This window comes from Mytilus edulis, chromosome 7, assembly GCF_963676685.1.
Source record: "Mytilus edulis chromosome 7, xbMytEdul2.2, whole genome shotgun sequence".
Lineage (NCBI taxonomy): Eukaryota > Metazoa > Mollusca > Bivalvia > Mytilida > Mytilidae > Mytilus > Mytilus edulis.
The window spans coordinates 64701153-64827029 of NC_092350.1; the positions used below are offsets into that span (position 1 = coordinate 64701153).

The window sequence follows — 125877 nt, forward strand, 5'->3', positions numbered from 1 at the left end:
ATCATCTGCACTCTGAAACAAACAAAAATAAAGAAGCAATTGATTTTGAAAAATGATTTATTAATGAACAATTGAACAAAAAGTATGTGCCAATTGTATTTAGTACATTGTTACAACGTTACAACTTGTACACTTTGGTGAAGTACATATTGAATTGCCTATGAATAAACAGAAATGAAGGACCCCTCCCATTCAGACCATCTATTATGTATTCGTGCTTTTAAAATAATGTATGTATCATCATGATTCTATAATTTATATATTTGTCACATACTTAGTAATTTGGTTAAAATGCAATAAAAATATGAATTTTATTTCGAGTTAATTGCTTTGGTCATTTTTGCATTACTCTTATTTATACAATTAAAGAGGTGAATCTTGTGATGGATTAGCAAAAGCAAGAAGTGAGTGTCTCATAAAAAGATGTCGTTTCACTGCCGTTGCATGACGTACAATCTTGGATATTGATGAACTCATTTGAATCCCTAATGGGACGCGTTATTGCTGAGATACCACCTGTAAGTAAATCTGTCCGTTCATCCTGTCTTGTAAACGCTCTCAATTCTTACTTGATATTTAGAAAACTTATAACAGAGGTTTGTCTATCCTTATCTCGAACGACCTCAACCATCAATGGTGATCAAAATCGAAAAGTTATGCACCTTGGAAATAGTAACTATAAAGAACATTGCATTGTTTGTGCTTTCAAACCTATATTTTTTACACGCCCGTCTAAAACAAGACGTTTTATGATATACCTTTGTCTGTCCGTCCATCCGTCAACACTTCATGTAAACTTTGGTGAAATGTTTACATCTATTGTCATAAGCACCCATTCAATGGTATGCCTCGCCTGTGATTAGAAAAACACAGGGATAACCAACCGGCAGCAGCATTAACTATTTTATTTGTATAATCTTTATATTTCAGATTCTTTATGTTACGAATTTTCCGTCTGTCACCTTGGCCTCATTTTCGTTGCTCAATGACTGCATTAAAAAATTATATTTTTTTGTCGTGGGAATTTGTAACTAATTATGAGTAGAATGATACCTATATTTGGTGTATCACAGTGTAGATACTATTCTGTACGCTTTCCGGAAGTCGCGATTTTCGAAGCGAGAACTTTTTGGATCACATTTTAAATTTGTCGGATATACTATATTAAACGGTAAGATGTTCATCTGTACATTGCTTAATGATTAATTCAGCTGACATCGATACTCACAAATGGTTTATAATTAAATTTAGCACATTCATTATTCGTATCTTTGCCTTAATTAAGAGATTTTCAAGTGCATCACTAAGGAAAATCAGTTGGTGAACCTAAAAACAATCTTTTTGCACTCTTACTGTACAAATTAACGTAAAATCCAGACTTAATTTACTAGATAAAGTGTATTTTAAGTGGTGGTAAAAGTTTCAGCCAGATCTTTGGAGCCAGAAATAAGAAAATTACACTTGTTTGAATTTCTCACTGTACGATCAGTCTCGCTTGTATATTTTGAAACTGTATGATCAGTCGTTATTTCACTGTATTCTAGTAGTGATTTCAAAGTTATTTACGATACATTAGAAGATGGCATTTTTCTAAATAACACAAATATATTTTAATAAATTCACATCCTGTAAACCTTTCAAACATGTTTTAGCTTGATAGGGTGTACTCGACTTACTACATTAAGTATAAGGATGTTTGAATGTGGCTGAAATAAGAAAAAGGTTTGTTTGTTTATAGAAGTTTCAGAAATGTCCTCCGTTTTACTTAAAATTGTACAAACACACAGATTTAATAGTTACTATATAAAAATGCATGAATTTACAAACATTCGAGGCCGTACTGTAGCCTATAATTGATCACAGTTCCTTCACTTTGTTTTGGATGTAGATCTGTCTCTTTCACACTCAATTGTACACCACTTTGTGAGGCGATGGTTTATAGTGATAATGAAGTCCGTCTTTCCGTTCGTCCGTTGGACCGGTACAACATGTTTCGCCAGTTTTGCAAGCGCATCTCCACATACACCACTTAATATACATTGGTGTTTCCAGACATTTTTAAATGGAGAGGGGGTCCAATCCAGGAGAAAAGAGGATTCCAAATATATGTTCCCATACAAATGCATTGAAAGTTAAAAAAAAGAGTTTCAAACCGCCGGATCCCAATTTTCTTGAATCCGTCACTGGTATAACTATTAATTATTTTTTTCTCGGATTCCGTATCATAAATATAAAAAATATAAAAAAAGAAGATGCGGTATGATTGCCAATGAGACAACCGTTCACAAGAGATCAAAATGACACAGATATTAACAAATGTAGGTCACCGTATGGCCTTCAACAATAAGCAAAGCCAATACCACAGAGTCGGCTATAAAAAGCCCCGAAATGACAATGTAAAACAATTCAAACGAGAAAATTAACGGCCTTATTTATATAAAAAAAGGAATGTATTTCTGATTTTATTAAGAATATTTTATGGGGTCTCTTTATATAAGATACGGACTTGAACATTGCATTATATGGGGGCACCCATCAGATATTTCCAACCGTGACCTCCAAAACCAATTGTTAAACTTTTCTAAAATTGCTCCATTTGTAATCTATTAATGTATGTATGGACCTTCTATTTCGAATATTTTGTAAAAATATTTTTGATGTTTCTCTATCGTAAATACGGACTTTGTCATAACCTTATATTGGGCGTACCTATTTTATATCCACAACTTCCTTCAGACACTTGTCATAACTTAATGAATCTTTTTTTTTCAGATTCCTTATCATTTAATTCAATTGTGTACCTCTTATTTTGGTTTTTCGAAAAATCATCAGTTTTTTATTTCCATGATATGGACTTTTCCATTACCTTATTGGGTGGTACCCGCTTACTATACGTAACTTTCAAAAACTTACCATTTACTAGTATTAATAAAACTTTCTCATATTCGTTATTAAATGATGCCCCTGTGCACCTATAATTTAGTTTTTCTGGTGGTTTATTTTTTTCCAGAACATGGACTATAGAAGTGGCGGGGTATAATTTCGTTAATTCTTTCCTCAATACCTAAAGTTTTTTAACAAAGCTTTCTCTATCTATTTTTTGTCATTTTAAAAGAGACAGGCTTGATGTATGTAATCACCAATTGATCAACGGTAGACGGTGTAAATAGTCTTTAAAAATGTAAAAGTTAAACAGATAACTGCAACGACACACTAATACAGTCCACAAGCGAATCATGTATTGCTTTTTAGGCATTTGATTTTAAGTAAGACTGACGGAACAAAAATTAATTTGCCGTCTACAAAAATCATCAGAAATATATTTGTATTGTCTGATGAAAGAAATTACACGTTATAGTTCCATGGACACAATCATAATATCACATAGACACGTATATACCTTCAAATTGCCGTTGTTTTTCAGTCAAGGTCGTTAAAAACTTCCATTTGTTGTTGTTTTTTTCTTCAAAATCACGACTGGTCATACAGACAAAAAATCTGAAATCGCTACTAGAATACAGTCAGTTTTAGACTGATCGTACAGTAATTTATTTTGGATTCCTCAAGGAAAGCATATTTTTTTATTTGAAATACGAACATTCTACTTAAATACGGTAGGAATATTGAAACAGTATATATTTTACTGTAAACTGATGCAAATATTCGCAATAAAAGATTATCTGCTTTGTACTACGAGAGCAAAATTGTCAATCGATTTCACTTTTTTCTATGAAGTTGGTGTGATGCACGCGAATATTTTATATTCTACTGCATGTTTTTGTTACAGTTACTCATATTTATGATGTTATACATACATTTAAGATGTGCAAAGCACTTTATAGATATAGGAGTAAACAAATGATGAGAAAAAGCACCAAAACAAAACCGTTCTGTTAGCCAGTTTGAAATCCTCGCTTCGAAAATCGCGACTTCCGGATAGCGTACAGAATAGTATCTACACTGTGTGTATGGGTTCCTTGTAACGTCTACATGTCTGTCCGACAGGGTTCACCTGATCCATGTCCACCTTATTTCATGGAACAGTGATCAATGTTACTAGAGTTAAGCGACTAGGTCTTTTTCGCGGGCATTATAATTCAATGCCAAGCTTTTGTGTTTTAGTCAGTTTTTGTCCAGCCTGCGACTTCTAATGCAGAAAACGAGACTTGATGACCATAAGGATCCGCGGAGGCGATTGCAGCTTTCACTAACTTCTTTAAATAAAAGCTTAACATTTTAGACGGTTTAAGATATCGATGCAGTTGCTTCTTATGTTGTATATAGAAGCCTTATTTTATAACGTTTATGTATGTCATTTCTATGTACACTGTCCTTGATTTCATTTTCATGGTTCAGTGACTTGAAAAAAGAGTACATGTATAGTTATTTTTTTGTAAAGTTAATTTCTCTCTTATTTTGAGTTATAGGATATCAATATTTAAAATATGTGAATACCTTACAAGGTCCTCATGCCTGTCAAAGAGGTTTCACTTGACCTTGGAATCATTTCATGGATCACTAATTAATGTTAAGTATTTTGTTATCAAATCCATATCTCAGATACCATAAGCAAAAGGTCTACTATAGTATGGTGTACATGTCCAACTGACAGGTGTCGTCTGACTTTGACCTCAGTTTAATGATTCAGTGGTTAAAGTTAAATTTGTGTTTTTGTTTGTTTGTCTGTTTTCCTTATACTATAACCAAAAGGTCAACTTAATTTGGTGTTTGGATTGATTGTAAGGTATATATGTGTATCTAAGGCAGGTATCATCTGACCTTGGCCTCCTTTTCGTGGTTCAGTTGTCAATGTTTAGCTCAACCGTGAAAGCATTATAAGGCAAAGTATATACTACATTCCGATCTAAGTAGTCTAGTCTTAGACAGATAGATTGGTCTACTCTTAAAGGAGGGTAGTTTACCTAACATAATAATGACTTCACGTTTCAGCTAAGGAGCAAGCTAACCAAGGATTCCACTCTTCCTACACACTCAATGAAATCGACTGTAAAATACAGAGGATGTAAACAGCTATAGGCAATCATACAGCCTTCAACGATGAATAGACATACTGTACAGTTTACTCTTAAAGTCCCCAACATGAAAAATATGAAACAATTCATACAAAACAAAACAAAAATAACAGCCTAATTTATAACAAAACCATTTTAATAAGTACAAAAAATATGACATACATGAACCGAAGACAACCTATCATCTATAGGGTCCTGACAGTGACCTGGGACAGGCACATACATAATGTGCAGGGGTTGAACATGTTTGCTGGTGGCTTACCCTTCTTTAATTTGGACAGTTGTACAACAGCACAGCATATCAATAAACTTTAAGAATTGGTTGAAATTTTTTTTATTCACCAGATCGATACAAAGAAGAAAGACAAGTAACATAAACACAGACCGGACGTGTCAGTGTATTTATTCATCCGCTTAAAAAGACACCGTAGATCTGAGAGTACTCGCAGTTTCTGAGATCTACATTGTAGTTTTAAGCCAATAAATGTTAATAAAAAAAAATCATGTATCAACCAGTACACATCCAACATAAAATAGATTTAGGGTAACGATGTCATAACAGTCAGAGAAAATATGACTAACTGCAATTCCAAATTATATGTAGGTATCCGAAGATTGACCTCATTGTAGAAATTTAAATGTGTATACTAGGTATATAACAATGATATTTCATTAGGTTGGTTTTAATTTACTGATCACAAAATCAAAATGTATCCCAAAAAGTTTATTTGTCACTTTGTAATCCCAATTTCAAACACAACACACACGAAATCGAACCAATATGGGAAAAGATGCATTTTAATCTACGCAATGTATGAAAGGCATACATTAAAAAAAAAAAACACTCAATTATATGATAAGGGTGGGGTAACAGAACTCCAGCAGCACAGTATCAATTAAGAATTGAAGTCCCCCGCCCGTTTCCGAGTATATCCGTCGTGAGTCTGTGAAAAAAATTAGTTAAAGTATGGATCCCCTTGTGCACTAGCTGTTAATAAATAAACTCATCATAAATACCAGGCTCAAAATTCTATATTTACGCCAGACGCGCGTTTCGTCTACATAAGACTCATCAGTGACGCACGAATCAACAAATGTTTAAAAGGCCATATAAAGTACGAAATTGAAGAGCATTGAGGACCAAACAAAAATTCCTAAAAGTTTTACCAAATACAGCTAAGGTAATCTTTTCCTGAGATAGAAAAACCTTAGTTTTTCAAAAATTCAAAGTTTTGTTAACAGTTAATTTATAATTATGAACATGTCGATGATAACTCAAGTCAACAGAGAAGTGCTGACTACTGGGCTAGTGATAAATTTGTACCCTCGGGGAAATAAATCTCCACCAACAGTGGCATCGACCCGGCAATGGTTGCAAATAAACTCAGGGTATTTATATGTGTTGAAGACCGTATTTTGACCTATAATGGCTTAGTTTGAAAGTTGAGACTTAAATGGAGAGATATCTCATTGGCACTCATACCACATCCCGTTTATATCTACAAGACATGACAAATGGCAGAATAATCAGTCAGTTGATGTTGGCCTCTAAACAGGACAACGAATGAAGGGACAACATTATGCAAAATTAACTTTGACTAATGACCCATGAAAAATGGGGTTACGGTCAGATAGACCCTGTCAAACAGATATATACAATGTACACCTTACAGTCATTACATACACCAAATATAGTTGTCATATTGTTTATACTATCTGATAAACTGAAGAAAAACTTAGTATTGGTAAATATACGATGAAAATCAGGAAATGAGGTCAAGGTAATAAATAACCTGCCAGGCAGACATGTCCACCTTACATAAAGATGATTAATGACTTGTGCATATTTGGCATATTTATTGAAAACAAGTTAATATTTAATTTATATACAAACCAGATGCTCCGCAGGGCGCAGCTTTATACAACCGCAGTGTTCGAACCCTGAACATTGGGGCAAGTAAGGACACAACTTTCAAGCTTGATACAGCTATGGATTTGGATTGTGATTAAATAGTTGACACAACACAGGTTTCTGACACATAATGAATGTGGTTCAAGAACTTAAAATTAAAAACTTTAAATTTTAAATTGGACATTACCTATTATGGTCCATATCCAAAATCAAAATACATGGTTAGATTCAGCATACATAACAAAGAACCCCAAGAATTCAATTTTTTATGAAATCAAATAAAGTTCAATTTTGGACCCTTTAGACCTCAATGTGGACCAATTTAATAACCGGGCCCAAACATCAAAAATCTAAATACATGGTTAGATTAATCATATATAAAAGAACCCCAAATATACAATTTTTGTTGATATCAAACAAAGTTTAATTTTGGACCCCAATTTGGACCAGCTTGAAAACTGGGCCCATAATAAAAAATCTAAATACATGTTTAGATTCAGCATATCAAAGAACCTGAAGGATTCAATTTTTGTTGAAATCATTTGCACCAACTTGAAAACTGGGCCCATAATAAAAAATCTAAGTACATGTTTAGATTCAGCATATCAAAGAATTAACCCCAAGAATTCAATTTTTGTTGAAATGAAACAAAGTTTAATTTTGGACCCCGATTTGGACCAACTTGAAAACTGGGCCTTTAATAAACAAGATGCTCTGCAGGGCGCAGCTTTATACGACGCAGAGGTTGAACCCTGAATGGTTGGGGCAAGTATGGACACAACATTCAAGTTGGAGTCAGCTCTAAATTTGGATTGTGATTAAATAGTTGACACAGCATATGTTTCTGACACAGAATGAATGTGGTCTAATTAACTTAAAATTTGTTTTTTTTGCCTTTGAGCAATTCACTATGCTGTTGAATATTAATCCTGTCAAAAAAATGTTTGAAGAAATTTTCTTTTTATTTATGAAATCTGAAATAAGAAAAATTGACCCCCCCCCCCCCCAATTTTTTTTCACATCCCCCTTTCCCTTATTCCAAAACTGATCTCAATTCAAATTTCTAATGGAGTTTGCAACAATAACTTCTCATTTAAATACATCATAAAATATTAAAATGTAAAAAAAGTGCTTGTTATCACTGAATGGTAAAGATTGTTTAAATTTATCAGTTGGTAGTAAAAGTGAATATACATTGTTTATTGTACAAAACAATGATTTAAGTTGATTCAACTACTATTCTGGACAAAGAAAGATAACTCCAATTGAAAATTTCTTGCTATTGTGCAATATTGTGCAATTAGATATTTCTTGCTATTGTGCAATACTGTGCAATTGAAGATTTCTTGCTATTGTGCAATACTGTGCAATTGAAGATTTCTTGCTATTGCTGAATGCTGTGCAATTGAAAATTTCTTGCTATTGCACAATACTTAATAAAATAATTTTGGATCCTGATTTGGACCAACTTGAAAACTGGGCCCATAATAAAAAATCTAAGTACATGTTTAGATTCAGCATACCAAAGGAGCCCAAGGATTCAATTTTTGTTAAAATCCAACTAAGTTTAATTTTGGACCCTTTGGACCTTAATGTAAACCAATTTGAAAACGGGACCAAAAATTAAGAATCTACATACACAGTTAGATTCAGCATATCAAAGAATCCCAATTATTCAATTTTTGATGAAATCCAACAAAGTTTAATTTTGAACCCTTTGGACCCTTTATTTCTACCTCAGGCATAGATTACATTAGCTGTATTTGGCATAACTTTTAGGAATTTTGGTCCTCAATGCTCTTCAACTTCGTACCTTATTTGGCCTTTTTAACTTTTTTGGGTTCGAGCGTCACTGATGAGTCTTTTGAAGACGAAACGCGCGTCTGGCGTATATACTAAATTTAGTCCTGGTATCTATGATGAGTTTATTTCCTATACTGTTGGGACCAAAACTCCTAAAATCAATCTCAACCTTCCTTTTGTGGTCATAAACCTTGTGTGTAAATTTCATAGATTTCTATTTACTTCTACTAAAGTTATAGTGCGAAAACCAAATGTTTTTGGATGACGACGACGACGCCAACGTGATACCAGTATACGACCAATATATTTTTAATTTTTGCGGTTGTATAAAAACGGTGCAGAGAACAGAAGAAGAGATTAATAAAACTATGAAGGAGATGAAGCTATTTCATTAAGAGTGGAGAGACCTACATATGTGAGCTGCTCTCTGAAAGAGTCGACTGTCTGTAAATTAACAACTACTGTTGGTAATAGATTTCATTATGTTATTGTGTATGTGAAAATGAAATAAATGGGAATGTGTCCCCAGGAACTCTGATGATGCCCCCGTTTGCATGCAACATTATAAAGGAACAAAAAACGATAAATGTGACGCTACCCAAATTTGTACTTGATCAAAGTTTTGTGGTAATAAGTATTGTATGTAGGTTTCATGTATGTTTGGGGCAAACTTAAGTTATTGCACCGAAACTAAATATTTTGCATCTTTTCCATATATAAAAGGGCATAACGCAAGAATGGTTAGAGTGACCCCACCATATCCCAACATGATCTGTATATTGTGGAAATAAGCATTGTGTATAACTTTGATAACATTACTTTGAGGGCAACTTAAGTAAGAGAAAGGAAACTAAAAAAATGAATTTTTCCACTTATATTGGAGCATAACTCTATAACAGTTAAAGTAACGCATCAAAATCAAACTTGATCAGTGTTTTTTTTTTTTGGTAATGAGCATTGTTACAAAGTTTGATAACATTTGGTTGAGGAAAACTAAATTTCTAATTTTTCCATATATAAAGGAGAATAACTCTAGAATGGATAGAATTATGCTACCAAAATTCAAACTTGATCTGTGTTAAGTGGTAATAAGCATTGTGTACAAGTTTCACGACATTTGTATGGGGCAAACTCATGTTAAAGAACGGAAACCAATTATAGGACGTACAGACATACATACATACAGACAAGGAAAAAACTGAATGCCACCTCAGGTACGTACGGCATGGACATATATATGTACCAGTCTTCAGATGTATACATGTAAATATGTCTAAAGTGTGAATGATGTTTTCTGGTTCTTTAGTCTGATGGAGTAAAGTGCTAGATGGTACAGCAACAAGATGATGTGTGATCTGGTACATCACAACCAGGCATGCTTAAAAGGGCCTGGTGATGTTTTATAGTCGGACCGATTTTGGTCAAAAAAGGACCTTCATCAGAGGCAGAATGGTGGATTAATGTTTGCACCCTATTTATATAGATTAATTAATCAACCATTCTGCCTTTGATGAAGGTCTCTTTTGGACTGAAACCGGTCAGGTTATAAAACATCACCAGGCAATAATGTGTATTGGCATATATTCTATAATTCTATGATTTTATATTTTATCCCGCTGATACACATAATTAATATGGCTTCTACTAACGAAAACTCCATTTGGAGTTCATGTGTTTAGAGACCACTTATGTCAGTACACCTTTCCTATATTGCCTATGAAGCATCAAGACTTATACCTTCTGAAATGATATATACTCGAACCAGAAAGCAACCCTTATGTTTCCCATTGTGAAATACACAAAATAAGAACTACATTTCAAGTCTATTAGAATGTTTTTTTTTCATCTAGCAAATCAAAATGTATTTCATTTTGAGTGAGGTTAATAATAAGTGTGGTCTCACAGATACAATATCTTCAAATTGCCTTCATTACTTCCAATTCCACTTTCCCCAAACATGGTCTTATAGTGAACCAAGACTTCACATGGTTTGTACTTGCATGTGCATCACATGTGGAGCATGAGCATCTGAGATCACATGTGGAACATGAGCATATGAGATCACTCCCGCTTTTTAGTATGTTTCATGCTGCTCAGTCTAAAGTATTCCATGTGTTTTGTAATCTGTTTGTTGTCTTTTAGTGTTTTTCATCTTGGCCATGCTCTTGTCATTTTATTTTAGACTTGTGAGTTTGAAAGTCTCTTTGGTTTGTTTCGTCTCTGTCTTAACAAATATGCTAGATTTCACTAGTATAATAATCATAAATTAGTGGGGAATGTGTCCATGGGAAACATGCTACCCCAAAACCATACAACGTTGCAAAGGGACATAACTCAAGAACAGCATTAAGTATAAGTTTCATAACATTTGGTTTAGGCAAGAAAAGTTGGTGAGCTGAAACCAATTTTGGCATAATAAAATAAAGGCATATGATTTTTAATAAATTTATTGCCAAGACAACTGTTTACATGCATAAAGCACCGTGTTGTATTTTGAGACATGATGCAACAACAATAAATCTTTCAATATTTTCAACTCTTTCACAAATTTAGAAAATTTTGGTAAACAAGCTTTAGTTTAGAAATTCCTAATTCTTTTAACATATATATTTTTCTAGCAAGTCTATGGTAACTATAGTAAAAGTTGTTGTCATTTTGGGGATAAATTTTAAGCACTAAAGGGAATGGATTATTTAATAAGTACAATTATGCTTTTATGTTTTATCCAGTTTTATATATAAATAAAAATACCAATATATTTTTTAGAAGGTAAGTATTAAATATCTTACTCCAAAACATACATAATTCCCAACTTAATGAAAATTCATTCATACATTATGTATTTATGAGAAAAAAAACTTTTCAAAATCTGGTATGCAAGGTCCTTTTCTAGTGCAGGGATAACTTACCAAAAAGTAATTGCTTAATTGACATGTTTGTAGAAAGAGCTTAAGAATTGCAGGTTAAAATAAGAGACAACTCATTTTCTTTTAATGTATCCACTCAATCATGCCTGACTTGTTGATCAAAAAGTAAGAACTTTTATATTTTTTGTGCAAAATTATCAAAAAATACAAAAACCTGAGGAATTTCTTTGATTTCTTAAAGCAAACTTCTATAGATCTGTTAAACAAATTACTTAAATCATTGAATGATGCCTCCTGCGACTTTTTTCTTAAATTTGGAACATGAAGAAAATCTGAAGATATCAACCAAAGATGGAACTGAATACTTGACAAACAATGTACACACTATTTATTTCCATAACACGAGATCTTTATATTTTTATTTTTGATAAAGAAATATGAAAAATCAAGATTTTTTTCTTCAAAACGTAGATTTTTAATTCTATATTTTTTTAATACTGGAAAGTTTGATACATTTACAAAACAAAGATTACAAAATAAAAGCTACATGTATGTATAAATAATTAAGCTTTTGCATAGTCAACTGTATCTACAAATGTCATTTTAATATACAAATACACAAACTCATATCATATCATAAATCTGTACATTTTTTTTAATTGCACTAAAAATCATTAGGATTTATCTCCCCTTAATCAGCAAATATTTCATTTCATATTTTCAGTCTCTCAACTTGGTTATGAGAAGTTTTATTTCACATTTAATATTTTAGATAATTATTGGTTCAATATTTTAAATACATATATATGTATAATAATCTATATCAGCAGTATACATTTCATTTTTAATTAGAAGAATTATTTGCAATTCATATTCTTTTTTTTTTTTAAATATGGTTTGTGATAAGAATTTAATAACTTTGAAATAATCTATTTATCATTTAACCTAAATTAACAAACAAAATTGCTTCAACATAGGATAGACTATTAATGCTTTTTTTAAGACACTTATGCAATGTGACATTGAATAATGCCATGCATTCTTCAATTTAATTTTAACTTTTGTTTGCTGTAGTTGTTTTGTATAATAAACTTGGCTTTATACTTTTCATATTTCATAATATATAATAATCTTAAATTGATTTAATCAGTCTTATAAATACACATATATTCTTCACTTACCATTAATATTTCAATTACAAAAAAGCAGTACAATAAAAACATACAAAAACAAAACAGAAAATCATATTTAACAAAAATTTTGTTCCTGTGCTTTTTATCATATGAAACTTCGCAAAATCTCTCTTGACTAGAGCAAGTGTTTCCAACTCACTCACAAATGATCACATATTCTCAACTAAACATGAGTATCTAATTTCATGATTTGACAAAAATGCATTTTTTAAATTTATACATTAACTATTTGAGCACTAAGGAAAAAGGAGAATCATCTGAATGTTCATTATGAAAATGAAAATCTTTACAAAGGTGGGTTTTATTTATAAAGTTTTATCACATAAAACTAAGGAAGTATTTTCTATGTAATTTTGTCCTTCATTTCATGAAAAAATAAAAATAAGAATATTTTTTCAAAAACATAATTATGATTTTAATATTTCAAACCTTAACTTTGACTATATATAATATATATATATATAACTTATTTTTATACAGATGATATAAACACAAATTGTATTCATTTATCTTTTTTTAATGATGAAGGTGAAAATTTGAGAGGAAGATAAATATCAATTACCTTCCTTAGATCAAATTACATAGAGTTATCTCCCTTTTTACAAATGACATATGATAACAAAATGAAGGCAAATTAAGCAATATAACTATCACTAAGCACTATTGTTCCTCATTGGATTCACCAGCGACCCATTTTTTCTTGTACTGTTGACGACCAAATCCCTCATCATAGTTTCCTTTCCTGGCAAATAATTGTTTGAAATGATTTGTGCAAAATATGATCCCCTCATTCATTGAGAACGTTTTTGCCCTGTTGGAAAAAAAAGAATAAATACAAACATCTTAAAATGTTTATAGTTTATAATTAGTTTTTAAGTTCTTAAAACGCATGCATAATATTTCCTCTTTCTATCCATCAAGATTTGATGACAATTACCCACAAAACACTATTTATAAAACTTTCTTTTCCTCCACAGTACATGATTCCAAAAAATTAGTTTTTTCAGGAATAAATTTTGGAATTTTTCAATTAATGCCCTACATTTCTTAAAATTTAAATCCAAGATGTATTTCCCCTTACAATAGTTAGAGAAGTTTTCTTGTTTTAGTCTTTTTTTCTGTGTAAGATGAAGTTGGAACGCAACTAAAATAAAACTTGCATACGGTAAATATCCATACTTTAGCATTTTACTTTTTTTAGTGAACAGAGGCAGGGAAACCCAAAATTAAATGTGTATTTAATTAAAATGAGAAGTACCATAGCAATAGTATAAACAACCCTTAATAATGTGTCACAGTACTTAGGCAGTATCTGGGATAAAAGTAGTCTTCATATTGATGTTACAGTACTATTAATTGTCACAAGAGTTGTCTTTCTTGGAAGAAAGAGTCTGCTGGAAATTTGTGTATTTCTCACTTTCCCTAAATACAGGATTGAGGAAGGACCTACTCTTACCTAAATAAATGTGAAGCTTTTTAATCTAAACTGAATAATTGACAGATGAATTTAATTTTTGTACCGCAATATCTCAATTCAAATTGAGAAACATTACATGCAACAAACACATAAAAATCGTAAAACAATTCTCATTCTACAAGTATTAGTATTAACGTTTGTTTTGAAATTGTTCATGCAACCATGCTTTTCTGGATATTTTTATTGTGTTCTGTCTGTTGTCGTCCATCTTCCTTCTGACATTTAGCCTACAAATGGTAAACAATAAACTGGTTTCCCATAAAAAAATACGGGAACAGTCAAGTCAATACTTATTATGTCCCCTTGTATAAAAGATGATAAATATATACAAATAAGGGAGGTAATAAAAGATTATCTTACGTTAGTACACATTTACAATGGGAACATTTAAAACAGGCTCTGTGGTAGATGTGTTTATTCATTTCCAATTTTTCCACTGCATACACGGTTTTCTGGCATGCGGCACACTTCTCAAGCTGAACAGGTACAAAGGACCCTTTTTTTGGCTGTGCAAAAACAAAAGTCAGTAAATAAAACAAGCAAAATCATGTTAAGCCATGCATGATTAATTTACATTTTTTCTCTCTCAAAAATCTACTTTTCATATATGATGATACTGCACTGCAAATTTAATATAAATATCTCATCGGTATTGCAATTTTTTTTCGTTGAAAATTTCTTCAATCTCACAATTTTTATCACTGAATAGGACTGCTGCTTCAAATATTTGCCAAAAAATAAAAGATTCTAAAATCAGATTGCACGCTTTTCCTGCATATAGTTTCATCTTTTTATATTTTATCCACTTTCTAAAATAAGAGTAATTTGCAGTTGCAGTATCAAAACAAGCCTACCATGCAGAAAATGAATTAATTTTCAAAATAATCTTTTTTCAGCATTCTTTCAAACCAATATGCAGATGATGAATTTGTTTCAAATAATTTAGCTACTATTTAATCCTATATATACATTTCTATGTTCAAAATAAATTACAAAAGTGATAAAACTAATTTATAAGATTATATATTTATTGATAAAATCAAAATATGATGTAATTTGAAAATACTTCCCCTGAATTATTTTCTTTAACAGGGGAGATAATTTCAATTTTTGTTTTCTTCAAAATTTATTGAGCAGAACCCCTTCAATGTTTAATCAAAACAGTTTTCTTTTGTTTTTCCAAATTTTGGTGAAAATCAAACTAAACCAATTATAATTAACAACCAAATAACAGATGATTCATTGTTTCCCTTTTTGGTTAAGAAACAAAAATTGTTTGGAATTTACTGTTATGTATCAATTTGAATCTTCGAATCATCAATGTTAAAGCAACAGTTAATTCAGAATGAAGGGGTTCAGCAAACGTGCAAAGACAAGACAACAAAAAATATGCATTTCTAAATACAAAACAGAAATAAAGCTTGAAACTAAATATATGATTATATTTAACTAAAGAAATAACTAAGAAAGCAACTGCTCCAATTCATGCTGGTTTATTGATCCGCTGCATACAGGACTGTTGCCATTGCTCCAGCCATCACCCTTGTCAATATCATGCACATGCATTTCATACATAAATAGAATAGATTCCATCACTACCACATTAATAGACAATTTAAATTCTGACTGAACTTTCACTGGTTCAATACACTACAAGTCTGCATCATTAAAATTTTGGAAATTTTCAAATGCAGTTTGTATACACCTGTCAGTCAAAATTCAACTTATCATTTAACAGACAATGGACATGGAAGTGTGGGTGTTTCATTATTAAAAAAAAAATTTAAAAATCGATTGTTATTGTTCTGAATCAAGCACATGGACTTGTGGGTGTATTACGTATCTATCTCCATTTATTTAAAAAAAAATATAACAAAATATCCTTGTTCGGAATCAAATGCATTTTTCATTTTTGAATGACTTATTTCAAGTGTGAAAATGATCATCCCCTTCTATTCAGCCAATGAGAAGAGCTGATTGGATGATCATGTTAACAAAGGAGATCAATGAATTTAAATTGTAAAAAGTTGCATTCACTGATCTCAAATTTATGATTACACAGCAATTTATGATCAATTTTCCCCCATCGTTGGATCAATATTGTATAAGTATTTGAAGCAGTAGAGATAATATATCTGAAATACAATGGCATCATGTGACAATATCATGCAAATTTCACTTAAATAATGAATATAAACTACAGCTCAAGTGATGTTTGCCTATTCCACTTACCCACCATGGGACTGGGCACAACATGGGCAAAACTTTTAGAAAGTACAAAATGTGAAAATTTAAAAAACCAAAATAGATGGTAAAAGACATAGAATGTTCCTTGTGTCATTTCTATTAGATTGTATTTGCTGTTTTTTCCCCATTCACCTAAAAATTACCCTCCCTTTCATTGGATAAAATCAGGGTTTTTTTTTAAACAAGATTTTAAAGAAATCTAAAGTTAAATTTCAGGTTAAATTTTATGGGCAGTACGTTATACACAGTGAGCAGATGTAAATGACAAAATCAAGATGAGCCATAGGTTAATAAATGAAAGTTCAAATTGTAAAAATTCATCAGGTTAAATTGTAAAATATCACTAGGTTAAATTGTAAAATTTCACAATTCAATGGTTAATTTTTCAAACTAATGTATAATTAGAGAAGATGGAATAATGTGATAACTGGTTTATCTCAAAACAGATGTTTGAAACGATCAACTAGTTCGAGACGAAAATCTTGTTAATATATCAAACGTTTATCAGTCAAACTTTCAAAAAATGCCAAAAATGTTAATTGTTAAATTAGAAAATGTATTTGAACTTTCATTAAAAAAAAAAACATGGTTACGTGTGAAGAGTTATACAACAAAAGCTATAAAAACTAAAAGAAAGTTATTAATAGTAACACGGGTGACACACTTACACTCTCTGTACTGCTTTCAAACATCTACAATGCAAAACTCTGTAGTTAGTGGTCAAGGGGAGGCAACCCACTCAAAAAGAGAGGAGATAATTCACACTTTTTGCAAAAAATTAAAAACCATACTTTATGGTGACATTTATGGAAATGCTGAGGTTATATTAGAAGTTTTAAGTCAGAATTCAAAATAAAAATAGATTCTTTATATGTGTTATGAAGATGTTGAATCACAGATTCTTTTATTATGAAAGTTTTGAAGATGCAACTGTTTCAATTTTACCCCCTCCATAAAAATGTAATTTAAAAACAATACATCAATGTGAGCTTTATTTAATTGATTCATGTCAGTAAAGAGTAATCACAGTCAAACTGCAACAATGGTTGAGGAGGAGGCGGAAGCTCTTTATATTCATTATGAACTAAAATTTCCTTCCTGTTTAATAACTGAAATTTTTATTGGATTGTGGATAGGAAGTGATATTTCCTACTTCACATAACCAGTAAACCTTGGTGAACCATCCAGCACATATGCAAACTGTTTATACAGGATTTGATTCAAACACCTACAGAAAAACAGATTTACACACAAACTGTAAAGGAATTGTACCAGGAAAAGAGACAGCGACCAAACAACACTCACACTCCTTTTTGAAAACAAAAAACAACACGATTACATCTGATGACCATTAATCATAATGCTTGTATGTAGCATAAGTGGACTACAAGAAATGAAGAAAACATTTCAAATTTCCTTATTCATCAACAGAAAATGAAAACCTGAACATAGAAAAAGCATTGAGTAAAACATATGACTGGAATTTCCTTATGTAATAAACACTTCAACAAATACACAACAGTAAAATCCATGTGTAACCCTAACTAATCATAAAATGGGTGTGCTTATCTTATGATTAAGATCTGATGTTAAAAATGTTTTCAGTACAAAGTAAGAAATGAAAACATTCTTAAGTAATTTACCAAGTCATGTTTAACCACATAAACCAAAGTTATGTACATTTTTTGTACATGGTGAGCAATCAAGATTTATAATGAACTTTTTAGCTTGTTGACATAGAAGTCAGGGAATGGTCTCAAGTTAATGAAATGAAACATTTCTTTCAATTCATATTTCAGTATGATCAATTTTCATGCCACTGTGAATAGACACAATCGTAATTGTGACAAATTTTAATCATTACCATCAATATTTTCAAAAGGCATACATATTTACACCCTCTTGAAAATAGATCCTATCTTTAACACTTAAATATAGCACTTTAAAATTATAGTTAACCTTTTAAATCAAGAAGGAATTTTGGATTAAATCTGATACTATTTCATTTATTGCTGACTCATCAATTTTTTAAGAGGATTCTGCAACCCACCATGGGTTTAATAATAAAGTTTTTATTTACTGATTAAAAATCAACACATTTGTACTCTTAGAGTACTGGCCCTCTCCACAAGTTTTAATGCTGAAGTAGTTGGGCTATAGTTGTCTGGCAGTATCTAGATAGATACCTCCCTTTTTTTTTTTTTACAAAAAACCTACACCTACTGCTGATGAAATGAGAGAAATATGATTGATTCGGACTACATAAATTTTCAAAATTTCATATAGTCATAAATCATGTATATCATGTATATAGGAACAAGTTTTGATATTTAGTGTCAAGACTTTTAAGTAGATGAAAAAGTTTTTTGGTGCAGACTACAAGAGTTTCAAATGTGACCCATATGATTCTTCACTTAATGGCATTACCAAAGCCCTCTTTTTACATAACGGTTATTAACATGTGTTTTCTTCATATTACACTGGGTTAAATTAAATTTCAGGATCCTCAAAGAAATAATTTTTGTTTTTGTTTTAAAATAACTGTCAGTCAACTTAGACACAGGAATGTCTCTTATGCAAAATTACCAAAGTCATTCACCATTAAGTACATTCCTCTGTCCTAACCAAAGTATCAGGTGTGTTAATTAAGACAGGTGTGTATTTGATTTGTACCTGTACAGGTAGGACACCTGCATGTATGATGTCAAAACTTTCATCACTCAGTACAGGAATTCAATATGAACAGGGTCAAACAAAGCTCTGTCTGCATTTTTACTGGATTTATATATGTAGTTTGAAAGAGGGTCTAAACAGGTTTCATCACAGACAGAAACTGTTTAACAAAACCAGATTTTTAAGGGGTGTGTTGGACTGAAAACACTATGGTTTTCTTAAATAGAGTTAGAGAACCGTAACCAATTTCTGCACATACAGATAAGCAGATAGACAAGAGTAAAACTTGTTCCCCCAGATTCATAGGGCGGTTAGGGCTGAATGCTATGCAACTCCTACATAAAGTTGAGAGAACGGAAACCAATTTATGCATGTGCAGACAGACAAGGGTAAAACTTATTCCCCTAGATTTATAGGGGGTTGTTGGGGATGAAACACAATGCATTTCTTAAAACAGTTGGAGAACGGAAACCAATTTCTGGATTTACAGATGTGCAGACACTGACAAGGGTAAAACTAAATCCCCCTTCCGCTACAGTGGGGCATAAAAATTTTATATTTAATTTCAATTGTAATTTATTAAGAATTTCCTGTGCAATCCAATAAGAAAAGAAAACAATGGAAACATAACAAGAGGTTAATCTATTGACATGACATCAATCCAACAATAACAACTACTCAAAAGTTTATCAGAAACATTCAAGCCTTCACATCATTCTAGATCCCCTTAAGAAGGTTATTCAAAAATTTTGCAAATTGATTGCGGTTTTCCATTAATATCATGTCATTTGCATGTATAAATTATTTATTGATGAAGAAAACTTTTAAATATATTCCTGAATGGATTTAAATTTGTTGAATAATATGCAAAAAATTGCTTCGAACCATTAATAAAATGAAAAATTAAATTCTACATTCAACTTAAAAGTACTAGTGCATTGGGCTTTATGTGAGAACTTCAAATAATCCTGTATGTAGTAACAGTTGTGTTGAAGGCCCATTGGTGGCCTTGGTTTGTTTTCTGCTCTTTCTCTCTGGTTGGGTGGTTGTTTCTGACACATCCCCCCTTTTCAATTCTCAATTTTAAGGTTTAGACACAAAAGTGTGAGAAAATTTAATATTTATAAAAAAATAAGTAGCCATGATGAGGAATGTTCTCAGAGGTATTTTAGATAAGGAATTATCTATAAACAGATTTTATCAGTTTTAAGTTTGCAACAGATGTTGATGCACTCATAAAGATATATGAGCTCATAAATTTTAATAACTTTATAGATTATTTCATGAAATTAATCCTTAAAGGCAAGGAGAGTCCAAAAAGTAAAAAAATCAATAGTAGTTTAAATTCTGATATTTTACCCCAATATAAGGTAAGGATATGATATGCATCTAAAATTGCATTTACTATTATATTTTATAGCAAAAGATAAAAGAATATTAGTTTACCAAGCTCAACTTACAAATGTATGTCCGGGATTGAGTTACAAAGTATGATTGATTTTTGTTGTTTTCACCCAAGCAGTCAAAGATGGACATATGGAGGCCAAGAACAAATATAAACGACCAAAAATGAAAAAGATACATAAAAAGGGTAGTTTTCACCCTGTTACTAAGTTGTGGATGGCTATTCAGAGGTCAGGAAACAACCAAAAATTAGAACGAAAGCCAAGGGAAGCGATCAGACATGAATAGGAATAAATTTGGACTATCTGTATCATAAGAATGTAAAAGGAGTTATGTTTAATCAGAAATTAACCTGGACACTTAACCCATCATCATGATCATCAATGAACCTTATCTTAGAGAAAAATATTATTGGAGTGGTGTTTTTCTAGCCTCCTCTGTTTAGATAATAAATTTCAACACAGCCCACAAATGATCCTAATCTTAAATAATAATATTTGAATGTTTTTATTCTGGTCAAATTGGTTCAATAAATTAACATTCTCTGTGGACAAAACTTCAGAAACAATGATCTTTTAATGTTCAAACTGAAAAACAAAGATTGCGAAAAATTTAGGTAATTGCATTAGAAAGTTACAAGAACAAGTTTGAAGCAGTAGACACCAGGTTTAATGTTTAACAAACAAAAGTCATGATAAAAATTCTCACATTTTTCAAAGGGTTAAACATTATTACATCTTTCAGTTTCAGACATGATAAATTTTGTCCCAATAGTGACATTTTTGATAGATTTATAGATAAATTTATACTACATGTACCTGTACTTTAAATTAAAAGCTTTTTTCAATTTGTCCCTAAAGCCATCCATATATTTTTTAGTTTTGTTTATACTGTCAAACCGATTTACCTCACATTTGAGATTAATCAGCTGATACTCTGACATTTCATGCATGAACAGTCTGTCTGTCTCACCCCAACATAGTTCATTTGGCTTTAAATTAGAAAAAAATATGTGTAACACGATTTTAACTAGAGAGAACACATGTCTGGCCTATTTTACAGTAATTTTACTGATTTATAATGATTGAATCTTATGTCAAAAGTCTTTGATATATAGGTTTAACCAATGTGTATCAGAAAAATATCATATTATCAAAGATCCTAAAAAGTGAGGTCAAGGTCAGAAAAATTCAGACCCACCTTATTTCAGACAGTAATTCATGGACATCCCCCCTCCCCCTTTTTCAGTTTATCAAAATGTAGACCCTCTTCATCTTTTTGTTTACAATGACCTTCAAAGTTTTTCTATTTTTTTCATCTTTTAAATCAATTCTTTGTCCCCAAAACTTTGATTCAAATCAATACTACAAAAATTGTAAAATTTCAAATCTTTCAAGTAACAAGTCCTATATTTATACATGATGGATATGTTCCAGTTTTAAGTCATATTTATACATAGATATGATCTTTGTTTCCTACAACAGGAAAACTCAAATAAAACAGGTCATAATTTCCTCCCTCCTTCCTCTCTAAATGACTGATCCGGATTCAGATCAATTTATCCCTTACAGATAAGCCTATTGATCCTAATCAAAATCAATCTATCTTAGGATGGCTGGATACCTATGTCTAGCTAGCTATTGATTCAGAGCTTGATACATCTAAATGAATCTTTGTTATTATGAATCAGCTGATGTCCCAGATATAAAGGATTTCCCCCTAGGACAATGAACTTTGAGCGATTGTCAATATTCCATTATTCAAATGTGAAATCAATATCTTTATGGAATCCACACTGTCTCCTATTTTGAATATAAACAATTAAAGCTGTAAACAGGTCAAGGTTTTGATGACAAATAATGGAAACAGCTGAGAAACTTCATCACAAATGACCTAATCTTAAATGAATTTTATCTTCTTGCTTAATTCTTACAGTGGGGTCTGTAATAGATGATTATTAATTAAAAATTTTGAACGTGTTTTCGCCAAACATTTTGCATACTCAAGGTTTCAAAAAAGTAACACAATAAAATTAATCCACCAATTTACCGTTTACGAAAGCAAGGTTATTAGGATGCATATATCAGTAAGGATGTACATGAACAATGTATGCAGAAGTTTCCATCAGGACCTGGATTCGGATTTGCATAATAGCTCATCTTTGCATTTACTGTTGTCGACTGAATTTGTTTAATACAAAAGACTCCTAATCTTATTAAGGGGGCGGATCCATCTATTTTTAAAAGGGAGGTTCAGAACCCAGGATAAAGAGGGGTTCCAACTTATGTCTCCATTCAAATGCGGTGATCTTCCAAAAAAGGGGGTTTCCTCCCCTCTGGATCTGCCACTAGTAACTAACGATTTTAACAAAGACACCCGGCATCCTTAATAAGACCAATTTTTCACCTTTTTGTATTCAATAATTCTCTCATAAATACTTGCATAATTGATACATGTATTTCCTGACAATTGACCTTTACAACCTCCTAATGGGACTTAGCAAAACCACTTTTATTTACATGTGAATAAATAATTGATTACTTCTTGACCAGTGTCCATCTTGACAAGGCCACATTAAATAATAAAATAATTAGCTCTCAAAGATATAGTTGTCCATAAAATCTTTGGGTTGTTAACAATTATCTTGCAGTTTATGTCCAAATGTCAAAGGCAATATACATTTATTACTAGTTAATTATGGTATAAAAATGACATAATTCATGTATTATGAAAATAAGATGATAAATTTCTTTATAATGATCTATATTTACTTCGGTTTCTACATATTTTGACATAAATGTAAATTTTCCATCTGTTTTCGTTAACCTCTTTACCATTCAAAACTTTAAATTCAAATTTAAATTTTAACAATGAAAATATTCAAAATTATGAAATCAATTATGTTATGAAAATGTCATAAGCAGACAAAAATCAGACAAATGTCCACCAAGGGTCAGACAAACGTCACAAACCTGTACACGTTTTTGAATGGCACTCATCCTGCACAAAAACAAAACACACTATGAACTCCTTGAATGAACTCCTTTGACTCTGACATAAAACTACACAGCTGAAGAAATGTGATCACTTTACAAGAGGCACCTCTAAGGGGAATCAATTAAACCAACTAATCCATCATGAGATTTTCCCTCACAATGTCAATCACTTTGAAGTGAATCATATTGAGGCTAAACCCATTTTTAAAATGAAATCTATAACATAATTGTCTGGTCTGTTTCAAAATTGTATAATTCATTTCCTGTCATTGTTAAACATGGGTAATCAATTGTTTTGAAATGTACATTGATTATCATGATGGGGTTTCCTAAGGGTATACATTTAAAATGAGTCAGACCATTTTGAATACATTTACAATCAATTTTAAGGTATTTAATGGGTGACTGATCCTTATGTTCATTCATGCAAATGTTAGCAAAACTAAAATTCATTTAAATATAATATAGGTCTTAAGTTTACACCCACACACTAAATTGCGGGATAAAGTTGTTACAGCTACATTAAAAATACTTATGCAAATTTTTGACTTTGATGATATCATTATAATTCATTATATACAGAACTTGGTGTCACGTAATTACATATTTAATAACAACCAATAAATAAATTAAGCACAGTATCACTTATGTTTAATGGGCCTATGTTTTCTTAAAAATGTAAAACCTGGTCAGAAGAAGAGTCTTGGAACTTGAATTATGTCAGAAAAAAAGACTTCCATATATTTCTTTCATGATGGGTAGTGGGGGAAAAAAGCTCAGCCCACTTCTGCCTTTACCGGCCCTCCAAAAACAAGAAAACAACTGGTCCCTCAAAAGAGTTCCAAAGTAGATAGGGCTTCACATTTCACATTTCTCTCCTGGAATCAACTAGCACTAACATTTAAATACAAGTACCCTGATGAGAAATTAAGGAAGTAAATCATTATCTAATTTCATAATTAGGGATTAGTTGTCTCATACCTCAGAGTATAAAATGCATTTGTAAACGTTAAGCACGAAACACAAATTAAAATAAAAATTATCTCTTCCTTATCAAACGCCTACCATTTTCTGATTTTAATAATTCTCTATTCAAACTATCTAATATACTTTTCAAAACATTTTCAATATTATTTCAATTCTCTATTAGTTAATTGATTTCAATTGAACATTGATGACATCATTGAGGATTGGTGTTAAAAGCCACTTCAACTTATGTGCCTATATTTTGATGGCCAGTTTTTATTGGTGGAGGCAAAAACTAAACCTGATTTTTGGTACAGGAAATGTTCATAAAATAATTCAAAACCAGCTAAATTAAAAGTTTAAACCCATAATTTTTTCAAAGTCAAATTTGAACCCTTTCAATTCAATGAACCTATTTATATAGATCTAAACCATCTTTTTCTATGACATTCCTTACATACACCAACTATTTTCCAAATAAACAAAAATATGCATTAAACTTGAATTGAAAATAAGTGTTTATATGTATATATCTTTCAAACAGCAAAAGATGTGAGAAAGCATTATATGGTTTTTGAAATAAAATATGAACAGAGAAGGCAAATTACTTATGTTGACATATATTGACGAAACTTTGCAGAAAGAACAACAAAGCTATGATTAATGAAAACAGACAACACATACAAAATCAGCATGATACGGTACAAGTTGAGATTTCCTTCTAACAAAAGATCAAAATCAGCATGATACGGTACAAGTTGAGATTTCCTTCTAACAAAAGATCAAAATCAGCATGATACGGTACAAGTTGAGATTTCCTTCTAACAAAAGATCAAAATCAGCATGATACGGTACAAGTTGAAAGTAAAGATTTCCTTCTAACAAAAGATCACTGAATTAAAGTCTGAAAACAAAGAGCTTTTTATATCAGGAAGTTAGAAGTAGAAGACTGATATGATAAGACAAAGAGAATATTATATATATAGCACTTCTTTCTTTCCTCAATATAAAACTGTTTTGAATTATCTCCCTTGAAGTATGTTAGGAACACAGGGGTTATCTCCCTATTGTAAAAAAAATATTTTCCGAAAAGAAAAGTTGCCTTTTTGAAGCAGTTAGTGTGAACTTGGCTAAAGTTAGTAGTGTGGATATTAGCTTAAAGTCTACGGATAATACAACTAAGAACTAACAGTATCAACGTGCAAGCATAAACAATGTGACAGATTAGTAAAGTGTTGACTAGAGCAACTGAGAATTTTAACATGAATTTCATCTTGCTGGAAGTACAGCTATTGATGAATAGGAGTTGAAGCCTCACTAATTTAGTGAAATAGGAGGCAACTGAAATAACTATGATGAGCCTGTCAGAATATGTATATTTGTACTTACTGGCAAGCAAACTTTGATTAATATTCCCTATTTTCAGAAGCATATTCAAACAAAACTGTTGCATGAGCCAAACCATTTTTTTTTTGTTGGTCTTTAAAGTTAATGCTTAAAAAATGAGGTAGTTTATCTATACATTATCTTAAATTCCCAAAGAGTCTTTTTCATTCATGGTAAAGATCAAAGTTGAAAACCATGAATATAAATTCATTTTCAGAGGGATAGTCCAATCCCAAATTTACTTTATAGATTTTCCTGTATATAATTTTCTGTATGAATCTCAAATCTTGCATACAGTTTTGTCCAATTAAAAAGTCACAAATCTCTTATAACCAATGCTTATCAAACAGAGGTTATGTTATATACAATATGTATTCTGACAAGCTCATGCTAGAAGATAAACAAGTTTTTTCATAGTGAGTATTTTTTCAGTAACAAACCTTAGTGCTGGTCTCAACAGGGGAACTACCGCTGTCAGTAGAATCCTAAAAATGACAAATGTGCATGCCGTAATGTAAAGGGGAAACAATTCAAAAGTACACACGACAAATGATAAACACGGACACCACTGTGAACCTCAATGAACGATCAAATGCATGATTATGCACCAACGATTCAAAAAAGGCATGTTAAAACAAGCAAATAATTTGCATGCAGAAAATGCTAAAAGTCGTACTTTTATTATTTCTAATTTTAGCAGCTAATGAGAATTAAGCAATAATGGTTTCCATTTAATTATTTCTGCTTCAATGGTAAGTACATTAATACTTTATTTAACTGTATTGCTATTAAGGTAATTTCTTTCTTTATCAATTTTTACAAAACTCAGTGTTTAAATTATAAGTAGCATTAAAAAAAAAAAAGAAAATATTTTAAGAATCTAGAAACCACATTTAAAAACTTAAAAATAAATTTACAAACCATTGTACTTAGAATGTCCTACTATAATGAAAGAACAAGGAAATCTTAGTCCTCAAGATTATAAATGACTAATTTGTTTCTTATTTCCTGTTGAAATCTACATACAACTTAAGCCAGGGTTAAAATGTCAAACATTTTACTCCAATTAACCATCATAGGTGTTGGGTGTAACTTTTACAAAACTTTGTAGTTAAAAAGAAATTAGGACATCTGATACTACCTGTTGTTGAAAATAGGGAAATGTACTTTCTGATTTACATAAAACGAAAAGTTTTAACCTTTATCTGTTTATCTGAAAAGCTGTCAACCAAAATCTATATGTTTTGTAAACTCTACCAATTTATTTATCACCAACATATATCTTCATCTTTATTTTGTAAGGTTTGTCAACATGTGGGGTTCAAACCAAACTTTCAACAATGAATTTTCAAACAATAAAAATTATTAACTATATATATGTAATGTAATATGGCCTTTCCTCAAATTTTATTAATATCATTCTTGTCTGACAATCTTAGTTTTTTTTATTGACCAATAGATCAATTTTCTTTTTTGATCCCCAAAAAATTTGTCATTTTAGTCTCATAAATTTAGTTCACCTATAAAATGTTTAGGGAAGTTTTTAAGTCTATGGTCGACTGTTTAAATAAAATATAATATTCATGATTCAGGTGGGGGATATTTAGGATATTACAATCAGGTCATACAAAGACGAGAAATATAAACAAACAAAATTCTTGGGAAAACTGCTGAAATACAAAATGTTCAGTTATCTGGAATACATTTGTCGCCCTCTCTTCTATAAAGAACTCCAACCTTTTTCTGAAAATTTGAAGAAAAATAAAAACTGAAAAAAAATCAGTTAAAATTCAGCAACTAAAATTAACTAGTCTTTACCATGCTACAACATAAAACATGCGTTAAAAATCATATCTATAAAAAAAATTGAATTGCAAACATTTTTAATTAAATTTTTGCAATAATTTTCTAGAATTGTAATTTTGGAGTTACCTCCCTTTGATTGTAGAAATATTCAAAAATGTTTGCAAAATCAATTTCTACAACAAATCTAGATTGACCATAGAAAGTTTAGTACATTTTTGAATTTAAAGAAAACATTCAAAGAACAAATAGTTAGTTTTTTCTCTCTATTAAACTTCAGACATATGACTGAGTGAAATCTAAACGTTTTGTGAGAAAAAAATACCTTTCAAGAAACTGCACCTTTGATTAATAAATGTGATAAACTTTCTAAAATTCCATACTAGTGTTTCAGTGCAAATAATGTGGACTAACCTTTCTTGATACTGGTTTGGGAGTTTCTCCTGCTTTCTTGGCTTGTTCTTGAATAGCCTTGAACTTCTCTACCATAGATTTGGCTGCGTCTTTCTCTGGCATACTTTCAGGGGTATCACTTTCTCCTTCTCTGGCCACTCCATACAAATGTTGTGGATGGCTTTCAAACACACTTGGCCTTCCTTGTTCCTGATATTGCCCAGGTAGGTCACCAGGTTGCACACTACTATTTACACCAGCGGGGGATTTGGGTGACATTGGGAAATCTCTAGGTGGAGTGAATTCTTTGTGTTTTGGTGAGGGTGTATTTTTTCCACTACTTGTTTCGAGCTGTTTCCATTTAGAAACCATATTCTTTGCATAGCCTTCTTCTGGGAATTCAACATCTCCTGCTGATGCTTCTCCTTCTCGAGAGACATCGTCTCTAAGTTTTGGAGTGCTTTCTAAAATACCGCTCTCAGCCTGTCTGACCTCAACTTGTAAAGATGGCGTTGGAGTATTTTCAAATACACCTCCTTTATCTGGAGGTGGTGTAAATTCTTTCTTCCCTCTTGAGGCAGGAGAAGTTTGTGTTTGTCCATACTGTTTAAATTTACTAGCCAGGTTTTTAGCCATACCACGTTCTGGTAACTCCTCTTCCTTGAATTCCATCCCATCTGAGCCTTTGACTATGTCACCACGCTGTGTAGGTGTACTTTCTAGAACTCCTGCTACTGTTCTACCATCAACATCATCCCTTGGTGGGGTCACCTCTTTATATTTGGGTTTGGGAGTTGAAGATGGTGAAGGGGACTTAGAGGACTCTATTTCTCGAAATTTGGCAGCAATATTTCTGGCTGCACCCTTTTCTGGCAATACTTCTTCCACCTGCATGTCAGATTTAACAATTTCTTCTTTTCCTTCAGGACTGCTTTCAAATATTCCACTTTCAGATTTTCCTTCATATTTGGGAAGAACTGATCTAGGTTCACTGACATATTCCACTTTTCCAGTTTTATCTGGAGTTAACTCCCTTTTTCTCTCTGACACATGAGCTGTCCCTGCTTTATCACTAATCTCTTTGAAGCGGGATGCTAAATTTTTGGCTGTACCTTTTTCTGGTAAAGATTCTTCACTATGCATGCCTGAACGAATAATATCTGGGAGATCCTCTGTTGGTTGGCTCTCAAAAATACCGGACTCCATTTTTCCTTCATATTTTTCCATGACAGAACGAGGCTCACTGACATATTCATATTTTGTGTTACGATCTGGTGTCAGTTCCCTTCGACCTTGATTTGATTCTCCTGATTGTGTTCCAATCTGCTTAAACCTTTCCATTATATTTTTTGCATATCCCTTTTCAGGTAGGGCCTCTTCTTGGGCATCATATGAGTGAACCACACCTTCCTCACTCGTAGGTACATTCTCGAAAACACCCCCTTCTACTTTCTGGGGTTCATTTTCAATTCCTTTTTTTGGTTCACTGACATATTCAACTTTTCCTGCAACTCTGGCTTCAGGTGGTGTAGACTCCCTCTTGTATGATTTAGTTGTAGTTTCAATCTGTTTAAATTTTTGCAAAATGTTTTGAGCCGATCCGACTTCTGGCAATTCGGCTCCGATATCTTTATCACTTTCCCTTACCACATCTGGATTTCTGACTGGTTCGTTTTCATACTCCCCACCTTCAGCACTGGCTATTTCCTCATGGACTGATTTCTTCCTTTCTCTAACAACTTCATCAGACTGGTTTGATTCTAATTTATTCCTAATTGATGACATCTGATCGAAACTAACCTGTAAAGATAAACAAAAATTCTCAAAACTTTATTTTAAAATTACCTTCATACATGTATAATAAATTGTAAATTCAGAAATTATTGCATGCATTTAATATTTAGATTTTCAAAGAACAAACAATAACCAGGTGCTCCGCAGGGCGCAGCTTTATAAGACCGCAGAGGTCGAACCCTGAACAGTTGGGGCAAGTATGGACAAAACATTCAAGCGTGATACAGCTCTGAATTTGGATTGTGATCAAATTTTTGACATTACATGGTTTTTTTTTACACAAAACAAATGTCAAGATTTTACAAATCAATTAAAGATTTCTTCTTCAAACTTTTTAAATCTAAAATTAAATAGTTGATCATGACACAGCATAGGTTTCTGACACAGAACGAATGTGGTCTAATGAACTTAAAAGTTTTTTTTTGCCTTTGAGCAATTCACTATGCTGTTGAATATTAATCCTCTCAAAAAAATGTTTGAAGAAATTTTCTTTTTATTTATGAAATCTGAAATGAGAAAAATTTAACCCCCCCCTTTTTTTTCACATCCCCGTTTCCCTTTTTCCAAAACTGATATCAATTCAAATTTCTAATGGAGTTTGCAACAATAACTACTCTTTTAAATACATCATAAAATATTAAAATGTAAAATAAAGTGCTTGTTATCACTGAATGGTAAAGATTGGTTGGTAGTAAAAGTGAATATACATTGTTTATTGTATAAAACAATAAAAAAAACTTCATCAGCAACATTTTATATTGGCAAATTTCCAATGAAGTTATTTACATAAAGTTATTGGCAAATAAAAATAGAAAATGACATCATAGTCATGTCTGGCAAATTTCCAACATATATTATCAACTACTATTCTATACAAAGAAAGATAACTCCAATTGAAAATTAATTGCTATTGCACAATATTGTGCAATTAGATATTTCTTGCTATTGTGCAATACTGTGCAATTGAAAATTTCTTGCTATTGCACAATATTTCATATGGAATCCTGATTTGGACCAACTTGAAAACTGGGCCCATAATCAAAAATCAAAGTACATATTTAGATAAAGCATATCAAATAAGCCCAAGAATTTAATTTTTGTTAAAATCAAACTTAGTTTAATTTTGGACCCTTTGGACCTTAATGTAGACCAATTTGAAAACTGGACCAAAAATTAAGAATCTACATACACAGTTAGATTTTGCATATCAAAGAACCCATTTATTCAATTTTTGATGAAATCAAACAAAGTTTAATTTTAGACCCCCATTTGGACCAACTTGAAAACTAGGCCAATAATTAAAAATCTAAGTACATTTTTAAATTCAGCATATCAAAGAACCCCAAGGATTCAATTTTTGTTAAAATCAAACTAAGTTTAATTTTGGACCCTTTGGACCTTAATGTAGACCAATTTGAAAACGGGACCAAAAGTTAAGAATCTACATACATAGTTAGATTCGGCATATCAAAGAACCCCAATTATTCAATTTTTGATGAAATCACACAAAGTTCAATTTTGGACCCTTTGGGCCCCTTATTCCTAAACTGTTAGGACCAAAACTCCCAAAATCAATACCAACCTTCCTTTTGTGGTCATAAACATTGTGTTTAAATTTCATTGATTTCTATTTACTTAAACTAAAGTTATTGTGCGAAAACCTAGAATAATGCTTATTTGGGCCCTTTTTTGGCCCCTAATTCCTAAACTGTTGGAACCAAAACTCCCAAAATCAATCCCAACCTTTCTTTTGTGGTCATAAACCTTGTGTCAAAATTTCATAGATTTCTATTAACTTAAACTAAAGTTATAGTGCGAAAACCAAGAAAATGCTTATTTGGGCCCTTTTTGGCCCCTAATTCCTAAAATGTTGGGACCAAAACTCCCAAAATCAATACCAACCTTCCTTTTGTGGTCATAAACCTTGTGTTAAAATTTCATAGATTTCCATTCACTTTTACTAAAGTTAGAGTGTGAAAACTAAAAGTATTCGGACGCCGGACGACGACGACGACGACGACGACGACGACGACGACGACGCAGACGCCAACGTGATAGCAATATACGACGAAAAATTTTTCAAATTTTGCGGTCGTATAACAAGAATTTAACCATTGAGATTTCAGGAAAATTTGAATACAGAAAACTGTATCAGTTATTAGAATGCAAGTTCTTATTATTGCAAAACCCATCTATGAAAACGCATTAAATGTATTAATAAAACCCTCACAATAGATTCTGAATTCTTGATTCTTGAACAATTGGTTTATTTATACAATTATAGATTCTGAATTGACAAAAAAGATGTCAATGAATAGATTATTGGATGACAATAATTCAAAAGCAGAACAAATCTGTCAATTGAATAAAAGCATCTTTCTTCTCATGTTATAGTAAAACTTAGCCATTCAAGTATATAAAGTATATATTCATCATTTATGTTAAATTTAAAAATCAGAAAAAGGAAACAGCGGAAACAAATGGATATTATTTTTGACCTTGTGATAGGAAAATGACCATTACATGATCTAACTATGATACCCCACGCACTGGTATCCAAAGGGACTAATAAACTGTATTCAGAAAAATAACATTGGAAATCAAAGCTCAAGTGATCTAAATTATTCAAGTCTACTAAAAGTAAAGGTCTCACCTATGTAAAACATGGTTTCCAATAACCTTATTGTACCTTTTTAAAATGTGTTCAGGAGCAACAAGATATGCTAAATACATTTCTGGGACCATGTTGACCCTGGATAAGTTCTGAGATATTTTGATGCAAGTCCTAACATTTAAGATGTACTTAACATTTTCTTATGTGCATTTTTAATGAGCAATCACATATATTAATTTCTACATAAACTTGACAAAAACCAAAAACAAAGGAACTGTACGTGCTACTATTAATGTTCTTCACTGCAGGGTTACAGTAAGGACTTCTACACAGAGCAAACCTTATTGCAAGTTTGTTTGTTTGAAGTGTGTATCAATACGGATAGTGTGCTATAAACTTAGACACTATACCAATTCATTTCCATTGATATATTTTGCTGACATAAGAACTTTTCTTTCAGTCCTTATCTGAACTAGTGTATTATCAATTAATGATATGTAGCTTTAATTAAATCAGTATAGTAATCAGTATATTTTCATCAATGCATCTCACATAATCTGACAATGTTCGTTACAGTATTTTCATTATTTATCAATGGGGAAATAAGTAGCACTGAGGTCGACAAAGGAGAAAACTCCAAATATTCTTTATTGTTTAAAGTACCCAGAGGAATTGTGTATGAATGTTTGCACAAGAAGTGTGTAAACGAGAAAGAAGCACAATTTGACATCTGGGAAAGGGATGGATGGAATCTCAAGAAACGACAACAGTATGCACCTCTCAGAAACAAGATTCTTGCAATCTGATTGGTAAATCACACAACAGCCTAGCTAAACTATTTGCACACAGGTATAAAAAGTGGCATTTAATGGCCCAGCAATATGAAATGATTTATTTCTTTAAATTTCTAAGATTATTAACAAAAATATGTGTACTTGAACTTTTTTCAATGCACTATTTTTGCTTAAGGTAAGAAAAAGTGACATAATAACTTTATTTAATTTTTTTGGTGTAAAAAAGTAAAGGAAAACTTCTTAGGAAATAAATTTGTCCAGAGTGAATGCATTTTCTGTACACCCCCGATTACATAATAGAACTAAAAGTGCCCCAGTCAGCACAAGGCAAAAAGGTATAGTGAACCTATGTGCATGATTCTGACAAGTGTAAGTCATATTTTCTGTGTGAAAGCTAAAAGAAGCCTCAAATAAACTTTGATTTTGTGAAGTCTCTGAATTTTGCTTACCTCCTCTTCATTTTTATCTGATTCTCTGAACACACCTTCATCAAATCCATTCTCTACTACACCACTGAAAAATAAATGCAATGTTTGAAACACACATGAAATATATACGTATGTGACAAGAGCTATATATGCTAGATAGTGAATAAAATTTATGCACAAAATTGAATCTTTGTTTGACTGTCTTATCAATCATATTTCCAGATTTGAGTCAATTGGATGGACATGAATTTCACAGCTATTTCCTTTTTAATTTTAGCTTTAATGCTGAGAGCAAAAGTCATCTTTTTAACCAAAATGATGACTTAAATAGAAGATTTTTGTTACAAACTTAGAATTTCAGACAAATAGCCAATGATACTTAAATACTTTTTTGTTTGATACTTTATATTACATGTACTATGGAAGAATTTATTTTGGTCAGTTCCAAATCTCATTGATAGAAGAAAGACCGAGTAAATCACATATATATTTATTTTTTTTAAATTCTGCACAGAAATCTATCAGAAATTTGAAAACAAGTTTTTTTTTTACATTTAAATTTATGAATCACAAAATATTCCAGAAATAAGAATCTCATTACCCGGTAGTAATAATGTCAATCAACAGTATTCAAAATTATGATTAAGTTCTTCAAAAACCTAGTTGACTTCATAAAGAAGGCTTTATACATGTATACTACATTACATCAATGGTTCTTCATCACTAAGATTAATGCAGTCTCGACAAACTGACTGCACAAAATGTTGCATGATTGCAATATAATGTGTGTCTTTGACTCTGCACTGTAGGAACTTAAACATGTTAAGTGCAGATACTTCATGAACTTGAAAATTTATTGTTTCTTCTGAGGATCAGCCCTGCTAAAAGCTTAAGTTTAACTTGCTCAACACATATGATGGTGTGTTTAATTTTGCAGTAATAAAATAATGGTGTGTTTGATTTTGTAATATAGTACATCACTACATTAATCATGGAAGTGTGTTTGTTTGCAGTAAAGTATCCCATGAAGGACCTTAATTGAAATAAACACATATTGTATTGTATTATTAAATATGATATGACTCATATGCAATATGTTTTTTTCAGCATAAGCATGTTGTAAAATTCAAGGCTGAATTTGAAAGTGGCTTTGTTGAACAGTAGATCAGCACATAAAAAATGAATGTTTCAATTGACATGTCTTATTAAGTTTCTAAGATCACAATAATTTATAATTTAATAAATGCATATGATACTTGAACATAAGAAAATGTAGTATGATTGCCATTTGGACATTTATTGTCCAAAGACCTAATTAGAATCTATGCAAATACAGGACATTACATTGCCTTCAACAATGAGCATATGGTTAAGTTATCTATGAATCTATGAAAAGATCAGAATCAACAAGAATGTGTCCTCAGTACACGAATGCCCCACTCCCACTATCATTTTCTATGTTCATTGGACCGTGAAATTGGAGTAATATCTCTAACTTGGCATTAAAATTAGAAAGATCATATCATAGGGAACATGTGTACCAAGTTTGAAGTCAATTGGACTTCAACTTCATCAAAAACTACCTTGACCAAAAACTTTAACCTGAAGCGGGACAGACGGACGGACGAACGGACGCACAGACCAGAAAACATAATGCCCCTCTACTATCGTAGGTGGGGCATAAAAATAAAAAAAATCAAAAGAGAAAAGTTCAAAACAGCCCATTTAGGAAAATGATGTTTTGACGTTTATGCAAATACCACCAAAAAAGCCTCAGTAACTAGGAGCGTATTGGTTTCATTTTAAACAATATCATTGATTTCGAGTGTAAATGTAGTCGTGAAATCTGTTTAGTTTCAATATATATCATGGAAGTAAAGAACATACCTACATTTATGTCACGTTGTTATGGTAATGGTTGAATTAGTATACTTTCTTAATCTCTTGTTATTTTTCTTGTTATGCAAGATGATACAACAATGCCTGCATGTTTCTTATACAGTTAGGTGTAACGGAGGAGTATGATAGCTGACAAAAAAGTTTTGTTTTTGTTAGCTGGTTTTTAAAAAAAGTTACATTTAGACCCCTTAGCCATTTTATGGCACACTTCTTTTTTTTTGACGGAAAAAGTGAAACATATAAAGAACATGGAGAAAAAATTTAAATGAGAAATTAATATCTAGATGCTTTCTGTGTGTTGTTGGGTCACTGTCTTAATTACATTTCTCCTCAATCTTCTGTTATGATCATTAAAACTTACCTTTGACTTGAAGTTACTGAGCCTCCAGTTCCTGAAAGTATAAAAATATTAAAAGTTTAGTTATTGACATGATTTTTAATCATTTGGCTACTGTAATGAGGCAACTTAAATTATTTCAATGCAGACATATTGTAGAAAAGCAATGAAATATATCTAATCTAAATATTGTCCTCAATTACTATGTGCATAAAATGTGTGCAACTGGACATTAATTAAGTAACAATCAATCATATTTATCTTAATATCTTCCTACACATTATAATCATCAGGAAGCCAAAAATCAAATTACTCCAAAAATGACTTTACAATTGTGTGTTAATTGTTATTACCCCAAAATTCAAACTTGATCTGTATAAGTTTCATATCATTTGGTTGAGGCAAACTGAAGTTAGAGAATGGAAGCCAACTTTGGGATGACGTACAGACATACTTCCGGACGGATGGACAAGGGTTAGAGAATGGAAGCCAACTTTGGGATGACGTACAGACAAACTTCCAGACAGACAGACAAGGGTAAAACTAAAAATTATAAACTGTTGATCACCTACCAGAAGTTTGAAATTTCCACAAATCCTTCTCACAAAATTTACTCCCGGAATGCAATTGTCCAACATAATGTTGGTACCAGTTTTCTTTCGAAATTGACATTTTAACAAACCATACATTTCCGAAATCACTCTAATCCAAGGAAAAACACATATATATATTCAACTGATGCAACCCCATTTTATGTATGCTATGCAATATGTCCATTGAGACTAATTTGTTGTCTGATTAGATCAAGTTAATTACAATGTTAATTAAGTGACCAGATGTAAATAATTACAGATATCTGTTAATTGTAACAGTGCAATCAACAAGTAATTGCATCCTAACTTTCTTGCAAACATTTCCTTTAAAAAAAAGTTGTTTCATTTGGATTTGAATATATAATTCTTTGAAAAATGTATAGCGATTTTTTTATATTTATATTTATTTGTCATTTTGAGAATGAATGTAAGATAGGGTTATTCCCATATTCAAGAAGTAGTTTATCTCCATCATACAGGTATACCATATATATGAATGTGACATTCAGTATCACTGGTACTTCTTCAGTAGCTAAACTTTAATTCTTAGTTAGTGTCTATGTCAATTTGTGGAAATGGTTTTTGTTTTAACACATCTTGGACAGCCTCTGACATGTCAGATACATATTCTCAACATTCATATTTGGGTGACTGAACGCTTGACATATTGTCAAACCTGTCTGTTGTTTAAGACTAAATTATGTACCCAAATTATACCACTATTGAAGGCTTGACATATTGTCAAACCTGTCTGTTGTTTAAGACTAAATTATGTACACAATTTATACCACTATATGGTTTTACTTTGATTTGTTTGGTTTGCTGTTTTATTTACCTATATCCACATCTCCTTTTATTTATCTAAATATCCATCTATTAATTCCTTTTGGAGGAGTCTCCGCTGTCTAATGTGTAAATGAATCAAAAGTCAACTAATTTCTGTTTCTAGGAATTATGCATTTTTACAATGTCTAGTCCATTTATGCATAAAAGGAAGTAAAATGAATAAATCAAAACCAGATACAAAATTCTTAATCAAGTGCTCAAACATTTGTTCCCAAATATTTTTACCAAAACATCAATTCGAAGAGTAAAGCAAGAAAGAGAAAGAAGGAAGGAAAATACTATCTGTCTATAATGATCAAAGATTCAATATGCAAACTTGAAAATTATACCTTCCCATAGAATAAACTTTCAAATGAACCCTACCTTTGCTTAGGTCAACAAATGTTACATTCAACTTTGATGACTTTGTATCCTTATCCTTAAAATGCTGCAAATAGCTCGTGTACCAAGATGCATTCTTTATTGTCGCCTGCATGATTTACTCTGCATATTTTACACAACGGAAATCCACATATACGAAATTATCATGTCCCACATTCTTTTAACTTCGGTCTTTTTAAAAAGTTCTCTTGTGTCAATAAAACCCCACTGTTATCATAAATCTAAATTGTCATATAACTATTTTGTCACTGCAAGTGCAAAAATTAGAACAATCGGGTATTTCTCTTTTGTTAAATGTCCTGTTTTGTCTTCAGTAGAATAATTTGTGGTGATTATCTTTCATTTCGAAAAAGGATAAGAAAAACTACTGCATGTATAAGAGTTCACCTTCAATCCAATTTAATTGTATTTTATTTAATTGCTTATTTCACTAGTTTTGAAGATTATTAAATCGTAATTAGAATTTAAATAAATGCTCCAATTAGAAATATTAACACTTCAACCAATGACTTGTTTAAGCTGAAGAACGGCAAGATTTGTCGATAGGTTTATTTGGCCACTTAATCCCTCTTTAATCGGAAAATCCTCGTAGATACTCCACAAGTATATGAAAACTTTTTCGAAAGTCAGTTTTAAGCACACAAACCAATAAACTGATATTTAAATGTGCAAATATTTAGTCTGCCGTCAAAATAATGTCAATATTTTCCAGATCTTATAAATACAAATTACAGTTTCAAATATACAAGTGTATATTATTTATGTTAAAACGTAAGCAATAATAATCCAAATTTCACAGTATCCTTACAGGACAGTTATATCAATGACACTAATCCGGACAAAACCACGCTCCCTGACACCCTAGGGTCAAATATCTACATATTCCTAGGCATCTGTTGTAACTGTTGATTTTTATCAGTTTAAAAACAAATTCTCCAATCAAGAGGACAAATTGTAAATATTTAATTAATCAATATTAAATATTTGTTAAAAAAAATCTATAAGCATTGTCCAGGACTGTTCTGAAGGAAGATCGTCTTCTGTCAGTTCAAAGTATTGATCAGGACTATTCTCAAGAAAGATAGTCTTCTGCCAGGTAAAATTGACATATCTGCATCGTTACAACAGCTTGAGGTAATTTTATTTAACTCAGGGCGACAGATGTGACAGTCAAGTATGTTGTAAATTTATATGTATACAAGAAACATAAATTGTAGAATTATAAGGTGATAGAAAAGACCAAAAGCCATTTATAAAAAGTTTGAACAGGTCAAAAGTTCACCCAAGGTCAAGTTGAACTGCTGTTCATGCAGAGGTCATGTACTTGAGTCAACTGGTTTATAGATACATTTTATCGAGGATGCTGTTGGGATGAAAAATCTTCAGTGATCAGTACAAAATCCACTTGGAAGAGACTGGTTCAAAGGGAACTGAGGAGACAACAGAGTTCAAGGTCATTAGGAAATGACATTTGACCTACTTTATCAGTAAGGTAAGTTATACACACATTGTAAAGATGACAACAATGAAATATAAAGAAGGAAAATATGTCTTTTACTAAGACAAGAAAGTTTATGCTTTATCGATGACATCATTGGTATCTAATTCCTAAACACACAAGACAAAACAGGAAACAATGGAATACCACCTTTATTGTTGTTCTTTAGATGAAGGTTTGGTGCTCAGGCATTCAGATGTAAATTTTAAAAGAAAATTGAAACAAATATTGAGGCTTTAAATCTCCCAACTTATGTGGAGATTTGACAACTGTATGTAACTTGATCCCATTTCACATAGATTGTAAACAAAGAACCTGCTCAAAGAAAGACAACTCTTGTAAAAGCATATTCGCTATTTTGTTTAAAATTGTCATTGTTTTTTTCATAAGAATTATAGATGGATGGTTGTCTTATTAGTAATCATAACACATCTGCTTATTGTGATTAAATATATAAATAACATTATGGAGAAGACTGAAAGTAGAGGAAAATCTTACGATTAAACAAACAGACAGAATGATGATATATTCTTGCACTAAACTTGAGGTGTTACTGGCCTAGTTATCAGTCATTCATCTAAAAATATAAATCTTGGATAAAAACACAAAATATGAAAAGAAATCTATATTTTTTTTGCTTAAAAACCCTTCCAAAATATTAATCTTACACAAGCAAGATAGGATTAACCTCAATACACTTTCTTCTTAAAAGAACACTATTTAAACTAATTCAATTTCACCTTATTTTACGTCAATACATTATTTATGCCAATAACACACTCCATTCACGTTTTCCTTTGCTTGATAAGTTTTCAATAGACGTGAAACTTCAATAAACATTTACCTACAACTCGGTACAAGTGATAAACACGAAATCAATCAAGTTAAAGTGTAAACATCACGATATACTTAGCATGCAGGTTAAAGATTAAAAAATCAACTGACTTCGGCAAAAAATATGTATAAAACTATTGGATAATGTTGGGGTTGATTAAAAATTGTTTGCTTAATTTCCAGTGGCAAATATTTCATACATGTTGAGTATGCATCATCATCAGAACTTAAGATGTATTCTTTTTTCTTTAGAGTTACTGTGTAGAAATTTACAAGCAAGTCTAAGAAACAACTATTTTAAGCTATTGTTGATATCAGTGTTGAAAGTTTACCCCTTGGACTGTACAGTAGTGAAAAGACCTAAAATGTGTGAAAATAAAAACCTTTTCACGAAAAAAAAAAAGAGAGCATGATAGAAAAAATATGACAGACTAATAATAAACTTTCAGATTACTCACAATTTTATTATATAGATAAATAAATAGAAGCTTTTTTTTTTAAATGTTTTGACTTTTAGCTGATTGCTGTTTTTGTGTGTGTTTGAAATCAAGTCCAGTCGCAAATATTTCAAGTACATTCAGGACAACTTCAAAATTTTTTTTTCTTTTAAGGTTGTAAGGTTTAACAAAACAATGGCCCACTCCTAATTTCCGTCGACCATGTGATATGAGACTTCGTCAGAACTTTTTTTCTTTCTCCTATTTGGGTGCAGTTAATCTCTACATTAGCCCGATTTAAATTTATTATGGAATTCAATGAAATCTGTTTTATTATCTAATCTTAGCACAATATCAACAATCAGAAATGTTATAACTTTTATTTGTAACTTATTTATCAATAATTTATCTGAGTCATGCAATCCACATTTCTATGTTATCTCTTACCTAGTACATGAGTATTGAAATATATGTGCAAAACAACCACACTTTGTTGAAAAATCAAAAGAAATGACAAGAAATCTTGCACCTTCGCTAGTTATATCCCAGCTTTTTTTTTGGCCTTTAATATGTAATTTGTTGTTGAAAGAAGATCTTTGATAATCTCTACTAAATCAATGAATTTACTAGACTAGAGAAAGTTTTCCAAAGCATGTGGTCAATGCTGTCTGAATTAAAAATTATCCAATCAATGTTTGGCAGGAGATGGTACATATGTATATGAAAACTTTAGTTAAACCATCAATATATTAAAATCCACGAAAATTACAAAATTTCCTAATTCACGAAAAATTGGTACCCAAAAAATTTATTGAAACCTCTTTAGAGGTTACTATTCAACATGCCATTTAGAGATCTGCCATGAACTTCAAATTCTCCTAAAAACTTTTGACATAACATGGCTTATCTTTTAACAAAATGGAATATCTATTAATTGCATGTTAGTATACATGCTTGCAAACTTTAATTGATTCACAGTTTAAAACCTACCTGTAACTGGCAAGAAATTAAATTGACAGTTATTTATCTACACACTTCAAAACATTCTCAAGAAAGAGATTATATCATGCATATATCCAATCATATATGTGGATTACAATGCATATCTAATTCACTTCCTTGTTTGCAAGGTCATGCCACCAATATGTTGCAATAGAGTTCTTAAAATCCTTAATATTACTTTGAAAAAACAGTTTTTTTAGAGGAGGATCAAGAGATTTTTAAGTCAGTACATGTATTAAGTAAATTTGTTTTTGAAATCCTTCTCAAAAATATGCACCCATCTGAAACTGTTAAAGATATATCTGGAATCATTTCAAGAAGTTGTATTATGTTAGAAGCTGTGGATCATAAAGATAATCATCCTTTTCAAGGCTATTGTCATGACATATAAGATGAAAGATGTTTTAAGCAGCCAAAAATCCATCAATCAAACTGTTCATATAAAATAAGAAAATGTGGAATGCTTGCCAATGAGACAACTGCAGTCTCTTTAAGAAACAAAACGACACAGAAATTCACAACTATAGGTCACTGTTCAGCCTTCAACAATCAGTAAAACCATAAAAATAGAATGCATTGCAACTCTATTCCAGTTCGGAATTCAAGAGGGTGTATGCCCCCCCCCCCCACTTTTGATCGAAAAAATGTTTTGCATCAATAAGCTCAGCAGTATATATTCCAATTTTCTGAAATTATGCCCTTTCGACACTCCTGGACACCCTCCCCAAAGCATACTGAGCTACTTGAAAGGAAGATAATCCTCATGTAAGAGGTCATTTGAGTGAATATACAAAGGCATTTTTAATATGGCCTTATCATATAGCTACAAAGGTGTGTGTGAAAGAAACTGTTCAGGAAAATAATTTTTACTTTTTTGAAAATGGGAAAATTGACCTTCATACAGAAATGCAAGTACATGTATCTAAAAGATTAGCTAAGTCACCAATTTCATACTAATATTACCGACAGATTACAAAAAATAGAGGTAAACATAGACAATTTATTTTTATCAATAATTTTGATCTAAGCCTAAGGTGTTAATTATACAGGTGAATTTACCTGTAAACAAGACAGTACAAGTTATTTACCTGCCATTTCTACCAATAATCCAACAAAATAATCCTAGGGTGCCTCCCTGGTGCCGATGCCCCAAATATTGACGGATATGCTCACTGCACCATGTCCAAAAACACTTCCATGAATAAAACCATAAAGAGAATATGATTGACCTTTGACTTCAAATCTAACGGTCTGTTTAATAATACGATAATCTATTTTACTACTCAGGTCCAACTAAATACCCAATGAATAGTGTAGTTAACAGTTATCGACAAGACCACAATCAGCTTTTTTACTATTTATAATTATATAGATATAGTATTTAAATATCTTAAAACGCTTATTCTGTCATAACGTCTGCTCAGAGATTTAAACTTTAGGTAAGACAATATTTACATACATTTGAATAACATTGAACTGAACTAATAAAATAGGACTCCAATGATATAACTTAAACATTATTAAAGGGCATGTATTATATGTTTTCCTCAGATGACTTTGAAATCACAAGACACAACTAAAGAACTGTTTTTTTGGAAAAACAGATTTTTTCCCCAGCTATTCTGCGAAGTCTTGCAAAAGGACTCCATAATAATATTGTACCAAATGAAATGTTTGTATAAAAATTTTAATTATGCAAAATTCTAAACATTCAGGGGTTCCCAAGACCTTCAGAAATCAACTGAACATTTGGTCCAGTAAACCATTTTTTCTAACTGGACCAGTCTTTTTAACAGGATATTTACACATGTATAGGATTTGGACAAATTCTAAACTTTTACTAGTCATTTGGTCCATCAATGCATATATCCCTTATTACTGCACAAAACCAATTTTACTGGCCTTTGCCCAATGTCCTTTGACCTTGGGAATGACTGCTAACATGTAAAGTTTACTTACACCCTTTAAGCTAGTTCCAAATTAACAGTCAATTGAATTACTTATTTTTTTAAATTTTGAAATCTCCAGAATGTAAATTACAAAATACAATTGAAATTGGCCAATTCCTAACATTTATAAATATTTAATCATTGTATGATTAACCACGAACTATAAATCCTATGCCAATTTGATTGTGGATGTGACTGTCAATATATCATGTATATATATATGCATTATTTTTGGGGTTGAGATAACCAACAAAAAATTTTAGCACGACACATACATGTACTTGTATGTAAATGTCAAAAGTATGGTCTCTTGTCAGAGGTTGTCTTATTTCATATGAATTGTGTGTATAATCTTGTTTTGGTAACTTCTGCCCAATTTCATCACATGTATTTTTTTCTGACTAAGGCAATCTAAAGCTTGTCATATAAGTACTGTGGTTTTCTTTAATTTTATTGGTACCAATGTTCATGTATATTTGATTTCGTGGTTTCAAGTAAGATGAAAACTATGAAAATGCAATCCCAAAAATAATAATGAATCCACAGTATTGTTCATACATGTATCTTCTAAGTTTATCAATTGCTTTCTCAATATTTCTAGTCATACATGCCATTTTAAGAACATTGCATGTTTTATATTTATAAATACAAAGTAACAAAGCCTTTTCATTTAGAGAGAGCTACATCATTGTAGAACAATTTCAGTAAACAGCATTTCAATAATAGAAGCTGTACAATGCCATTAGACAGTAGTGAACTAATCACACACTTGTTTTTCAGTAGAGTGTAATATGAACATTCTATTAATTAAGGTTTGTTAACTAAGAATAGATACAATCAAACAGTATGTACAGACAAAAGTGAAGTCTATCTATCAAGTTATTTGTTGAATACAAGAGTCATTATACACTCATCTGCAATGTATGTAGTTTTCTTGTTTAACATGAATTTGTCATTTTGGGGCCTTTCATATTTTCCTATATGCTTTATGTGTTTTGCTCGTTGTTGAAGTCTATACAGTGACCTATCATTGTTAACTTTTATGTCATTTGGTCTTTAGAGAGTTGTCTCATTGGCAATCATATCACATCTTCTTTTTTATTTAGATCTGTCTATCAAGTTATTTCTAAGCTAGTCATTATACATGTTATACACTCATCTGTAATGCATGTAGTTTTCTGGTTTGAATTGTTTTTTCATGTCATTTTGGGGCCATTTATAGCTTCCTATAAGTTATTGTGTTTTGCTCATTGTTGAAGTATGTACAGTGACCTACGGTTGTTAACTGTTTCGTCATTTGGTCTTTGATGGGAGTTGTCTAATGAGCAATGAAATCAGATCTAGTTATTTTCAAACAGTTGGGTACTTTTTCAAATGGCTAACATGAGATTTAAGGTAAATATGATAGCCAATGAGACTGCAACCCAATAAGGTTACAACATAAAATTGATAAACCTTTTTTTCTGACAAATGTAAGATTAAAGGAATGCTTAATGTCCAGTTGAAACTATCTCATGCATATTCCATGACCAAAACAAATGAACAATTACAGCACTAGATTGGTTCTGACAGATATATATAACAAGCGTTAGCCTATCAAAAAGGGCTATTCGACTCTCAGCTGATGAAAATGGAAAGTGCTCTCGCTTTGTAGATTAATTCATTTACTAGAATAGCCACATGCATCAATCAACAAATTTTACCACACACGTGAGGTCACACGATATCGTTTAACGTTGTTGTTTACTCCAGAAGATTCGACTATTTATAGATAAAAGTTACCTGTGTAAAATCTAATTGCTAAAATAGAGAGAACAAATCCAAAACTCTACTGGATTGAAAGACATTTACTAGGTTTGGATTGTCCTAACCAATCAATAAACTTTGTTTATTCAGGTCTCGTAATATCTTCCAATCAGGTAGCAAGAAAAATTCACGCCTTTACTGTCCATCGTTCAATTCTTAATAAATAGGCTGACTGGAATGAAAGGTGAGACATTTGGACTCTTATCGGAAAACAGCACACAATATAGCAACAATCACAATCAATTGAATTAGGTTTAACTCATCACATCAACAAAAAGCTCACAAAACATTACCTTACAAAAAGACTTAGGGCACAAAGTACCAATCTTCAAGTACTCACAGTTACCAAAAGATGGAATTCTAAGCCATAAACCAGATGCTCCGCAGGGCGTAGCTTTATACGACCGCAGAGGTTGAACCCTGAATGGTTAGGGCAAGTATGGACACAACATTCAAGCTGGATTCAGCTCTAAATTTGGATTGTGATTAAATAGTTGACACAGCATAGGTTTCTGACACAGAATGAATGTGTTCTAATGAACTTAAAATTTTTGTTTCTCTTAGAGCAATTCACTATGCTGTTGAATATTAATCCTCTCAAAAAAATGTTTGAAGAAATTTTCTTTTTTATTTATGAAATTTCAAATGAGAAAAATTGAACCCAATTTTTTTAATCACATCCCCCTTTCCCTTATTCCAAAACTAATCTCAATTAAAATTTCTAATGGAGTTTGCAACAATAACTACTCATTTAAATACATCATAAAATATTAAGATGTAAAAAAACTGCTTGTTATCACTGAATGGTAAAGATTATTTTAATTTATCAGTTGGTAGTAAAAAGTGAATATACATTGTATATTGTATATAACAAAGATTTAAGTTGATTCTGGACAAAGAAAGATAACTCCAATTAAAAAAAAATCTTGCTATTGCACAATATTTTGCAATTAGATATTTCTTGCTTACTATTCTGGACAAAGAAAGATAACTCTAATTAATTTTTTTTTTTATATTTCACAATATTGTGCAATTAGATATTTCTTGCCATTGCGCAATACTGTGCAATTGAAAAGACTTGCTATTGCGCAATACTTAATATAATAATTTTAGATCCTGATTTGGACCAACTTGAAAACTGGGCCCATAATAAAAAATCTAAGTACATTTTTGAATTCAGCATATCAAAGAACTTCAAGATTTCAATTTTTGTTAAAATCAGACTAAGTTTAATTTTGGACCCTTTGGACTTTAGTGTAGACCAAGATGAAAACAGGACCAAAAATGAAGAATCTACATACACAGTTAGATTTGGTATATCAAAGAACCCCATTTATTCAATTTTTGATGAAATCAAACAAAGTTTAATTTTGGACCCCGATTTGGACCAACTTGAAAACTGGGCCAATAATCAAGAATCTAAGTACATTTTTAGATTCAGCATATCAAAGAACCTAACTGATTCATTTTTTGTCAAAATCAAACTAAGTTTAATTTTGGACCCTTTGGACCTTAATGTAGACCAATTTGAAAACGGGACCAAAAGTTAAGAATCTACATACACAGTCATGACAGTTAGATTCAGCATATCAAAGAACCCCAATTATTCAATTTTGATGAAATCAAACAAAAGTTTAATTTTGGACCCTTTGGGCCCCTTATTATGTTGGGACCAAAACTCCCAAAATCAAACCCAACCTTTCTTTTATGGTCATAAACCTTGTGTTTAAATTTCATAGATTTCTATTTACTTATACTAACGTTATGGTGCGAAAACCAAGAAAAATGCTTATTTGGGTCCCTTTTTGGCCCCTAATTCCTAAACTGTTGGGACCTAAACTCCCAAAATCAATACCAACCTTCCTTTTGTAGTCATTAACATTGTGTTTAAATTTCATTGATTTCTATTTACTTAAACTAATGTTATTGTGCGAAAACCAAGAATAATGCTTATTTGGGCCCTTTTTTGGCCCCTAATTCCTAAACTGTTGAGACCAAAACTCCCAAAATCAATCCCAACCGTTCTTTTGTGGTCATAAACCTTGTGTCAAAATTTCATAGATTTCTATTAACTTAAACTAAAGTTATAGTGCGAAAACCAAGAAAATGCTTATTTGGGCCCTTTTTGGCCCCTAATTCCTAAAATGTTGGGACCAAAACTCCCAAAATCAATACCAACCTTCCTTTTGTGGTCATAAACCTTGTGTTAAAATTTCATAGATTTCCATTCACTTTTACTAAAGTTAGAGTGCGAAAACTAAAAGTATTCGGACGCCGGACGACGACGACGACGACGACGACGACGACGACGACGACGACGACGACGACGACGACGACGCCGACGCCAACGTGATAGCAATATACGACGAAAATTTTTTCAAAATTTGCGGTCGTATAAAAACTAATAAAAACTCAATTGTACTCTTATAACAAAGAAGCCATAATTTCACCAATATACAGAAAAAATCTAAATTAGATAAGACATAAGATAATTATCTTATCAGCAATAATCTACATAAGTGTGGGAGACAGGAAAACAATAGTTCTTCAGAGTGATGCATAACAACAAAATGTTCAACCAGTTCTTTCTGGAATTATACAGATTTCATATTAGAATTAACTGGCAAAAGATTCATAATAATTAATTCCCGCAAATTTTCATTTTCTTTTCACCATGTTCGAATTCACATATACAATTCAAACCACTGTTGATCATGATATAATGCATTAGATAATTGTCAAAACTATATATTCCTCTCCCTGTGAAATAGCTCAAACATGATAGCTATAGGTATATTCCGTTATATGATAAGGTATGACTATGTTTACTTGTTATTCAAAATACATGAAAAGGATGGAGTACTCGATGGCTTGGTTGCACACCCCTACCAGAAAAGGTTCGAAGTGAACTCCTCTTCTCCCGAAAACCTCCCTACAGTGATCAGCTCGTGATGATGGAAGTTTTTAATGACCTTGACTGGCTATACAGCCCTTGCATGGTCAGTGTGATCAGCTCAACTCTGCCTACCTCAAATTTAACCATGGAAGTTCTGATAAATATTGAATTCAAAAGATTAAATAATTTTTCCAAGGTATAGTAATTAGTATATTCAAGTATCTGGATACATGTATTAAAGAAATAGCATGTCAAATTTATCTGACACATTGAGACCATCATAAATTTGTGTCCACACTTTTGTCCACTCTGTAACCACCAACCCCAGCTCCATCCTGGACAGGTCACTTAGGTGATGAGGACAGAATCCTCCTAAAGTTGGAGGTGTGATATATATTTCTTATCTGATTCTAATTACCTTGTGTCTTCTCTGTGACTGTGGTAGTTTTAGTGGTGCTTGTAGTTTCCTTCTGAAATTTAGAAGAAGTATTAGATTTTCCACTTTTTTTATCACTAGATTCAACTTTTGTAACAGTTTTACTTCCAGTAGATGTTTTCCCTGCTAATTTGGGATCCATTTTTTCGGTTTTAACACTTTGAGTTTGAGCTTGAGCACTTCCAGTTTTTGTTTGAACTGACTTTCCAGTAGAAGGTTGACCTTTGTCAACTTTCCCAACATTTGTTTTAACTTTTTCTGTTTTTTCTTCAGTTGTAGTGGCAGATGCTTGAAATTTTGAGGACGCTGTCAACTTTCCAGGAGTTTTATTCCTAAGAGAAGCCATCTTATATTAATAAATCCAATCTCAAATGACAAGACAAGCAAGAGGACACAAGAAAGAAACGAAAAAATAATTATAGCTCAGGTGTGTTACTAATCACCAAACATTGCTATGTATCTTGCAGAATGCACACTTCAAGTAGTCAACAATGGGGGCACTGCCAGGAATGAGCAATCTTGTTCTACGCACATGAAAATAAAGCACAAAATGTGGCAGATATTTCAAAGGTAGGTATAAATTTTTGGACAATGTTTAATATAACTTCAATTAATATATCTCAGATGTTTTACCTAACTAAGTATTTATGTTCAACATGTGAAATAAATGTAAATTGTTTCAGTATTATTAAAGATTGCTTTCATTTGGTTTAAGCAAAGTCATATTAAGCATGATGTCTTAGAAATAGAAAGAGCTTTCAAAATTTTTAACTTATATTCTTATTACATGTATTATGATCTTAAGCTAGGCAGGGGCAGAATAGTTATATACATTGAAAGCATTTGCAAAGATGGTAAAATATATTTGCAGACAATACAAAATCATCATTTGATTAAAAACTTTATTTTTTGAAATGTTGCCATTGTTGTAGCCAAAAATTGTTTTTAAAACCCTTAGTTGTGCCTCTAAAAGTTTGTAATTATCAAAAAAATCCTGTTGCTAGGGTATTGCCATTGACTCTGCATCAGAACATCAGCGACTGTTAGATTGTTTGATGCTAATTGAAAAAGAGGGTATCGCTTTCTCCTGATAATAACTTTCGACAAGTATCAATACATGATAGGAATTTAACAACTTGGAACAGGTTGCATATATTGCACATCAAACTGTATTTTACTGATAATATATAATTGAATATGATGGATTAGCATTAATTAGTATAAAGTCAATAATATTATTGTTGATAAATTATTGATATTAGAAAATGTACCAAATGTCAGATTTGTCCTTTTCCAAAGAGGGATAACTCTAACCATTTAGTCTTACTCAGGTTAATATTTTTAATAAACTTAAAAAAGATGTTTTTTTAAGAATTAAATTGAAAAGAAGGTTAGCTTCAGTTGTATTAACTTAAACCTGCATGCATGGGTATTAAATATTCTTGAAAGTTTAATAGGTTTTACTTGTGACTGTTCAAAACGAAAACAGCTATTCAAATTTGGACCATCAGAAAAATATTTGGTTTTAACATTTAATCATATTTGGGCCTTTTAGTAGTAGGCAACATGGCTTTTTTCATTGTTAAATATGTTATAAGGGAGCTATCATTTGATTTTTATGGGGGGGCTAGGATGAAAAATTTTGTCCTGCATTTTTTTTTAGCTGTAATCTCTGTTTATTTTTCACTCTGTTCGGTCCTGCCATTTTTTTTTTAGTTTATCCTGACTTTTTCTTACCTAAATTGTCGTCCTGACTTTTTTTTTTTGCAAGTGTCTCATCCTGCCTTTTTTTTTACTCAAAATTCCTGTCCTGCCTATTTTTTTTTCAAATTTCATCCTAGCCCCCCCATAAAAATCAAATGGTAGCTCCCTAATGGCAATTCACATCTTTAATCTTTGTTCTAGGGATAGTTGGTTACTTGTGAATTGGCACAAAAATGCTGCACAATATATCCATCTGGTATCATTTGCCTCCAAATGTACTTTTATTATAGGCAACTAAATTCAATTTGATTGTAAAATAAATACTTGTTTTAGATATTAGATAATAAATTACATTGTATATATGTTTTACGTATTTTGTTTACATATGTTAAATTATAAATATGTTATTATTTATGTACACAAAAGTTAAAATCATATGTAATACACATGTGTACTTACAACTGGTGTTACGCTCAGGGAAATAAAACTGGTTGATTTATATGTAACCTAAATACATGTAGAAGATTAAAATTCAATAAAACAGCTTTTTTTTTTTACATTTTTAATTGCAAGATCCAACTCTTAAGTCTAAAATATTTCATTTTAATATATTTTTACAAAAAGTTGGTAAAGAAAAGTCTATTTGACAAAATAACATAAATGACTTTAATAATTCAACTTCACAGTTTTGGTATTTTTTAATATTTCATGACTTTATTACATAATTGTATTGTTTCTAAATCTATGCATTTTTAGTAAATTTGCTAATCACCAATAAACAATGAATTTTCATTATTCAACATTTTGTTTTCATTTAATCTGCAGTTTTTCAAAAGAATTTCTATTAAGTTAATATCAGATTTATTGAGATAAATTCCCCTTTATTTCACCTCTTCCTGAAGGTCATAATTTAAGGTCATATAACACATAAAAAGATTTTTATTTGGAAAGGGTGTAATTATACCACTACAATAACTTTTTATGTCATTTCTGTCATAAAATGTGTATAACAAGAAAACAAGACATATTGACAAACTCCTCCAATTAATTACAAGGTGTTTTTAACTTACAAAATACCATTTTACATTCACAAGTCACACAAGACAATTAGAGTAATCTCCCCTAAACTAGCAGTTTATTTTAAAAATTTTCAACTGAAAAACTATTCGAGTTTGATTTTGTTTGTTTACTCTCTGCCGCCTCATTAAGAGAACAGTTTTTTCAACTTTAACATGACAAAGATAATTTATTTTAAGAATATAATACTAGTATGTAAATATTTTATATTCCATAAGTCATACATGTATGTAAGATAAGACTTCAGAAGAGAAAGTTTCCTTAGAAAATGAAATATATGTCAGAGTAAAAAAAATATTTTTCTTTAAATTTCTAATTGTTGTAGAAATCCTTAATGAAATTCCCAATAGTTGTTGACATTTAAACTTAAAGAACTAAATTCTGAATATTTCTAGTTATTTAGTGTAGTTGATGTAATCTTTTATTTCAAACCAATATGTGTACACATGTATTTAAATAATAAAATTGAAACATAATTTTTGATTTCTAGCTTGAAATCGTCTTATATCAGTTCCTATATTAAAGTTATCACATCAGGTGCAGATAATTCTAGAACATGATAAGGCTATATCTTGATATGCCGATCAAATTAATCATTTTTTATGACCAATCATAATTTTTTCAGCAGGTTATGTTACAATTTGTTTCTCTCACCAGTATTTATGCAAGAATGTAACACAATTTATCCTTAGACAAATATAGACAGGAAATTTAGTTTAACACTATATACAAATATATTGCTTTCCTCAAAGGTTTGCCAAAAATAATTAGCACGACAGTCACCAAAATGAATTAAAGATGTTCAGACATGGATCATGCATCATGGTATGGGCTTTGCTCTTTGTTGAAGGTCTTACAGTGACTTTAAGTTGTTCATTTCTGTGTCATTTGGTCTCTTGTGAAGAGTTGCCAACATTGATAATCATACCACATCTTCTTTTTTTTATCTAAGGTATAATTTATTTTTGAGTTTTGCTGTGTTTTTAATTAAGTGTATTACCTGTTCCTCTAATGAACTGCTGCTAGTTCTATTTTCAAATTCTTCAGTAGGAATAACTTTCTGTTCTTGTAATTCTACTTCCTGTTCTTGTAATTCTTCTTCCTGTGTGACAACCTCAACAGTGTCTGACACGATCTCATATGTATCAGGCACAACCTCAACAGGGTCAGGTTGATTATTCTGATTTAGATCTTCCTCTTCTTCAGCAGTTTCTACAAACTCCTCACTATATTGTTGCACTTCTGGTTCTGTCTCTGTGTCCGCTGCCACTTCCTGTTGTGTTATTTCTATAATTTCTTCTGTTTCCTCAGTAATATCTTGGTCATTTTGCACATCTCCAACAACTTCTGGTTCATTTAGGTCCCCAACTTCAACTAGATCTTGACTGGATTCTACTAACTGGTCCCCAACTTCAACTAGATCTTGACTGGTTTCCGCCAACTGGTCCCCAACTTCGACTAAATCTTGACTGGTTTCCACCAAATGGTCCCCAACTTCGACTGGATCCTCCCTTGTTTCTATCAATTGGTCCTCTTCCTGTGTAATGAGAATTCCAGGCTGATCATCAAATGTGATCTCAGTTTGTTCACGTATGACATCAGATCCTTGTGCCAGACTTTCAGTTTGTTTTTGTAATATTTCCCGATGTTCAGCTTCATTGAATTTTTCAACTAATTCACTATCTTCATCACTTATTCCATTCATGCTTTCGTGACTTTCATCTCGTCGAACTTCGAACTTTAAACTATCTCCTGTATTCAACAATAAATTATCTCCTTCATTTGATGCCTCAGTTTCCATGGTAACACCAGAATCATCAGTCACAACAGAAATTCCAGTCCCAAGTAAATCCACATCATGTCCATTAGTTTCACCGGCAGACAAGTCATATAGTGGATTAGCAGACGGCTCGGTAGAGTCATTATTTTCAAAATCGTAAAGTGGATTTGATGATTTTGTGGATTTCTGTGAAACATCTATTTCCTCTGACATGATTAAATTATTTGATTCAGATGTGGAGAAACCTTGGTCCATTGAAAGTTCGTATAATGGGTTCACACTTTGGCCGTTACCGTTTGTTGTTACAGAAGCCTGCAAAAATAAAGAAGAAAATCTAAATGATGCAAATTACATAACAATATTTCAAATGAAAATATACAAAACTATTGAAACAGTTCACAATTGACAGTACAATGATTTCATGCAGTTATTGCATTTTTCCTGTGTGGGACTTTGTTAATTCTAAAATATTTGTTTGTTTATATATGACATCAATTTGAGATTTTATTTAGTAAGGTGGACGTAACGTAAATTGGCAGCTTATACCCCTTTAAGTCAGTGATCATGAGTGTTTGGCAAGAACCAGAGTATCTCCCACACTGTCAATGAGTGATCATAGGAACATGGGGGAAAGGACAACAAATATGAATGTTTGGATAGATAACGTCATCATACCACTTAAGTACTGCTGATTTTGTAAAAGTCTTTTGTCCCCAAGCCTGCAATAGTTTATTTTTAGTTAAACAAAATCCAAGTAAGCACCAATCTCTGATCCCCCCACCCCACCCCTCTTTATCATGAAGTAATGATCAGTAGAGTAACAGACATTGGAAGAGGGTTCATAGAAAAATGTCCATCAAGTTCATTGATTCTGTGAACCTTGAACATTCGTTCAGGAATTATGTTTACTTGCTTAGCAATCATATAAATTGTACTAACTCATAAGGCCATAATAAATAATAGGTTTGTTTGCCCAAACACTACCTACCCAGAAAAAAGCTGCCTACTCAAATTTTTTTATTGTCCTGATTTGAAGAAGTTTTTTTTTTTAATCAAATAGGCATGAAGACTAATAAACATCTGATACTTCAATTTCTTTTTTTGAAAAAAAAAAAAAGAAAATGCCTACCTACCTACCCACTGTCTCAACCTTTGGGTAGGGTTTGGGCAAACCAAGATATTTTTAAGTGTGGCCTAATCCCACTCAAATATAATTTATATAAAGCAAACTTGATTTGTTTGATGCACCAAATTCAACCACTGCAAAATAATGAATGCTTTAAAATGATAAACATGACTACTGGCAAATATACGCTTTGCTCATTGTTGAAGGCCGTATAGTGACATATAACTGTTAACTTCTGTGTCAATTTGGTCTCTTGTGGTCAGTTGTCTGATTGGCAATCATAACACATCTTATTTCTATATTATACAGAATTACTAATGAGGGGGAAAACAGTGGCAGATCCAGCCATTTTAAAAAGGGGGGTTCCCAACCCAGAGTAAAAGGGGGGGGGGGGGGGGGGGGGGGGTCCAACTACATGCTCCCATTCAAATGCATTGATTGGCCAAAAAAAGGGGGGGTTTCAACCCCTCCCCCTCTGGATCCGCCACTGGAAAACAAACAGTTTGTAGATTTATTATCATCCCTAGGGTACCAATTTCAATAGAGTTCCTGTATATGTAAAACCATATTTATAACTGTTCAACACAATACAAATTTCTTTAGGCTTGTATGCAGACTTAGGCAAAACCACAAAAAAAATACAAAAAAAATACAAAGAGTAATCCTCAATCATGGAAAATCGGTAATCCAACAAATGTTGAATCCCCAGTAAAAGGAAACAATGCTAAATAATACTTCTTATTTGTCCATTAAACTAATCAAAAACAACGAAAATTCATAACTTTATCACATTCCTACCAATACAATAACTGTGATACATTGGAAATCTGTGTTGACAAATTAGGATATTAACAGACTTACTCAAATCTTACAGTATCAACAACTTAGCCTAGAACTGTAATCTTTTTGATTCAATAAAAGGATTTTTGTCAGACCAAAACAATAACCTTCTATGGGGAAAACAATCAATAATAACTATCTACTATTTGAGGATATATATATATGCATGTGTCATCTTTGCTATTTCCAATCCATCACAAAACAAGGACATAAAATATCTACATAATTTAATTTCTGAGCAATCTCCGAAACAATTCTTAGAGAAAAAAAATCGATAAGAAAGCGAAACAACATACCATAATTTCAGCCATTTTTTACACCTTCCTTACTTGTTGAATGAAATTCTTTAAACTGTAAAATGAGCTATTGTAAACACACTATTATTTAAGGAATGTAAGACCTTTCTATTAGTCATGCATCTTCTGTCTAAGTGTGGTTTTACCTCTACATGCACTTTGTGTGGTGTATTGGAAGAATTGACTAATGTCTAGTTGTAAACAATGGAGATGTTAATTAAGAAAGAGGAGGGCCTATTTTATTATTTTATTGAATTATTAATAGATACTAATAACTAAATGCATGGGATTGACAGCAAAAAGGGATTGATATCCTCAGTACTATACATCTACTGTGTTAGAAACAAATGTTTTTATGTCTTCTGATATTTTTGTGTTGCTGGGTTGCTGTTTTATTACCAAATTAATACTCTCAACTTCAAATGTCACCTTATTCATAGGTTTGTTGATCGTAAAGAGTTTGATGGACAAAAATATCACTGAAATGTCTGGATAGCTTCTGATGAATTATCAACCTAATTTCCAACTTGTGACAAAACCCAAAGAGAAGCAAACATGTTTTTAATGTTGTTCTTCATCTCAAAAAGTCTTTTTAACATGTAACAAAGTTCACCTCTTCTTAGACAGTCCCTAAGCACTGATTTTAACAAATTGAAAAGTCCAAGGCCTTGGAAAAATCTTTGAACAGATCAAATATTTAGACAAATGACAAAAAGTTTCAGTTTGTCTTTTGGACTGTCCCTTTGCCCTCAACAGAGGTCAGACCATTAGTTACTTTAGTCTGGACAAATTGTCACCTTTTCCATCATAGTAATTGGACATTAACAGTAGACGTAACTTGTCAGAGTGGTCACACCTTGAGCTATAAAATATGATCATTAATTTGTTATTAATAATATCTTGTTATTGTCAAAAAATTCATGTCATAAGAGTATATAATACACATATTTACATGTTCCTATTTATGACACTAATTCCGAAGTATGTTTTTTTTACCTAAATAATGTTTGGGGTTCCAAAATTTATAACGTTTAAGAATGAATTTTAAGATTATATAATGAGAAATTTGTTATACCTACGCAAAGTTATGGGTTCCAAACGATAGCATTTTTGTATAAAATTCAAGATTTAACATATCATGTGAAAATTGTCCAGCTGTGTGTACCATAGTAGTCATGTATGCATTTTCTAATCTCTCAGTAGAAGTATAAATTTACAAAATTCTCAGCATTTTTGTGGGATTTTCAAAACACTTAGTCAATTCATGCTCCTTTTAAGTTCATAACACTTTAAGATACTTGAACATTCAAAATCCTGAAACAAAATCTTATTGAGTGATTTGATTCTCATACAGAAAGATGATTAGCGTGATATCGTAACCTTTACCTACTTCTTTGGTACATACGTTGTATGTTAATAAACTGTGAAATTACCTTGTACATAAGGGAGCTACCATTTGATTTTTATGGGGGGGATAGGATGAAAAATTTTGTCCTGCATTTTTTTTTAACTGTAATCTCTGTCCTGCCTTTTTATTTTTCACTCTAATCGGTCCTACCTTTTTTTTTTTTAGTTTATCCTGACTTTTTTTTACATTAATTGTCGTCCTGACTTTTTTTTTTGCAAGTGTCACATCCGGCTTTTTTTTTAACTCAAAACTGCTGTCCTGCCTATTTTTTCAAATTTCATCCTAGCCCCCCCCCCCCCCCCCCCCCCCCATAAAAATCAAATGGTAGCTCCCTAATACTCTCAAAGTCTATAGGGCATAAATAAGGCATGATCTAAAGATGAAAGATCTCATAAGCTAATAAATATATAATTATATAGAGAGCGAAAAGTACAAGTTTCAGCCCCTTTGGGAAGGAACTTGAAGTAAAGAAACTTTCCAGGCACTTTGTATATACATATACTATGCCATGACTTTGAAACTGAAGGAACTAACTAAGAGATATTACATGTAAAAATAATGCTATAATACAGATTTCTACACCAACATGTATTTATGGTACCACTTATGACCTTTTTGCAAAATTTGGAATACTAGAAATCAATTAAGATTTTAAAAATAAAGAATATTTGATGTTGTGTCCATGCTCAGCCAGGTTTTACAGATATTTTGTATTTAAATCAAATGGTTTCGTAGTCTGTTGAAGAGTTGTCTCCTTATGCAATCACACCACATCTTCTTATTTTACATAGACTGTACTCGTCTGTAGGGTTTGATGCTCAGGTGCTGTGTGTATGCAGTAGAATAGGTCCCTGTGCCTGTGGTGTAAGTCCGTATATTTTCCAGTTATGTTGTTTTGCTAGTGAGAGAGCACCCACTGTCTATATCATTTATCATATCAAAATTCTAGTGGAGAGTTGTCTCATTGGCAATCATATTACATCTTATTATTAGTATATATATTGTAAGAAAAAAAAAGGGTTTTCAATTTTTTCAGTATAGGTCTTCAACAAAGACTAGATCTACTTCCAACTTGACTATTATATATATATGTCAGTAAATTACTTTTTGGTGGTTTCTGATTCTATGATTGAAGTCTTTCTTTTATCCCACCTTAATAAGAGGTATTGGATAAACACGAAACACACCTGTGTGAATAATTTCCTATTAATTAAAAATAATCATCCCAGGTGTTTAATGTCTGTAAACATTTATAACATGGTGGTATTTTTTCATCATTTTTGGCACAGAAAAAAGGAAAGCACACCATCTTTTTAACAATTATTAATACAATTTGCTAATTGAACTTCATTTACCCCACTGTTTAATGAACCCATAACTATTCTTTTTAAATATAAACTCAAAGATGTCCATGAAATCACAGAACAGTTGGACAAGTGTTGAACAAAGTCAAAGAGTTTTTTAATTTCGCAGCAGTACATCAATGCAGATCTATAACCATATCTTACTTAGATTTCTGACAGTGCCTTTTTTCATACCTTACCTCAGTGGTTTTAACAGGTTTAAGATATGTTTTAAAAAGAGGATTTAAAAAAAAAGTTACATGACATCTTACACAGAAATATATACAACTTCACATTCTATCTTCTAAAGCTAAGTGCAACTGAAAAGTACCACTATTTTATATTTTACAAATTCTAGAGGCACATACAGCTTCAAAAAATTTAAAGCTGTATTAGCCAAATCTCTAAAGTCAATAAAAACTTAAGAAGCCTATACATCAATTACACTACTTGCACTTAGGGTTTCGATTTTCAAAAGTGCACCTCTGCATCATACATTAGACATACAAAAAACTGCACAGAAATGCAATCAAGGTATGCACAACAACACTAAAATATCTCAGCAATCATCAAAAATAATCACAAATTACTACTCAAAAATATCACACAATCCTTAAAGACACGAATAGAATAAGTCTACAATGTATATTGTATAACACAATGATTCACTCGCATTACTTTTTGGCAATTGTGAACAACTGGTTTCCGGTTGGGTTTGACTACTTAAAGATTTCCTCTTACAGTTTCAGATCAATTCAGTCAAGTAGTACTTGTGAGCTTTATACAATATTTAATTCATATAGTACATGTTTTATATATTGTTCTGAATATATATTGTATGTAGGTGGAGTATATTTTCCTTGATAAAATATTTAATGATTTTGTAAATGTAAAATTGAAACAATGAGGGAGGATAGGACTTTATCGGGACTCCAGGATCAGCTGTTTTTAAGCTTGGGATTTCGGGATTGACCCTTTCCGGATCCGGGAATTCTTTTTTTCGGATTTCGGGATGCCGGGATTTACTTTATTTAATTTCTGGACCTCAGGATTTAGTGTTTTTAAGCCCGGGATTTCGGGATCAGGATCCCTCCTATCCCCCCTCAACAATGGCTTTTCACGGAAATAAGGATTTTTCCATGAAATCATATTGTTCTGTTAAGTGCCACTTAAGCTGTCACATGTATCAACTGATTGATTGTTTATTGTTTTCTTGTATGTTGCATCAATTGCTACTTTGATTGTGACTTGGTCAACATTACTATATATTAAGAACTCTTATTGTTTGTAGTGAAATTTCTTTATCTTGGCAGAAAATTATAAATCTTTACTGTGCCTATTCATAAAATTATAATTTTTTTACTGTGCCTATTCATAAAATAATAAATCTTTACTGTGCCTATTCATAAAAAAGTTATAAATCTTTACTGTGCCTATTCATAAAATTATAAATCTTTACTGTGCCTATTCATTAGATTATCATGACCAGCTCACACTAGGTTTATATATTCAGTGAAGCAGGAAATCTGGGTCAAAAACCTAAAATTTGGCATATATATTTCAAGACCTTCACATTAAAATGAAAATGTATATTCAGCTTCAAGTTGATAAAACCAGATTTGACTAGTTAAAAGCAAAACTTACAACTGATATTATACTAATGGTATAAGAGATGTACTAAGACAGACAGCCTGGTAAAAACATAATTCCCTTGTTCTGTAGTATAATGGCCATAAAAAGCACAAAAAGATTTACAGAATATAAAATTCCACAGTAAAAACAGAAATTGGCACCAATCATACATATTCATATATCTACACACTATCAACTGAATCCAATCTTAAATGTTCTTTTATCCTAATGATTAATGTTAAGATATCAAATACGTGAATTTCTCCATCAATCTAATTTACAAATAAATCTGCCCTTCCAAATGTTCAATAAATTTATATTTAGATACTATATGGCTATAAAATAATTGCAACTTCAAGCTTGCATAAACAGGTCTTCTACATAAAAATATCTGGTTCAGAAAGTTTCTCAATTACAAAATGTGGGAACTAAGCAAATTCTCAGTTTTACCTACTTTTCCCAAAATGTCACTGCATTTAAAATATTGTAGATATATTTAACATAGAAAGTTCAATTAAAATATTTGTAATATATCCATTAGGGCTAAAGTAAGGTAATATTAATTCCAATATCTCCAAGTTAGCAAAGGTCACTGATCATTTCAAGGTCATATCTGTCAAACAGTTGAAGGTTAATAACATCTCTAGACAGGAAAAAAAGGTTTAAACATACAGGATACAAGTAGTAAACAATAGATTATAAGCAGCATCGAGATGTTTAACTGCAAATACCAATTGATATTGATATAAGTAACAATGTTCTGGCTTCTAAAAAAATATTTCATTTTTACAATCCAGAGTCCAGGATCATTACAAATTTAATCCCCACAAATTATTTTATAGCCATATATTCTTCCTATATTGTAATGCTACACCACTACCTCAGGTTAGGGTGAAGGATGGTGCCTGTTGAAACATTTTTAAAGTGCTGCAACTGTTTGCAACAATGTCCTAAGTCAGGAACCTATTGTTCATTGGTCGTTTGTTGATGTGTCAGATAAATGCCCCTAAACAGCCCCCCTCCCCCTTCCAGATCTTATTGTTGAAGAAACCATTCCAAGTGTATACATTACACTGATCTATTCAGCTTCTAACAAGGTTTTATCAAATTTGTTATTATCATATCATAACTGATTAACTTTCAAGAATATTATCTTACAAGATGCTTTTATCAAATTTGTTATTATCATATCATAACTGATTAACTTTCAAGAATATTATCTTACAAGATGCTCTTGGTTCAAACCCTAGTTAAACTGTAAATAATTGCTTCAAACTAAAGTTTTATGACACAAAAATACTTAAATATCTATAAAATGTACTGTAGAACCTCAAAAACTTAGCTAAGAGACTTTCATAATGAATGCTGTCGCCTAACTTCTAGCTGTACTAAACAGATGACACGTTGATTGATTGAGCGTCATTGGAAATTAAATTATATCACTTTCATTAACATCGGAAATACATCTAAAACAATTTGTTCCAAACTTTTGAATATATAATAAATCCTTGTTATCGTTAATTCAGTCGAAAATTACTTATCGTAGAACATTGTAGAATGAAATCAACAAAGAAATTGAAGTAGATCTTGAGAGTGTTTTTTTGGCATTCTGCAGGATGTAACCATTATGTAATGATGAATGCATTCTACAAATATGTTGCTTTTTTCAAGTGAGAATTTGAACTAAAATTTCTGAACAAAACGATGCTCTACTGGGAAATCACTTCTAAAACATGTATGAATTAAATGCAATCTATAACAGGAGGGTGGGCAAAAATTTACCACAAATGTATCATTGAAAACTCACAGGCAATTGAAGTGGATGCAATCAGTAAGATCTTGAGATATTTCTGAATGCAGTCTTCTCTGGGTTTTTGAAATCACATGGTTCAAATAAATGCAATTTTCAAATTTATCACTATATTTTTCTATTTTGAACAAAACAATCTTCAGAAAAAATTATGTCTAATAAAAGTCTAATAAAACATTTCTAAATCTGATGTTAAGTGACCTTACTTGACGAAACAATGCCAAAAATTTATATTTTACAAGACCATCCCCGATAAAAGACATATGTCATATTTTGTTGTTAGTTAATTAGTCATCTTGGCAAAGTCAAAGTGAAATATAAAATTAGATCAAAATAATAAAATTAAAACATTTATAAGAGAGACAGTTTTAATATTTCCTCCTCAAATCCATTTCATCAAAGTTTGAAAAAAAGTGAACTTTGATTTTTTTCCTCACCTACTAAACATGCTAAAGTGCATTTGACCTTTATATTTTGAATCTCAAAAAAATATTTTTTACAATTTTTTTACAATCCTCCTCACACAGTCCCCTGATTAAATAGACAGTACCAATTATTGATCATTATCAGAAATCACTCAAGCATGATAAGTTAATTATCATAAAACCATCAAATACAATCATTATATGATGTCTAAGATTAAAAGGGGAGATAACTCATGTCAGATTATAATCATTCTATTATACAATATATTTACAAGTCCTGTTTTGTGAAATATAAAATATTTAAAACCATATTCAGTTTGAAAAGGATGTGTATTTAATTCTATAAGGATGTGTATTCATCGTCACAATTTTTTATCCTCTTAAAGTAATCTCCTGCCGTCAAAAAGATGAAAAATTAAAATCGGTCACACCTGACTTTTTTACTTACAAAATAAAACAGGTTTTGTTCTGTGTAACTGGACACGTATTTCAGAAATAATAACAGTTATGGAAATAAATTTGACAAGGTGTATACTATATTACATTTAATTCTCAAACTACAGATTTTTTGCATTAAAAGTTAGATTACAACACCAGATTATGTTCACCTACATTTTATGTGTTAAATGTACTGGAAAAGTACAAAGTGAAAAAACAAAATTCTCTCAAGTCAAGACTCTGTCAGCATGGTCAGCAAAGCACATAAAAGGAATTTCAAATCCAAAAGGGTGTTTGTCTTTTTTGTGTGAATTTCATACATTTGTAAATTCGAGGTATTTCATAACTGATTATGTGTTATGGTGTTTTACTCATTGTTGAAGGCTGTAAGGTGACCTACAGTTGTTCATTTCTGTGGCATTTGGTCTCTTGTGGAAAGTCGTCTCATCGGCAATCATACCATATCTTCTTTGTTACATATTTTGCAAAAGTCCAAACATCTTTGTTTATCCAGGCCAAAAAGACCTGAGCATATAGTCTAGGTCTATTTACTAGGTCTATTAACCTTCAGAAAGAACAAACTGTTAAATATCTTTCTGTTCTTGTTGGAATGTAATCTATACATGGAGGTCATTAGTGTTATATATTTTTTGCTCTTAAGTGTCAAAACATCCTTTTTTCATTGTCAATATCAAATGGACCTACTTTTAATATTTTGATGTACCAAATGAAGAAAGTTGTTGATTTGTAGATGTATACCTCACACCTCCTTATATCAAAATTTCAAAAAAAAGCAATGTCAAGTCGTGAATTTAAGAAGAACAAAAACTTCAAACATTCAAATTAAAATTCTATGGCAACTATAAATTGTGAAAAAAGGTACAAAGGTTTTTACGATCGCTTTCAACTTTTCTGTCTTGGCCCTGGACAGGTCTATAAAACACCCACTTACATCGCAAAAATAGTAATAAACCACTTAAATTAATATTGCTGAACACACACCACTTTTAATCTGAAACTTTAAATTATATACTTTAAATTTGTTAAATTTAAACTGATCTATATAAAATACCAGCCCCACCTCAAATCCAGAACTGAAGACATATTGTTTACGTTTTAACTTATTCTGCATCCTTTTCAACAATAAAGATAACAATTCACACTCTATTTCCTTACAATCACATAATTAGATGTGTATTGCAGCCTATATACTAAAATTCCTAAATCTCCACTTTCTTTTTCAATTAACTGCAAAGTTTATACAACAATTAACTTTTTTTCAAAGCAAAGAATTTTATAAAACTAATTATTTGACTATTTCGTTTTACTTACAAATATGTGAGAAGATAAGATCCCTCAAATTTTTTAACTTTCCTCACTTCAAATTGTAAAGTAACTTGTGTATTACTTATCAACAATCTCAGAGATGGTTATGGACACAGAGGCCTCAAGTGGGGACTTCCTTCCGTCTTTTACTGAGACGTTTGTATTTGTTTATGTATTTGTATGGTAAACTGTCATTTAACGCTATTCATTTAACTAACGTGTATCGATATCAATAGATAATTGTATAAAGTTAACAATTATAAAACAATTTGGTGTAGGAATTCAAACATTTTGTACTCTTGCATAAAAATTTAAATGTAAAAGTTAATGTCTGTTTAGTTTCTTCAATTATATTATTTTTACGGGTATTTAATTTGTTTTAAATAGTTGAATGTCTGTTCCTCTTGTGCACTTAAGTGAATTTTACCTATCTTAAAATATTTACTTACAGAAGAGCTTATTGTCCAGAAAATTAAATGCAATTGCAAGCTATGACAGATCCTAAAGATATTTCACAAATTCACACCTTACTAAATTTTTAAATGCAGAAAAGTTTGAAAGTGTGCAGTGTGCACTAAATTATTTGCACTGATATAAATGGTTTTTTTTCTTGGAATTTATGCATTATGATTTGGTCAGAAAAATAAGCTTTTGGGGTTTGGCTAAACTTTTGGGCATTTTGTTTTTCTAAATTGCTCTACAGTGTTTGAAGTATGCTTTTGACTTTCAGAAATTTTAGGGTCTTATTTAACAAACCGGAGCAGATCCAGGATTTGAGATTAGTGGGGTACAATTCTAACAATTACACTGATAAGAGCAAGGTGATAAACAAAGTTAATTATGGTTTATGCAACAACCCAAATTCCAATAAAGGGGGCACTGATAACTCCTCTGCCTGAAGATTACAAAGTTCAACCCTTTGTTTGCACAACCTCTCAAAAAATTCACCTAGGCAAAGTGATATGATTTTTCATTGAATGGAATTTACTTTCTAATAATAAAACAGTAGAACCCTCTTCTTGGAAATTTCAGATGAAAAGGAAAAGAGGATTAGATTCCAACCAAATGTATTGCTTTAACTTTTTCGAACTTCAGACCAATCTCAAATATATTCTTTTTATGCATTTTCCTGCTATCTACAAATGGGTTTCAATTTTTCTATCTTAAAGTCTAGTGCCAATTTTAGAGAAGTTCCTTTATCTAGTAATAAACCTGTCTTTGAGAAGGGCTATTCCAACATTATTGGTACCCAGGGAAAGCAAACAATGATAACCACCCAAAGAAGCAATTTTACAGGCCTAAATACATTTTAGCTAGTATGCAACATAATTTTTGTACAAACCCATTTTTTAAGTTTCAAGTTCAATTTGCTATCCCTGATCCCTATGTGTGTATCATTAAACAGTCCTGAGTATGTATAATTATTCATAATTATTAAATAATTTGAAATATCTTTTAATTCATAACAGTTAATTCAAAAATAATCTTTGAAAACATGTTAATACATTGTAATAATTATCAATTATTGTTAAAAATTAGCAATATCTTTTAATTCGGCACAATGGAAAAAAAAAAAAAAAATCTGCAATCTTTGCAAAAATGATGTTTTGCATTGGTTACACATAGTAACAATACCTTTATCGCCAAACATGTAAATTCTTACATCTTTAACAACTTCTCGCCATAGTCAATAAAAGGTTGTAAATAATTGAGTACAAGATATACGTTCTTATGTTTCTGTGTGGTTCAATTATCTATCTATGTAAATATCACATCTTTAACATGGATTTATATACCTCTTAAAGGAGGAAAGACACTCGAAACTTAATAATTTTCCGACATAAAATTGTCTATTTGACCTACAATGTGATATCTTCTTTAACAAGCTACAATATTTTTATTGACCAAATAAAAAGTGGGTGCAACATCTGTAAAGTCAGAATATGTAATAACAAAACTTCACCAAAGTAGAGGTCAAGATCAAAAATTGTAAATTCCAACATTTTTGCAGTGTTTTTATTATGGTGGAAAATGTGACATTATGACATTATTACGTTTGTTATAATCAATACTTGCATTCATAATCTTAGTAGAGATTTTCTTCCACAATTTTTTGGCATTATTGTCACACTCTAAACCTTTGCAATAACAAATGCCCACATTAGCTTATGAATTTTTTACTACGATCTTTCTTCTTGTAGTTTTCATGTCCAAGACAATAATATGTGTTCAGTGTAACAAATGAATGTAGATGTTTTTGATTTGTTTTAACACATTAGTCTATAAGAAATTTGTTAAAGCAAGATGGATTAGTCACCTTGTATAGTACACAGACATATGTTTGATTTGACCAAAGCAATACTTGATATGGCCTCAATCAGAATCTGACAATTCATTCATTCATTTACCTGTCCAGTAAATCCAAAATCACCCAAAAGATCACCATCACTACTCCCTTTAGTTTCCAACGTTGAACTTGGTCCAAATGGATCAAAATCTGAGGATTTCTTCACTGTTCCATCGCCAGAGGATGTGTCGTTAAAATCCAATAAAGCATCAAATTGAGACATGGTTTCTTCTACTCTGAAATGGTAAAGACTAATTGTTTAATATGAAATAAAGAGCAAAATACAAAATTCTAGCTGTTCTTTTCGTTATTTTTTTTGGAGAAAAAGTGCTGACTTAGAATTAGAACAGCTAGAACATGTTGAAAGAATCTCTAATAAATATTAACTTGTTTTGAATGGTAATTATGCAACTTCAGAAATTATTTTTGTTTTTTATGTTTCTTTTATTTCCAAGCAGTAAAATTATCACAAATGTTGAGTATCTAAACATTCAAAGTACAATTTCTTATGTCCATGATGTCAGATGGCATTGTCTTTTTCATCAACTAAAATAATATTGTAAGATGAACTGTAGGTGTAAGTCCAGAAAATGCTTCTGTTCTCTATAAATATAAAATAAAGCATTGTTGTTGTTGTTATTGCTGTTCACCTGATTTTACTGTGTTCCAGCTAGAACATTTTATGGGGTGCAACACCCTCTCTTTTTACATAATACCCTGTGCCCTTTTTCCTTGCATGCTCAGCTCTCTCTCTATCCCTTCTTTTTGTCCAGTACTGTGGATTTCATTATTATTCGTTAGATACCAATTTCCGTGGATTTCATTGGTACAGGCGAACCATAAAATTAACTGTTCAACAAATAACACATTTTCTATAGCTTTTATGAAGACTTTGACAAAACCACGAAACAAAATATCATGTTTTTCTTAATCCACAAAAAATTGGTATCCACGAAAAATAAATGAATCCACAGTCAGCATGGTATGAATAAATATTACTTACTCTTCCGCTGACATCTTGAAAATTTAAGGACAGACAGTCACAACAAATGTTTATTTTTCTGCAGTTGTCTGAACTTTAACTTTTACACTTTACTAATTTTACAACCACAGAATTTTAAAGGATAAAGCTAATCATTTAATCCAATTAATAAGATTCGGAAAAATCCTAATCCACTTAAAGCTGTTAATCCACACGAAAAACTAAAATCTATGTGAAGATATACACTCTGTAAAAGGTCTATTTTTCTTTAATTAATTATTAATAAGATCCCACACCACCATCTGGGAAGGTTATTATTCGAAGAAATCGTAATTTCATTTTCCTAATTCAATGAATTTATCTTAGCCAAATCAATGTATCTGTGTCAATATCAGATATCAACGCCATAAATGTTACAAGTGACCTTTTGGATGACTACTTTTGTTTACATAGTAGGGTCATAAGCAGTTGGTCAACATATATATCCATGTATAGTATATCTAATCAAACATTCAAATTTAACTTGAAATATACATGTATTTTAAACAATGTCAATCTCACTGAAAAACTGTGTGTCTGTACATAAAGTCATCAGTTAACAAAAATTTCCTTGTGAATATCACAGAATATGTAGTAAAATGGTAATTTTAAAAATTCACTTCAATCTTAAATAAAAGATAAACTTGAAAATGTGAAAATTCTTATCAGAAATTTATACATTTTACTTTAAAACATAACTTTTTTCATAATAAACTATTCATTCATACTATTTTTTCCACCCATGGGGGTTCATTTATAGATTAACTTTTTAAATGTTACTTCAAATTGTGGAAAATTGCAAATAAATGTTGTATAACAGAATTATTAGTCTATGAAATAAGCTTAAAATTAGATTTCATTGAAGGTAAATTGAGCTGTTTTGCAATGATTGATTTTCCTCAATAAATCTTCAAGTGGTTACAAATGTTAACAAAACTGATGGTATTAAAACATGTTACATTTTTCAAAATAGGGGAGACAACTTTGAAGATCTGGATTATTATTCTAAATAATTTCCTAAATGAAATTCCTACTGATATATACGCGAAACTTTCAATAGAACAACATGACTAAGAACCAAAACATTTCAAGAATTTCAAGAATTTCAAGAATTTCAAGAATTTCAAAGTATTAAAGTTTGGTTTGTACTTGTATTGACAGCCAATATACAATTTGATACTGAAAACATGTCTTTGTTCTGCTGAAGTGGGTAAGAATTTTGTCACAGTTGTACCTTATATTACCCATGACAACAAACTTTTGGTTAAAATACTTTTTTAAACAAGAAAGTTTCACCCTGTTCAATGCTTATGTAGTCTTCACATTCTTATAGACAATTTTCAAGTAATGGATGGTGGGCCTATAGCCTAGCATGAGAGAGGATCACTACTGGTAAAAATTAAGATTATATCATTGACAATGAGTATTTAGGTCTCATTTGACACAAATGTAGAGAAAAGAGGTCATTTGACCTTTGTCAGAGCATAGATATTACCCTCCAAGGAAGGTATGCAATTTCACTTCATTACAGAGATGCAAACAATTTTAAACAGATATATCATGTTAAGGAGGGGTATTTGCGAAAAATACAAGTCGAGAGAATGCTAAATTTCACGAGCCGTAAGGCGAGGGAAATTCATTCTCAAGACTGGTATTTTTCGCAAATACCCCTCAAGAACATGCTATTTCTGTTTAATTACACCGAATGTTAATGTTCAAAAACGCATTGATGATCGTGACGTTACAAGCGTCCAGTCGGATAGAGTATTTTTTGGCAAATACCATGGCAGAGAGGGTAAAAAAGGCAAATCCTTTTTGGCAAATACCCTGGCGGCGTTAAAAATGAACGATATTCATTTGAAAACAGTGAATTGGTGAAAAATACACTAGCTATCAACCAATCAAAATCCAGGATTCTTACATGAGGTGTAATTACAAATAAAAAAGTTCAAAATGATGTTAGATGTGTTCCTTATTCTAATTTCAAAGCTGTTGCATTGTAAAAGATGCATTTTCAAGTTTATATAAATAATTTACCAGTTAATACCAAAAATGCTGTCACTCTGGCGGGATATGTCTGTTAATTCTTGTCAAAATACCATAAAGAGAGATTAGGACCTACTTTAAATGTTAAGAAGTTTAAAAGAGCATTTATAAATGATCATAAAGTCACACTCCAAACTTGTGACGAACAAATTATGTAATCTTTGATATATTAAATTACATAAATTTCGGTAGATACACAACAGGATCTTCATTCCTAACCAGTGACACATCTTAAAAAATGTACATCAATCTGCTTTCATTTTGTCTGCAATCTGGATACATTTTTGACTTTTGATGAATAGAACATATGTTTACATTATTACAATAAAGATTTGGAGTAGGAGATTATCCCTCACATAATTTAGTATTCATTCATTGAAGACTGATGTGTTCCTTTGAGGGAGTTTAAACTAAAGCTTCATTAAAGTATTTTGCTTGTCAAAAGTAGGTCAAGGAGACTCAATTTTTTTATGGACCTTCAATTCCATACTTGATGTTGTAATTGAATATTTCTTGTAAAATCTTGAATCTGGAATTTATGCAGAATATAACCAGATGCTCCGCAGGGCGTAGCTTTATACGACCGCAGAGGTTGAACCCTGAACGGTTAGGGCAAGTATGGACACAACATTCAAGCTGGATTCAGCTCTAAATTTGGATTGTGATTAAATAGTTGACACAGCATAGGTTTCTGACACAGAATGAATGTGTTCTAATGAACTTAAAATTTTTGTTTCTCTTAGAGCAATTCACTATGCTGTTGAATATTAATCCTCTCAAAAAAATGTTTGAAGAAATTTTCTTTTTTATTTATGAAATTTCAAATGAGAAAAATTGAAACCAATTTTTTTAATCACATCCCCCTTTCCCTTATTCCAAAACTAATCTCAATTAAAATTTCTAATGGAGTTTGCAACAATAACTACTCATTTAAATACATCATAAAATATTAAGATGTAAAAAAACTGCTTGTTATCACTGAATGGTAAAGATTATTTTAATTTATCAGTTGGTAGTAAAAAGTGAATATACATTGTATATTGTATATAACAAAGATTTAAGTTGATTCTGGACAAAGAAAGATAACTCCAATTAAAAAAAAATCTTGCTATTGCACAATATTTTGCAATTAGATATTTCTTGCTTACTATTCTGGACAAAGAAAGATAACTCTAATTAAAAAAAAAATTGATATTTCACAATATTGTGCAATTAGATATTTCTTGCCATTGCGCAATACTGTGCAATTGAAAAGACTTGCTATTGCACAATACTTAATATAATAATTTTAGATCCTGATTTGGACCAACTTGAAAACTGGGCCCATAATAAAAAATCTAAGTACATTTTTGGATTCAGCATATCAAAGAACTTCAAGATTTCAATTTTTGTTAAAATCAGACTAAGTTTAATTTTGGACCCTTTGGACTTTAGTGTAGACCAATTTGAAAACAGGACCAAAAATGAAGAATCTACATACACAGTTAGATTTGGTATATCAAAGAACCCCATTTATTCAATTTTTGATGAAATCAAACAAAGTTTAATTTTGGACTCTGATTTGGACCAACTTGAAAACTGGGCCAATAATCAAGAATCTAAGTACATTTTTAGATTCAGCATATCAAAGAACCTAACTGATTCATTTTTTGTCAAAATCAAACTAAGTTTAATTTTGGACCCTTTGGACCTTAATGTAGACCAATTTGAAAACGGGACCAAAAGTTAAGAATCTACATACACAGTCATGACAGTTAGATTCAGCATATCAAAGAACCCCAATTATTCAATTTTGATGAAATCAAACAAAAGTTTAATTTTGGACCCTTTGGGCCCCTTATTATGTTGGGACCAAAACTCCCAAAATCAAACCCAACCTTTCTTTTATGGTCATAAACCTTGTGTTTAAATTTCATAGATTTCTATTAACTTATACTAACGTTATGGTGCGAAAACCAAGAAAAATGCTTATTTGGGTCCCTTTTTGGCCCCTAATTCCTAAACTGTTGGGACCTAAACTCCCAAAATCAATACCAACCTTCCTTTTGTAGTCATTAACATTGTGTTTAAATTTCATTGATTTCTATTTACTTAAACTAATGTTATTGTGCGAAAACCAAGAATAATGCTTATTTGGGCCCTTTTTTGGCCCCTAATTCCTAAACTGTTGAGACCAAAACTCCCAAAATCAATCCCAACCGTTCTTTTGTGGTCATAAACCTTGTGTCAAAATTTCATAGATTTCTATTAACTTAAACTAAAGTTATAGTGCGAAAACCAAGAAAATGCTTATTTGGGCCCTTTTTGGCCCCTAATTCCTAAAATGTTGGGACCAAAACTCCCAAAATCAATACCAACCTTCCTTTTGTGGTCATAAACCTTGTGTTAAAATTTCATAGATTTCCATTCACTTTTACTAAAGTTAGAGTGCGAAAACTAAAAGTATTCGGACGCCGGACGACGACGACGACGACGCCGACGCCAACGTGATAGCAATATACGACGAAAATTTTTTCAAAATTTGCGGTCGTATAAAAAATATATGAAAATAATGCAATCTAGATGTGACCTTATAATGTTCTCTTTGAACTATATGTATACTGAAGATTCTATGAACATAGGACGAGAAGAGATGTCATTTATCAATATATTTAATCATTTTTCTACATGTATAGAACTAACAAAGCCCTTATTATCACTAAAATAATAGTAACTATTCATTACTGTTTTTCATTTCAAAGTCACAGTCTTCACGCCGAGTGGGAGCCCAGGCAGCCCAGGCTGGTAAAATTGCTCTCTGGCCTTTAAAAATCAGACCTACAGGTCAACAGAATCTGACTAAAAATTTTCAAAAATTGAGCTGCGGGCCTGTCGATTTAGCAGTTCAGCTTGAAGACTGTAAGTCAGTGAGGCTTTCATCCCAGAGAAACGAACACTCACTCAAACAGACACCCAACTGTGCTGAAGATTTCTTTTTTTAATTTTTGGTATTTAAACGCCACTCTAATTAAAGACCACATTTAGGCTATTTCTTGGAAGCCAGTTTTTATTGATGGAGGAACCGAGGAAGCCCAGAGAAAACCACTGCCCTTCAATTGGAAAAATGACAATCCTAGTCATTTAAGATTGGAATCTAGTGCACACACAGGAGCAAGGTTCGAACTCAATACCTCAGTGTTGACTGGCTAGTGATTACAGTAGCAACTACTTAAACCACTCTGCCAACTGTTGAATGCCCCTCTGAGCTGAAGAAAGTCTCCACTCCAGCACATTTTTCAGAGATTTTTCAATGTTGCAAGATCTCAACATGAGTTTCTTTGTGCATTGAAAAACAGAGATGGATATATTTGGAAAAACATTTAAATTCTCTATAACTTGTTAAATTAGCTTTCAACTTGACATATATACAATTTAACAAATATAAATTTCCAAAAAAACTTTCATACATTAAAAGTAAATATTTATTGTAAATGTTTTGTTAAAAGCTGTTCTCTTTGTCAATGTTTATTCATGTAAAAGCACAAAAATAAACAATTAGAGCAGCTTATAAAACCATTAAATTCATTTCAATATCCTATTTATGCATGTTTATTTTTAAATAACAATGTTACGCAATCATGTTTTATGCATGTTGAACAAACAAAATGCATTAAACATGAGAAATCTGAACACATGTAGCTGGCCATATGTATGAACCATGCCATATGTTTTGAATATTGCACAAATGGAATAATTTTTCAACTGTCATCTGCACCGAAATAGATTTGATGGAATCGGTGACTCATCATGTCTGATAATGAAATGAAATGGATTACTCAGAAGTTCTGAACATCTGTTAATCATAAAGTTATGATTAGTCCATCATTTGTGTGTTTAATTGATAATTATGATAAATGTTATTTCAATATTGATAATGGTCACTTTGACATTCAAATAAATTCAATAAATAAGTGTCAAATTATTTGAAAATAGTAAATTGATTCAATTATAAAATTTATATCATTTTGGATTTTTGATATTATTCCCTAGGGCAAAGGTTACAATTGCTTTCAGGCAGAAAAAGGAGGGTAAAACAATTCTTCTTTCTGTAAAAGACATTTTAAATAGACACAAATGAGTAATTTTTCTGAACTTGAAAGGGAGCTTAACCAAAAATGTCTAGACTTTTTTTAATCAGTGCAGGTACAAAAATGTCAATGAAATGTGTTTGCTGACCTGACAAATTTTATTGACATATATATATATGGTTTAACACATTCCATTCAATCTATTTCTATGTAGATGACAGATAAAGTTATTCCTTTCAGGGACGGATCCAGCCATTTTAAAAAGGGTGGGGTTCCAACCCAGAATAAAGAGGGGGGAGGTCCAATCATATGTCCCCATTCAAATGCAATGCGATCTTCCCCAAAAAAAGGGTGTTCCAACCCTGGAACACCCCCCTGAATCTGCCATTGCCTCTAACATTTTGAGCTAGTTGGGGAAAAGTCAGAACTTGTGTGTGTGAGTGGGAAAGGCTTAAATTGTGAAATTTGAATGTCAAAGTGACCTATATTCATGATATTTCGGCCTATATTTATGCATCAAAATAACAGTTATCATTAATATCAATTAACCCACATGATTGACTAATTCTGGGTATATAGGGAGGTCATAGCAGAAACAAAATATATATTATTTAGGACTGATTAACTTTTTTTATCAATATTTGTTTGACATAATTTGTGCTCCATATTACAATAATCACAAGCCTTCATCATAAACTAACTGTGTAAAAATGTGTTGCTTTGAATTTAAAATGAAACCCCATTCATTCCAGTGTCACTGAAGGTGCTTTATCAATTAAAGAAAAGTAAATCTGTGCTGCATATTAAACTTGACTAGCGTCAGATTAAAATACTTCATCTATTTAACTTTAGACTATTCCCTGACAGACACCCCCCCCCCCCCTTTTTCCACTTTCTCAATGCACACACACACACATTAGAGTTCATACTTTTCCCAAATGAAATGAAAATATCATAATTCATATCAAAATTCCTCAAGCAAAATTCAATAGCAAATAATATTATTAATACAAATTAAATTTAATTCTAAATTAAAATTCCATACTTACAAAACAAAAACACAGGATACAAATTTCAGAATATTATGTCATTTGAAATGATATCTGTCAAAAAGAACATATGTGTGGTATGCTACATGTATGTATCGAACATTTCCGTTTCGTTTCGATCACCTTTCAATTTTATAACTGTCAAATAAATATTTCACATGCCAGTGTTCAAATTGGGACAACAACAGTCAGAATAATTGCCTTAAAAGGTTATAAATTATTCTAATAAATCAATAATTTGATGTTAGAAATTGAAATTTTAAATATATCTAAAAAAAACAAATACTAAATGACATGTTCTTTTGTCACTTTATAAATATATCTAGTGACTCATTTTACTAAACTGTTTAAATGTTAAATGTAAATATTTACCGATTTTTGTGTTTAGTCTGAGCTCTTTTCTAATGTCCTGGATATAAGCAGTTATCAGGTCACCGGTCTGTTTATCAATGAATTGGTCAGTATAAATTCAGTATCATCAACCCTTAAGATTCCTCATCCCTAGACAAAGAGAAAACATGCACTTTTCATCATCTGTCTGGACTCAAACAAAATGCTCAGCACTGTAGGGGTGATCAGACTGATTTTTATCAATCAATCAGAGCTAAATGGATTAAATATTTGTTCAAAGGAAAATGATAATTTTTTCCAGTCAATTAAATAGACAGATGCTTATATATACAAATGCATGAAATATACATTATTGGATTATTATTCCTCAGTGATTATTGAATTTTTTGCATAATGAAATCAGAGAAAGTTACTATTTACTATAGGTTTATTGATTGAAAGCAAAAAAAATCCAATACATCCTGACACCCCCTACAAATAAAATTGGAATAGTCCAATGTCTGCAGAAGACAGAAATTTCAGACATTTCAATCAAATATGATTCTAGTGAAAGATACAACTAAAATTTTGTGGGAGTGTCAATCTAATCCATACATGGCAACTCAGTCATCTTTTTAACTGACTCATGGGGAAAGTTTGGATTTTTTATCTCATGTTGAATTTTATTCTGATAAAGTGATATGAAATCTGCTTAAATAATTTTTTGTTTTGAAAATGAGGAAATTTTATAATATGAGGTGCAATCAAGGTTTATGATTTATAAATTTTTATATATTTTTTTATGTATTTTTGTTCAGACTTTCATACTTAAATTTTGAAAAAAACACTATGATTAGATTGATGTCTAACGGAAATTTGAGCAACTCCAATCTATCAATCAGATATATACCTGCCAAAATAATATATTTATTTTATTAAAAAAACAGAAAACTAAAAATTCTGAAAGGAACACAAAGAATAGGAAACACTTAAAATGGAGCATATACGTATATGTCGTGTACAAGTTTCGATTTTGTACAGGTTATAACATCAAAAGTGTGACTAGTCTTTGATAATCTAACATTAGGAAACTTTCTTTGATGGATTATTAACATTTAAATTTTGTTTATTAGGCAGCTCTCTCATCAATGTTTACAATACCCAATAAATCCTGTTAAATCTATATCCACAAAATTGCTTCTGCAGACTCATTCCATGTTAGCAGACAGAACGGAGTGCCAGCTTTACATCTATACATGTTTTATATATTCTCCAAGGATTAATAAGGAATACAGAAATTACATATTTTTGTCAGTAATTACCTACTTTTTCTATGTATTCATTGTTCCAAAATCAATATTAATTACAGCTGATTCAGAAATTCATGAGAAATAGTTGTAAAAATACTGATAAGGGTGAAATAAGGAAATAAAGCTGCCATGCTATTCATTCATTCTATAACAGAACTGTTTATGTGAGAGAAAAAAAATCTAAAACTGATAAAATAGAATGAAGTCATTTTCTAGCTCACCAACCAATGCAAACCAACAAAATTACTTTGAAATTTGCCCGCTGTTATTTTTTTGGTATATAATACATGATTTTACTGATAATAATAAAGTCAAGTTATTTTTTGTTATTTTACATTCAAAGGGACATAACTGTTGTTCAATAAAGAACACTATATCAATGCAAAATCGGATTAACCTAAATGAATCTACTTTGATTTAAATACAGATGCTAGACACAACATAATTATAATATTTTCTTATTCAAAATTCTAAGGCTTGTAAAAAAAAATAGCATTATTTAATTTAAGCGTAAATAAATATCAAGTATGCTTTGCCATTGGTCAAGACAGAAAATACTTTTTCTAACCAAAATTAGTAAAGCATGGATCTATGCAAAAGAGGATGCAATACTAATAAGCCTACATGTAAGTTTAACTCATTTACTAATTTCATAAGTATACTTCCTGCACACATGAATACAAATTTGATAGAAGTACAATATGTATTGCAGATCAAAGAAATGAATCGGAAGCTTCTCCTACTAAATTTGATAGTGGTTCAAGTATGTAAATGGCGTAGGTTAACAGTTTTGCTTAAACTTGATAACTATAACTACATATATATAAGTTAAAGAAAACAGATATTTTTTTTCAAAAAAATAAACAACCTTTTGAGCGTTTGGTTATCTACATGTATGAGTCCAAATATTGCGAAGTTCAGACGGCAGCTGCTTTTTATGGTTTGACCCTTTTCTTCAAATTTCAACTTTTTCCTATAAATATCTTTTCACAAATTTATGAAAAATAGCAAGGAAGCAGATGAAGAATCAAGAAACTCTTTGTCAGATTCCATGTCAGAATTGTGAAATTCTACTGTAGAGTCAGATAAATATTTCTTTCTCATGTTATTAAACTTTGTACTTAAAATGCAGGGGCTGATCCAGCTATTTATAAAAGTGGGTCCCAACCCAGCAAGAAAGGGGGGTACCAACTCAATGTTCCCATTCAAATGCATTGATCGCCCCAAAAAAGAGGGGTTCCAACCCTCTCACCACCACTCCCCTGGATCTGCGACTGAAATGTAAAATAGATTCTTTATCATACACTAACTCAGAAATGCCAATTCAAAATAAAAATATTTGCAGTCCAATTTTGATATCGTGAAAAGGTAAAAAGCAGGTTTTTTTTACTTTCATACTCTGTTGATATAAGCCATTTAAAAAAAACATCATGGATGGTTGCAATAAAAAATCATAGGTGAAGGAAACACATAAAATCAACAGCCAAGAGAAAAGCACAAACAAATGTCATTAAAAAAATTACACAGAAACCTAGATGATTGAGGACTGTGATCCCCCCCCCCTCTTTTCCCATTAACATGAAACAAAATGTGGTCGTTTTCTGGCATCACTGTATGCCTGTAGAACATCAGTTTCAACTAATAAGTGACAACAACCATGTTAAATAATACTGTTCATGTCTACATGTACATGTATGAACAGGCATATATATATATATATATTTTAAGATGGCATTTAAACTTGCAGTGAGGTGATAGTTTTTTTTTGTTGTTTTTTTTTAGGGCTCCATGTTGACGACCTTATTAATTTAATGTGACTTTGAGATGAAGAACAGCAATAAAAGCGCTGTTTCTTTACTTTTAGTGTATTTTTGGCTGTGCCTGTACTGATTTTGTGTTAGGTTTTTCTATCAACATGATCAACATGTATTCATGGTGTAAGTCATTACTACAGATAGGTACCATTACATGTCCAACTCACACGTATGTAAAATACGGGAAATCTCTACTTAATTTTGATGCAATTTGCGGCTCAAAAGATAATAAGATTTTCAATGTTCAAACAAACTACCCATTTGTAATCAAAAACATGAGCAGGATGAACAAGTATATATCTGCCATTATCATGATTATAAACATACAAAGTTACACCCTTCTTCCATACTGTCAAGTATCGTACAATGCAATAGCATACGTTTAAAAAATTTAGCATAAAAACGTGATTATTATCTACTTACGCATACAATTACTGAATAAGAATGACACAAGTACATGTAATAAACAAATAATTAATATATTGTGTCTTTTTTCTATTCCTTATAGACTATCAAAATATTTCCCCTAACTAGGTGTTCATAATAAAAGTCTTTAAATGAAATACATATATTCACCTGTGCAGGTAAACTTTCCAAAGTAGGAATATCCCATGACTATGATGACACATACATGTAATTGTATGTAAAATTTACATGTAAATTATTTTCAAAAAACATCCATGATCATCAAGGATAATGTAAAAGTGTAGACTAGAACATGTAAACATTAGAACATAATAATGGAGCTTTAATTGTTTTCAATTTTTAAAATCATTTTGTTTCAGTTTGGAGAATTATTCGATTAAAATTGATATAAAGAAATTATGAGGCAATTAAATAATAATATTTCATTAATGGATTGATTGATTGATAATTTGGTGTGTAACGCCACTTTTAATGTTCACTATTTTGCTATTTCGTGGCAGTACGTTTTAATAGCTTGGAAGACAAAGTGCCAGGAGAGTCCACTAGAGACTAGGGATACAGTACATGTAGTATAATTTTACTAATGAAACAGCAACCCTACAAAACTAATATTCATAAGATAATTATTTTTTTTTGTACATGCTTGATATGTTAATTTACCTACAATTCCAAAATCTATTACATAATAGTCCCTATCCTGATGAAATTAATTTGCTCTTAACACCAAAGGAAATTGGCCTGTTTCCAGTAAAACTTGGAAATTTCTCTTAATTCTCATGTCATAAAAAATATCATGAATATGCTGATTCTTTTATTTAAATAAAGATGTATTTTCTATTTAGTCATTTCTTTAACTATGATTCACTGTGATATATACTGGGCCAAAAATAAAATATTGTTTGTTTCCCCTCACACGACCGACCCGGTAAAATCACCGTGACCCGAAAAATTTTATTGGCCATTCTTGTCCACTATTTTTTTTTTTGCTATGTTGGTTATTGGTGTTATTTTTCCGATGATGTAGTCAACGAGCCTTGGTTTTTGGTGATACCTTTCCGATGCTGTAGTCAACAAGCGTTTTAAATCAAGGCATTTTTGCAAGAAAGCGCCTACAAAATTCGGAATCAAGGAAACAAACAAAATGTTTGCCACACGATTTGTTTGCAAGGGTGATCTTTTTTGAAAATAAAAAAAACCTAAAGCATCTTTCAACCCACTTAGTGCATCTTGATTTGCTTTGTGTCTAACCTCTGTTCCTGTTTGAAGGATAAAATCTTAAAGACTTTAAGTAAAAATGGTCTGAATCGTGCTTTAAAATCTATCTACTTTGTCTTTGAACAGGTTGGGCACAAGTCAGGAAATGTAGGATACATGTATTCCCTGCTTTCAGGGAACGTCCCTGTTTTCTGGTGTAAAAAAAAACAAGTTTAAATGGGATTTCCTTTTTCAATTTATGGCATGAAAATTACAAAAGGGCACGTTTTAATGTTGTAACTGCATAAGTAGAATTCGTAAATACTTAAGTTTTTTAGGAAATACAAAACATGAATATAAAGTGAAGCCTTGTCCTCTAGAACTCGAAAAAAACATGCAAATCTTTGTTTAGGAATCAATTGACCAAGCTGCATGATCCAGGTGTAACTGAACATTACTAAATTATTTTCACTTCTATTGAAAAATTTTACTCATTGAATTTTTATTCCCAAGTGATTAACCATACATGTATCTTTTTGTCATCTCATAATTGATGATCAAGGTATGAATTGGTGAACAAAAGAATTGTTTTGTTGTGAGTTATGCATCAAATTAGACTTGAAATAAGCTTGATTCTTTAACTAAAAAAACACTTGCTATCATTAACCATTGTTATCACAAGTAGAATGTGCGCTTTTGTAGATTTCATTACATTAAATGAATAGGAAAACTGGGGTGTACACTGAATTAGAATACAGGGAATACCCCACTTTTCTTGACTTGAGCCTTACCTGTTGAATTTTATACAAATTCAATATAGAAAACCATTTCAAGGAATAAAATAAAATAATTTGCCTACCTACCTACCCATACCCTAACAACCTCAGTCTGGTGAGGGGAAACAAAGATATTTTTAATGTTGGCCCTAGCCATTAAATTCTAGCTAAATATATATGGGCTATACTAGGGCTTCATTCAACCTATCCTGTACTATTGTCTATTCTGGGATATATCTTATATTGAAGGACAAAAAATAAGCCTTTACCTACATTTTGTAACCACTAAAATTTGCATAACTTTTGTTAATGACCAAATGAAAAAACATTGTGCTACAGTGGTCAATGGTGGTACAGGGTTTCTTTTTTGTTCTTTCAAAAAATGAACTGGTACAAATAAAATAAGTATGAACCAAGTCTGTGTTTCTACTAATTCTAGATATAGATTCCAATTTGTAGAAAATATCTTGTTTTCACTTAGCAAGGAATATGTGGCTTTTCAAATTAAACTTTTAGAAAGCCCTGAAACTTTAATGTTATTCTCTGAAACCCTCAAGAAATATAGAGCACACCAATAATAAAATATATGTTAAAAGTTCTTAAAAGGCAACAGAAATAACAACGGAATGAGGATCAGGTAGGGGGTTCCTCTGCAGTCTTCACATGAAAGATAACAGTCTTCACGTTGAACTGCTAAATCTACAGGCCTGCAGCTCAATTTTTGAAAATTTTTAGTTAGATTCTGTTGGCCTGTAGGTCTGATTTTTACAGGCCTGAGAGCAATTTTACCAGCCTAGGCTGCCTGGGCTGCCACTCGTCGTGAAGGCTGGAAAGATAGTCTGAGCATCCCAAACTTGTAAAATTGTGTTTGAGGCTGTAAGAATCACTTCTACAGGCCAACAGATTGTAACTAAGGTTTTCTAAAAATTGGGCTCCTGACCAGGATTTTAGATTTAAAAGTTTACAATGAAGACTGCTTCTGTTCTGTTTCCTGATGTTGAAAAACAACTCAGCTATTCAGAACATTAAATTTTGTTCTATAAAATTCTCATAAAATACATGTATATATACCTAATACTTTAATTTCTACAGTTAGTCTCTATACTTTTGCACTCCATTCTAAAGTGTGTATACCTGCCAACTTTCCAAAATATTGATTGGACTTTGAAAGCACAAGAGGATCTTGTAAACAACAAAAAAATCTCTTCTATTAAAACAACAAAATTAGGAATACTGGTGGGACTATTTTGCCTGAAATATTCATTGGTAGACACAAAAGTGACTGCTATTTATTTATCTAGCCACTAGATAATAGAAAGTCTTCCTTAATCTTTACAATAAATGATACAGGTGGGGTATTTACATGAATATTTGCACCATGATAGTCATTATGAAGGGGAAAAAATTTGCTTGCACAAAGCGACATGATGGGTGAAACTGTAGTCCAAATAATTATGACATCTTGAGAGGCTATTATATTTTTTTTCTTTGACACCTTACATCGTCGCAGGAAGGCGTCAAAGCAAAAATTTAAAATAGCCTTCCAAGACATCATAATTATTAGTCCAAATAATTATGACGTCTTAAAAGGCTTTTCTAATTTTTTTCTTTGACGCCTTACTTCGACGAAGTAAGGCGTCAAGTCGAAGTAAGGCGTCAAAGAAAAAAATTAGAATAGCCTTTTAAGACCTCATAATTATTTGGACTTGGTGAAACTGGCCAAGCAGAAACTGCTTACCCTGCAACCACAGAGTATCAATAGAGTTTAAACATGGTTTTTCGTTGTCTTTGTGTTGTCCAATCTTTATTTTTCTGTGCAGTGTTCATTGGTTTAATAATCTATTAGTCTGGGAATTTTTTTTCGATCATGGTGCTGTCTGATTTTATTTGTTTTTGATTTTTGAACCGTTTTAGTGGTCTCTTCCTCTTTTTACACCGCCACCGGTCAACATTATTTGCCTATTAATTCCTCATGTGACAGAAAAATGCATTCTTGTTTTTAAAATATATCATATTAAAAGTTAATCTTTGGATCTATTACATATCTTATACATTTACCATTAATCTGTAAAGAGAAAAACGACTTATTTCCTACACTTGATTAGTGCAGCGAGTCGTTCCCGCCCCTTCCTTTCGGAAATTTTCAGGAGCTTTCTGATCATAAAATGTAAAGTCTAGAGGGAACAAAACAAATTCTAAACTAATGTCGAAATCGGAAAATAACATCCGGAAAATCATTATAGAAACTTTTTGTTTTATATATGCAAGGATTTGTACTATACAAATCCTTGATATATGGTAAACTGAATTGGTCATTTTTTAAGTGTTTGATATCAAGGATTTGTAATATAGAATTATAACTATAAAAATGAAAAATCGTCAGGAAATCTTTACCACTTTGTAACGCAAATAACAATCAATCAATCAAAATTGAAATAAAATGACTGAGAATTAAAAAAAATATATATATATTATAAAAATGGCATATTCTTTTTTTTTCAATGCACGGATAAATGTAGTTTTTGCAAGGAATAGATGCTTATAAAAACAAAATCAATAAGATTTCGCACGAAAATACATTCCGATATATCATAATTTTAAAATTAAATTGAATATGTTTACCTAGTTTAAACGTGATGATCAGTTAATGTTATACATAGGTATAATTGTTAATATACATATAAACAGAAAAGTAGAAACCCTACTTGTTAGGATTTTATGTAGACACAAGAAGATATTGTATGAGTGCCAATGAGACAACTCTCCATCCAAGTCACAACTTTCATGATAAAAGTAAACCATTATCGGTCTTGAACACGGAGCCTTTGCTCTGTATCTGTATTTTACTCAGTACAGGATCCGATCGCAATAATATATGTGCACTGGCAGAAGATCTGGTGTGTTGGTCCAAATGCTGGAGGACGTGAAGGCCTTTCTCAGTTGTGTTCCGGAGCCTGTGCCTCGGACTTTTTAGAGTATAATCAGTAGTTTGTTATAATTCGTATACACTTTGAAAATCTGGAAATTCAGTTCGAATATAGTTACAGTTTTACCGATCAAACAAAAAAGCTTCTGTAAATACCAAAGATTGAAAGACTTCTTCTTCTTCTGGTATACAGTTACAGCTTCGTTAGTATTGAAGATTACGAACTGTTGCATGCGTGAGTATATGCAGTGATTAAAAAATATGAACAAAAAATTATCTTTAAATTTGTAGAACACTAGGTGATATTTACAAGAAAGAAAAACAACAAGTGATTAAAAAATATGTACATTGGTATTTAGTATAGAATTAAATTTTGTTGTGGAGAAAAGATGGAGAAGACGTTATAAAATTGAACTCGTTTTGAATAAATTTAGGAGAAATTCTTTCTGGAAAATAAAATCATGTGAGGCTCAGATTAAGTTACCGAATAAGAGTCATTACCGAGTCTGTACTATCATAAACACTGACAGGTGCCGCATGTGGAACCGGATCTGCTTACTCGTTCGGAGCACCTGAGATCATATCCAGATTTTAATGGGGTTCGTGTTGCTCAATTTGTCTTTAGTTTGTTACGTTGTTTTGCTGTACTAATGTTTTTCTGTTTGCCTTTTTGCATGAACCCCCTGAGGGGTTCATGCTTATATATTGGCGAGTTTTGGATGTGTCTATGGGCCACTCGATATCTCTCGGCCGGAAGTCAGAATAAAATTCTCGGAACGTCTCGAAAGTTTTCGGTCATTTATACAGGTCTTAACAGGTTGTTATCAGTACGTCTTTGATATGGTCCATTGATGGCCCTTGACGACGCAATTATATTTGTTTTAAAACGACCACTGTACACTGTGTGTATCTGGGTCAATTATAACGTTGTCTCGATAACATGTGAACTAATTATGTTTGAAGATTTAACCACGGGATACTGAGTGTGTATTTCATCATAGACTTACGGGAGAGAAGATTCTGGTTAAAATATTGATATTAGATCGGAAAACAGAAAGATAATATTCTTATCAAAAGGATTTAATTCAATCGGAATCAAAGAAATATATACAAAATATATACTGTATTTATGTTTCTGAAGAAACTAACAATGATTGAAATCACAATATTTTCAGAGTTGCAATTAAGAAATAAGTATTTTATATTACAAGATACTGTGCTTTGGTATTTTTAAATATTTATTTGTAAAGGAAACACAAAAATTAAATCTAAATAAATTCTTGCATCCTACAAAAAAAAAATGTTTATAAACAATAATCATTATATTTCTACGTTAATTATTTCATACCAGTTTAGTCTTTAGGTTTTATGAGTAATTATTATTTATTTTTTTGTATTGTAATATATCCATAAAACGGAAAGTAAGATAGATTTAGTAAATATTTAAATTTTAAACGGTCGTGAATAAAAATACTTGTGTGTTTTCAATTCATAAAGCATGATTTTAAATCCTTGCAACTCACAACAACCGTAAAAATAATTTACAATAATCACAATTTTTTTTTAATTAACACCATAATGTTGATTATTTTATACCGTTTTAGTATGGATTTAGAAGTATTTGCTTATATTTTGTATAGTTATATATTCACATAGTGAAATGTTAGAATTTAAAAGTAGATTCATTCGATAAATAAACTGTCCATCCGTAAATACTTGACGTTTGTGTTTATTGATATTATATATATTCAAAAGAATTTGAAAAAAAAAATACTAACAGGAACGTTAGTTTTTTATAAAATTTTAATTCAGTTTTTGTTTGTTTGTTTTAATAGTTTAACCGTATAGCATCTACATATTTGTACTATATGGTACGGTTTTGAAAATTGTATTCATTGTGTTGACCAACTATCCTACACCTCTTGATTCATTCACATTATAGATCACATTTCAAAAGCACACTATCGGTTTGCGTTCTCAAAAATTCCGGATAAAATGTCAATGAATCCGGAGTCAAAACATTTAATGTAGACCGTTTGACATTCGAATTCAACCATTAGATTAAGATATGTGATGATGCAAATGCGTATTCTTTTCCTTAGTATCAGTGAGATGCTTTCTATTTACTATTTCGTGCGCTAAGGTACTACTTGCATGCAATACTATTAAATTCACTCGTGAAAGCTTATTTTCGTTTTTGTTATCTAAATTCAAGACACGGCAGAAAGAGCTTCACATGTGACTTTCAAGCACGGTCATCATTTCTAACGGTATTCTGATCTGAGTTGTTTCTTTTTTTTTTCTTTTTTTTTGAGTCACTGTCCTATTATAAACTTTGACCTTTTCGAAAAGCTAAGGATTGTCTACCCAAGGAATAGATTCCTTAACTTTGTAATGTATTTAGCCTTTTAACTTTTTTCATTCGAGCGTCACTGGTGCTTTTTTTGTATCGTGTCTGGCGTACATCATTTCATTTCTGGTATCTTTTTATATCTACATACCTTTTATATAAATTGGTTATTTTGAAAGTGTGTACAGGTATTCATAAACTTCTGAATTAAGAAATTCTTTGGCAAAACTAAGTTCCCTGTAAAATGTTTGAATTGATTTAATTAAAATCAGGAAATCCTTCAAATTTGAGATGTTTTATGAGACCAAAATCAGTCTCTTCAGGTCCCAATCAATTGTATGCCACAGGTTTCACCGCATACAACATCTACCATGAGTAAAGACAGCTTCAAATACGAGTTGAGAATATAAAGGCATTCATGTAGGAAACAAAATATAAAAATATATGATAGATAAAATAAATGCATCCAGAATTCCACATTATAAAGCAAACTGAGTAGGATTGTGCAATTTGCATAAGTCATCCGGTTAGTAGAAATTAGGATTTGCCAAAGGGTTATAATCGGAAAAATTATGTACATTCCCAAGTAATAAATAAAATAGTCGAGCTTTAAAATAACTATTCAAATAGAAGCTGTAAATATATACGTTCAACTGGCTTCTTATATTCACAGTCAATTATTTCAATTCAAAAGCAAACACAAATTCACCAACAATCTTTTGGTGACCAGGCAGGCAGCGGACTTAGGTTCATGTATTGCTTTTCTTTCTTTAAAGAAAGCAACTTGTTTCTTTTTTAAGACATGGCGTTGTCAGTTTATTTTCGACGTACGAGTTTGAATGTCCCTCTGATGATTTTAGTCACTCTTTTAAGGTCGGTTTACACTATAAAAATTTGAGGCATCCAAGTTTAAGAATGTTAACGTCATCACATTTTTTGATCATGCAAATCTGCTTGATAAACTTTGACCACAAATTTTCACTAAACTGAATATATCATATTTCAGGGAAAACATCAATGGTGATGGACTTGGATTATAATACTGACTTTAATGGAAATGAGTATGAAATTGCCAGGTAAACAAACGCTCATGATAGACAAGGAAGAGAGCAGAAAACCTCCAAGTTCAGATAATTAACACTTCATCTCATGTGTCATTACAAAATCAGAAAATCTGCTACCCAAATACTGGCTACGTCAAAACCAGAATGAAAATTCACAAGTTTAAAGCTTCACGCATATAAAATAAACGATATCATAATGGATAATGATTTCCAACCAAATTTATTGAATTATTCAAGAAAAAACTAGGCTTGTGTACAAAGAGTATTTTGAAAATATTTCATAGTCCTACTGTAACGGGGCTTTATTGTGTGTATATGTGTTTTGGAACTACATGTCATTATTTCGGGAATATGTATCCGGGATCGATAACTCCATCTTGCCCGTTATTAATGTAGGGAACTATCACTCGCATATTTGTCACTTTAAAGTCACTGTTAGAATTGCATGTATGTATCCGGGATCGATAACTCCATCTTGCCCGTTATTAATGTAGGGAACTATCACTCGCATATTTGTCACTTTAAATTAAGTCACTGTTAGAATTGCATGTTTAACTATAAGTCTTCTTAATGTTCACATGTTTAATCGTAAAAAAGTACATGTATATATATAATATATTTGAAGGACTTAGGTTCACAATTATAACTTCCAATACAAAACGTTACTAAATTCCAGCTCTATAAAACACCATGTTACTTCAAGCTACTACTCCAATGTAACTGACCAATACATAAAGTTTCTCACACGATCGAGTTATAAACAGCTGTTCCTAATTTAGATTAAACATTGCTTAATGGTCTTAGATTAAACTTAGTAAATGTTATTGCATCACTACTGTGCAACCCATGTACCGTATAAACTGTCACATTAATCAAGATGAAAGATCATTAAACTGATTAAGAACTGACCATCAAATCTTTGATGTAAATGACCACGCCACACTACGTTTTTCATTAACCAAATGTGGTAATGTGTCTAGGTATTTGGGCTTCTACATTGCGACAACGCACGTTAAAATGTGACTCTTCGTGTTTGTCTGGTGTACAACAGTGTCCATATAGTTGAAGTTTTGTTGATTACTCAGACATTGGACGCTGAACTCCCATCATGGTGATTTTTCGTTTTATTTCACATTACTGGCAAATGTGTGGATGAATTTATTCGTGCGCTCTATCTCTTTATCCAGAAATAGTTTAAACATCATAATATATACCAAATATAAGTATTCCAAACATTATATTTTGACGTTTATAGTGCACATTTTACAAACACGTATATCAAGGACACTTGTTCTGATAAAAATGCTGGTTAAAAATTCAAATACCGACAATGACCATCTAAAATATCCCTAAGATCGGTCTAATAAAAGACCACACTCCCGAGCGTATCACAACAATACACATTCATCAGAGTAATTATTATCTAACCTGTTCTACCTGTCCTAATGAAATGACTTGAATCACTTTTTATTTATTCATACTTGTCAGAAACGAGGTTTATTTATGTAGCGACAGAAATTTTTACATTTGTACTATGCATATTATTAGTATAGTGTTGTTGTTCTCGTCTTGTTATAAATGTTTTGGATATTATCAATTTCAGGCCTTTATTCCAAATGGACTAAACGTCAAAGACCCATGTGATGCCACACAGATATGGAAAGGCGTTGGTCATATGGGACCATTGGGCTCTGGGCCGAGAAATTCATTTGGTGAAGACTTCAAACTAAATGGATTCGTAAGTATGCTAATATTTATCATGAATGACCACATGTGGAAGGAAACTGAATATGTTCTTTGATAACGCATGATGATTGACCGATTATGTTTAAGAACAATATAAGAAAAGAAAAACAAAGAAGATTAATTTTGAACTTCTGGTAAATATGCATATAAAAGCATGATAGTATAGAGTTCCGACAAGAACAAAAAATAGAAATTGGTAACCATGCAGATTCGAAAATGTCGTCCAGTAGAAGTCTGGGAACAACAGAAAAGAGACAACTTTCTTTTTATTGTCTATTATTCCAATCTGAAGTAATTGTTAAATTGACTATATCAGATTTGTTGCTAAAGAAATAGCAGGCATCCGGAAGAATAGTCGATTTTTAAAATAGTTGTGAATGAATTATGCTTTTTGGGGAAAATTGGTAAAGACCTAATTAGGGAAGATTATAATTGCTTTCGCTTAATAATCTGCAAAAAGTTACTGTTATAATAAACCTCTTTTAAATGCCATAAAAGCTACACTTTTGCCTTTCTCATTATTAGCTTTCATTAAAGTTATGTTGCTTTCAATAATAAACTAGCGTTGTTTCAGCACGAAGAGCTTTACGTTTGAATTTCTCTGAAAAAAACGTCTATATGACTACCCCGAAAAAGCTTCTTATGCTTTCAACATTTTGCTACTGTTGCCTTATTTAGTCGTTCTATTCCAATAAGGTGCCACACCACCAGTTACTCTCTCCAATGTAGAACGTATGTAAAAGTAGCTCTACTCTGACACAAAATAGTGCTTTTGATGTCCTTGTTTACTTAAACTAACCAACAAATTTGCAGAAATGAAACTTTGGGTGAAAGAAAAATATATTTAAACCATTTTGAGCCAAAATTTACTTGTCTATGAGTTAGCATTAAAAAATGAGGATTTATGAGCTCCATAGTGTCCTAATTTAAGATTTCCAGAAAACCACGGGTTATTTTTGGAGTTCCTCTATTCGAAGGTCAGTTATTTTCTTCTTAGAAGGCTTTTAAAGGTATGTTTAAAATTGGCATGAAGAAAGCTGATACATGTACAATTCAGGATATACCTGCATGGTTTCTATGAAGTTAAACTTAAGGTATAATATTTAGAAGGATGTGAAAATTGCAAAATTTGGTTGAACAGATTAAATTCATTGTATTTCGATCCAATAGTTTACCTCAATTGTGAGTAATTCAGCAGCATTTGCTTATGGACGTTTTAGCAGATCTCTTGTTCAAAGTTAATATTATACAATTACTGTCTTTTGATGAGGTGAATGTGTGGTTTTATTTTGAAATACTGATATTCTCCGAGGCCAACGTAATCATCAAAATACTTCTAAGGTCATGAACCCAGGACTGGCATTTACATATATATAGGCAATAAAACTGCCATATGAATGGTTTGTTACATCGAATAACGACCAGGAGAAAGTACAATGACCAATTATCAATGTCCTTATACTTGATGGAAAATAATTTGTATTTATAAACTATAGAGACGTTTGAACATCCTATATAAGATACAAACTTTAAAAAATATGTCATTGTAAACTTAAAACTAGAACGTATTGATGAATGCCATGAAAGCACATCAAAAGATTTGTTAGCAGCCTCGGTTGGCCTATTCTGTAAGAAATCGTACAACTGCATCACTATAGCCGATGCTGGTTCTCTACGGACCACTGACTCTGGTTTCAACCATCAAGTAAAACTGACCGTCACGAAAAAACACAATAATGCTGAAAGTGGAGCTAAACACTATTCAATCATTCAAATAATCAAAAGATTACGTTTTTTTTTAATTGTGTAATGTGTCGATCAGTCCTCAATTGGCAAACCCCTGGCGATTCCGCTGCTCGCCGTTAGATGCAGGAGGTACGGAATCGGTCGAGTTGTGACGATGTGATCAGTCCTGTTATTTGAGGGTTTTGCCGGGGTTTTCTAAAATCCACAAGGTTGGTTTGACAAATTTTTGTACATCTTTTTTAAACTCGGCCAAATATTCTAAGACATGTAGTTGTTGTAGTCATACAATCATTGTATCTCTGTCAAATATTGTAGATGACAACATATATAGTCGCGTATTTGAATCCGATAATCCGATTTCCCAAAATTTTCTTTATAAATGTTTTGCCTAAATTCCTTATCATGAAATGTAATGTATCGATACACGATTGTTTGAGTGAATACAATGTTTAAAATTTCCTGCTTCAAATTAGCACGGTATATATAATGTCAAATTTCACAACAAAAAGTGACAAGTAATTAATAAAATATTCATATGTTATTCAATTATGAAAAATGCTAATTTTTAACTTTTAATTGAAGACATTCACTATATCTATCATGTCCATATCGTCCTTGTGCACGGAACTATTCTAATTTTAAATAACCCTTGTAAACCATTCTAAGGGGTGTCAATCTGACTGCGGTGTTCATATACACAGCAACATCGGACACCAATTTATAAATGGTTAATACAAACTGAAATTATTTGATTTCATACAAGTTGAAACTGAGTACAATTAGAATGACCTTGTGCCAATTTTACATTCTGGTACGGGATTGTGTAAATGTTCGCCAACGTCACCAACGTCGCCAACGTTGCCAACGTTGCCAACATTTACGAACTAATTAGTATAAGCATATGGTAAAGGTTTCGTTAAATAAAAATTACATATCATTATCTTTTCCCAATTTTGACAACTTGTGACACTTTTTATGCCGGGCATTAATGTTGCTCTTTTCCGTTTGTCCATCCATCCCAAAATGAGTTTTGGTTCTCTAACTTTAGTTTTCCTCAACCAACAGTTATTATTTACCGTTCTGGAGTTATGTCTATGTTATATGCAAGTGGAGGCATCATTTATGTCTCATGGACGCATTCTCAATTTTTTATGTCCCAATTATGGGCATACTGTTTTTCAGTCTGTGCGTCCGTTCGTCCGTCCGTCTGTCCCGCTGCAGGTTTAGTTTTTGGTCAAGGTAGTATTTGTTGAAGTTAAAAGTCCAATCAACTTAAAACTTAGTACATATATTCCCTATGATATGATCTTTCTGATTGTAATGCCAACTTATTGTTGACCTCAATTTCACTGTCCACTGTTCACACACAGCAAATGATAGTTCGCATAGGGTATCTGTGTACTATGGACACTTTCTTGTTTCACAGCGATTTGCCAACTTTTTATGATAGTTTGACTTTTACAAGTTTAGACTAATTATTAGCCATTGTTATAAACACCACACATTGTACATCTCGGTACATGTGGACGGAGAAACGGATTGATGATTGATGTATGCGGATACAAAAATTGATTTTATATCCCTAATAAAAAAAAAGTAGTTGATCTATGTTTTTACCATTTATAAGTCAATCAACTTATACAAATGTTTGCACTGGGACTAACTTGTATAGTCCCAGGCTTGCACTAAACAAAAACCATCAATCTTAAGAGGTTCACATGTTGCGTAAACACCAACCATTCCGAGATTCTTATTTCCGTATATTGACAAGGGTGTGGAACAGGATATACAGAAAAGAAAATTAGTAAAAAATATAAAGAATAGAGAAAAATGGACCAAAGAATAAAAGAAAAGAGAAAAATGGTTAAAAGTTAAGTGTAGAAATGGAGGGTACCATCCAAACCCTCATCGATAAAACAATTAAATCGCGTTTTCAAACTTAAAAAGTAAAAATCATACAATTAAAAATACTACAACAGTGTTTCATTTTTATAGAAATGGACAACCGATTTATGCTGGAAGGATTCTGACCAAGATGGACGATACAACGGATATGAGTTAGGTGACCCATGGTGTTTATGGACTCCTGGTAGCAAACAACCACTTTATCCACCTCTGTCTCATCCAGGTACAAGTTATGGCTAGCCAAACCTTCCGCGTATATGACAATGCTTAAAATACCGTATGTTTCCTTTTAAAAATAGGCATGTACCAGAAACATTATAGATAAGAAGATGTAATAAGGGTGCCAATGAGACAAGTCTCAATCCAAGTAACGATGTGTAAAATGTTAACAATCATAGATTAAAGTACGGTCTTCACACGGGGCCAACGCTAATACCAAACAGCAAGCTATGAAGGGCACCAACATGACTAGTATAAAACAATTCAAACAGGAAAACCAACAGTCTAATCTATAGGAAAAACGATAAACGAGAATTTCGAAAAACAGATTTAAATGTAGGAACCACACCAATAAACGACAACCACTGGACAACAGCCTCCTGATTAAGGACAGGGTCATACACATCTCTTAATTTATTTTAATTTCCACTTGTTATTGTAGGAATATGCGAGCCGTGGGACAGCGAGACGTGTCAAAGCAGAAATGGTTCGCTGCAGTGTAACAACGAAATGCCAGCTTGCGATGGAATAAATGGAACAGGTAGTAAATCAATAGCATAACGGTGCACATGATGTTTTTACGGAAGCCCATTTAGGACCTCCCAAAAATATAATTTGAATTAGAAATCATGAAAAGACACTTCGGAAGCACGGGATTTATAACATGTTGTTTTCTACAACACTGTTGGTGGACTATCAGTCATAAGCTCAGTAGTCAATACCTCATTACTGGGATGATTTTATTTATAACAAACCTTTCTTTTTTGTCCGTTTATGAATTTATAAATTATTAATAAATCTAAGGTTTCAACTCTGTTATGCACGATTAATCTTAGATGCATTTTGGGTATTAGTTTTAGGATCTTTTCGGTCATGAATAGCTTCAACTGTTTCGTTTCTTGTTTATTCTTGCTTTCAAATGTTCAGCTCTATGTGTTCCTGGTGTAAGTAGTCCCAAAAGGACGCGATGGACGAATGGCCGTTATGAAGTATTGTTTTCCGATCATCATTCTTACCTTGCCCATGTTTTCATCTTCAAGTTGACATAGTCAACAACTTCAGTGTATACTTGCTAATGTGTAGGATTTTTTTTTCAGATGTTAAAAATGTAACACTAAGACTACCATTGTCCTATGTACCTGCAAGGCGAGTATCTTATGTGTGTTCTCTATTCAGTCTTCCAAGTGACGCAGAGTATCACGTGATTGCTGCCTTGCCAATTAAAGACAACTCTCAGATATTACATGGAATTACTGTATTCGGTTGTGGTAAGTTTAATTATACCATTAGTTGAGGGTATTTATGGAGATACTATTGCTATTCAGTATTCAACCATGTTTGGTTTAGGGCGTTTTACGCGGGAAAAGTTATGGTATACCGTTGTCCGATCATCCGACCGTCTTCAACATGTCGGACAATTACTTAAAACACCTTATCCCATTTTCATAAAACTTTGGTGAATTGTTTAAATCTATTGACACAGCTCCCTTTCGTTTTTTATAAATTTTAGATTTTACGTTTTCGAGTAAGGGAATTTATTCATAAAAAGTGTGGATTTTCCCAGTTTTTGGATAATAACTAAAAAATGCTTTGAACACTTTTTATGAAACTTTGGTGACTGGTTTATATCTATTCAAAAAAGTTCTCTTGGTTTTATCAAATTTGTTTCATTCTATAAATTTCTGATATGACATTGAAGGGTGATGGAACTTTATTTGTTGAACACATGGCGGGCTGCTTTTTTTCGTATCTGTCTACTTACATGTTCAGTAACGTCACAATTTTTCGTAATCTGGAGAAGCGACATAACAAAATAAATATCGGACTTGCATGTAAGATCATGTAATTTCACGGCCGACACTCGGCTAACCGAGAGATAGGTCGGTTAATCTATATTGAGTATGCGGCTATATCGGCGGTTGGTCTGTTAATCGGGTTGGTTATACGTCTGTTAAGAGTAAAACGCACAATTTTAATATTAAAATCTATTTAATATACAGATTTTAGGTACATTATAAGAATCAAATCAAAAAAAGAAAAGTGTCTGACAAAATGATATATATCATAGAACATTTTCTAACTGTAAAAACATTTCATAGTCTGCGTAGTTTTTAGTAAAACTAAAAGGCGTCGCGCAAGTATGTAGTATTTATACTTATACGCATAGCAATTTTTGTAGTGAAAGGCGAAAAAAACAATTTTAGATATCATTTAAAGGACACAAAATCGTACTTTGGTTCTAAAATATAAATTGAAATTAGTAAATATTTCATAATTGTAATATAACGTGAGTAATACCACGTTTTAGTGAACATTATGGGAATAAAATTTGTTAATGGGTTGGACAATTGAATGTGTGTCAGTTAAGAGTTATTTAGCCACGACAATAGTTGTGCAACCTTTATATTTTCCCTTTGAAAAAGTTAAGAATGAGATGCTCTTGAGTAAAAAAAATGACAATACGCTGCAACATCATCCTTCTAGTAAGATCATTTTTATTTTGACTTCCTTTGCATTTTATTAAGGGGTGTGTCATTTCAATATATGGATATGGATTGCCTGCTGGAATATGCATGAATCTATCATTAACGTTTTCTTCAGCCTTAATTTTTGTGTTTGTTCAAAGTAGCACGTTCTCAAATCCGTCCGAAAGTGTCTTTCTAATACAACACATGGTACATATAACGTGTTGTCGTTCTCAAATGCACATGATATTTGTCACTGGACGTTAAACTCTAAATCGTCAACATCATCCGATTGGTTCTTTTCTTCTATTACTGAATCATCTGTTGTTTACAAATCAGTCCAAAGAAGTAAATGGAATGGAGCGAATGCAGCTACATTTGGTTATATTAAGTTTTAATTTATTTTATTCCGTTTAGTTCCTTTCTACATAAGTGCAGAGGAGAACTGCAGTTGTCCGCATGTAAACTTTTAGCATTTATTACCAATATGAGTACATAGCAATCCGTTACTGTTTCAACACCCAGGGGTGTTTCATGTCTTTATTCTCAAACAGTTATTATTTTTTTCTATCTTTTTTTATTAATGCATCACTTCCTACTGTCCTTATCTATTAATCTATATATTCTGTGTTTCCATCCAGATTTTCGTGTATACAATGAGGGTCCGGATTGGGGGTGTTGTTTATTTCTATATTCTTTAAATTGTCTGTTACTGTTCTCTACATTTTATTTTATCTTACTCATTATTATTTCTTTATTCTTTATATATTCTAGCATCCCAATATATTTTACTTACTGATGTTTAGTCACATTACGACGTTTATCTCTGATTTATATACTGGTAAATACCAATTACGATACAAATTAGTGTCATTCATGACAACCTAAACAGAATCCACATGATATATGCGACCATTCTTGGATGAAATCAATATTAATAGATTATAACATGCCCTTTTCTATATTAGCCCTGGTATCATCCCGAGACTCCCATATCGGCTTCGAGGCTTTAGCCGACGGCCGATATGGGTCGAGGGATGATACCAGGGCAAATATGGAAAAACATGTTATAATCTTTAAGCTATTTATCACATATTTAAGTGGAGAAAAGAGGGAAAAAAAGTTCAATTATAACAATTTAATGAAACATAACAGGTAAATCTTAAAAATGTATCCGTATCCGTAACAAATATGTGATAAGATATAAATAACCCATAGCTGAGAGGGTGATAGAGCAGATTGGGTCCCGAGAAAACATTGTCAACCGCGGCGAAGCCAAGGTTGAAAATGTTTTTTCGAGGGATACCGATCTGCTCTATCACCCTCTCAGCTATGTGATATTTGATTTATTATACTGAATGTCCTATCATCATTTTCTTAACAGATGAGTTTTATTATAAAGTATTTTCTATGTAGTCACGTACTTGACAGCGTAACGGGTATTTGAAAAATCATCTGAAGTGAAGTAAATAGACGATAGTAGTGCATTGACTTGACATATTAACGATACAAGGATTAGGCTCGAAACGGGAAAAAAGCTCTGCTTTCAAGAAACAAAATATTTTCAATTGTTGTTATTTTGTTATTGTTATTTATTTTATTTAAATTTTGGGTAAATACCCCTTTCAAAAGGCCTCATATCTGACTGAGAAATATACATCACAATGAACATGATGAAATGTACATCACCAGTTGAAACCCTTCGATGGTGAACGAATGCGTTTAATATCAACAATAAGCATAACACACAATGATTTATAGGTTTTAAAGTAAAAATATTAACAAGTGAAATACGTTTTCCCAACAATTGTAAAAGAAATAAGTTTGAGTCGTTCCACGCTTCGTTGTATAGTAAATTAGAACTTTAAGCATTGTCTATAAAATAACTTGATGTAGATTCAATTCATTGTCGTTTAAACTGCCGATTTTTGATTGGTCTAGCCGAGAGGGTGACATCCCAAAAATTGTCACCCGCTCAGCCATGTGATAGTATCAGATTATTACATGGCATTTTTCATATCGCATGTATTATCAGCCCTAGGTTCAATATCAGCCCAAGAGCCGCATGGCTCGAGGGCTGATATTGACCGAGGGCTGATAATACATGCGATATGAAAAATGACATGTTATGATCTTTTTATCATATGCTTCAACAGTAGAGAAAAATAACAGATTCATATATTGATCCTTCTACGTGGTTCCCGAAAAGAAGTTGAAAGAGTAAAAAGTTCACGGATGTTGGACCCAAAATTTGATACATTCAATATGAAATCTTTCTATCATATGCCTCAACTGAGGAAAAAAAATCATTTAAATATTGACGAATCGACAAAAAATAATTCAACAACATACATAATGAGCATTGTTTGGAAAAGTCAACTTTTTAAAGTAACTTTCTAAATTATGTTTCAGAAAAACTTAAAAACTGCATTTATTTAATTTTTTTTTCTTTTTTTTTAATTTAATTTAATCATTTTACACAATATATTTTCCACTATTCAAATAGTTGTTTTGTACACTACTTTGTAATGTTTTTCACTGAAAACGTAGCATTGAGGTGTATTTTCCGGAATTTGCCGAGTATCACCGGAATGCCATGTGATAACGTTACGGAAAGGCATGTGATAACAATCGAAGCATGTGATAAACTTTTCATATCAGCCCGCTAAGCACCAATTCGGAAAATATGGAAAATACTTTAATTTAATGCTATTATCATACGGTAAAAATCATATGTTATTTAGTCTAAGTATATGATAAAGTAAATTAACACCTTCGTATTAGGCAATCAAAATATGGCATTTTAACATGATGTATAATAATACTTTAATATTACACTTTTTTATATCAGTTTTCAATATTCATGGCCTAAATTCATTGTTCATGTCAGTGTTTCCGTATATATTATGTTTCATTGCTAATGTGTTGTTTCCGTATATTTTAGCCACTCGTCTTTAGCCTACCCATTTGATCCGATAACACCCCATACAGTAGTAAAATTATACTTTTATTGCCATTCATAACTCTTAACAGACCAATTAACAGACCGGGTTTTATACATCCGACCCATTAACAGACCAGGTTTTAAATAAAGATTGATTTATGTCACCAAAATACAGATTTTTGTGTAGATTTTTCACACAATGATATCAATTTGGTTGACAAACATAATGCCTGTCTTTGTTCGATGTTCAAAATATCGCATGCAAGTAAATTCAACCAACGTGTCTTTTTGTATACATTTTGTGTGTGTAAAATGTGTATAAATTTATTGATGAGTAAGACGCCTTTTCATTTTATAGATCGTACATCGAAGCTAGAAAAATAATAATTACACCACAGGATTCAGTACATTGAATTGTTTTGTTAGACATGAATAATTTTTATGATAAACATATATTTAAAAAGTTATACAATGAAACATGCAGAATTTCCAATGATTTCCTCGATAACACCTGATTAACAGACTTTAGCCAACCCGATTAACAGACCCACCGCCAATATAGCCACATACTCAATATAGATTAACCGACCAATCTCTCGGTTAGCCGAGTGTCGGCCGTGAATTTAAAGGTATCGGACGTCTAGTGCATTTGAGATGAATGATGAAAAATTATTTACTTTGGATTATCTACCGTTTACCATTATTATTTCTCGTCAAAAAAAAAAAAAGGAAATCATAATTGTTATTTCCTTTGCATATTGATTTCTTTTACTCAATAATAATAAATGCAAAATTTTCCATACTGTTTCAATGCACTTTTCATTATGAATGGTTACTATGTTATTAGGTAATGCTCACCATGAATGATTGCCTCAATAAACATCTTATATCAAACCTAAAGAATATATACCAGGGGTGAATTTGGGCGCATTCAAGCATGTTTAATCGTTCTGCATTTTATATGTTCATATCTAAAACAGTTGCCTCTTGTCCAGTGGTCGTCGCTATAGTTGCCGTTTTCATGCCATTAATATGTTTCGTTTTCTGTTGGTTTTGTTTTTTAAATTGTACCACTTCTTGTTATCACGGGACCTTTAAATTTTACCTTACACTACAGTATTAAGCAATCAGTTCGTGGTTGAATGCCAAAAGCATAATGACCAAAAGTCTAACAATAATTATCAACATACAACACAACGAAATAAAGATTCAAAGAACACGTAGCTAAAAAAAATAAATGAAGTTGGATACTTTAGAACGGTGTTCTGTTTCTGCTCCGCTCGTGATAACCGTCATGGCAATTGGAATTCCGATGATGTCACAATAGTTAAAAGATAACGAAAGTGTTGGCTTCTATATTCATGGTCGAATGTCACAGGACAAAAAGTCACAGACAAAAAGTCACGGACAAAAAGTCACAGAACAAAAAGTCACTATTCATTTTTTCTGATTATTTTCTTTGAATAAAAAAACGCTTATTTCTACAAAAACATTTTTGTATTTTTCTTGAACTATTGTATATAAACCATCTTTGTAAACAACATTTATCAAAAAAATATCAAAGATGATTAAATAATTGTTAAAAAAAACCAAAATGTCAAAGTGGCTTGGCACTTAAATGGCTTCATGGTTCCAAGAAATCTTTCTTTTGCACGATTAAAACTAAATAAATCTCTATTTTTCAAGTATAATGACACATTTCCTAAACCTTTATATGAATATATTATTATGTATTAAAACGTAAATATTTCAAGGCATTTCTCTTACATATTCAAACAATTGTCAACATATTATTTTGTGACTTTTCGTCCTGTGACTTTTTGTCCTACCACTTTTGTGACTTTATGTCCTGCGACTTTTTGTCCTGTGACTTTCTGTCCGTTTACCTTCATGGTCATCTGTGCCACATTTATACCATTACGGTCATCCAAATCATAATAGCGTCAATAAAACAAGAAATTATAACTGAAATATTCATACCTCTTCACAGGAAAAGCATACAATGTTCAGGGTACAACAAATCCATCATACCTATATCAAAAGAATGGAATGTAAACTTACAATCAATGTTTGGTTATTGTTTCAGATCCCAGAAGGCAATTCAATAGAACAGACAGAGCATATCTTTGTAATGGAATACCTACAACTCCTTGTCAAGAAATCATTACAGGGTACACAGCAGGCGTTCCCCAGACGTGTATGCCTGCTGAAGCTGGAGTGAGGATTGGTATTAAAGGATTTAGACAAGTCATGGTAGCTGTATGTATCAATTGTTAACATTGTATTGGTTATATTTTGTCAGTCTGACAATAACACAACGCTGATTCAGCGTTTTCCACGCTACTGCACAACTTTTTTCCAATAATTATGCCTTTATGAAAAATTACAAGATATATATTACAATGTTACATAAAGTTCAAATATGGGATTCGGAAACAACTTTTATAAATACGTCTCTCCATCTTTTATTAATTCAGTCTTAAGTTGGAAGACATATTCATGTCATATTACAATTTCTATAGTTTCAGTACTATAATCCTACCCGTCGTCAAGGATATACCGACAGTTCCGGGATGACCTTATATTACACACCAAAACTCAGGAGGTTTGATGCAGGAGTTTCACCTTTAGAAGTGACACATTTTTCAGTCCCACCCGGAAGAGAATCTTTTGAAGTTGTAAGCGCATGCCCAGGGGATTGTACTGTCTTGCAGGTTGCATCTCCAATCTACATTGTACTTGGTATGAATCATATGCACAGGCTAGGTGAGTTTGTATTACAAATCTTTAAAATTGACTTAGCAGTTACATGTATGTTTGAAAATCGAATACATGTTTATGACTAACTATATGAGTCTTTAAACTGAACTGTGCTCCAGAAGGGCAATTATATCCCTCTTCACGTGTGGCATCCGTCGTGATTCTCATATAAGTAAACATTTGATAAATCTCAGTCAAGAATGACTATTTCGAAGGGGGAAAAAAGGCGGGAAAAGTGGAATACATTATAACCGGAGAGCATGTACATGTATCTACTCTACAAATTTATATCGTCACCACCAGGGTCACCACCAGGGTCACCGGGATTCAAACCCAGTCGCCTGCGTGACAGTCAGTGCGTTTACCCATTGAGCCAAATAATCGATTCCCTAGCTCAGTTGATTAAGACTGGCTTTATCTGTTCTACCTGTATACTAAGGACGGGAAGCAACCCCGCTACATAAAAAAAACCATTTCGATATATATTTCGGAAAGGAATTGAGCAAACCTGTATAAACGAACACTTTTTATACTACATGTATCATATTAAAATTAGGTGTGCACGATTTAAAAAAATCCCCAGAGGTTGAAATGAGGTAGATTTGATCCCCGATCAACCAATACCAGATTAAACAGCTCTTTACTGCTCTAAGTTGTACACTTTATAATTATATCGTGATCTTGCATTGTAAAATATTAACGTATTATTATTTATTTTTTTAGGTCGGAAACAAAAAATAGAGATCCATAGAGGTGGTAAACTGCAGCAAATTGTCACAAATGATACTAATTATAAAGTTGTTCATCCACATTATTTTTGGTACGCAATTTGTATTTTTGAAATATATTGTACAACTGTGTCTGTATTATGTTGACCGTATATTACTTAAGAATTGAATGCTTCTTTTTGTAAATTTATTGGGGTGTAAAAGCGTTGACCGAAGTACATTTTGTATGAAGCGCGGAAGCGCTTCATTCTAAAAATGTACGCACGGTCAACGCTTTTACAACCCTATAAAGTTACAAAAAGAAGCATTCAATACTTATAATTACATTTTTTAGCTATGATCACGAAACACGAATTTTATATATTTTATTATTTAATTCACCTGTGCACTTTATTGTTGGAGCACGTGTTATCATGAATGAAAAGTTGGATTGAGCATTACAACTGCTTACGGAATAACACGTGATGTGCAGTTAGCCAATCAGAATAAAATATTATAATGAAACATACATCTAATGTAATTATATATATATATATCTTGATATTTGTTGACAATATACCATATGATTGATATTTAACTCTGGGACAGGGTGTTTGCAATAAGAAAATCCAAATTGCAGTATTTTCAACAGTAAAATTTCAAACATATAGGTTTACAGAGTTCAAATTTTAGAAAAAAATATGATAGCTTTGAATTCTTGTTTCTACAAAAGATGCATTTAAAAATATCAAGAATACGACTCTCTTGAATAGTGATGCCGTCTCTTGATTTTCATAAATATTCATATTGGTTTTGATAGATTTACTGAAAATTTATGGAATAATTCCACATTATGTAGTAATGCTGTACTTTTATTGGATGAAAGAAATGGTATTTTCACAAATTTTCTATATATAGAGATTTTCTTTTCTCTGTCGCGGTGTAATTGTTATTAGTTCCATGTGCCGGGGTGTTCGCTAGCAAATACCATGGCAGATAGGAAATACCATGTCTAGACATTAAGCGACTTCCGATGACTTATAGACGTTTTGTTGAGATGGATACACGGATCATTCGGTTGAATTAAACTATTATATCATGCTTTCAAGGGGTATTTGCCAAAATTACCGGTTTAGAGGTAAACTAATTTACTTCGACTAACGGCTCTGGAAATTTCTTTACCTCTCAACTGGGCATGGTATTTTCGTAAAATAATCCTTATAAGAATGATATATTAGTATGATAGTTGATGTATCTCATACTGAAAAATTATAACTGAGAAACTATAATTAAGACCTCCACACGAAAAATTGACCAGGTTATTTATTTTAAGTCCGTTTTGTCATAGCTCCTTACAGATAAATGTCTTGTATCAAATGTTTGGGTTTGAGCTTTCCTGATAAAGATTAATAAATAAAAAAGATCCAAAAGCGCAAAATATTTTCATCTTTGACTCTTTTTCCAGGTATAAACAACCAATCCAGTTATTGCCAGGAGACATGCTGAAGATGACATGTGAATACAATTCTACCTCAGAAAATGATACCGTAGAGTGGGATGTGTCATGGCGAGGAGAAATGTGTAAAGGTTTACTTTTGTACTACCCTAAACAAAGCTGGCCTTCACATCACTGCCAGAATTATAGATCTGTTCCTCTATGCGAGATCATGATCGATGCTCCTGTATTTGGATGTCATTTTCGAAGCTTTATTTCCAATTTAGCCACCACAAACCGCACGTTAGTAGATACTGTAATCCGAAACTGTGGACAAGACAAATCGTGTTCTCCCCTGTGTTTGCGAATGATCGGGAAAGTTCGACAAGATCCCTGTTTGCAAGGTGACATATACGATCTATGGAAAGAGACAAGACTAGTTAAAGCCAATACACAACTGATGGCTTTGTACGATGTTTTAACGAAATGTGAGGAATTTTACAAGGGACTGGTTCCAGATACCATTTTTTCTGACATAGGAACAGTTCTAACGTGATGTGGTTGACACTTTACACTTAATATATTGTATATATCATCAGGTTTAATGTAAAATAAAAAAAAATGGATTTAATACTTAAAGTTGTATATAGAACTTTTGAAAGGTCAAAAGATAATATAATAACCAAAAACTTACAGAATTAATTTTAAGATAGAGTTCTCTATTTGGAAAGACATTGAAACAAATAATACTATACATGATTGCTGTTTAAATAAACTATGACATATATCTTGAAAAGAAATCTGTTAAGACGGCATTATATATATACCCCCTACTTTCTAATAAATGCTAGCGGTATATAATAGCAACGAGGGATTCATCCTGTCCGTCTGGTCGTCGCGTACACATGCTAGTTTTAACTATTTCTGAACAAAATAAAACATACAGGTAGCACAAAAACTATATGTGAATAATCAAGAAGCCTTGAACAACATAAAATAAAAAAGATGTTACACAAGGTCAACCTCGTTGAAGAGAATGAAAATACCAAAAATCAATAAATATATATATCTTATGTCTGGGAAAAAACTCAACAAAACCAATGGCTAGTTAAAGTGCCTTAAGAAAGATAAAATTTAGACACATAGGAGGATTTAGCGTTTACAAGCTTGTTTTACAAGGTCACATTCTTCATGTGTCTGTTTCAAATCAGAAACCTGTAGGTGGTTGTCGTTGGCTCATATCTGTCATATTCTGAATTTTGTAAATTGTTATATCATAAATAAGGCTGTTAGTTTTCTCGTTTGAATTGTTTTCAAAATTTTCCTTGCCTTTTATGGCCGCCTTTAGGCATGGATTTTCTAAATGAGGATCAATTCCACCGTGATATTTTTACCCACATTAGTCTTTGTTAAATTTGCACTTTAAACAAAAAATATAGAATTTATCTTTGTTTCAAATATCATGAATATAGAAATACTTTGCATGAGTAAAGAATTGTTCTATCCACTACAACAGACAAAATTTCAAATAACATTTAATTGCATTTAAGGTAATACATGTAACACCACTGAAAGTTAATCAATCAAATTTCAAGTACAGGTGTAACTATGTAACAAATAAAACAGAATGGTGCTTTGAAACAACTAAGACATGTATTTATATGACTCAGAATATTTTTTACTGCAATGTAATGTTAATTCCCTATATTTCATATTCAACGGAATATTTTGTTCTACTTTTTTGCAGGGAACCGGATTTGACGTAGTCATGTTTTGGTAGTGTTACACCTTGTTGAAGGCCATATGATTGCCTATAATTATTGAAATCCACTATTGACGTTTATATTCTGACACCAAACACGCGACTCTTAGCAATGAATGTGGTTGTTAAATTTGTCAGATGCTTTTTGTGCTTCTTTGTTAAATATTTGTCTGTTTTTGTTCTAATTGAAGAGGGACGAAAGATACCAAAGGGACAGTCAAACTCATAAATCTAAAACAAACTGACAACGCCATAGCTAAAAATGAAAAAGACAAACAGAAAAACAATAGTACACATGACACAACATAGAAAACTAAAGAATAAACAACACGAACCCCACCAAAAACTAGGAGTGATCTCAGGTGCTCCGGAAGGGTAAGCAGATCCTGCTCCACATGTGGCACCCGTCGTGTTGCTTATGTGATTACAAATCTGGTAAATAGTCTAATTCGGTAGGGCACATTCATGAAAGGGAAGGGGATTGTAGTTACGACGTAAGGAACATATCCGATATCATTTGTGAAACGTTTATTCCATAACGGTCAACCAACTCGTGATGGCGTCCGTAAAATTTACGAAGGGATGATTTCAACTTCACCATTTGGAACTCTTGGTTTAATAGCTTCCTAGTGAGCAGTAACCCTCTATCAAGAAAATCATGATAGGAAATGCAAGCACGGGAATATCGTATCAATTGGGAGATATATACCCCGTATGCAGGTCCTGCTGGAATGTTGCTACTTAGAAATGGAAAGTTCACAATTGGAAAGCTGAAATCATCCCTTTTGTCGTAAAGTTTTGTTTTCAACCGACCCTCATTGTCAATTTCTAGATGTAAGTCAAGATATGAAGCCGACTTAACTGTATCTGTAGTATCCTTTATCTCCAATTCGATGGGATACAAGTGAATGGTTTAGCGCTATAAAACCAGAGTCAATCCACCATTTTCTACATAAGAAAATACCTGCACCAAGTCAGGAATATGATAGTTGTTATCCATTCGTTTGATGTGTATGAGCTTTAGATTTTGCCATTTGATAAGGACTTATATCTAGAAATTGACTATGCGGGTTGGTTGAAAACAAAACTTTACGACAAAAGACATGATTTCAGCTTCCCAATTGTGAACATTTCATTTTTAAACCAAAAGTTCCAAATGAAGAAGTAGAAATCCTCACTTCGTAAATTTTACGGACGCCCTCACGAGTTGGTTGACCGTTTGGAATATTCGTTATGCAGATGATATCGGATATGTTCCTTATGTCGTAACTACAATCTCGTCGTTCACTTTTCACAAATGTGACCTACCGAAAGCACATAGGCAAAATGAAGGACAACAATACGAGAATATTATAAACACTAATGACATAATGTACAAGTACCACACGTATCTTAATACCAATAAAAACAAACAAATATTTAACAAATATTTAACAAAGATGCTCAAAAATCTATATATCAAATGTAACAACCTTATTCATTGCTTTTTTATTTTTGAATTTTATTTATGATGATTAATCCACCCATAAACGAGTGACATGTTTTAAGCACTTTGACCTAGCCAGATGAGGGCACACTGTAAACGTCACACAGGTAGAGATATAAAATAGTGTCTTTCAAAGTATGCAAATATTATAGTCCATATTTCTTAAGGCATATCCTCCGCAGAAAGTAAATTTTGTTCTTGCTGCTTTTCTGTAGGTTAATTGTGTATTTCTTCTAAAAAAGAGCCACGTCATTATGCATAAAAGAAACACAACAGGGCATTTAGGCAAACCATTATCAAATACGAAAGACCACAATACAAAAATGATATTAGAAACAATATCACAATAGTGAGATGTTTAAGTACAGAGTCACGTATTATGTATCAAAGAAACACAAAAAGTCACACGGACAAAGCAAATATGAAAGATAATGCAAACAAAACAATGGCGGGATGTATTAGTACAGAGCCACGTCAAATGAATATCACAAAAAAAAAGAACACACGGTAAAAGAAATGTAATAAAGACAATAATAATCTATACTTCAAGACCATCGTGTATTATTTGTGAAGTTGAAACGGAATAATTATCAACAAGGTCTTGCTACCTTCCGATGATTTTTTTTTAGAAAAAATAAGAGACGTTCTTTGACATACCCTGGTCCATCAACTGTCTGCTCAGACACTGGTGACGTTTTAGTCTGAGTAGGACCTGTAAGCTATTGAATACCGAATAAGTTGTGAAATAAATATCCAAGACGCAGGTGAAGTTGGTACATTGTTTCTAAGGTGGGGGCAATTGATAATTTCAAATTCAAAATGATCCCTTTGTCATTGATTATGGTACTGAGATGAATGTGTATGTCAAATTCGAGGTATATGTCTAAAAATGAGGCGGAGGAAGCCGATTCTATTGTTTCTTTAATTTCTAGTTCTTGGGGATAATGGAACCCAATCAGAAAAGTTCGGATTGTTAATGGAAAGAACATCATCTATATATCTGATAGGGAAACAAATAACCTGGCTTCTGTGATCTTCTTTTTTTGCCAAGTGTCTGAAGGAACTCTGATTCATATGAAAATAAGAAGAGATCGATAAGGAGAGGCGCACAATTTGTTCTCATAGGGATACCGACAATATGTTGAAAAATTCTACCTCGAAATTCAACAAATATGTTGTCGATAAGAAACTCCAGCATACTGATCACTTGTTCCTCTGTGTAGCATGTTTTACCTTTTCTTCACTATTAACAAAATATACTTTATGGTATCCTAAAGCAATACATTTATAGCTAATGCTACCATTTTTATGATGAAAGGCATGGTGGATTACTTCTTTTAGACGATAATTTAATGTTACGTATACCGGGTTGCAAAATCAAAAGTTTTGATAGAACTAATTTTAGAAAAAGACCGAGATTTAAAATAATCCAGAAGTAGATTTTTAAGAATCCAAATATGGTTAACACCAATACGCAAGTAAACAGTTTCACAGTAGTTCGGAAGACCCCCTTTTACTACGGATAGAATTTTAGTCAATCTAATGGACAATTCTTTAGTGGATCATGCAGATGAGCCGGCAAAGTACCGTTGTTTGTACGGAATTTTGTGAAGCTTAGGTATCCAATGCATACAAGGTAAGTCCTCTGATTTGTTGTTCAATGTAATGTTCATCCTTGTCAAATGATATATCTTTGTATGTTAGATTACCTGAGTGCTCATTTATTCCCAATTATTTTACAAGACATTCATAGTAATACGATATACATACAAAGACGATATTATTTGAAGCTTTTTCCGCAGGAACAACAACATACTTATCATGAATAGATGATAGACATTTCACAGCCTCTTTGTCTCTGAAAACGGACTTTGGTCGATTATTCACACAGTTTTTCAACTTATAAATGCGACGTTATATCAGAGATTTGATAGTTTTGACCCATTCTGACAAAGTTTCCAGTTTGACTTCTTCTCGTGTAGCTCATGCTCTGGTGTAGTCCTCAATGGAATTTATAACTATTTTGACAATATGGTTCCATATTGTTTTTTTCTTAGACATAGATTACCTTGGCCGTATTTGGCACAACTTTTTGGAATTTTGGATCATCATTGCTCTTCAACTTTGTACTTGTTTGGCTTTATAAATATTTTGATATGAGCATCAGTGATGAGTCTTATGTAGACGAAACGCGCGTCTGGCGTACTAAATTATAATCCTGGTACCTTTGATAACTATTTTGCAAAACTTTTAGGAATTTTGGTCCCCAATGCTCTTCAACTTCGTACTTCATTTGGCCTTTTAAACTGTTTTGGATTCGAGCGTCCTGATGAGTCTTTTGTAGACGAAACGCGCGTCTGGCGTAATTACAAAATTTAATCCTAGTATCTATGATGAGTTTATTTATACCACTGGTCGATGCCACTGCTGGTGGACGTTTCGTCCCCGAGAGTATCACCAGCCCAGTAGTCAACATAAACATTTTTTTAACAACATAATAATATTTATTCTTCAAATCTTGCTTGTTACTAATTTCACCAAGAGTCCAAGCTTCTCTTGATTTACCCTGTTACACTCCACTGATTATCCAGGTAAATAAACAGCTGATCCAACTTATTAACTTATAAAAAATAATATAAAGGATGTATAATTGTCTTATGCAGAGATTTATCAATTCTAAAAATTCTTTCTAAATGACAATAACATTGGACATTTTGATTTATTTGCATCTATTCTTTTATTAAATTCATTTTCAAAAATACTAAAGACATCAACAGTTTTTGTTCTCTGCTCGGACTTATAGTATGACTTATTAATAGAAAAACTTAATACTGTTAGTATATAATTAAAATTAATATTTACTATCTGTGATTTTATATCCAAATACCAGATGTTGCAATTTAATATCAAAATCTGTTTTACTTTTTTAAAGAGTTCATAGATTTTTTGCAAAAATTTATTCAAATATCTACACTTCAGGAAATAGTGAGCATACACTTCTTCTTGCTTACAAACATTACACTTATCTGTCTTAGTTACTTTCCACTGCAATAATGTTCATAAAAGTTTAAATTTCCAGCCACGATTTACAAGATCTTGATCAGACTTTTAACGCACACTTTTATCGGGACTGCTCAAAACATTACTATAGAAATATCAAAATTATAGTTTTAGGCTTTTTGATTTTGAAATTGCTTTTTGAATTGACCTTTCAAAACTTAATATGCTGCCAAATAATATATTTAAATGATAACAATATCTTATAACCAAAAAAAAATGAGGTTAATCTTTAATACGTGATCACTATAGGGCGACCCGCCAAAATACACGTTAAAAATATTTCTTACTAAAGGTGCTATATATTTTTAAAGCATGTCATCATGAGACAATTAGTCTTTTCAAAAATATTGAAAAAAATCCAACTGTTTCAACATTTTTAATTATAGATTTATACGCGTTTAGTCTATAACAATCGGGTTTTATTTTACGGTAACAATACGCTGTACTATAGTTTCTTACTATACAAATGCAACCACCATATACAATGACACAAAGGAACGATCAAAATGGGAAAAAGTCGTCCAAATAACCCGATGTGATACATGAAAAACGATTGAGCTAAGAACATATAATGATTGCAAATATGGAGTCATAAATCGAGCTTCGCAACTTGAACATGGACATTCCTATTTTAACATAGCTTCCCGTTGGTTGTCATTCCATTCGACCAAACCAAAACGTTCAAATATATGCTGTATTTGTTATAATGAACTGTTTTGTCAAAAAAACAAGAAGATGCATTCGATTTAGACGATATCAGGATGTCTAGTTTTCCTCTAGTCGAACACTAGATATAACAAGTTTGATCAGACCATTTTATAATGGCGGCGTTGACGGGTTCCACGTGTGGAGCAGGATCTGCTTACATTTCTGGAGCAGCTGAGACCATAATAGTTTTTTTTGTTAGAATCATGTACAAGGTTTAATTTTCTATACACTTATGCTTTGTTTACTGTTGTTCAAATACTCGTTTTATTGTGTTGTTTTTTTTGTCATCGTGTTTTTATTTTGTCTACGACTTTTTCAAATATTATTTTCTGGTTTCGTATCTTCCACCCCCTCTTTTAGAACATAATACGAAAAATCATTGATGAGTGGCAAATTAATAACAACAGACTCTAAAGTAATTTCATTTATCTTCTCTACGTCTTATCGTATGATATATTTAAACATCTTAAACTTGTTTATTTTTTTCTAAAACAGACCTTTCAAATATTTTTGATTTCCAATTTCATAAATTCAAAATTAACCGCATTAAACCTTTAACAAAATCGGGACTTACCTTAAGTTACAATAAGATGTAAGTCGCTCGTATCAAAGGTTATATTCTAAGACATTTATATATATATATATATATATATATATATATATATACGTCTGAGTCAGTGACAACTCTACAACAGATTTATCCATCGAATCACCAGCAATGATTGTGATACATGGCTGTGTACATTATGTATATACCACTCGTTTAAACATCACCCCAACAATGTTAGATCTATCAATTTGCTTTCTCAAATTTTTTGTTCTTCCCTCACCGGGATTCGAACCCATGCTACTGAGATATCGTGACACCAAATCGCCTGCACTGTAGCCGTCCCGCTAGACCACACGACCACCTGGGCTTCACAATAATAAAGCTTTCAGTGGTCGTGTGTTACCTTTCCTCGTCAGTTTTAATCTAGCGTCGTACTACAGTACATGATATATAAGACATGGAGATGTTATTGTTACAGATCAGCTCAATTATCTATAGTAAAGGATCCTACAAATTCATGCAAGATACATTTACAGAAAATAATTATATTTATAAGTACATCTGAGTGATCAATGACAACTCTACAACAGATTTATCCATCGGATCACCAGCAATGATGGTGATACATGGCTGTGTTCATTATGTATATACAACTCGTCTAAACATCAACCCAACAATGTTAGATCCTACATTCTCTATCTTTTGTAATGCATATTTGCAGATCATTCAAACACTGACATATTTTGACATTTTTTTTTGATACCTCGGAGGGATTAACAGCATGTACTAGTATCATAACTACGTGCTCCCTTTCACGTACTGACTGATGAGTGTAAAGTCTTTTGATTATCGTTATCGTTATCGTGGTTGTAGATTGAAGTTTGGACAAAGGGGCATGCTGTACAGACTTAAAATTGAGAATGGAAATAGGGAATGTGTCACAGAGACAACAAACTGACCAAAGAGCATTCGTGATATTTAGTACTTAAAAAGAGAGCGGAAGATACCCAGATAGATATTTAAACATTTTTTATCAGAATGGTTTTACAAAAATGCCTTTGGAGAAATCGACAAAATATCAACGTCTACAAAACACTACACGTAGAACTAAAGATCGAGCAATACAAATCCCACTTAAATCAAGGGTTATCTCGGGTTCCAAACGGTTCACAGTTCTTGCACCAAATTTGTATAAAACATTTCAATGATATTGAAAATTATGAGATCTTACCCTTTCCTCAACAAAATCGAATACCAGTTTTTCGGTTGTCGTAATCCAGATATCTTTCTCATATATAAATAAGTATTATAATCTTTTTTTCAACGTTTATGAAAGAACAACGGTACATGAGAGTAATAGTATAATCGATTCATAAAAAAACACGTTTATCAAAGATCTTTCCACTACAAAAAGGGACTTTCTTTTTCATAGATGACGACGGATATGTATCAATTGTGTTGTTACCACAGACCCCTCCTTTTTTTCGAATGTTACGTTACCGGATAACACTTACCACCGAGTTTACGCGTCTGGCGTATTAAATTGTAAGCCTAGTACCTTTGCTAACTATTTAAGCATAAAGAAGAAAAACCTCGAGGATTAAATTTTTTTGAATTGATCTTCAATAAATAATTATTATGTCGTGCAAGGTATTGAACACATTGATTGTGTTATATTCATAACTGAATAAGGAGTATGTGCATTTGATTTTAAACTTGTTAATTTTTATATAAATTCTTCAAATAATTTAGTAAGACCTTGAAACATTTTATCATTTTCATTTTTCGAATTTTTCTTTATTGTGCAATAGTGATTCACTTTAAATTTTAATACGAAAAAAGAAAGGAGATATGGTTTGATTGCCAATGAGACAACTTACCACCAAAATTGAAACAAAATAAATGAAATCAATAATAGGCACCCGTACTGTCTTAAGCAATGAGAAACAACTTACATAGAAAAGTCCGACATGAATAATATGATTCAAACAACATTAAATTTAATAATAAAATAATCTTACTAATGTTGTGACACTTTTGTTATAAAATTGTTTTAATTAGATAATCAACCTTTTCCAAAACAGACCTTCAAAACTTTCAACATTATTAATTTTAGAATTGTACGCTTTTGGATTTTATTCTTGTGGCCATGTCTTGTTTGTCTTGTTTGTAGGTCAGAGGGTAACTTCTGGTATTGTTTGATAGTTTACTTGACACTGATTCCAAAAATATATGGTTCTATATACTTTTACATTGATTTAATACAAAAAATAGCTACTTCCGGTTGACAAAATGTCACTTCCGGTTGTTTTTTTAAAGGTCACATTGCTTACAACCTAATGCAAAAAGTCCCATGGCAAAAGCAAAGGTCAAAATCTAGAGCGTTAAATAAGCATATGACCTTGAGCTCAATTTTAAGGTCATAAACCAAGGACCTCAAATAAAAAGACTCTAGTCCTCTACTTTATATTGTTAATGAGTTATATTGCCATACATATGATATTAGATATAAAAAGGGGGAAAACTCGCGCCAAATGTCTACGTACCCTTTCGACTAAGATTTATGTGTTAGGACATGTCGTAACTAACAATTTTGTGAAAATATTTTGTCGATATCTCATATGATTTCTGAAAATAAGAGATAACAAGCCAAAATCAAAATTTTAATCATGACCTTGACCTTTGACCTTTACCTCATTTTCATTTTTTGGGACCATGGACCTCAAATCAAAAGACCTTAGGCCTCTAACACTTATGGTTTTCCAGTTAAAAATGCATATCACTAATATCAAATATAAAAGGGGAAATAACTCTCATATGGAGTCTCCGGATAGCTTCGGTCAAAATTAATCAAATCATCCTGAGGATATAACGAACAATTTGGTAAAATAAATATGGTTGCGAATATTAAGTGATAACAAGAAAAACAGTGTTTGGGGAGATAACTCTTATATGAGAAAGTGTTCGGTTAAGCAGGGTCAGTTTCAAAAGCGTATAAACTGTTCGATATGATATTCCAAAAATGTAAGCGACATCTTGTGAAACAAAAAATCAGCGAAGGAAAAAAATTAGCCGGAAAAAAATAATAATAATCAGAAGAAAACCAATAGGTCTTTCCACGGAAAAGTGGAAAGACCTAATAAATGTGTTTAAAATTATAAACACTATTTATGTTTCTATATATGCCTTCATTTTAACTTATAAGTTCTCTAAGTTTCAATCCTTCAAAACTATAACTTTTACCCTATAAATCATGCTAAAAAATAAAAGTTTTAGTGTAAATGTAACGGTTTATTTCTTCCTCTGTGATATTTTATCCTGAGGATAATTTGTCCGGGTAATTTTTTTCCAGGCATAGTATTTTACAGGTTGATTTTTTTCCAGAGGAGTGAAAATTTATCTGTGTTATGCGGATAGTATGTACCGGTATATATTTGCCGTACTATATTTCACAGAACCGTGTAAAATAGAGTTCCATTAACTACTATGTAAGTTATTCACAATCAATATATACCCGACTATAATTATAAAATGTATCACAAAGGTAGACCAAATTTGCATAATTTATCAAAGGGAGGTAATTGTGAGCTATTTTATAGTGAAATTTTTCATTGAATCTTATTTTTTATATATTCATTTATATAAAAAGATAACTTAAAACTTGATTTAATAAGACAGATAACATTTCACAGGTAAAAACTATCCAGCTGTTAAACATGCTTTTGTTCCAATATATTGTTCTGCTATGATTTATCTGATTTCCATCTAATCAACAACTACATCTCTGTCCCCAGACAAAACTATTTATATAGTTAAAAATATCATCATAAGCAAATTCTTCTATTACTGTTTACAGTAGTAATGCAACTATATTTCTACCTTACTTTTAAATTTATATTTGTACTATACAGTCATTCCCAAAAAATGGGTACAATTCGAATGTAGACACTGTTAAAAAATAAATTTCAACTGAGCAGAGAGAGAGTGTTGTTTTCTTCTCTGTCTATATCTAGTCTGTCATTTTAGTTGTTTTCTAGTTTTAGCATTTTTTGTAAGACAAGGTAAGTATGAACGTATCGGAGGTTAGTGTTGTATAAAGTCATCTTAAAAATTGCATTAGAGAAAAACACAAGATTTAAATCCAGGCTCATGTGAAATGGGTTACATTTACCACCATAGCAAACTGATTTATACGTATTATTCTGTATATATTGAAAGCAAATACTAATTTTAAGGTCTGAATTAATGTAGTGTTTAAAAAATAATTCAAATAAGTAGTTTTCACAACTTATTTAGTAATAAATTTAAACTAATGAAATGTTATGCTGTATAATATTTTAGTTTCATAATACAGCTTTCCAGGAAAAACCCTATTATTTATGTTTTGAATCACTTGTATGTATTTTTTATGCTTGTATTAATCCACACCCCCATCTTTGTTACGGAGGTTGATATCAAACCAGTATCTGAATGCTGATACATAGTAACACTTAACTCTTTAATGCTAGCTTTTCTAAACAATTTATTGACATTACAAACCAAAATACTGTTTTCTATCAAGTTATATGTTTCTTTTAGTCAAATGGACTTGTTCTTGTCAAAATCTCCGTAACGATTCATGAACTTTCACTCAAAAATATGTTTTACCTAAACCGAATACTGTTCAACTTAATTTTATTAGCTCTATACAGATAATGTCATCTTCCTTCACACCATAATGTATGTATTATACTTAACTATGAAGTTTTGGAGTCAAAATAGTTTCATTTTGAAAATGTCTATCCTCCGTAACGACATTTAAAACCTCCATAACGGACAATTCCAGTTCTTACCAACAGCAAACATATAAATGAATGTAAATATTGGAATTAAATGACAAACAAGACAACAGAATTAAACATTTTTCTTAGTAAATCGTTATCTAAAAAGAGTAAAGTCCTGTTAGAGAAAAAAAACTTTTTTCCCTTAAATTTCTATCCTCCGTAACGTAAATCAATGATGTCGTCTATGATTGACATCACCTTTTGATTTTTATTAGTGATAATTGATGAACTGATTTGGTATCTATAACAATGTACAAGAATTTCAATTGGTATGATCGTGTTTACATGCATCTTTAGATTTTTTTTATTTGCATAACCTCCGTTACATTGATGAGTCCTAAATAATCTTGAAAATGTTTGCCATAAACCGCTGTTAAAGTTATGATTGTCGTCGTCATTACACAAGTTGTGTTGTAGACTATTTTAAATTTAAGAAAATGGCTGATATAATGTTTATTAACCGTTATAATGTTGCTCACATAATAGGGAAAAAACAAGTTAACCTACCTTTCTCAAAACAACATTTTTTTTCTCAAAATCTGTATTTTGTTTGTCTGTTTTCTTTATAATAAATGCTGTCTGCTACAAAAATGACTTTCGGCAGTGTCGGCAGCCACTGATACTGATAAAAAAGTCTGACAACTTAACTGTAAATAACTGCGTCACGGAGGTTATTTAAACGGAGGTTAGTTTTATTTACATTATACATGGAAATATGTAACAATATTGTTGAATTGCTTTCTCAAAACTGATTATTGAGAAGCTTTATGGGTGCTTTCAATGAAATAATCATCATTTTGATTTGTTCTTGGTTAGTGCGTTCCAAAATACGCGTTACGTAGGTTGGATTCTTATATGCGACAATCGAAAAAAAGAGAAAGAGAAGATTTTTTTTGATTTTTCGTTTCATTGCAATAAAAGTTAAAGGCAGGATTTTAAAGCTTGTTGTATCAACTTTGCTTAAAGTCACATTGGGCTTGATTTCCAATCATATAAATATGTTTTGACTGTACCTAAAGATACGTTACGGTAGGTTATACGTTTATCGGCGACATTGGTTTAATGGGTAAATCAAAGTGTATATTATAACTTTTGATTCTAAAATATTTTTGTGGATAAAAATCAATATAGTGTCAAATAAAAAAAGCAAATCTAATCATGATTTAGATGAAATAAAGTATTTTAATTCACACCGATATTTGTAGTTTTTCTTGGCGACATTCGGAATTCGTGTGATTTCCGTATATTGAATAGAAAATCACACAAATATATTTACGATATACATCACAAAAGAATATAATTTTATTTTAGTATACATATCAATCACTTAGAACACAAAAAAGATTATATGTGACATATGTTAAGCTTGCATTTTGTGGTTATTTGCCGGCGACACTGAAATTTTGTAATTGTACCCATTTTTTGGGAATGACTGTAAGATCTGAAAACAACTCACTTTTACATGTATTTCACTAACCTTATTTAATCATGATATTATTTTCACAATTACGATCTTTGAAATAACTTCTGGTTTTCTTCCTTATGTTCATGAAATTTTTTCAAGGTAATTTGTGAAATTATTTCCCATTATAATACATTTTTTTTTAACAATTTCGCTTTATTTCATATACACTATTATTATTTCATAGTATTTTTAAAGGAAAAGTTTTTTCTAATAACTATTCTATAAGTTAACTACCCAGATAGAATTAAAAAGGAAAAAATATCCCAGGAAAATATTTTCCTCCGGATAAAAAAATAAGAACAACTACTGTGACATTTTTTCCACCGGATCAAATTTCACCCGAATATAATTTTGCTTTACATAAATATCATTTACCCTTAAAAAGAGTAATATATCACAATTCTTTAACTGTTTCCCCCATTTTACTAAACTTAGTCTTAATCCTAATGTATATTGAGTTGTTATACTTAGTAGCTCTGACACTATCAGTAACTACACCTGTCCACTGTGAATCATTCCCTTTTGTGGGAAAAATTTGGTTGATTATATAGGGAATCATTGAGGCATGACTGGAGCAGGCCCCCCCTTAGGAAAAGTTCTGGATCCGCCACTGAAGATTAAAGATTAAACCTCATGTTTCTAGGCTACTTTAAAAGCCAAAAAATACTAGCAAAATAAGAAAAGGAATAAATAATAATTTTAAAACAAAAACATTAATTTATTTTATATTAACCAGTTTATTGGCGTCAAGGGGGGGGGGGGGGGTGGGGGTTTTAAATTTACAAACTATGCATTAAAATGGGAACATTTAGTTGGACCCTCCCCCTTTTATCCTAGGTTGGCATCCCCAGTCTTCAAGCTTAACCACAAGTCCTACGGCATTGGTTGTAAAATTGCTCTCGGGCTTGTAAAATTCTCTCTACAAGCCAACAGAATCCAACTAAAATTTTCAAAAAATTGAGTGTCTGGCTTGTGGACTCAAAAGTAAAGCGTGAACAGGTGAAGGCTGGAACTCCTCTTTTAAAAATGTCTCATTTGTTCCTGAGTGGTCTGACAGTAATAGAAGTAAAAAGGAATATTCTTATAAGTTAAAACATGCTAAAACACTAACTTCATGTTTTTGACCATACAGTTAAATCAGTCTTATTGTATGGCAGTGAAATATGGGGTGACATTAACTTTCACAAACTAAACACTCAAGGGGATAACTATTTCAAAAAAACTATGTGGAGACCTGGCAGTAGAGAACGCTCATTTAAGGTTTTGTAAATTTATACTTGGAGTAAGTAAAAAAGCAACAATATTGCAGTTATGGGTGAACTGGGCAGATATATACTCTATTTTTGAGGGTTTTATTAAATATGTTTAAATACTATATACGCTTAAAAAAATCCGATGATTTATTATTAAAAGAGGGTTTCAACCTCTCAATATCTCTACATAATGAGCAGAAAAAGAGCTGGTATACCAGTATTCAAACTTTTTTTAAATACTTTAGTTTAGCATCAATGAAAATTATGCACTTCATTTAAAGACGAAGTTAAAAAAACTATTTATGCAAAAAGATGCAATCAAAATATGATTTAATATGCAAACTGAGCTTAATAATGATTTCAGAGGCAATAAATTATATGGTAACAAGCTTAGAACTTATAGACTTTTTAAAAGCAGATTTTGCTTAGAAAATTACCTTTTGCAGGAAAATTTTAGATATAGACATTATTTAACGAAATTCCGTATCAGTGCTCACGATTTAGAAATTGAGAGGGGAAGGTAAAAAAATCTAACAGTGTCAGAACGTATCTGTAAATTGTGTGGTACTGAGGTTGAGGATGAAATTCATTTTCTTCTTCAGTGCCAAAAACATTCAAATATTCGTTTCAACTTTTAAATAAAATAAAACTAAGGTTTAAAAATTTTATTGGTTTAGATATTAAATCACAATTTATTTGGCTAATGTCCTCTGAAGATATTTTCATACTCCAGAAACTCAGAGAATTATTGGAAAATTTATCCTCATATAGGAAAGTTTCCTTAAATGATATATATATATAGTAATGTCCAGTGACCCCCCTTTTTTAACCTAATTATATTATTAAACACTGTGCTTGTTGTATTCTTCTACTTGTCTCAATAATTTTTTTTTTTTTTTTTTTTTTATAACATTGTGTCTTAATCATATTCACTGTGCTTAAACGGCTGTGGGTAACTTAAATTACCCACAGCCCAAGATGGCGGACTCTAAACTCGTTGATATTTAATTCATACAAAATGTACCTTTTGCGACGTTTTTCTTGCAGAATGTAAATATTTATAGGATTATTGAATAAAGAAATGACTAACAATTACCATAAATTTGTTAATATAGAGTTCACTAAAGCGCAAGGTCAACTTTAAAAAATGCATAAAATGTCCGTAACTTTTTGATCGAAACTAAGAAGACTGTCCGTAACTTTATTTTTAGATGTGGGTAACTTTTGATTTAAAATTTTAAGAATTATAATTTCAACAATTAGAAGACAATTAACATCATATTTGTAACCTTCGCGGCCGTTTATACTACTCATTCACCACCAAATGGGATTTTATTAGCGCATCATACTTACACCACAGACGTTTTATGTGGGGTTTGTGGTACTCCATCCTGGTTATGGTTTGAACTTTTATTTACTGATGTGCGTCTTATCGACGTTTTTCGCTTGTCAGACCAAGGCTTTTCCATACTCTTTAATGTTTTGAGTTTAATTATATGTTTGCGGTTTACCTTCACCTCTGTTTCTTTCTATGTGTATTTTGATGAATACTCTTTGACGTGGTTCGGTATTTATACATCCCACCAGTTAGTTATAGTGTTATGATTTTTTGAATATGTTTCCTAGTATGTTTTTTTTTTCTCTCTTTGTATGTTATCAGGGGTTGTTAGACTATTAAATTACCCTGTTGTCCTACGTAGTTATTTATATTTTTATATACTATGTCGAATTGTTACACTATGTTGACTGGTCTTTTCCTTTTATTGTCACTGACTTTTACCTATTGTGTCTTTTAGTTTTATTCAGTTTAATTAGATTTAATGCAACTTGCATACAAATGAAATATACAGCTAGCTGTGAAACTAGGTTTATTAATTTATACAAATGTCCTTTTTTTAGTTTTCCCAATTACTGTAAATCTTGGCCAGGGTGCCGCAATATCACCGTGTGCAACGTCCCAGTGTGTCCAGATTGACACCCCTTTTATTTTACTGTCAATGCTGATGGGATTTGTTTTTGTGGGGATGAGAGAAAAGTATTTTTGGCTTTTTCAAAAAGACGGAAAAAGTTTGTGCACCTAAGTCTCGTATAGTCTATCCACTGCATGCCTGGGCAATTTGGGTTCCCCTCCAAAATCCCGGATTCCCGTTACCCTTGTCGTTGCTGGCAGAAAATCAGTAAGTGTATACATGCTACATGTATGTGTAAAAAGTACTTGTGTAGTCTACTTGTTAAAAAATAAAAACGAACAATGATGTTTCAACAGTTTATCTGCTATGATCGGAAACAACCTTCCGAACTAGGCGATTTGGGTACCCCGACGTTATACAAAATGATACCCGAGTTTTTGCGGATTTATCGTGATTTTTTTCATATTTTTCCCAATTTTGTCTTCCATCGATACAATGAATTATATCATACTAGACATCTACTTCGTTTTGTGAATATGTATTCGATGCAATCTCTATCATCAGTTTAAACATTACATCCGTGTATGTCGATTCTTTGAAAGTTACGGACATCTCTATTGGTATGATGAAAAAAGTTACGGACATCTCTATTGGTATGATGAAAAAAGTTACGGACAAGTTGTTTTGAAGTTACGGACAGCCTAAGTGTTTTTTTAAAATCGTGCTTTGATCGTTTATTTTGTAGAATTTAATCACCTTTCCAGTTTAGGGGTTTCCCTAAACGATTAATACAACTTTTAAATTCAGTTGTTTAATTGATGCATTCGTGGTATTGTTATTCTATAGAAGAAAAGTATCTAACCGACGCAAGGCGGCTCCATCTTGGGCTGTGGGTAACCCACAGCCGTTTACAGTTGGAAGGCAAACGCCTGAATCTGACAGATAGAGGTCAATTTGTCGACAAAAAAAGAACCCGTATGTAAAATGTTTACGCCCACAAACAGCGCCACCTATAATTTTTTCTGCGGCATCTTTGAGAACGATGTCCCATTCTGTAGTAAATTAAAACATTAAATTAACTAAAACATAGAAAAGTAAGTGTAAAACACAAATTGAAAGATATATTTGCAGATGACTGTTTATGCATGATACGCTGGCAATGTGCACAATGTCCTTTAATCCAAGACTGAAAATTAGTTTGTTTCCTACGTCAAGATGGCGGATTTCAATGTTTACATTTTTTCACCTATTTATAATCTGACACAAATTCGTATCCAATCATTTATTAGCAATTTTATTATTGATCTTTGAAGATCATCCAATTAAATTTGCCGTTAGAAAGTGGCTACACGTTACCAGCCGTCGTTACAAAGTAGCCATGTGTTTTGTGGGGATACCTTGGGAATGTTGTGTATTCAAAAGTTACGGTAAAAATCAATGTTATCTTCCTTATATTTCCATGCATACACAATTTATAACAGCAAATCCATTCTTAACAGACCCCATAAGGTAAACGGACATATTTAACTGTCTGCTTGAGCAAAAATTCGTGTAAATAAGTCTGATGGGTCGTTTTGAATTCAAGCACAGCAGACAAACACGTGGTAGATTGTTTATGTTTGAAAGTGTGTTTACCTGAATTGCACGTTGATGTTACTATATACTTACCAATAACCTTTATCGTGTTATACTTTCAAGAGTTATATAATACATCTTACCCAAGAAATACGTCTAGGTAGGTGCAGGGACTTCCTTTACTTGGTCCTTAACTAGTGAGGGTGTAATGATACATTACAGCATTTTTTGCATTTGATATATTTCATGTACATGTACATTTTATATACACAAAGAACAATAAAGTAAATGAACGTACATGGGTTTAATTCCCACCCTAGGTATACATTTTGACTCTCATAACAGGTTGGAACAAATAGAACAGATAGCAATTGACAATAATGTAATGCTAAAATGCTAATTGATGGGGTTAAATCATCAACATAATTTTTTCTAGTATACAGCAGCTCCTCTAAGGATTAGTAAGGGCATACTTTACTAAAAGTCCAGTGGCTATAAGTCCTGTCTTTGATGCCTCTGATATTTACTTATTTATATTATAATTTCAAATGTTCTCTTGTGCATGTAGTAAGGCAAAAGCTATTGTTACTCTTATTTTCCTCATTTGCCTTAAAACAATGGAATGTATTGATTGTTGATGTATGTAAAGTGACTTGTAATTTAACTGTCACTGCTAACAGAGACTTGGACTCTGGTAATAAGTTTCCAGAATGTTATCTCATTGGCAACTATACCATAAATGTCAGTTTCCCCTTTATAAGTTTTAAGAAAAGAATTTAATGATAATATAATAATAAGTTGTAAAAAAATTGAAAAGTTAAACACAAGTGCCAAATCTAATTGGCTTTTCATTCAAGAAAACCTAGAGGCATTGAAAAGTGTTGAAAAATAAATGTTTTGAACTCAGAAAACTATCAATATATAGAGTACAGATATTGTTTTAAATGGGCCTTTGGGAATATTTGCCTGTTAATTGAAGATATAATTGTTATATGCCTTTTCAAATATATGTGTGGCTCTGATCTGGCTGTGGTTTAAAATCTAAGAATGGAGTTGGTTATCTCCATATTTATCTGATTTATATCAACATCATTGTTCCATTATATATACCTATATATAAATCATTGTAATACATGTACATTACTTTGCTCTTCATATGCCCTTTAATTGGAATAAAATATCTTGTCTTATACCACATTTCTTTATTTTAGTACTGACAGGTTAACTTTTAAAAGCATTTAAAGTAAGTGAGTTGATGACAAGCTTAGTCAATGATTGTAAATCCAGATAATATCATGAGTTTTTTTTATATAGTAAATAATGTTATTAAACTGGTTATCTCAATTAAAAGAACTGACATTCCGCTTTGAATTTATTTCTGATATCAGAATAATAAATTTCTTTTTGTTGTCCTTTTTCAAAAAAAATCTGAACATACTGTTTTTAAGTCAGTTTTGTTTTTGTCTGAGACTACCATAACATGGGAGGTGACCACAATCTCTATGTTATACATTGAAGTAGTCTCAGATTTTTGTAGTCCAATTGACTATGCATTTTAGAGCAGGTAAATGTGAATTTGGATCAAATTTGAAGTTGATTCAGTATATCTAATGACATAATACCACTATTTTATTTCAACAAAGCATTTTCAAATTTTATTTTATACTGGTCAGCTTAGGTTATTATCCAATCAATAATTCAATTGAAAGGACAGTTGGTTGCAGGACTTTTGAATTCAAATATAAGAAAGAAGAAGAAATATAAAGCAAAACTTGAAATATTACATATAATAGGATTTATGATAACTGCAGGATATCAGATTGCAATACAGCTTTTGTTCAGTTATCTTTGTGTTGATTTAATATTATGTTTTAAATCCATTTCTGGTTCTTTGGATGTTCAGATTTTTTTCTCTTGATTAAGGCAAGCAACAGAACTTGTACAACTTATGTAGTTTCTTATCTCAGGGTGAATCCAGAAAATTTTAAACATATATAAGTGGTGGTATTCTCAACCAAGGATAAAAAGGAGGGTTCCAACTATATGCATGATCCCATTCAAATGCATTAATCTTCCATAAAAAGAGGAGGTTCCAATCACCAGACTCCCTGAGATCTGCAATTGTATCTTAAAGCAGCTATAATAAAACAAAAATTGTGCATGTACTTCTGGCCACTGCAGATTGATTTTATTTTCAATCTATGATCATCTATGGTAATGGTCACAATTTTGAAGACTATATTTCCTTTTTTTTGCCATATTTTTGTTTAGATGTAATCTTCTGCTTCTGCTTCTATTGTAACACAGGTTCTTCTGACAAATGACTGATAACCCCATCTTAATGTATCCTTGTATCTACCAAAAGGGTGTTTGAGAATATATATATACAATAAGTTCAAGTTTCAGAGAAAAAGTCAGTCTGTTATAAAATGTAGGTCTTTGGAAGTGTTCAAAAACCTGTAAGAACTTGAAAAAAATGTCATATTCAACCTTTCCATGACTATTTTAATGTTACAACAGTAGAGGATCATGGAATATTGAAAGGTATTCAAGAACTCTTCGAAATAGATCTGCAATCATTAATTTTACTCAAATTTACTGTTGTGAACTTGCAATATCCTACGATGCGCGTACCGAGTTATCTCCCTTTGATCTCCGCTTCGCCACGAATAAACTGACACAATTGCGTATCCGGGGTTTTTGTGATCTGATTTTGTTATATTAAGAGCAAAAAACGGTTTTACTTCATATTTTATACCCCTCAACACGTTACCAAACCTATTTAAGGATTTATTAAGGATTTTCCGTGGACCTACGCAAATTTTCAGAAAAAAAGTTTCACTTCAGTCGTGAATTTATAACATTTTAACAATACTTTTTTATTATAATTATATAAAATAAGAAAGCTTATTCAATCTAGAATTGAACACTTTGGTTTTTATTAATGTACGAGTACAAATAAGACGATACGAGTCCAAAAACCACGAGACATGCACGTTTACCAAAAAATCGTAAACTCTGACCTTTTATCACGTGACCAATGTCTTGAACTTAGACGCCATTAAATCGTTTGCCGTTCAACTGTTAAGCACAGTGATATTGAATCACTTGTAATCATTTGTATGTAATTAATGTTGATTGTTCTGCTCCTTGTGGGCGCTTTGATTAGCAATAAAATATATTTGAATTTGAATTTGCTGGTCATGGATATTCGCAAATAATTTAAATTAAAAATACAGTATGTGTCAATGTGATCACCTTTGTACTAAAATTTAATTCAATTTTTTAGTAGGTATTTAATGTTTGAAACTTACAAAAATAACTTAAGGGATATACTGTATACCATTTCACATCATTATAATGTTCTATAGCACGAACATGACCAAGTAATACTCATTAAAAAGTTAGCGGTCAATTTCCAGGGAAAGTTAGAGAAAACGGATGTTGACAACTTGTGTATTTCCAGAGACAAGGACGGATACATAAGGCCAAAATCTGAATTTAATTTTTCGCCATAAAGTTATAATAATATATTTATATCTAAATTTAATGTTTTCAAACATGCTAAACAAAACATAAAAAATATTTTTTGCAAACTGTGCAAACAGTAAATAAAGAATAATGTTGGAAATGTTGGTGAATATAAAAAGATACAAAAATAAATGTTGGCGAACTTGGCTAAGTTGGCAAACTTAAGTAAGTTGGCAAACTTAAGTAAGTTGGCCAACATTACATTTAAAACAATGTTGGCGAACTTGGTAAACAATAATTATTATGTTAAGGTTGGCGAACAATGAAGTTGACGCACACTTGGCGAACAGTAAATGTTAGTGAACAGTACAGGTTTCGTAAAGGTTGGCAATGATAGCGACACTGGTGAACAGTAATGTTTTCCTGAATGTTGGCGATATTGGCGAACAATTATTAGTAATGATTTCGTAAATGTTAACGACGTTTGCGACAATAACGAACAGTAATGAGTTTGTAAATGTTGGCGACGTTGGCGTTGTTGGCGAACACTGTTGATTTCATAAATGTTGGTAACGTTGGCGACGTTGGCGACATTGACGAACAGTAATGAGTTTGTAAATGTTGGCGACATTGGCGACGTTGGCGAACAGTATTGATTTCATAAATGTTGGCGACGTTGGAGACGTTGGCGAACAGAAAGGTGGGTTCGTAAAAGTTGGGGACGTCGGCGAACAGTAATGAGTTTGTAAATGTTGGCGACGTTGGCAAACAGTAATGAGTTTGTAAATGTTGGCGACGTTGGCGAACAGTATTGATTTCATAAATGTTGGCGACGTTGGCGACGTTGGCGAACAGTAATGAGTTTGTAAATGTTGGGGACGTTGGCAACGTTGGCGAACAGTATTGATTTCATAAATGTTGGCGACGTTGGCGACGTTGGCGAACAGTGATGAGTTTGTAAATGTTGGCGACGTTGGCGACGTTGGCGAACAGTATTGATTTCATAAATGTTGGCGACGTTGGCGACGTTGGCGAACAGTATTGATTTCATAAATGTTGGCGACGTTGGCGACGTTGGCGAACAGTAATGATTTCGTAAATGTTGGCGACGTTGGCGACGTTAGCGAACATTTACACAATCCTGTACCAGAATGTAATTTCCCTGACTTTGATGCTAACAAACAAAGCCGTGAAAACATTCTTGCTTTCAAAGATTACATTGGTCCTGCATTGAAGAGATTCTGCTTAGAAGACTTTGATAATGA

The 125877-nt window shown here is 31.8% G+C and overlaps 2 protein-coding genes across 52 annotated transcripts; one reads left to right on the top strand and one right to left on the bottom strand.

The window, feature by feature from the left end:
- Positions 1-11179: 11179 nt before the first annotated feature.
- Positions 11180-82458, bottom strand: LOC139481985 (nucleolar and coiled-body phosphoprotein 1-like). 50 transcript variants are annotated; one of them, XM_071265561.1, is made up of 13 exons: positions 82341-82448; positions 74805-74933; positions 66311-66485; positions 52479-53570; positions 50861-50908; positions 48680-48731; positions 36044-36074; positions 33805-33868; positions 28175-29953; positions 26398-26442; positions 17201-17224; positions 14646-14791; positions 11180-13619 (listed from the first exon to the last, which is right to left on the bottom strand). In XM_071265561.1, the coding sequence occupies exons 3-13, from the start codon at positions 66470-66472 to the stop codon at positions 13469-13471; spliced, it is 3594 nt and encodes a 1197-aa protein (XP_071121662.1). In that variant the 5' UTR covers positions 66473-66485; positions 74805-74933; positions 82341-82448; the 3' UTR covers positions 11180-13468. The 50 variants fall into 50 exon arrangements, with proteins under 50 accessions (XP_071121662.1, XP_071121663.1, XP_071121671.1 ...); XM_071265562.1 differs by lacking the exon at positions 82341-82448 and adding an exon at positions 78310-78466; XM_071265570.1 differs by lacking the exon at positions 50861-50908 and having other exon boundaries at positions 82341-82451.
- Positions 49153-103163, top strand: LOC139481990 (dopamine beta-hydroxylase-like). Of its 2 annotated transcripts, XM_071265613.1 has the most exons (9): positions 49153-49267; positions 88226-88360; positions 92110-92242; positions 92681-92779; positions 93336-93506; positions 99734-99906; positions 100170-100413; positions 101131-101227; positions 102580-103163. In XM_071265613.1, the coding sequence occupies exons 2-9, from the start codon at positions 88298-88300 to the stop codon at positions 103103-103105; spliced, it is 1506 nt and encodes a 501-aa protein (XP_071121714.1). In that variant the 5' UTR covers positions 49153-49267; positions 88226-88297; the 3' UTR covers positions 103106-103163. The 2 variants fall into 2 exon arrangements, with proteins under 2 accessions (XP_071121714.1, XP_071121713.1); XM_071265612.1 differs by lacking the exon at positions 49153-49267 and having other exon boundaries at positions 88086-88360.
- Positions 103164-125877: the final 22714 nt, after the last annotated feature.

Excerpts from the sequence above, each read along its gene's own strand:
- LOC139481990 (XM_071265612.1), top strand. The coding sequence starts at position 88,157 with ATGCATATTATTAGTATAGTGTTGTTGTTCTCGTCTTGTTATAAATGT. Across the intron at positions 92,243-92,680 it reads TCCACCTCTGTCTCATCCAG|GAATATGCGAGCCGTGGGAC; the intron begins GTACAAGTTATG and ends TTGTTATTGTAG. Across the intron at positions 93,507-99,733 it reads AATTACTGTATTCGGTTGTG|ATCCCAGAAGGCAATTCAAT; the intron begins GTAAGTTTAATT and ends TTATTGTTTCAG.
- LOC139481985 (XM_071265559.1), bottom strand. Across the intron at positions 29,954-33,804 it reads CAGATAAAAATGAAGAGGAG|GTTAGTTTCGATCAGATGTC; the intron begins GTAAGCAAAATT and ends TTATCTTTACAG. Across the intron at positions 14,792-17,200 it reads TTGAAAGCAGTACAGAGAGT|CCAAAAAAAGGGTCCTTTGT; the intron begins GTAAGTGTGTCA and ends GTTTTTGCACAG.